Source organism: Salmo salar, chromosome 14 (genome assembly GCF_965601325.2).
Source record: "Salmo salar chromosome 14, fSalSal1, whole genome shotgun sequence".
Lineage (NCBI taxonomy): Eukaryota > Metazoa > Chordata > Actinopteri > Salmoniformes > Salmonidae > Salmo > Salmo salar.
Window position 1 is genome coordinate 76,571,129 of NC_138304.1, and position 144,179 is coordinate 76,715,307.

The 144,179-nt window shown below is 41.9% G+C and overlaps 3 protein-coding genes across 9 annotated transcripts; 1 reads left to right on the forward strand and 2 right to left on the reverse strand.

Annotated features, from left to right (window-relative positions):
• Window positions 1-2,370: 2,370 nt before the first annotated feature.
• On the reverse strand, window positions 2,371-10,278 carry rpc7l (DNA-directed RNA polymerase III subunit RPC7-like). 4 transcript variants are annotated; one of them, XM_014142222.3, is made up of 8 exons: window positions 9,922-10,278; window positions 9,304-9,446; window positions 8,825-8,954; window positions 8,095-8,163; window positions 7,661-7,717; window positions 5,156-5,226; window positions 4,893-5,012; window positions 2,371-4,103 (listed from the first exon to the last, which is right to left on the reverse strand). In XM_014142222.3, exons 2-8 carry the CDS (start codon window positions 9,421-9,423, stop codon window positions 4,017-4,019), a joined length of 654 nt encoding a protein of 217 aa, XP_013997697.1. In that variant the 5' UTR covers window positions 9,424-9,446; window positions 9,922-10,278; the 3' UTR covers window positions 2,371-4,016. The 4 variants fall into 4 exon arrangements, with proteins under 4 accessions (XP_013997697.1, XP_013997701.3, XP_082816781.1 ...); XM_014142226.3 differs by having other exon boundaries at window positions 10,174-10,261; XM_082960655.1 differs by having other exon boundaries at window positions 8,825-9,148; window positions 9,304-10,276.
• A 575-nt stretch (window positions 10,279-10,853) lies between these two features.
• On the reverse strand, window positions 10,854-60,520 carry LOC106570198 (transcriptional repressor p66-beta). Of its 4 annotated transcripts, none has more exons than XM_014142270.3 (11): window positions 60,165-60,520; window positions 23,360-23,750; window positions 22,906-23,074; window positions 22,574-22,705; window positions 21,776-21,904; window positions 20,945-21,112; window positions 20,258-20,639; window positions 19,484-19,686; window positions 18,981-19,082; window positions 18,429-18,675; window positions 10,854-15,675 (listed from the first exon to the last, which is right to left on the reverse strand). In XM_014142270.3, exons 2-11 carry the CDS (start codon window positions 23,740-23,742, stop codon window positions 15,539-15,541), a joined length of 2,052 nt encoding a protein of 683 aa, XP_013997745.1. In that variant the 5' UTR covers window positions 23,743-23,750; window positions 60,165-60,520; the 3' UTR covers window positions 10,854-15,538. The 4 variants fall into 4 exon arrangements, with proteins under 4 accessions (XP_013997745.1, XP_013997747.1, XP_013997748.1 ...); XM_014142272.3 differs by having other exon boundaries at window positions 18,453-18,675; window positions 60,165-60,519; XM_014142273.3 differs by having other exon boundaries at window positions 22,906-23,035; window positions 60,165-60,507.
• A 40,561-nt stretch (window positions 60,521-101,081) lies between these two features.
• LOC106570199 (gonadotropin-releasing hormone II receptor) lies at window positions 101,082-122,379 on the forward strand. The gene is made up of 3 exons (XM_014142276.3): window positions 101,082-101,737; window positions 110,819-111,020; window positions 111,853-122,379. The coding sequence occupies exons 1-3, from the start codon at window positions 101,195-101,197 to the stop codon at window positions 112,269-112,271; spliced, it is 1,164 nt and encodes a 387-aa protein (XP_013997751.3). The 5' UTR covers window positions 101,082-101,194; the 3' UTR covers window positions 112,272-122,379.
• Window positions 122,380-144,179: the final 21,800 nt, after the last annotated feature.

The window sequence follows — 144,179 nt, forward strand, 5'->3', positions numbered from 1 at the left end:
GGTTAAATCTCTTAACTGACTTGCCTAGATAAATAAGGTAAATATTTGGACTTGGTCTTTTACCAAATAGGGCTATGTTCTGTATACCACCCCTACCTTGTCACAACACAACTGATTGGCTCAAACGCATTAAGGAAAGAAATTCCACAAATTAACTTATAACAAGGCACACCTGTTAAATGAAATGCATTCCAGGTGACTACCTCACGAAGTTGGTTGAGAATGCCAAGATTGTGCAAAGCTGTCATCAAGGTAAAGAGTGGCTACTTTGAAGAATCTCAAATATAAAATATATTTTGATTTGTTTAGCACTTTTTTAGTTACTACATGATTCCATGTGTTATTTCATAGTTTTGATGTCTTCACTATTATTATAAAATGTAGAAAATAGTAAAAATTAAGAAAAACCCTTGATAGAGTAGGTGTCCAAACTTTCGACTGGTATTGTACGAGTCCAAAATGAGAACCGTTTAATCCCCAGCAGTATTATAATTGCACTACCAACTCAGTGGAGATCATAGGATGAGTTTTACGTAAGAATAATGTTTTCACCATTTCATGTTGTTTTAGAAATACCCATGCCGCATAGTGTACAGAAGAAAACTGTGTGTGGGCCACGCATGTACAGTATACCGTCTTCCCTCAGGAAGAAAAACACATTGCAGGAGTCATCCGGCAAGAAGAGCAAGTGAGGTATGCAGGTCTGTAAACAGAACTCATGGTTGTGTGACCGACCGACAGAGGAGCACCGTCTGTATATGTGACAGTGGGAGGGGCTGCCACCATGAATAGAAAGGCCCACTGAGCTTTGACTTTGTTTACCAATGGCTGTGGCTCAGATACTGAACTCTTGAATGACAAGAACACTCAAGCTCTAGGAGTTGAGTTGACAACAACAGGAGGGGACAGCTTTGCCAGGGGTTAGATCTGTGTATGCAAAGGAGAACATTTGCTACATGCTGTTGTGAAACTCATCCTACACTAAACACAAATATAAACTCAATATGCAACAATTTCAAAGATTAAATTGAAAGATTTTTACTTTATTTAACACCCCTCCCCTAATTTGAGTTTACTCCAAAGATTTTACTTTGTTAGTTAATATAAGGAAATCAGTCAATTGATAAATTCATTAGGCCCTAATCTATGGATTTCACATGACTGGGAATACAGATATACATCTGTAGGTCACAGTCAGATACCTTAAAATGTAGGGGTGTGTATCAGAAAACCAGTCAGTATCTGGCCTTTGCATAGAGTTGATCAGGCTGTTGATTGTTGTCCCACTCCTTTTCAATGGCTGTGCGAAGTTTCTGGATATTGGTGGGAACTAGAACACGCTGTCGTACACGTCGATCCAGAGCATCCCAAACATGCTCAACGGGTGACATGTCTGATGAGTATGTGGGCCATGGAAGAACTGGGACATTTTCAGCTTCCAGGAATTGTGTACAGATCCTTGCGACATGGGGCCGTGCATTATCATGCCGAAACATGAGGTGATGGTGGAGGAGGAATGGCAAGGATGGGCCTCAGGATTTCGTCACGGTATCTCTGTGTATTAAAATTGCAATTGTGTTTGTTATCCATAGCTTATGCCTGCCCATACCATAACCCCACCGCCACCATGGGACACTCTGTTCACAACGTTGACATCAGAAAACTGCTCGCCTCCGCAACGCCATCGGCCCGGTACAGTTGAAGAACACACTTCTCCAGCGTGCCAGTGGCTATCGAAGGTGAGCATTAAACCACTGATGTCGGTTACGTTTATATTTTTGTTCAGTACATAATATTACTCACTTTTCAGAAGATGCGACACTAGATAACTTGAACTGAAAGCCAAAAAGACTGCAGCAACTATTACTTTGGAGGAACTGCACTCCTTACCTCAGGCTAAACCACAAAACCATAGGCAATACAATGTAAGGCAAACAACGTTGACCTGATATGAAGCAACGTGTTGCTCAAATGGTTAGTTCACACACATATCTGAGGAAGTCGTGCTGTTTACATGTCTTTCCCTTGCCTTTAGAGTAAGCCTACTGTAAACGTTTAATTCCACACTCAAAACATTTGCAATACAATGGTATCCACTAGCTCATCTGACTCTGGGGAAGTAGATTAAGGGCCTCACTGCCAAAATCCCAAAGTATCCCTTTTAAAAAAATCTGCCAGGGGCCACACACACACACACACAAGCAGTTGAATTGTTGCGCACAGCCTTTGCTGACTACACAGTCTTCTGTTCCTAAAAAGGAACTAACCCCAGGACTAGGTCCCGACACAGTAGCAATAGATATCATTTCCCTTAGCAACTAGATAAAAACATACACTGAGTATACAAAACATTAAGACAGACTGACAAGGTGAAATTATCATCCCTTATTAATGTCACTTGTTAAATCCACTTCAAATCAGTGTAGATCAAGGGGAGGAGACAAGTTAAAAGAAGGATTTTTAAGCCTTGAGACAGGGATTGTGTATGTGTGCAATGGGCAAAACAAAAAATGTAAGTGCCTTTGAACGGGCTAGGGTAGTAGGTGCCAGTGGTAACGGTTTGTGTCAAGAGCTGCAACACTGCTGGGTTTTTCATGCTCAACAGTTTCCTGTATGGATCAAGAATGGTCCACCACCCGAAGGACATCCTGCCAACTTGAAACAACATTGGAGTCAACATGGGCCAGCATCCCTGTGGAACGCTTTCGACACCTTGTAGAGTTGAGGGAACCGCAGAGGGACCATGTCAACATGTAAGGCAACACTTTTGCATACGTGCATGACGTTTTTCGCCTTGTCGGCCTTGAGATTCGAACCAGTGACCTTTCAGTTACTGGCCCAACACTTTAACCTTGAGGCTACCCAACTTGTTTAAGTGTGATTGAGGTTGTTTAGATATAGAATTTCTCAAAATCAAATGGTTAAAAAGCAGAAGACTTACAGGGCTGATATTCGGATTTTTAAAAAAAAGCATGTTTTTCAAAGCTAGTCACACAATGTAAACTTTCTGCCCTAGACTATGCTTACATTTTAAGGGTAGTCTTTTCACCTTGGCCGGCAGGATGTTAAACGCTGTTCAAGGAAATAGAGGATCATTCCCTTTTACAGGTAGAATAAAAATTAAACAAAAAAAAACAATACATTTCCAGGAATTCAGCTCAAAAAACACCTTTTACATTTCATGAGTTTACACACGTTCACACTCAATTCCACCCCTGCTCCTTTTAAATTGGCAATGGTGAATAACTTTTTTTGTCAACTGCATAACCTACCAACTACACACAGTGAACATACCTTGGAGTAATATGCCATCTGCTGGTTGGTTGATACAAACAAATATTTACTCTGGTTCTTTAAAATGTATTTAGACTCAAATTCAACACTTTCAAATTGTCAACTTGCATAACATAATTTGACATTACAGGAAAAAAATATTTAAAAATACACACATTTTTTTTTGATTGCAACTATTGTTTTCAATGTCTTAGCGAACATTCGATTGTCGTATACACTTTTTTAAAAAGACGGTTACACCAAGGAATTACAAAAGCTAAAATACCTCTCTAAAACACGTCTTTACTTTAAAAACCATAGACTACTGCAAATGTACGTAAAATCTATTAAAGTTATAAAAGGCATCAATAGCCTGTAAATATATCAGCTCCCATTACTACCTCAACATAGCTGAAGAAAAGGGGAACAGTCAGTATGACTAGTTAGTATCTTTGGCACTTTAAATCACCACACACAATAAGAAAACGTCTGAGTATTCTCTCTAGATGTCTACATTGAGCCACTGTTTCCACCAGCAGTCGCCACCTTCCATGTCTTGGATCTAGGTTATCAGATAGCAGCATATTGTTCTTTCCATGTTTTAGACTATACCGGTCAATGTCTTTGTTCCCATGGCCAATGACTCCACAAGTAATTAGAATACTGTAACTACGTCCACAGGGAGGATAACTCAAACCTGTCTCTTTTTGTCTATTCAGTGTTATCAGCACTCTTGCGGTCTCTCAGTAGGTGGCTTCGTCCATGTTGTCGTCACTGTTCCCTCCAAACTCCTCTCCATTGTCAAAGTAAGACATGATGTAGTCGGTATCCTGAAACACAGATGATGATGATGATTATTGAGCTATGCAAGGAGGAATGATCGCCTACCAAGTGAACAATGGCTCCCCGGTGCACTGGCTTGTCAACATCTTTGTCAGTGTCGCTTCTCTTCTCTTCAAGAAGGCGGCATCTTACTTCATGTAAATATTCCTCCTTTGTGAACTTGTATGACATTTCTGTCAGTATTCTTTTGCGGAGATGAATCTAGCAAAACATCATAGAACACTTATGGCCTGCATAAATACAGATGTGTCTGTCACAAACTCAATGGCACGGGAAACTTTGAAGGCTGGACCCAGTTGATAGAATGTGGCAAGTTCGCTAGCTAGAGCGCTAGCTCAAGATAGTCAGGAAGAGCGGACAGAGGATTAAAAAGGACAACCTGAACCAATCTCCATGCATAGCCATTGTGACTTATAGAAGATATGCATTTCATCAGGGTATTAGCTGTTGGCCAATGTGCCCGGCAATATCTTTATTTTCGTCTTTTATTGACCAAAAGATGGCTGTTACCAGCTAACAAACTTCTGATTAGAAGGTGGGGATTTTACGGAGCCAAAACACACCTTAGACACCATTTATACACCTTTATTTTGTAAATAGCTTTTGAGTAGCTATTACGATAAATTTGCGTTGTTAGCATTAGCTTTACTCGCCGACCATCATCACTGGCATTTCACAATTTCTTTTACGACTAAATCCCTGACCATAACAATCAGGTTCAAAGCGGAACAAGGTACAAAATGTGACGGGCCTCATCAGTCGCCATTACCCCTTACCTCTTCAAAGTCTTCCTCATAGTCCTCTTCATCTGCCTGTTCTTCTTCCTCGTTTGTCTTCTTTTTCTCCTCGTCCTGCTCTTCCTCAGAGTTCACCGCCTCTTCTTTCTTTTCGAGAGTCTGGAGAGTGTGTTTCCAAGAAACATCAAAACCAGGGCAGGGTATATGCAAATTACCCCCTAATTAGGAGTAACTAAAAGGTTTACATTTCTGATCCTTAGTCTCCTTTCGAAGAAAGATTAGTCGTTTCTGTAATATCCTACCTCTAGCTTGGTGAGAATCTCCTCTTTTCCTACAAGAGGTTTCTTTGTCCGTTTAACTTGAGGTGTAGGTCCTAGAAGAGAAGAATGGAACATGGTTAGCCCAAAAGTAAGTAAATAAAAATATCAGAACTGACGTGGCAACAAATGGCGCAGGACAGAAGCATGGCCGTAACTAAACTAAACTTTTTCTGGACCCTGTCTTTCAAAGATAAAAATCCAAATAACTTCACAGATCTTCATTGTAAAGGCTTTAACCACTGTGTCCCATGCTTGTTCAATGAACCATAAACAATTAATGAACACGCACCTGTGGAACGGTCATTAAGACACTGACAGCTTACAGATGGTAGGCAATTAAGGTCACAGTTCTGAAAACTTAGGACACTAAAGAGGCCTTTCTACTGACTCTGAAAAACATCAAAAGAAAGATGGCCAGGGTCCCTGGTCATCTGTGTGAACGTGCTATAGGCATGCTGCAAGGAGGCATGAGGACTGCAGATGTGGCCAGGGCAATAAATTGCAATGTCCGTACTGTGAGACGCCTAAGACAGTGCTACAGGGAGACAGGATGGACAGCTGATCGTCCTTGCAGTGGCAGACCATGTGTAACAACACCTGCACAGGATCGGTATATCCAAATTTAGGACCTTTGGTTCCAACTGCCGTTTCTTTGTGAGACGCAGAGTAGGTGAACGGATGATCTCCGCATCATCTGTGGTTCCCAACGTGTAGGAGAGTGATGGAGTGCTGCATCCGATGACCTGGCCTCCACAATCACCTGACCACAACCCAATTGAGATGGTTTGGGATGAGTTGGACTGCAGAGTGAAGGAAAAGCAGCCAACAAGTGCTCAGCATGTGGGAACTCCTTCAAGACTGTTGGAAATGCATTCCTCATGAAGCTGGTTGAGAGAATGCCAAGAGTGTGCAAAGCTGTCATCAAGGTAAAGGGTGGCTACTTTGAAAAATCTGAAATATATTTTGATTTGTTTAACACTTTTTTGGTTCCTACATGATTCCATGTGTTATTCTACAATGTAAAAAATAGCAAAAATTAAGAAAACCCCTTGAATGAATAGGTGTGTCCAAACGTTTGACTGGTACTGTGTGTGTGTGTGTGTGTGTATATATGTATGTATGTATGTATATTTTTTTTTTTTTGGGGGGGGGGTACACAATAAAGAAAATCAATTACGGGTCAACATCTAAATATTGCTCCCAGCTTTGATCAAATCTCAGAAGTTATATTTTTGATCTGACAGAGTTCTAATCGCGCCTGCCTCTTTGCGACTGAGTGGAATCATGAACAGTTGTTTGTTGGTTATGTTCGCCTGCGTTCCCCAGATTTGCCTTTTTAGCAGCATATTCATCACTCTCTCAAAAGGCTAACTCCACCGTCTCGCGCCACAGGCCGGCTCTAGTAGGCAACAAGATACCAGACAAAAAGCAACAAAAACGTCCAGCGACTCCTGCCGTGTCTACAGACATCCCCCAAACAAACAAAAACTGACTCACAACTGGTAAATAGTCGCTTATGTCAGTCAGGTGGGTAGATGCCGGTAGAGACTTCTATTGTAGTAATGTTGAAGGGCTCTGGCTAGTATTACTTAGCCAGTTAGAAGGATGAAGTAAGAAGCTAATGCTAAAATGGAGCCTACCTCAGCAGGAGCAATAAATATGTCAATAAGTTCTCATAATAACTTTGTATTACAGAGAGAGTAGGCAACCTGAGATAGACAGTGATGTGGGCATGTGGCGCTCAGTGGTGAGGCTGAGGCAGGCTGCAATGCATGCAGGGAGAAGCAGAGGAGACAGAGAGCGCGAGGAAGCAAGCAGAGAGAGAGGTTAGTACAGTGGTTCCCAAACTTTGGGTCAAGAAATTCTGTACTAAATCTTATCAAACAAGTTAGGAACATTTAAAAAAATATTATTTCTTTCAATATGAACATCTCCACATGGCCTACCATCCCTATAGGCCGACATTAAAATGCAAATAATACTGTTCTAAAAATGTCATACGTTTTCGCTTCGTCACTGATGGTACGTGTCAGTGTGAATCATTTCTCATATTTCCCCCCTTTCAGGGGTATAATATTACAACTATATAACTAATAGGCTAAGAATTTGTAGATCAACTGAGTTAAATGAACCTACAGTAGCCAAGGTGATAGTGTCTGGGGTCATTTTTGCTGTTCTGCAAATAGCATTAAAAATATATATATATTGTATTGAAATGCAATAAATGAGCATCAACTTAAAAAATGTAAAAATCTTCAGACCTCACTTAAACTCAAAACCTGATTAGGGACTTGACAGAAGGAGGTTGGAATCAGTTCAATAGTGGCATATGTTTCACAAGGAATTCAAAGGCCAAAGTAAGTAGCTAAGTAAATAAGTAAATGAAATTTCACTGAGTATCTGAGAAAAAAAATCTAAATTGAAAACAATACATGGCTTACACAAAGTTTGAATTCCACACACAAGTCCTTGAGATAAAGTACTCACTTTTACCCTGAGGTTCTCTCACTTTAATGCAAAGCTCTTTAGGCAATCTGCTCCAGTCTGAAACAGAACCATAAAAAGGGAGAAACGCGTTACCATAGAAAATACGCATTGCATAAAACACACCAGAAATGCATCACATTCAAAGTATTAGGAATAATGACACCACAGCACAAGATTAAAAATCAGATAAGTTCAGACAAGAAATTGACTGTTTGTCTGGCACCATCAGCTGGACATATACCAAAACTGCATCAAAAGAAAATACCAGAAATAGGACTCAGTCTGGCTAGGCTAGGGGTGCCACTGAAGAACACTAGCAGTAGGAAAGTGGTACAGGGAACTAAAGAGTTCATAAAAGAGACAACTGTTCTGTGATCAGTTGAGTGCAGATTCTAACAGCCTGTATCTCCACAAACCAGCCCATCATCACTCACCTGGGCTCCACTCGATGGCGCTGTCCTTGGGCTCTCCGCTCTGGTACTTATCAGAGTAACGATTGACATCTACATAGAAAACAGCAACAAGATTATAACTAACAATTTCCTATTCATATAATACCAAGCAGAGAAAACATGTAGAACACAATTACAAAACCTTCTATACCATACAATTTGTCTGACATAACAGCTGCCATAACTGGGTACTTTTTTACAAGCATTCAACAATACGATTATTGTGAATGCTCTAATAGAACAGTTTGATTTAAATATTTACATGCTTTGCCCTTACAATCCGGTTTACATGGACAGCTGTTAATCAGGCTACTAATTACAGCAATTATATCATCTTTGGGAAGCCTATTTAATTATGACAAAACATATTTCACTTCATTCACACCAAACAAATGACGTAACAAATGCTTGCAACATTCTTTAAAAGTTTACCAATAATATTAACCACACAACTTTGGAAGCTAGCTCAATCACGGTTAATAACATTCTATGATTTCTCCACCCCTTAAACTGAGACTCTGCGATATGACGTTGCCACGAGCAGCACCGCAGTTGAGCGCACAAGACGATGCACTCACCGAATATCATAGAGTATCTGTGCATGTGCACTTCAATTGCTACAACATGATAGCTATGGGACCAAAATGGCAGAACAGTTTAGCCTCACGCTTAGTTGTTGATGAAATCGTCCTGATATTGCCATTTACTCTACCTCTTTTGGGAGCAGCCCGTCTGATGTAGAAGGGCAGGGTCTTGGTAGCGGCCCTCAACTCCTGTTTCAGAGCCAGCATGTACTCCACCTCCTCTCCTGTCTGCAGGGGCACAGGCTGGACTGGCATGGGCTGAGGGTAAGGAGAGGGAACAGATCAGGAGACAACAACACTAGCACTAAGCAAACACTTTACTACATTTAAATTACTATACAGTATTTCATAATACTGCAAACAGTTTAAATGATGGTAGGCTATATAATGTGTCTAAACCAGACAGTGTCCATACAAATCATACTGTACATGTACCTCAGAGAGAAAAATGCCTTGAAGAGAAAAACAAAACATTTACGCATTAAGTTACTAGCAATATTAGATAAGAGTCATTATTTTAATTTTGTGATACTCAAGAGCACTATAAGGAAATGTGGCAAGGTGAGTCCAGACTGTTTTCAAGCCCTGACTCCATGTGCACACTCACAGGGAAGAGGGGTGAGGGCTTAAAGGTGGTGGGGGGAAGGCTGTCCCCCCTTCCTATGCCCACATCCTCCAGGTTGAAGGTCATCTGTCCCCTTCCACGACCCCTGCCTCTTCCAGCCATGGGGATGAGTATGTTGCTAAATGCTGAAAGAATCGTGGGGGGAAAAAACAGATAGACGTAGCCTAACAAATACACATAGCAGCCAGTATTGTGGATATCTAACTCGCATTTGAGTGGGTTCCCAAATTACCTTTGTTTACAGATAACTAGTAACTAGCTAACTTTGTGTAGATACCGTTCGTTAGGTAGGCACCCAATGACCGCATGGAAGTCCATACAGAATAAGAAAGCTAGCTAGCTATCGTATTTCACCCTGGCCCTACTGACTCTTCTGTATGGTCTTGGAATCTCGAGAGTTAATTTCACACATGATTACACCCAATCCTTAGCAAGCAAAATATATAGCTACAGTACTTAGCTATGATATTTCAACTGCCGGCCAGTGACCTCTCCAGTGCAGCACTGTGCTTGTTTGCATAGCCAGGTAGCTATTATTGGCTGGCATTCAAGCTAGCTATATTTCGCAGCTATTCTATGACATTATACTTTTTCACGTACCTACAATGTGTCAGTTGAGATCGTGAAATATAGAGGCAAGCCCTGAAACGTACAGTATAAAAACCAAGCCCAACAAAATCCAACCCAAATATCTTTAATGGCTAGCTAACTTAGTAGTAACTTTAGAAATGCTGCAGTCTGCCCGTCTGATGACCAGATCCACTGGCTTGATAGCGATGTAACCAACGTTAGCTAGCTGACGATTACAGTGCAGGCTAAATAACGTATGTTGTTTTTCCTCTTGCCACATACATAGCTTATTATACTGTAGAATATGAAAACAGTTTTCTGAGTAAGCCCACACGTGCACAGACTGCCGGATGTTTTCAACTGGAGTCCACGTGTGTTCCGTCGGCATTGAATGTCTCAGGAAACATACTCTGTACACAATAGTTCCACCCTACTGTCTGTACTGGTATAACATTAGAATTTAACCTTTATTTTTTTTTACAGAATAATTGTTACTTTAATCTAGCACAATACAATTTCCCCACAAAAATGTGGTAGCGTTTTTTTTTAGCAGTTGTTCATTTATTAATTATTCTGTCTGAGCGATAAGGAAAAACGGCTCATAACATATTCGTGCTCCCCACTGCCACCAGGTAGCACTATTATTCCGTACGTTATAAGATTTGGGATTGTTTGAGTAAGAAACTGACGGAAAGGGGGATGGATGGATACCTAGTCAGTTGCACAACTAAATGCATTCAACCGAAATTCGTCTTCCGCATTTAACTCAACTCTTAATCAGGTATGTTGTGTTTAGTTTGGAGTGTATTTTATATTTGCATGTAAGCTTTGTGCTTGTGTTGCTGAAAAGGTTAGCCTCTTAAATGGCATGTAAATGCCAAATTATTACTTCACACATCTACCCCTATAGACTTCACAGGAAAACAATGTTTTTGTAGAACACAAGTCATAAAATCCAGAAGTAAATCGTTCCATCCTTTATTAAACATAGCTTGCAAGAGATAAATATTACAAAGTTATTTCCTCCAAAATTAGCTTATTTTTTCAGTCAATGCATAATCGTTATTAATCAACTGGCAGTATTCAAACAGCATTAATATTTTTTTCTTTTAATTTTTCTTTGAAGACAGTTAAATATCAAGTATGTGCAAAAGGTCAGGATTTATATTTGAAATAAAACAAACAAAAAAGGGATTTATTTTCTAGGATAAAAATGAACTCTCTTTTCACCCATTCCCCAGATGTCCATTCAGTTGATACAGATTGATAATGACTCCATTATATATTTTTTCTCACCAATGTAATTTACAACATCAACATTATGCAATGTTTAAACTGAGGTTCATTTTATATGTATAAAAGAAAAACTTCAGCATATTCACGTCAAATGTAGAAAATTATTTGCAATGAATACACCCCCCCTTCAAAAAGTTCCCTGTATTTCCAACAATAACTAATATGCCAAGAGTACATTGAAGGATACCAATAAAATAACATAATACATTTGTTTAGCCAGGAAATGTGATCAATCCTCCATAAGAATAACATCACAATTAGTACACCCCATAACTACAACACTGTCTTGATGGGCAGTTTTATCTGCCTTAGAATGTTTTAGACATAACCCGATTCTTGAACTCACTTATATGGGAGTCAGTTTGAATATTGTCAGTTTGAAACTACATGATAATTCCCCCAAAACAAATGCTGACCAGAACAAAGGCGATACAGGCAAGATTTCTCTCATCACCAACAGCTCCTAGTACACTAGATTTTAAAAAGGTAAAAACAAATAAAACATTTAACTTTTTTTATTCAATTTATATTTTCCAATGGAACACATGAGCATATTTTCATATGGGAGAAAGAAAGGGAAATGTAATTTCTATACCTGTCATTTCAGACATGGTTAGCCCCGTAGTTCAGTACAGAAATTGAAATCAACAAAACACAGAGCTGTTTCTGAGTGAGATCTGTGGATTTGATGACTCCTCCGGGGTAATACTGTCTGTCAGTGGTTTGATCATGCCACGTCCTCACAAATGAAGTCTGCATGGGTTTATCCAAAGTAATAAATACACTGAACAGTGTTGAGCTTCTAATAGAACATACATACAACAAACCTGACATTCTTCAAGCTCGAAGCCTGTGGAATGGATTCAAACTCCATCAGAACAATGATCACTTTTCCGGCAAACACAACTTTTTTTTTAACCCCCCCCCCCCCCCCCCAAAAAAATAAAAAATAAAAATAAAACATACATTCGGGGAAAAAATTTGTCTAAAAGAAGGAAGAATAACAATCCCATACATTTTGCACATTTGTTACACAATAATACACAGTGATCACAAAACAAAATGACAAGCTTCACTATATTCATGGCTTTTTGTTTGCTTTTCTACACAATATACCATTTAATTTTTTTATCGAAGTGAGAAAAAAAAGCTTATGTACAATAAGTCATTAGTTCTGACATAGCAAATATCATGTAATTTTTATTTGTCAATAAAATGTTTGATTAAATTGGATTTTTTTTCTTTAAAACATAGAACAAAACAAAAATACTTAATTGAGACATCAGAAATAGGACATTTAAAAACCCTAAAACATTTGACATTTCAAAAAAAGATTGTGGTTGAAATTACAAAAGGTGTATGGATGCGTCTATCAGTCTGCAAGAGAGAACAAGAGAGAGAAAGGAGCTTCAATATACAAATCCAGCTTCATAGCAAAAGGACATAGAAAAACGAGACAGCCGAATCAAACATATGAGGGGATGGGAACGAAAATGTTCCCCGATATAAAAAGGTCATGACATCCTATTCTAACCAACCACAAAAGAGGGAATTGATTGACAATTGTATAAGCAACAAAAACAAATCTCTTCTGAATGTAAACTTCCATTCACATCTACATATTGCACCTGCCAATCAAACCAAAAGGTAGTTTCATAAATAACTTGGTGTGTGTTCTGTATAAATAACTTACGAGAACTAGGAAAGGGGACTTGAGATTTCATAGGCCACTGCATGAGTGCACTTGACTTGATACACAAAATCTGTATCTAGTGGGCAGAGCTCGCATCCAATTTAACGTAAGCCTCTGTCATGTCAGGCCTGCTAAACTGTGCACACCTAATGATAGTAGAGCGTTACCTATCATGAGATTGATCTAAATCAGTTGATTACTCCATTTCAAAGAATCAATCTTGATTGGTTCAGCACCTCAAAGCTTCCACTCGAACAGTGTTTGTAATGCCCTAATCTCTCAGCCAAACCTTACAGGTTGTCAGTGTGTAAGAGGATGACAAACCCCAAACTCCACAACTCTTTGAGGCCAGTGAACAATACAGGTGAGACATTTTTAAGTGCCAATATTATTGCAGTGTTGCCATGGATCTTTCCATGGTCCTTTGGCTTTACTTAAGTCTTCCATGGCCATCAGGATGGTGATGTACCCTAACCCCTGATTCTACAACCTACTTGACCAGATACTGACATAATACGCTGTTGAGCCATTGGCCTACAGATGCACATTTTCTACGTCATTCAACGGTTGACCTAAATTCCTGATACAGTGAGAGGTAAAATTGAAAATATGGTTTATAGCAGTTACAGCAGTAAATAATTCAACAATCCTCTAAAAGCCTGAAATAAAGACGGAAACCTGTGACGTTGAACCTAGCACAAACTAAAAGTCCTGTCTGATCTTCCCAACACTAGCCATAAACCCCCTATAGCTTCTACATGGACGCACATGTAAATACTTAGTTCCTATGCCAGCCAGACAAACCCCAAATTCATTGAAGATCCGCCTCTCTCTGAGAAATACTGCACATTGACTGAACACTGCTTTAAATGTATTTTATGACCTGTAGCAAACTTGGCTTAGCGAGTCTAGGGGACTTCAAAACCAAACCGAAAAACAAACAAACACAGAAAGTGCTGCTGGTGAAATGTACTTGGCAGTGGTAAGTGTTGACAAGCGTGTGAGACCATGCTCATATGACCGACGTCCCAAAGGTCAATGGGGGGCAAAAATGGACAAAAATCACTCGTCACTGCCAGCGTTAACGAACTTGTTCAAATCATTGAAAAAGTAAGAGGGTTAACCAATTGAAAGTCATCTGATACAGTCCACATGAACACTCTGGACAATGGTCTCTCTCCCGACTCTCTTGTAGACAAATCAGATGACATCCGCACCTTGGGGGACCTGTGAATTGTAACATTCTTATTCTCTTTTTAAAACGTTTTATTTATTTATTTTATTCATAATAAGAAAAGTGCTCCTCGAGAATGAGGCATCTCGTGTGCATTGCCTGAACACGATGATTGATCCACGTCTCTCCCATTTTAAAGATAAATCCATATCAGTCTCCTTTCTCTCAAGCTTGTCATCGATACATAATCCATATAGATATTTGAATAGTTTCAATCTGTTCACAATTTTTTGATAATTATCGTCTCCTGGGGCAAGTACCTCTGAGATACACAGCCTTTTCTAGAGACGCCGCAAAAAAAAACGAAAAACGACAATCAAGAAACCCTACAACAACAAGAAAACTAAAAACGTGCCACCGCCACCTCCAGCTCGAGTCCTCACCGTTTCCCTCACGGTACCACAAGGAAGTTGGGTTTAGAAAGGGTTGAAGTCTCTGGACTTGAGGCATTGAGGGGCAATGAGGGATCTTGGGTGCAGCTTTCATGACCCCATTTTCAGGCCAGTGCCGAGCACCGAGATGGGACGATACGACAGACTCCAAAATGGCTGCCACGCTCCTCCTCTCTGCAGGCCATGGACTCAACTGGTGTCACGGCATGTATTTTTTTTCTCTCACCGCAAACACCGGTGGACTTTCCTGTGCTTATTTCATTGATTTGTTTATCTATTTATCCACACATTAGTGTGCACTTTGTGGATCCTGTCCTCGTTCTTGCTCCCATTAATACTGTGTCAAACAAAAATATTAATAGTGCTTTCTGGTTATGATCCATTATCTTTGCTGGTCCACTCAAAGAAGGGCAGTCAGTCATTGGACCAGTGTCCAGGTGGATCCGGTTCATTACGCATGAGCTATCTCTTACATAGCGGTATGCCCATTTCTTTTGCTGCTTTAAAAATCTTAAATTAAAGAACCGTACATATGGAGTGTAGCAGGGGAGTAACTAAAATAAAATTATATGTGAAAAGAAAAACAAATATCCTAAAGCAACCCTGCAACAGTACCCCCTACCTCCCCCCAAAATAAATAAAAGTAAGGGTATGAATTGAAAGTGAGGCGCTCTACGTAGCATAACAATAGAAAAGCTTAATAAGAGCAATAGTAACTGAAGCGGTAACAATAATCATAATAATAATAGTAGTAACAACAGCAATAATAGTAGTACAAATTATTTGAGTCTTCGAAATAATTTTGCTATAGTAAGAAAGTCGAGAAGATGCACTGACAGTTTGGTTGTCTTTTGTCTGGCTGATTGTGTCGTTTCTCAGGCTGATTGTGTCGTTTCTCATGGGTTAGTTTAGGTAGGCACACGGACAGGCACTGCATGCAATGGGGTGGGGGAGGTGTGAGGGCATGGTGGCGGGGGGGGTGTGGAAGGTGGCCCTTGGGGTGGGGATTGGGAGGGTGGGGACAAGGGGGGTTCATTTCTGTCCGTTGATGGACTGTGATATGGAGCGTGGCGGGATCATGTCCAACAGGTACTCCCTCTGGCGGTCTGCTAAGCTGGAGCCTTTGTTGGCCCCAACCCCTCCTTGGTTCAGGTAGGCAATGTTCAACCCTGAGAGAGAAGGAGAAAGCAAGAGAGAGCAAGAGAGAGAGAGAGAGAGAGAGATCAAGAATAATAGAGAAGGAGAGAAAGAGACCGAGAGAGTTCAAACAAGAGGTTGAGAGAATGAACAAGGAAAGGGAAGTTAAAAGGACAAGAAAAAACACAGAAGAAAAAGAGAGAGAGGAAGAAAGAGGGACACATTTAATAATAAAACATTTTAAAACATTAACAAATGTTCCAGAGTCTGCTGTGTCTGTTTGGTCCACCATGGATCGGGTCAATTCCAATTTCATTTGAAACGCCAATGTAAAACTTAAATTAATTTACGTTGAATTCAATTACAATTTCAACAATCTTCAAATTATGGAATTTGACTGTGTACATTTTAATTCAATTGAAATTGTAAAACAAATATTTGGAATTGAATTTAATATATTTGTACATTTCACAGTTAATGCACTTAATACAAGAAATTGACTGCAGGATTTCTTTACAAATTATTTCAACTTGGATTTCTATATGTCCAGTATAGCTAGGCTGTCTGAACAGTGACATGATCAGCCTGAGGGAATTTAATTGGAATTTGTGGAATTATTGTTTTTTGAATAACCTAACATTGGAATTGAGAGGGTTTGAATTCCCTCTGAATTCAAAAACTGACTGGAATTTTAATTGAATGAAATCAAATGTACAGGGAGAGGGAATTTAATTATATAGAATGTAAATTGTATAATTAACCCCAACCCTGCTGTCCACCTGACCTGAGATTAGATGTTTGTTAGACAATGATAGGTATGACAAGTTTTATTGCAATAATTATTTTATGTATGCTCTCTGTATGGCCATCTTTGGAAAAATGTGTAAAGCCCATCGTGTCTCACTCATACTCTTTCTTTGAATGCTAACCATTTGGGCAACACCTTCAGGTATAATGCATTATAATGCTGTTATATTACATTTTAAGACTTGTCATAAGCACATATTACCCCCATATTATCATAATTATCTCATGATCGTGACTAAATTAAAAAGCCATTTGGAAGCAGTTTTAAATGTTTCACATTTGCTACATAGAGAAACATAACTTAATATAATAACACATTTACATTTACGTCATTTAGCAGACGCTCTTATCCAGAGAGACTTATAGAAGTGAGTGAAAACATTTGTACTTTTCATACTGGTCCCCCGTGGGAATCAAACCCACAACACAGACATTTGCAAGCACCAAGCCACACGGGACCAATTATATACAGTCCATTCGGAAAGAATTCAGACTTTTTCAACATTTTGTTATGTTACAGCCTTATTTTAAAATGGATGGATTAAATAAAAACATTTCCTCATTAATCTACACACATTACCCCATAATGACAAAGCGAAATTCAGACCATTTGCTAGGAGACTCGAAATTGAGCTCAGGTGCATCCTGTTTCCATTGATCATCCTTGAGTTGTTTCTACAACTTGGAGTCCATCTGTGGTAAATTCAATGCATTGGAAATGATTTGGAAAGGCACATACCTGTCTATATAAGGTACCACAGTTGACAGTGCACATCAGAGCAAAAACCAAGCCATGAGGTCGAAGGAATTGTCCGTAGAGCTCCGAGACAGGATTGTGTCAAGGCACAGATCTGAGGAAGGGTACCAAAACAGTTCTGCAGCATTGAAGGTCCCCAAGAAGCAGTGGCCAACATCATTCTTAAATGGAAGAAGTTTGGAACCAAGGCACAGATCTGAGGAAGGGTACCAAAACAGTTCTGCAGCATTGAAGGTCCCCAAGAAGCAGTGGCCAACATCATTCTTAAATGGAAGAAGTTTGGAACCACCAAGACTGTTCCTAGAGCTGGCCTCCAGGCCAAACAGCAATCGGGGGAGAAGGGCCTTGGTCAGTTTCATGACCAAGAACCCAGTGGTCACTGACAAAGCTCCAGAGTTCCTCTGTGGTAATGAGATAACCTTCCAGAAGGACAACGGAAGCCACTCCTCAGTAAAAGGCACATGACAGCCTGCTTGGAGAACCTAAAGGACTCTCAGACCATGAGAAACAAGATTCTCTGGTCTGATGAAAGCAAGATTGAACTCTTTGGCCTGAATGCCAAGCGTCACATCTGGAGGAAACCTGGCACCATCCCTACGGTAAAGCATAGTGGTGGCAGCATCATGCTGTAGGGATGTTTTTCAGCGGCAGGGACTGGGAGACTTGTCAGGATCGAGGGAAAATGAACTGAGCAAAGTACAGAGAGACAGCCAAGACAATGCAGGAGTAGCTTCAGGACAAGTCTCGGAATGTCCTTGAGTGGCCCAGCCAGAGCCCGGACTTGAACCCGATCAAACATCTCTGGAGAGACCTTAAAATTGCTGTGCAGCGACGCTCCCCATCCAACCTGACAGAGCTTAAGAGGATCTGCAGAGAAGAACGGGAGAAACTCTCAGCCTCCAGTCAAGAAGACTGGAGGCTGTAATCGCTGCCAAAGATGCTTCAACAAAGTACTGAGTAAAGGGTCTGAATACTTATTTAAAATGTGATTTTTTTTATAAATGATCAAAAATGTCTAAAAACCTGTCATTATGGGGTATTGTGTGTAGATTGACGGACACATTTTTAAAATTAATTTTAGAATAAGGCTGTAATGTAACAAAACTTGGAAAAAGTCAAGGGCCAGAATACTTTCCGAATGCACTGTATATGCACAAGGGACCAGACTTCTAACATAATAGCATTATATCTGCAGGCTTTTAGGCCTAAGTGAAGTGTTACCATAAGGGGTTCTCAAAAACCCACCGGGGATGTTGTAGATCTGGCGACGGCCATCATGCTGGATCCGACTGCTGCCACCGCCGCCACTAGCTCCGCCGCCTCCTCCTCCTCCTCCGCAGCGCTGCTTCCCCGTCATCCCCAGCAGGCCGCTGGCCACGGAGAGCTGGGAGGCCTGGGCGAAGTTGGAGAGGACGCCCCTCGCCGAGCTGGAGAGACCCCGCTGCATGGAGGCCTGAGGCTGGGGAGCCTGAGGGAGCAGAGGGTGAGAGAGAGGTGGAGGAAATCAGTGACCTCCAAATATGTCGGTCCAACCAAAATGGTTTTGGTAATGATACTGTGCCAGAGTACAGTCTACAAACGCTGCAAACTACGGACTACACCCCAGATTTAAATGGGGCCTATAGATGGTTGATTGAGGCATATACGCAACAGATTGGGGTGGGCCAAAGACTAATTTCAATATAAAAAAAAAAATGGACTACTTTTGAGGTCTGACAACAACCAACAAATGAAGGTTTGTCACTTTAAGGTTTGTTAGTGTAGGCCCGTTACCTGACGCAGGGCGTGATGTCGGATCATGGTCTCGGCCTTGGGAACAGTCGGAGCCGTGCTGGGGGAGAGGGCCGCCTGCTGCTGCAGCCTTTGCTCAATCTCCTGTTGAACATGAGGAGAGCGAGAGAGAGAGAGAGAGAGAGAAAGGTTGAGACAATGAACAACAACAGATGGGAAGAAAAGGTTGGGACAGGGAGAGAAACAGACAAGAAATTCAAGTACAAAAGGACAGCTGCACACAGTTCTGTAAAAAAGCTTTCAACAGTCAGAGCATGTCAGTGGTCAAGTGGAAAAAGTCAATTGGTTCACGCCGACAGCTCAGGGTACTAGAACATAATAAGGTCTCACCCTCTGACAGCTGTCAAAAGAGGTCAGCCACAAAACGTACTTATCATTAAAACACACGTAGTTTGTAACATTCCTGCATACTAGTATATTTGACCTAACCCTGCTATAAAGCCTGTTGTGTCTCTCTTTAATCCATGCTTTATTAAACAGCTGACCTGCTCCTGCTGCAGGGCCTTGACGAATGCGTTCTTCAGCCTATTGGTGTGCTCCGCCTTCAGGGCCTTCTTCTGATTGGACGTCATGCACTGCTCGCAGAGGATACGCCCGCCTTTCTCCTGCTTCCAGTGTGGGGTGAAGTCGATCCTGCACTGGGCGCAGAAGAAGGGCTCCATGCGTGACAGCGCCCCCCGCAGCTTACCTGATGAGAGGCAGGAAAGAGGCAGTTATTACAGGTTTTGATTCTTAAATGAACTTGAGGGGGCCAGTTTAAAGTTACTGTCCAGTGTTTCCAGATTTCTATGAAATATTACCTATAATTAATTACAATATGAGCAAAATAGTTTCCTTCCAAATTTGTTTAATTAAGTATGTTAAAAAGCAGCTTTTATGTGTTTGAATGGTGTGGGCGTATACCGGTCATTACAAATATGCATGCGAGTAGACCGGTGATTAACCAGCTCATCATCATGAGGATGACATCATCCTCTATGAGGAAAAAGCAAGCATCTTTTAAACAGTCTATTTGAGATACAAGTTTGAGTTGGGGTTTAAATGGTTTTTTTCATCAATTTATACTTTTGCCACAAATATGAGTATAGGACATGTTAACATCATTATTTGGGTATAAGTTAACAGAATATTAAATGTTAGATTTTCACTGGACAGTTACTTCAAGCACATTCAGGCGCAGAATCAATAACCTTGATCATTTAATGAGTAGTTATTTGGGATGCAGTGAGATTTGGAGCGGTGCCTGTCCAGTGGCTCACCCTGGCTGTCGATGACGCTCTGCACCACCTCCTCCAGGCCCACCATGTAGATGAACTCGCTGTTGGCCGCCGACGGCAGGAAGTGCAGGAGTGGGGCTGGTGGCTTGGGAGGCGGGATCTCCAGCAGGGTCTTCTCCAGCTGTTTGCGCAAGGCCAGCTTGGCTGCCGCCTGGCTGCTGGCCTGGTCCGCCAGGGAACTCACGCCGGAGCTGCCGCCGCCACCTGTGCCGCTCGACATGGTGGAAGGACTGACAGCACCCATCCCGCTGCTGCCCATCCCCACACCGGCCACGCCACCAGCCGCCGCCTGCATGTGGGCCAAGTTCATGTAGATTGCAGAGGAGCCCGAACGCTGAGACGCCGTCACCTGCTGGCTAGTGGCCTGTGGTGCGTTCAACGCACAAGGGAAAAGGGGCACAGCGGAAAGACAGTGAGACAAGTTGAAGTGATTGCTATTATTCACACAGAATGGTCGTCTGGGTGGTCTTTATGACTTTTATACATGCTCAATGAATGTAGTGGTACAAGGAATATGGTGGGAACTTCCTCCAGCCATGCTTGCACTGATCCAATGCTTTTAAATGCAGGAGGGGGAGTGACTGAGTGGATACTCATGGGTGAAGGGTAGAGAGTCGGAATGCAACCGGAGTTCGCTGAAACGTGGAGTGCAGAGGGTTGGCACCATACCTGCTGGTAGCTGACGTTGCTCATGCTGCCCGTGCTGGAGCGGCTCATGCCAGACTTGGAGGGAATTCTCTGGCCTTGCAGATGGGACGGGTTGGGGGCGATGACCCTCTGTGACATCATCATCGGGGGCAGGGAGGCGTTGGCCCCCGACCTGATGACTGTGTGACCCTGTGGGGGGAGGAGAGGAAAGGTTAGAGAAAATCAAGAGAAGGGATGTCCAGCAGGGATGGATGAAGAGGGACAGAAAAAGGTGAGAAAGTGATAGAGAGAAGAGAGGGTTAATAAAATGGGGAGAACCATGAGAGGGTAACAATTAAAATGTGGATACATTTGAATTAATTCCACAAATGAATTGACCAGGAATCCACATTTGCTACACTGAGTGTGCCATTGAAATATAGGGAGCCAGTCAGCCACGAATGTAATGGATATGTGTTGTACCGTTTGTTGTCACTAGAGGGCAATATATACTTACGTGGCCTTATCTTCACAGTTCAGACAGTCAATGTGAACTGCTTACATAAACAGCTGACCTGACCAACCCAGTCCAATTCAAGGGATCAGGGCTCAAAGCACTGTCTTCCATATATAGATGTAAGATATCAACCTAACCAGGAACCATATGCTTTTCAAAACACAAACATGATCCACAGAGTAGTGAAATAGATTTGCCTATGTAATGCATTACAAGAAGTTCCAACTGAAGGAGCGATAATGCTTTTGGAGCTGTGGATTGCAGGTTTGACTCAGACCAGGGGTATAGGTTGTGTTCCAGTCAGGCTACTGCCTAAATCACTGCAATAAACAAAGGACAGACAGACACACACACACCTGTGCAGTGCGGAGGTTCTGGGGCTCCGGGGTGTGCATGCCAGGGCGCACCGGCAGCTTTCCCATCCCCTGTGAACTGTGGATGGGGGACGGCTGCACCGAAGAGGGGCTATTCTGGACCACAGGTACCTGGATTGGTTGGAATAGAATAGTTTGAATTAAATAAAAACAATAAAATACAATAGAGAACATTATAAAGATTATAAATAAATTGCTGCAATATATTATAAGTTATGATACAACATATAAATAGTAAGGTCAGATCTGGCAGAAGAATGTGACACACACGTTATTGTGTGCGGTTTGTGTCTCTGTTTGAAAGAGACACAAACCGCACACAATAACGTCACTGATACCCTATAACAGATCTATGCTATGTTTACTCCTGCTCTGACATTGAGATGTTTAGTCTGTGTGTCAGCACAGTTTCACTACTACCTCAAATAGGGGCCTTAGGTAACACTGCTACCTGCGGGGCCATTCACATTTACACTGTGAGTAGAGGTTGTACTAGTATCAGGCTGTTTAGGTGGCTATACATTCAACCAAGAGTGGCATTAGCCTGTATTTTGTGAAATACAGTAGCCATTAGAATATTTGATGCCCTTTTTAATTTTTGTTAGCAGTTGATTATCCAATGTAAAGTGAGGCAGTTGGCTAAGGAATTCAAAACACCAGTATATTGTCACATACTAGGGTGCTGGGTCTCATTTGCCATTTTCTATAACGATATTTCATTCTACTTTCTGAAATAAAAATGAAATATGGAATTGTATTGGTGTCAACGCTGATACTAACCTTCTGCACAACGTTCTCCTTCTGTATCTGGCTCTGCCGAAGCTTCTTGAGCAGCACCAGACGGGCCTCCTCCAGACGCAGCTCTTCCCTCAGAGCCTTGATCATCTGCTGTCGCTCGTCGCCATTCTTCCCCTAGAACACATACGTTACACACTCACACGTTTATGGATAGGACAGTGAAGGGCTGACAGGACTGACAGGAAAGGTTGGAGGAGTGTGAGTATGAAGGGCAGTGGGTCAGATTTGAACCCACACAGACTCTTTGTCTACTTGAGTGCCGGGGTCAGCGGCTCTAACCGCTAGACCACCCAGGCTAAGTGGTGACAACGTACCTTGAAGATCTCCAGGTTGGCCTGGTGCAGCCTCTCCTCGGGGTGGGGCGTTCCTCTGGGACTGGATGCCTCGTTGTCCGACAGGATGATCACGTCCGGGGACGGGGTGTGTCGCTCACGGTCCACGTCGCTGGAGGTGGGAGAGAGCGGGATCAGCGACGAATGATGACTAACAGAGGATGAATGGTGTACTCTGTTTAGCACTACATGGAGCTACACTGCATTGCCTCCACTACATAGAGCTACACCGAGTAACACAATACTAAACAGGTTACAACAATATGCATTGTACATGTATAAGGTGTTTTGGTTTAAAAAAAAAATAAAAAAAAATAAATTTAAAAAAATTTAAAAATCGGCCTTACATGCCAACTAAATACACTTACAACTCATTTCAATCTGCAATTGCCCACAAATCACCTGTCCTACATCCATTTTAAATCATGATTCTTACCCTCTTCTGGCGCTGAAGTCCACTGGTTCGTCCACCATGTTCTCCTTGCCATTCTTACTGGGGCCTCCATGGCCCCCCAGCCTCCCGTTCATCTTCTCCTCATAGGCCGCCGCCGCACCTGCCAGCATACTCTGGTGGTGGTGGTGGTGGCTCCCCCCCGGCCCCCCTTTGCTGCCATCCAGGGACCCGGCAGCCACCGCCGCCGCCCCTTCCAACGCGGCCAGGTCCTTGCGCTTGAGCAAGGCCAGCATCTTGAGGCGCTCCATAGCCTCGTGGCCCTCCATCTTGAGGCGCTTGGCCAGGGCTTCTTCACGCTCCTCGGACGTCTCCAGACCCCGCTTGAGCAGGTTCAGCCTCAGCGCCTCCTCAGACATCCGCTCCATCCTGGACACTAAGGAAGGGAGGGAGGAACGTGATGTTCAATTCAATGCAATTTAATTCAATTTTACCAGATATTTTAAAGCATTTCACAGATACTTATGAACCATGGTATAGTGAGCCTATGTGAAGATAACACATCAAAACGAACAGTCTCACCCTGCAGCTAGGTATTTTATAGTGAAAATAGAGGGTTAGTTGTTCTTTCCGTGTGCGTGCGTGCTTGTAAAATTGAGAGTGTGGGATTGCTAGTTTCCTGACCGCCCACTGACTAACTACCCAATCAGGCAACTCCCTGACAGCATCGAATTAACTAATTACACAAGCATTACATTTAGATGATACCAGTCATATTCACCGCTTGATAGCACTAATATTCACCCCTTAAAGTCAACATGTCTTTCAAATGGGGGATTTTTTTAAATGTTACATATCTGAAAGCCTACAGAGTTCTCATCCTCGTCGGTGAATCTGAAAGCGAACTCTTTCACCTTGAGTGAATGGGGGTACTCTTATTTCACAACATAGAGATGACTTAAGTGACAATTATGTTAATAAGTGGATGACGGTTATTCATGTCATCATATTAAAACAAGTTCCTATTCACCAAATGAATGCATGAGAAGGAACACACAAATAAAACAAAAGTGTGTTAAACATTGATCTGACATTTTAAAGTAACCTACATTGTTGTTCAAGACATCTCTTTAGGGTATGGATCATCAACTAGATTTTTTTAGGGGATGGTCAGGGGGGGGGGGTCAGAAAATAATTACAAATAATTTGTAGACTGCAAATTGGACGCAAGAAGCCAAACAGATAGAATATTTGACTAAAACAATCATTTCAAACCTTGCTTACATTTGTATACGATCACATCTCTTTATTATGTGTGGGAATACTTTGGGGCAGATTCCCAAAATTCTAATCTTATGGAGCAGATTTGCTGGTGTTTTTATGAGTCTTTTAAGTTCAACAATAACAAATAAAATGTTTTTGCTCAGAAAACTTGGGGGCCCAAATAAAATCACCCGTGAGCCAAATTCAGCCCACGGGCTGCTAGTTGGGGAACCCTGCTTTAGGGGATGCTTGATGAATTCCATTGCGTGGGGTTTGGGCCAGTAACCGAAAGGTGGCTGGATCGAATCCACGAGCTGACATGGTAAAACTCTATCATTCTGCCCCTGAGTAAGGCAGTTAACCTGCTGTTCCCCGGGCGCCAAAGACGTGGATGTCGATTACGGCAGCCCCCCGCACCTCTCTGATTCAGAGGGGTTGGGTTAAATGTGGAAGACACATTTCAGTTCTAGGCATTCAGTTGTACAACTGACTAGGTATCCCCCTTTCCCTTCTATGTGGATCATACCAGTGAGGAAGACTTTGGTTGGGTGGCAACCAATGACCTCTCACAAACACGGCTTTGTCATGTGACTGGTTGCTATAAGTAGGATGACTGAGCATTTGGTCCAATCAAAAGCCTGCGTCAGGAATGCAAGCTGGAAGTGCAAAAAGCCTCAAAACACAGACAGTAATTGCACGTTCACTGAATAAGGAAACAATATCAGATTTTACGTTTTGCACATTCATCTTTATAATTCACGCGAAAGGAGCCCTCGGTCTGCACAGTTACAGTACAGCCGTAAAATCTAGATTCCAAAGAAAGGTCCTATGATATCCACATAGGAGGAAACATTTATCAGAGGCCAGTTTCAATCCAGATCATACTAGATAGTGGATGTTCAATGTAGGTGGAGAACATGAGCATGAGGTCATACGCGTTCAAGTGCCCCTGAGTTAAATTGTGTGCATACATACAGTCTGCTCAGGTTTGACCATGTCACGTACAAGTGATCTAAATGATCATGTGTGTGCGTGCTAGTCACACTAGGTTAAGCTCGCTTGGGTGGGCTATGGATGGCCCGAGGACAGACACACTAGACAATGTGCGTCGGCTTTTGTCTGCTGGCAACTCCCTATCTGCCCAATACATTTGTATTCCAGTCAGCATAGATAGCAAGCCTGAGATTAAGTGCATTACTATCAGGTGTTGCACTGCACAGTAAGTGCTCTGACGTCTGCATCGGTTCCTAGAAATCTTGCTCTGCATAGAGAGGACTTTCTGAGGTAAAAAGAACAATAAGCACACAATTCAGAAATGAACTTACAAAAACCTATCCACTGTCTACAAGTAGACAAAGCATAAGATTGTTGTCAAATGTCAGTGTGCAGCGGTTCGGACAGAGTCAGGCGCAGGACACATAACTGAGTAAAATATGTACTTTACTCGAAAGAAAACAACAATGATTTCCACGCAGGGAAGAAAAACACACCAGCTCACAGAAATCTTGAACACTAAACAAAGAACAAACATGCACAAAACCATGTGGGAACCAGAGGGTTAAATAGGGAATAAATGAAACTTAATGGGAACCAGGTGTGTACAATCAAGACAGAACAACATAGAAAAAGAAACGTAGATCAGTGGCAGCTAGAAAGCCGGTGACGTCGACCACCGAACGAACAAGGAGAGGCACCAACTTCGGCGGAAGTCGTGACAATTGCAGTAAAAATACAACATTCGATAAAAACGCTAAAAAGCAGCAAAACACATACATAAAATAAACACCTGCACTTCAAAGGCTAGTATAAACACAAGATGTTGGTGACAACCTGCTGAGTACATTTACATCTATGGATGTATGGCTGGCTATGTTATAATCTTAAGGTATTTCCCGGATTTACCACAAAAAAACTCTAGGTTTGCCCCTGCCAGCATATCTGTATGGATTTCCATTGCAGATAGACAGCATCTGATGAAAAACCATCCCAATTAAGAAACTATCTAGATTCGTATTCAGACAATGTGCTCAGAGAGCCAAGCTCATTCTTAATAACAGAGGAGGCCTTCAGTGATGCATATATGAGTGCACTGCACCAACAGTCAAACAGTGCTGTAGTAGTAGCACCATGGATGATGCCTTGTCTGTACTCACACATACCACCTCAATGCAGGTGTTCCGTCATATGACGCTTCCCCATCACAACAGGAGTCCATGTGTGTCATAACTGTTACCCTTCCAGTTCTGTTGTGTAAATGAAAAAGAATACCTTTTCACGGGGAAAGCGTCAGGGCCTATAAGTTATACAGTAGCATTATTATGGTACAGTGTTACCACTGACACTCTGACCTTATTCCCCTTGGTGACAGGCACAGAGGCTGCTAGACTAACTGCTCTGTGTTCAGCCATGTTGACTGATGGGGTCTGATTCGCATCTGACCTCACAGAGATGGAGGCGTTTGACGAGGTACGGTAAGAAGAACACAGTCTCCAGATACACCATCAGAAGGACCTTTGACCGAAAGTCAACAGCGAGCAGACTTCCACCAAAGACTGGTGACTGTGTTCCAATAAATCCTTGGCCCTCACAATGCTTCCAACAGTCTACTTTCTTGTGAAGTATTCCGTTTATAGCCTATTGCTTTAGCACCAAGGTTTCAGTCCTGGTTCAAATGAGTCTCACAAAACTTGAAACCGAAGAAAGACTCCACCACTAGTGCCCACCACCAGTAAAGTAATGTCCAAATGTTAATGGTCTCAAACACAAATGGATCCCAACTGCCAAAATAAAGTTATTCTATCACAAAGAACCTTCCAAAGCATAGATGAGCGTCTCATCTATGCATGGGGCTGTTTCAAAATAATGTTTACCTACAAACATGGAGTCAGACATCGAACTGTGTTACAAAAGGATCTGGAACTGAGCTCCTGAACACACAACTCTCAAGACCACACTCACCAAGTGAAGGGCAATGTAGAGGTCAAGCGCCTCAAAGGAAAGTCTGTTTATCTGGCTTCTCAAAAACAGCCCCATTCTGTTTTAAAAACTATTAGAGACAATCAGATACTCGGACAAAGGTCTTTGTAAGACCAAAAGCTTGGCACAAAATTAGTGAAATGTGCATTGTTCGAAGAGCGCAGAGACTCTTTTCTACAAGTTAGAGTCCAAAATGTTCTCAACTTCCAACACTAAAACTCGTTAGATTTATTTGTCCCGCAAAGGGCCACAGTACGCAAACACCTGCTTTGAACTGACCTTTGTAAGACTGAGCCATCAGCAATGGTAGTTCACTTGCAGCATTGTACAGGAACCATCACTAATTAATCCCAAGGGCCCAACATCTAACTCTACAAAAAATGTCATGTAGCGAGAGCCTCCTCAATTGGAATTCAAATAGAGATTTAATTGGCCCCTTTTAATCACTTTATCACTTCCCTGATAGCGGATTATTACTTGTGGTGTCATTCTATCATTCCCCCTCATCTATAGCATTATCTTATTCTTCTGTCTGACACCATTAAATCCATTCAGCCTGTCATTCTGTTACATCTCAATATTATCATCTCCACATCTGAAGCAGTTCCTTAAAAAAAAAAAGTGGAATCTTTAATGATAACCTACTATCCCTCCTCAATAATAGGGACTCGGGGAGTGTCGGGGCAATGCAAGTGCACATTCGCCTCGTTTCATTTTGGATGCCTCAAAGGCATGATGCGAATCACAGTCTCCATTTCGCATAAAAAAATAAATAAACACCCTTGCAACCTCCATGCCAAGCCACCCACCTCTAATAAGAGACAGAGGAAGAAGAAGGGAAAAAAAGCACAAGCACGTGCATGGCCAACAATGGCACTGGCCCGAGCCAATCAGAGTGGCTACTGTGGTGCACGTCAGTCTTGTCCCCCCCCCCCACAGTGCCCCCGTCCGCCTTTACATAATATAATGACTGTTTCAGTCAGCTGCTACACAAACCAGACTCTTTCTACCCAACAACTCTCTCCCCCTTATCCTTCCGCCTAAAACGAACACCCCTGCTCTCCCCCTCTGCCACGCCTCCCTTCCCCCTCTGCCACGCCCCCTCAGCTCCCCCCTCCCTCCTGCACACGCGCACTCCATGACAGACTCACAGCTTTGGGCACTTTGCCAGCCAATGCAGCAGCAGCTAAGGGAATCGAAAAGAAAGAAAGAGACGGTGCGAGAGGGAGAGCGAGAGAGGGAGGAGAGACAATTTGAGAAAAGAACATCTCCTTTACCCCAAAATCGCAATTTTTCCTTTAACCTCCACCCTTCTCTCTGTACAGAGTTCCTCACCTCACGTCGCCATTGATCCAGAGGGATTCCACAGCAATGCAAGCGCACACACACACACACACACACACGTAGCATAGTCGGACCACAGTGAGAGTGAGGAGACGGAGCGCAAGAGGGGCCTCCTACCCCAAAAATTCAGCACACAGGGAATTAACAGGCCATGCCAACATAAGGCACTCTTTTGTAACCCCCCCTCATCCACCCTCCCCCTCCTCTTCGGCATTCTACTACAGCTGTGCCACACCACAAAGAAGTGTGCATAAGCGACCCCTCCCTTCTCCTACACCCCTCCCCCCCAAAAAGTATGCATTTTTTTCCCTCTCCCCGTAGTTGTAAAAATAAACACACGCTTACTTTCTGGGGGCCCCTCGAAGGTACTGACCCCACAACTGGCTTTTTTTTTTTTTAGGAACGTATTTTCATTACACTACCCTTATCTAAAAGTGTGTGCGCGCGTGTGTGTGTGTGTGTGTGTGTGTGTGTGTGTGTGTGTGTGTGTGTGTGTGGTAGGTAGATAGAGGAAGATAGAGCAGAAAAAAGATGAGCGCTCTGACACGCTACCCTGACATAATGCCAACCCTTAATTCCCCCACCGCCCATCCCCCCACCGACACACACCATTTTCTTTATGCGCACGCCACTGCTGCCTGTCGATCAGATCAGAGCACACACACACCAAAATGTCTGCCTCTTTTTTTGGGGGGGGGGCACCCCAAAAATCGACCACCTCAACGTCCATACGTCCGCACAAATCGGTCTTCCTATGCTGCTTGGCACAACTGGATTGGAGAGTTGACCAAACAGGACAAATGCCAGATGGTGGGGTACAATAGTAGTAAGACCATTTGCAACCACGCGGTGGAATCCGCAGCTCATTTCACGCATGATCTGCATCATGACAATTAATTTGGCTGATGCAACTCCTGCACCTCACCGTCCCCAACACACTGGTGGCACCGCATCTTTTACCCAAGGCGAGAGAGAAAGAGAGAGACTGAAGGAGAAGACAGGGAAATTCTTTACCTCCTGACTCAACTTCACACAAGACTATGAGATCTTCCTATTTTTCTAATTTCATTTCTTGTAACAATTCGATTCATGTGATGGTGGGGGCGCTTATCGCAGAGGCGCAGGGGGGGGTGTTTGCCATCCCCACCCCGCCCCCTCATCTCCATCCTGTGATCCTGGCCAAACTCCCAAAAATCTCTGGCTCTACCCATCCAGCTCATCTGATCACCCACCAGCTCAATTGGCTCAATTAATCATTTTCCTCTTCACCGCATCGGATGCCAAGCGAGCGTTACGGGCATACAAAATGGCCGCCGTCGCCATAACCCAAGTGGACACTTACCCTTGTGAAATGCATATATGTTATTATCATTATCTGTATCATAACAGTTATCCTCATGGCCTTATACAAGTTACGTACGGTTAGGCCTTTAAGTAATGTATGGAATTTGTGGTATGGAATCACAAGGCTGTAGGCTGTGACCCAGTTAGGAGTTATTAAAGCCTTGTCACAGGGTCAGACAGGGTGAGCATTGCAAGTGTCTGGGGATGCGGGTGGCTGCTGGGCTTGGGGATCTTTCTGGAAACGCATGATCCAGTCCTGCTATACCCACTTGGCCTTTTATGCGGTTTGGAGGGACAGTGCCACTACTATGTACATATGCTGAAATTAGAGGAGTCTAATTTATTAACTAGCTTGCATAATCCACAGACTTCAAAGTTGTATTACAGCGTTTCATGGCATTTCTTCATGGCAGTTCATGCGGCTGAGGAATAGGTGCCTATTTGTTTAAGATAATGGTCTGTGAAGTAATGCTGAGTGATTAACCAACATTTCGGTTATTTTTATAAAATTAACTTGGTTAAATTATTTGAACTCCATTTTCTTTGTTTATTTTATGAGAGTTCAATGTGCACATTGTTATTTTTTATTGATACATTAGATCCAGCCTGAACTGTGCAATGTAGTAGGGAGATGTGGCCAATATTCTACATAGTTTAGCGCACAAAACGTGGTAATTAACTACAATTACCATAATCCATTGTGCATCTATTTGTCTGGTCTGTGTTTCTTTTATGCCTGGTACTGAAGAGACAGAAGAATGTGCGATTGTGAGGGGATATAGAGAGCAGCTGTTGCTTCGCATGATCTAAGTGATTGATAGTTGGTATACAGCATTCATGAAAGTATTCAGACCCCTTGACTTTTTCCACATTTCATTAAATTACAGCCTTATTCTCAAATTGATTTAATTGTTTTTTTCTCTCCTCAATCTACACACATTACCCCAGAACGACAAAGAAAAACAGGTTTTTGGTCATTTATTTCAAAAGAATATGTAAATGTTATATTTCCTAAGTATTCAGATCCTTTACTCAGTACTTTGCTGAAGCACTTTTCGCAGCTATTACATCCTAGAGTCTTCTTGGGTATGACGCTACATGCTTGGCACATGCTTGTATTTGGGGAGTTTCTCCCATTCTTCTCTGCAGATCCTCTCAAGCTCTGTCAGGTTGGATGGGGAGAGATGCTGCACATCTATTTTCAGGTGTCTCCAGAGATGTTAGATCGGGTTCAAGTCTGGGCTCTGGCTGGGGCACTCAAGGACATTCCGAGACTTGTCCCATAGCCACTCCTGCGTTGTCTTCGTTGCGTGCTTATGGTCGTAGTCCTGTTGGAAGGTGAACCTTCACCCCAGTTTGAGGTCCTGAGCGCTCTGGAGCAGGTTTTCATCAAGGATCTCTTTGTACTTTGCTCCGTTCATCATTCCCTCGATCCTGACTAGTCTCCCAGTCCCTGCCGCTGAAAAACATTCTCACAGTATTATGCTGCCACCACCATGCTTCACTGTAGGGATGGTGCCAGGTTTCCTTCAGATGTGACACTTGGTATTCAGGCCAAAGAGTTCCATCTTGATTTCATCAGACCAGAGAATCTTGTTTCTCATGGTCTGGGAGTCCTTTAGGTGCCTTTTGGCAAACTCCAAGCGGGCTGTCATGTGCCTTTTACTGAGGAGTGGCTTCCATCTGGCCACTCTACTCTAAATGCCTGATTGGTGGAGTGCTGCAGAGATGGTTGTCCTTCTGGAAGGTTCTCACATCTCCAGAGGAACTAAGGAGCTCACCCAAAGTGACCATCGAGTTCTTGGTCACCTTCCTGACCAAGGCCCTTCTCCCCAGATTGCTCAGTTTGGCCCGGGCGGCCAGCTCTAGGAAGAGTCTTGGGGATTCCAAACTTCTTCCATTTGAGAATGATAGAAACCACTGTGTTCTTGGAGACCTTCCAATGCTGCAGAATTTTTTTGGTACACTTCCCCAGATCTGTGCCTCGACACAATCCTGTCTCGGGCTCTACTGACAATTCATTCGACCTCATGGCTTGGTTTTGCATTGTTAACTGTGGGACCTTATATAGAGACGGGTGTGTGCCTTTCCAAATCATGTTCAAATCAATTGAATTGACCACAGGTGGACTCCAATCAAGTTGTAGAAACATCTCAAGGATGGTCAGTGGTCACAGGATGCACCTGAGCTCACTTTCGAGGAAAGGAAAAACAATTTAATCAATTTTAGAATAAAGGCTGTAACGTAACAAAATTGGGGAAAAAATGAAGGGGTCTGAATACTTTCCGAAGACACTGTACTTCGAAGAACTACAAAATAGTGATTTTGTCAGACAGCATAGGCAGCAGCTCTATAGACATGATGATGACTTGGAATCAAATAAGTCATCAAATAAAACGAACAAACACAACAACTGAAATATTTTATTAAAGTGAAGTGAATAAATGATGGTAAACGCACTAGATGAGAGTGCGACATCCCCAAGCAGCAATGGGCAGTCACTACCATCATGCACATGTATTCATTGTTTTATTCTGTGTGACAGCATTCAACCCAAATAATCTAAAGCGAAAACCGTGATTTATTTTAAAATAATCGAATGGAAACCGAACTGACTTCAAATAGCACTAATCACTACTGTGAAGTGAAAAGAGAAGTGTTGAGTCAGTTTCTCTGAGGCTATAGGGCAGAAATCTTTCATTTGAGCTCAGTGCCCATGGCCATTGATGGTTGACCAATCTCCAGTTCCACAATCCCAGTTCCAAAGCAGGGTAACCATAGACATAGGTTGTTGTGCTTGTGCCACAGATAAATATAAAACTGCAAGGAACGTAGAAATACTGGCTTTCCATTGTGATTAATGGATTTCTGAAAGACATCCGATGAAGCTTTCTGAAACTGGTGAACATTTACTAACCAGCTGAACATTGCAATAAAGCTATTGGAAATTTAGTACACCTGACATCATGTGTAGGTCATATCACTTGACAGATTTCCGTTGCTGAAAAATGCTTCCTACACGTGACTGGTGTATTTAAAATTGGCCGTGACCCACGAGCATCCCTCACGTATCCTCAGATTTTGAGTTCCTCTGAATTCCACAGGCTGTTTACGACCCTAGTATCAAGGGATCAGATAAGGGCCTATTTTCATTAGTGTAGCTGTATGCTCCGAACTTCTGAGGGATATTTATGATTTTCAAAATCGGCGGTAGACCTGCATTTCTGCACAATGGAGACAAAGTCCAGATTTAAAGTGGTTTAGCTGCCCTGCTCGGGGTTGAAGGTCAGCACGACCAACAGCCAATCCTTTGTGATTAGGATAGCAGTCCTATGGGGTTCAGCAAAGCAGAGCGGAGACACAGTGAGCTCGCTTTCACAGGCGACAACACACTAGATGAGAGTGCGACATCCCCAAGGGCACATAAAGCAGAAATATTACTTCAGCAGCAGACACTGGCTTCATGATCTCATACTGCAGCCATTCCTGTGCCTCGTAACTCCACAGGAGACTATCGCAGGTGACAAAACACCATAAAGGGTCAGAAACGCTGGGGTTGCAGAAGTCCTATTTTTGCAGAAGGCCTTTTCCTCCATTTCACTCAAAATCTCTTCGGTTTAATAGCATTTGCAGATGATCCATCCATCCTTTTTGCTTTTATAGTGCTTATAGTTAAGGGGAATGCATTATTGGGGAACTTGAGCTTACGGTTCGCAGCGCCAAAATGCCAGAGATGTGGAGTCCCAGTGCTTGATTTGAGGCCAAAGCTTGGTTTCTACAGAGCTTTCCTACAAGAGCCCGAAACCCATTTCTTGTTAGTAATTATCTAACCTTTATATTGGTTTCCAGGATTGGTGACCCCAAAATCAACATTGATTGATGAGTTCATAAAACAAAACGGTAACTAGTTGATAGAAATCAATACTATGATTGGCATTGGTCTTCTGATTGGAATGAATCTCTTGATGCAGTTGTATGCAAAGAGAAAAGATTACACTACTGAAAAACACTACTGGATCTGCAAATGTTGTAAGCAGAAAAACAGTGGCGGAAGCATACAGCGAGAATGTCTAAATCCTATACTTCAAGCAAATGTAGAAGAGATGTAGGCAACCCCATTTTATCAGTCACCAAATCTGTTAAAAATGATTATTAACAAATTCACTGGAACACTAAGGCAAGGCAGGGACTTGGAACAACGCACCGATTAGTTTTAAGAGTTGCTGGGAGGTATACTGTTAGCTTGGCTTTTTGCGCTAATCGTTGTGCAACTACAAAGAAAAACAAGACTGGTGATCGTAGTGGATAAACTGATTCTGAGCTACAAGCTACAATTTCAATAAGGCAACATTACATGTTATCAATAGCAGCTAATGCTGACTTATTTGAAACCATTTACAAATAAATAATACAATCCATCAACACAATAAAATGTACACATTTAAAATCCATATTTTCTGGAAGAACTGTCAGTGCTGTGGGTACGGTACATACAGATCACAGGTAAAGGTCACCTGCATACATTTAGATAAAGAACGTTAATACAGCCTAGGACAGAGCAGTGACATGAGCCCATTTAAGTCCAATGCAGGTTCTCATCACTGGCAGCTAGTTGTGTGTCACATTATTAGGTGATTTAGTTGCCATGAAATCAACAAACTGCTAGCAAATTACTAAAATACTTATTGGTATTCTACAACGACAATGTTTGTTGTTGAAAGGGAATTTGAGGCCAACCGTATCACAATTGTTGTGCTGATAAAGATATGTCTGGGAACAGGAAGAAAGAAAACACGGCACAGCAATTTTGAAAAGCCAATGGAAGGTCTGGGCAGGAGCGCAGCGGTTAAGCTCATTGGTTAATGTATTAATTGGACCTACATCCTGATCAACCCACACACTGGCAGCCCTGCCGTATATTACTCAGATCTGGGGGCTGCTGGGAATATGACCAGAATTTGCATACGGTTAGTTTCTGACACTAATGAGGCCAATTAGGAGGATGGCGCCCATGGCCACAGAGTTGTAATTGGTTGGCTAGAACTGCTCAGGAGTTATAGATAACAAGATGTGGGATTGAAGCCAATAGTAAGCACTGCAACTGTGAGATGTTGACAGACTTACAGCATCTGATTTCATATTGGTGGTTCTTGTTTATATCCCCTCCGGTTGAGTAAGCCTATCAAGAGCTAGACTGACAGAGAAATGCAGTCTCACATCTCAGAAGCAACAACATCCACATAAAAATGGCATGGGGAGGTGGGCTTCCAAATAAATACACACACACACACACACACACACACACACACACACACACACACACACACACACACACACACACACGGAATTAGCTACATACAAACACATATGTCCACACCTGCACACCAACATAAAATACGAGCCATTGTCTCATCTACAGAACACCAAACATACTCAACACCAAATGACGCGGGAGGCGAGACGCGTACGATACACACACACCACCCCCCCCACCCCCCGCTCAGGCACAACACTTAAACACACCTCTGGTCTTCATTAAAACAAGACAACCGCTCATTGTGGTCGTTGCCACGACAACCGACCCCCTTCTATTTTCAAGCCATGCCACTAATCAATTCCTGTTATACTGTCGCCCAAGGGAGGGAGAGAGGGAGGGGTGGCTAGGGAGGAGGATGGCAGTGGTGGTAAAGAGGGTGGGGAGGTGGGGCTGGGCAGCGGTTGGGGGCAAAGGGGAGGAAGTATGTGGGGGTGTGAAGTTGAGAGACAAAGAGCCAAAACGCACAAACGTGAGCCCCGAGGTAGCTGACTAACATGGCGGAGCTAGACAGTGGCCTTGAGGGACCATCCATGGTAAGCAGCAGCAACATTATCTGGAAGAGGAATGATTCCTCAACCATGGCTGTGTTCATCAGTTTTAAAATATATGTTTGAAATATTTTTGCAACGTAAAACAAAAAATGTCCATGTAGTCCCTCCTTTCAGTTAAGTCAGTTTTCGCCAAATGAAAACAACACAGGATTTCCTTCAAAATAAGTCTTCAACAATAAGTCTGCCTCACAGTCTGGGTTTTCGGAGACTACTATACGGACGGCAACAGATGAGAACCCAATGGGTCATGGTTACCAATCACAGAACAAATGGGTCAAGGACCCAATGAGTTTAGGTTATCTAGCAGTGAACAAATGGATCCAGAACTCAAATGGGTCACGGTTCCCACAGAACCAGTCATCCACTGCTGGAGCACACGTTTTAAAGAAGGCAAGGCAGGTCAGGCCAAAATACAGACAAACTGTACGCCTATTGAAAGGACACCAAACAATGTGTTTTTTCCCCTTGCACAAGGCGAGCATACACTAGCTCATCCCTTATTCAATTTGGGAAAAGCATAAATGACAACCCATGGCCACAAAGATCAGATGGGAAGAATGCCCATTAACAAAATGTGTCATCTCAAAGACAGGTGTGGGATATTCATAGTGTTACCCTAAACACCATATTCCACAATACAACCAACATATTGGACCCGTTTAGTATATACTGGGATCGTGATGACATTGGTTACACTACCTTCAGCTCCAGTAACTTCTCTACATTGAACCTGAATGGGAAATCACTCCATTAATTTCAATGGAACATATTTTTTAGTCAGCCCTTCCAAGAAAACCAGGATAAAAATGATTGGGTACTGAGGAGTGAATATTTAGCTGACAATTTTCAAAGTGTTAATACATTTTACCCAAAATGATCTAATGTCAAATTAGTTTTTTGAAGAATAATCAAAAAACAACTCCACAGCGGTCTCCACTGAAATACCATGCTGTTTTCCGGTCTACAGTGCCTTCAGATATAAGTCAAAGGGTATGAATGCTTCCACATTTTGTTGTGTTACAGCCTCAATTCAAAATGGATTAAATAGATTTTCTCCCCTCACCCATCTACACACACTACCCCATAATGAGAAAGTGAAAACATGTTTTTAGAAAGTGTTGCAAATTTATTGAAAATAAAATACAGAAATCTAATTTACAAAAGTATTTACACCCGAGTCAATACTTTGTAGAAGCATCTTTGGCAGTGATTATAACCGTGAGTCTTTTTGGGTAAGTCTCAAAGCTTTCCACACCTGAATTGTGCAACATTTGCCCATTATTATTTTTTTTTTTTATTCTTCAAGCTCTGTCAAATTGGTTGTTGATCATTGCTAGACAACCATTTTCAGGTCTCGCCATAGATTTTCAAGTAGATTTAATTCAAAAATGCATCTCGGCCACTCAGGAACATTCACTGTCTTCTTGGTAAGGAACGCCAGTGTAGGTATGGCCTTGTGTTTTAGGTTATCGTCTTGCTGAAAAGGTGAATTCATTTCTCAGTGTCTGGTGGAAAGCAGACTGAACCAGAATTTCCTCTAGGATTTTGTCTGTGCATAACCATAACATGATGCCATCACCACTATGCTTGAAAATATGGATAGTGGTGCTCAGTATTGTGTTGTGTTGTATTTGCCCCAAACATAACACATTGTATTCAGGACAAAGTGAATTGCTTTGCCACATTTTTTGCAGGCATACTTTAGTGCCTTGTTGCAAACCGGTACAGGTTTTGTAATATTTGTATTCTGTACAGGTTTCCTTCTTTTTCACTCTGTCAATTAGGTTAGTGTTGTGGAGTAACTACAATGTTGTTGATCCATCTTCAGTTATCACAGCCATTAAAAACTCTGTAATGGTTTTAAAGTCACTATTGGCCTCCTGGTGAAATCCCTGAGCAGTTTCCTTCCTCTCTGGCATTGGTTAGGAAGGACACCTGTATCTTTGTAGTGACTGTGTGTAATGATACACCATCCAAAGTGTAATTAATAACTTCCCCATGCTCCATGATATTCAATTTCTGTTTTTTTATACATTTACTCATCTACCAATAGGTGCAGTTCTTTGCAATGCATTGCTTAAAACCACCTGACCAAGTCCTAAAGCAATGGGACTCCCTAAATCTTCCTCAGATTATTACCAATCCCACAAGGTATGACTCCAAACACCCACGAAAGGCTACTCTTCTTGATGTTATCCTTACAAATAATCCTGATAGGTATCAGTCTGGTGTTTTCTGTAATGACCTTAGTGATCACTGTTTTACAGCCTGTGTTTGTAATGGCTGCTCAGTGAAACGACCTGTCCTGATTTGTCATAGACGATTGCTAAAAAACTTTAATGAGCAAGCCTTCCTTCATGAACCTGCCTCTGTAAAATGGTATAGAATCAGCTTGATCCCTTCTGTCGAAGACGCTTGGACCTTCTTTTTTGATATTTTCAATGGTATTGTTAACAAACACGCCCCCATAAAGAAAATGAGAATAAAAATTACAAAAAAATAGGTTCAGCCCCTGGTTTGACCGTGATCTTGCAGAGTTACACCACCTCAAAAATTTCATTTGGCGAAAGGCTCGGCACACGCATACTCATGCTGACTGGCTTTCGTTCAGGCAAATGAGAAATAAATGCACTCAGGCTATCCGGAAGGCCAGAGTTAGTTACTTTAAGGAGCAGTTCTCTCTCTGTGGTTCTAAACCCAAGAGAGAGAACTTTAACCGTTCTGGAAAATGGTTAAAGACCTGGAGAATAAACCTTCCTGTTCACAGCTGCTCATGTCCCTTAAAGTTGATGATGTGGTTGTTACTGACAAGAAGCACATGGCTGAGCTCTTTAATCACCACTTCATGAAGTCAGGATTCCTATTTGACTCAGCCATGCCTCCTTGCCCGTCCAACATTTCCTCATCTTCCACTCCTTCTAATCCCCGATGCTTCTCCCTCTTTTTCCACCGCCCCGCTACAAAGTTTCTCCCTGCAGGCAGTCACTGAATCCGAGGTGCTAAAGGAGCTCCTGAAACTTGACCCCCAAAAAAACATTTGGGTCAGACGGTTTAGACCCTTTCTTCTTTAAGGTTGCTTCCCCTATCATTGCCAAGCCGGTCTCTCCTTTCTGTGGAGGTTCTCATTGCTTGGAAGGCAGCCATAGTTTGTCCTTTATTTAAAGGGGGAGATCAAGCTGCTCCTAACTGTTGTATGCCCATTTCTATTTTTCCCTGTTTATCAAAAGTGTTGGAATAACTTGTCAATAATCAACTGACTGGCTTTCTTGATGTCTATAGTACTCTCTCTGGTATGCAATCTGGTTTCCGCTCAGTGAGGGAGATAAGTGTTTCCAGTATCAGAGATTTTTGTAGTTCGTTCCAGTCATTGGCAGCAGAGAACTGGAAGGAGAGACGGCCAAAGGAAGAATTGGCTTTGGGGGTGACCAGAGAGATATACACCTGCTGGAGCGTGTGCTACAGGTGGGTGCTGCTATGGTGACCAGCGAGCTGAGATAAGGGGGAACTTTACCTAGCAGGGTCTTGTAGATGACCTGGAGCCAGTGGGCTTGGCGACGAGTATGAAGCGAGGGCCAGCCAACGAGAGCGTACAGGTCGCAGTGGTGAGTAGTATATGGAGCTTTGGTGACAAAATGGATGGCACTGTGATAGACTGCATCCAATTTATTGAGTAGGGTATTGGAGGATATTTTGTAAATGACATCGCCGAAGTCGAGGATCAGTAGGATGGTCAGATTTACGAAGGTATGTTTGGCAGCATGAGTGAAACATGCTTTGTTGTGAAATAGGAAGCCAATTCTAGATTTAACTTTGGATTGGAGATGTTTGATGTGAGTCTGGAAGGAGAGCTTACAGTCTAACCAGACACCTAGGTATTTGTAGTTGTCCACATATTCCAAGTCAGAACCGTCCAGAGTAGTGATGTTGGACGGGCGGGCAGGTGCAGGCAGCGATCGGTTGAATAGCATGCATATCGTTTTACTTGTATTTAAGAGCAGTTGGAGGCCACGGAAGAAGAGTTGTATGGCATTGAAGCTCGTCTGGAGGGTAGTTAACACAGTGTCCAAAGAAGGGCCAAAAGTATACAGAATGGTGTCATCTGCATAGAGGTGGATCAGAGACTCACCAGCAGCAAGAGCAACATCATTGATGAATACAGAGAAAAGCGTTGGCTCAAGAATTGAACCCTGTGGCACCCCCATAGAGACTGCCAGAGGACCGGACAACGGGCCCTCCGATTTGACACACTGAACTCTATCGGAGAAGTAGTTGGTGAACCAGGCGAGGCAATCATTTGAGAAACCAAGGCTATTGAGTCTGCCGTTGAGGATGTGGTGATTGACAGAGTCGAAAGCCTTGGCCAGGTCGATGAATACGGCAGCACAGTATTGTTTCTTATCGATGGCGGTTAAGATGTTGTTTAGGACCTTGAGCGTGGCTGAGGTGCACCCATGACCAGCTTTGAAACCAGATTATATAGCGGAGAAGGAGCAGTGGGATTCGAAATGGTCAGTAGTTAGTTTGTTGACTTGGCTTTTGAAGACTTTAGAAAGGCAGGGTAGGATAGCTACAGGTCTGTAGCAGTTTGGGTCAAGAATGTCCCCCCTTTGAAGAGGGGGATGACCGCAGCTGCTTTCCAATCTTTGGGAATCTCAGACGACACGAAAGAGAGGTTGAACAGGCTAGTAATAGGGGTTGCAACAATTTGGGCAGATAATTTTAGAAAGAAAAGGGTCCAGATTGTCTAGCCCGCCTATTTTGTAGGGGTCCAGATTTTGCAGCTCTTTCAGAACATCAACTGGATTTGGGAGAAAGAGAAATGGGGAAGGCTTGGGCGAGTTTCTGTGGGGGGGTGCCGTGCTCTTGACCGGAGTAGGAGTAGCCAGGTGGAAAGCATGGCCAGCCGTAGAAAAATGTTTATTGAAATTCTCAATTATTGTGGATTTATCGGTGGTGACAGAGTTTCCTATCCTCAGTGCAGTGGGTAGCTGGGAGGAGGTGCTCTTATTCTCCTTGGACTTTACAGTGTCCCAGAACATTTTTGAGTTTGTGTTGCAGGAAGCAAATTTCTGCTTGAAAAAGCTAGCCTTGGCTTATCTAACTGCCTGTGTATATTGGTTTCTAACTTCCCTGAAAAGTTGCATATCACGGGGGCTGTTCGATGCTAATGCAGAATGCCACAGGATGTTTTTGTGTTGGTTAAGGGCAGTCAGGTCTGGAGAGAACCAAGGGTTATATTTGTTCCTGGTTCTAAATTTCTTGAATGGGGCATGCTTATTTAAGATGGTGAGGAAGGCATTTAAAAAAATAACCAGGCACCCTCTACTGAAGGGATGAGGTCAATATCTTTCCAGGATACCAGGGCCAGGTCGATTAGAAAGGCCTGCTTGCTGAAGTGTTTCAGGGAGCGTTTGACAGTGATGAGTGGAGGTCGTTTGACCGCTGACCCATTACGGATGCAGGCAATGAGGCAGTGATCGCTGAGATCTTGGTTGAAAACAGCAGAGGTGTATTTAGAGGGCAAGTTGGTTAGGATGATATCTATGAGGGTGCCCGTGTTTACGGCTTTGGGGTGGTACCTGGTAGGTTCATTGATAATTTGTGTGAGATTGAGGGCATCAAGCTTAGATTGTAGGATGGCTGGGGTGTTAAGCATGTCCCAGTTTAGGCCACCTAGCAGCACGAGCTCTGAAGATAGATGGGGGGCAATCAGTTCACATATGGTGTCCAGAGCACATCTGGGGGCAGAGGGTGGTCTATAGCAGGCGGCAACGGTGAGAGACTTGCTTTTTGAGAGGTGGATTTCTAAAAGTAGAAGTTCAAATTGTTTGGGTACAGACCTGGATAGTAGGACAGAACTCTGCAGGCTATCTCTGCAGTAGATTGCAACACCGCCCCCTTTAGCCGTTCTATCTTGTCTGAAAATGTTGTAGTTAGGGATGGAGATTTCAGAGTTTTTTGGTGGTCTTCCTAAGCCAGGATTCAAACACGGCTAGGACATCCGGGTTGGCAGAATGTGCTAAAGCAGTGAATAAAACAAACTTAGGGAGGAGGCTTTTAATGTTAACATGCATGAAACCAAGGCTATTACGGTTACAGAAGTCATCAAAAGAGAGCGCCTGGGGAATAGGAGTGGAGCTAGGCACTGCAGGGCCTGGATTCACCTCTACATCGTCAGAGGAACAGAGGAGGAGTAGGGTACGGCTAAAAGCTATGAGAATTGGTCGTCTAGGACGTCCGGAACAGAGAGTAAAAGGAGCAGGTTTCTGGGGGCGATAAAATAGCTTCAAGGTATAATGTACAGACAAAGGTATGGTAGGATGTGAATGCAGTGGAGGTAAACCTAGGCATTGAGTGATGATGAGAGAGATATTGTCTCTAGAAACATCATTGAAACCAGGTGATGTCATCGCATGTGTGGGTGGTGGAACTGCGAGGTTGGATAAGGTATAATGAGCAGGGCTAGAAGCACTACAGTGAAATAAGCCCAAAAACACTAACCAGAACAGCAATGGACAAGGCATATTGACATTAAGGAGAGGCATGCTTAGCCAAGTGATCAGAAGGGTCCAGCGAGTAGTGAGGTCGGTTGCGGTCACGGCGATTCAGACAGCTAGCCGGGCCATGGGTAGCAAGTTGGCAGAAGATGGTCTGTTTTTAGCCACCTCGTGCGTTTCCGCCGGTAAATTAGTGGGGTTCCGTGTGGTAGAGGGAACCAATCCAATTGGCAAAATAGTTACAGTGGGGGAAAAAAGTATTTGATCCCCTGCTGATTTTGTACGTTTGCCCACTGATAAAGAAAGGATCAGTCTATAATTTTAATGGTAGGTTTATTTGAACAGTGAGAGACAGAATAACAAAAAAATCCAGAAAAGCGCATGTCAAAAATGTTATGAATTGATTTGCATTTTAAATGAGGGAAATAACTATTTGACCCCCTCTCAGTCAGAAAGATTTCTGGCTCCAAGGTGTCTTTTATACAGGTAACGAGCTGAGATTAGGAGCACACTATTAAAAGGGAGTGCTCCTAACCGCAGCTTGTTACCTGTAAAAAAGACACCTGTCCACAGAAGCAATCAATCAATCAGATTACAAATCTCCACCATGGCCAAGACCAAAGAGCTCTCCAAGGATCTCAGGGACAAGATTGTAGACCTACACAAGGCTGGAATTGGCTACAAGACCATCGACAAGTAGCTTAGTGAGAAGGTGACAACAGTTGGTGCGATAATTCGCAAATGGAATAAACACAAAAGAACTGTCAATATCCCTCGGCCTGGGGCTCCATGCAAGATCTCACCTCGTGGGGTTGCAATGACCATGAGAACGGTGAGGAATCAGCCCAGAACTACACGGGAGGATCTTGTCAATGATCTCAAGGCAGCTGGGACCATAGTCACCAAGAAAACAATTGGTAACACACTACGCCGTGAAGGACTGAAATCCTGCAGCGCCCGCCTAGGTCCCCCTGCTCAAGAATACATATACATGCCCATCTGAAGTTTGCCAATGATGAATCTCTGAATGATTCAGAGGACAACTGGTGAAAGTGTTGTGGTCAGATGAGACCAAAATGGAGCTCTTTGGCATCAACTCAACTCACCGTGTTTGGAGGAGGAGGAGGAATGCTGCTCATAACCCCAAGAACACCATCTCCACCGTCAATCATGGAGGTGGAAACATTATGCTTTGGGGGTGTTTTTCTGCTAAGGGGACAGGACAACCTCACCGCATCAAAGGGACAATGGACGGGGCCATGTACCGTCAAATCTTGAGTGAGAACCTCCTTCCCTCAGCCAGGGCATTGAAAATGGGTCGTGGATGGGTATTCCAGCATGACAATGACCCAAAACACACAGCCAAGGCAACAAAGGAGTGGCTCAAGAAGAAGCACATTAAGGTCCTGGAGTGGCCTAGCCAGTCTCCAGACCTTAATCCCATAGAAAATCTGTGGAGGGAGCTGAAGGTTCGAGTTGCCATACGTCAGCCTCAACCTTAATGACTTGGAGAAGATCTGCAAAGAGGAGTGGGACAAAATCCCTCCTGAGATGCGTGCAAACCTGGTGGCCAACTACAAGAAACGTCTGACCTCTGTGATTGCCAACAAGGGTTTTGCCACCAAGTACTAAGTAATGTTTTGCAGAGGGGTCAAATACTTACTGCCCTCATTAAAATGCAAATAATTTTATAACATTTTTGACATGCGTTTTCTGGATTTTTGTTGTTATTCTGTCTCTCACTGTTCAAATAAACCTACCATTAAAATTATAAACTGATCATTTCTTTGTAAGTGGGCAAACGTACAAAATCAGCAGGGGATCAAATACTTCCCCCCCCCCACTGTATAGTTATAGTGGCCCAAGAAAATTGCCAGATAGACCTATTCAGATAGCAGCCGATAAGACAGCTAACATTAGCTGGCCGCAGATGGGCGTTCAGGTTACGTCGCGACGGAGGGGCCAGTTGGATAACTCCCTTAGGCAGATAACGTCGGTAGTCCAGTCGTGAAGGCCCGATGGGGCTCCGCATCGGCAGTAAAACGGGTCCGGATAGGTGATTGTAACCCAGAAGTGGCTGATGGAACTCTTCAGCTGGCTAGCTCCGGAATAATTGATGTTATCTCCGGGACCAACGTTAGCCAATAGTCAGTCGGATAGCAACTAGCTAGCTGCAAGATCCAGGTGTAATTGTCCAGAGCTTGCGGTAGAAATCCGGGGATATGGAGAGAAAATAGGTCCGGTATGCTCTGGTCTGAGTCGCGTTGTACAAAACTGCCGATAGCTTTTCGAGCTAAAGGATAGCTGATGACTGCCAACCTTGGTTAGCTGAGTTCTAACATTGGCTAGCTTCTGGCTAGCTTCTGGCTAGCTTCTGGCTAGCTTCTGTTGTGGATTTCAGATTTGAGGTAAATAATACATTTTTTTTATTGGTGAGGCAGGTTGCAGGAGAGAGTTTTGAAGTTGAGTTTTTAGAAAAAAATATCTAAAAAGATATGCGAAGAATATATATATATATATATAAAAACACAATGTAACTCCAAGTCAATCACACTTCTGTGAAATCAAACTGTCCACTTAGGAAGCAACACTGATTGACGATAAATTTCACATGCTGTTGTGCAAATGGAATAGGCAATTAGCAAGACACCCCCAATAAAGGAGTGGTTCTGCAGGTGGAGACCACTTCTCAGTTCCTATGCTTCCTGGCTGATGTTTTGGTCACTTTTGAATGCTGGCGGTGCTTTCACTCTAGTGGTAGCATGAGACGGAGTCTACAACCCACACAAGTGGCTCAGGTAGTGCAGCTCATCCAGGATTGCACATCAATGCGAGCTGTGGCAAGAAGGTTTGCTGTGTCTGTCAGCGTAGTGTCCAGAGCATGGAGGCGCTAACAGGTGACAGGCCAGTACATCAGGAGACGTGGAGGAGGCCGTAGGAGGGCAACAACCCAGCAGCAGGACCGCTACCTCCGCCTTTGTGCAAGGAGGAGCTAACAGGAGACAGGCCAGTACATCAGGAGACGTGGAGGAGGCCGTAGGAGGGCAACAACCCAGCAGCAGGACCGCTACCTCCGCCTTTGTGCAAGGAGGAGCAGGAGGAGCACTGCCAGAGCCCTGCAAAATGACCTCCAGCAGGCCACAAATGTGCATGTGTCTGCTCAAACGGTCAGGTGGGGGTTGTGCTTACAGCCCAACACCGTGCAGGACGTTTGGCATTTGCCAGAGAACACCAAGATTGGCAAATTCGCCACTGGCGCCCTGTGCTCTTCACAGATGAAAGCAGGTTCACACTGAGCACGTGACAGACGTGACAGAGTCTGGAGACGCCGTGGAGAACGTTCTGCTGCCTGCAACATCCTCCAGCATGACCGGTTTGGTGGTGGGTCAGTCGTGGTGTGGGGTGGCATTTCTTTGGGGGGCCGCACAGCCCTCCATGTGCTCGCCAGAGGTAGCCTGACTGCCATTAGGTACCGAGATGAGATCCTCAGACCCCTTGTGAGACCATATGCTGGTGCGGTTGGCCCTGGGTTCCTCCTAATGCAAGACAATGCTAGACCTCATGTGGCTGGAGTGTGTCAGCAGTTCCTGCAAGAGGAAGGCATTGATGCTATGGACTGGCCCGCCCGTTCCCCAGACCTGAATCCAATTGAGCACATCTGGGACATCATGTCTCACTCCATCCACCAACGCCACGTTGTACCACAGACTGTCCAGGAGTTGGCGGATGCTTTAGTCCAGGTCTGGGAGGAGATCCCTCAGGAGACCATCCGCCACCTCATCAGGAGCATGCCCAGGCGTTGTAGGGAGGTCATACAGGCACGTGGAGGCCACACACACACTACTGAGCCTCATTTTGACTTGTTTTAAGGACATTACATCAAAGTTGGATCAGCCTGTAGTGTGGTTTTCCACTTTAATTTTGAGTGTGACTCCAAATCCAGACCTCCATGGGTTGATAAATTGGATTTCCATTGATTATTTGTGTGATTTTGTTGTCAGCACATTCAACTATGTAAAGAAAAAAAGTATTTCATAAGATTATTTCTTTCATTCAGATCTAGGATGTGTTGTTTAAGTGTTCCCTTTATTTTTTTGAGAAGCACACACACACACAAGACGAGGACAAAGGACGTCTGACTGCTATGCCATCTTGGAGTGTGGATGTATGCAGATGATACAGTCTTATAGTCAGTTGGCCCCTCCCCGGAATTTGTTTTAAATGCTCTACAACAAAGCTTCTTAGTGTCCAACAAGCTTTCTCTACCCTTAACCTTGTTCTGAACACCTCCAAAACAAAGGTCATGTGGTTTGGTAAGACGAATGTCCCTCTCCCCACAGGTGTGATTACTACCTCCTGAGGGTTTAGAGCTTGAGGTAGTCACCTCATACAAGCACTTGGGAGTATGGCTAGACGGTACATTGTCCTTCTCACAGCACATATCAAAGCTGCAGGCTAAAGTTAAATCTAGACTTGGTTTCCTTTATCGTAACCGCTCCTCTTTCACCCCAGCTGCCAAACTAACCCTGATTCAGATGGCCATCCTACCCATGCTAGATTACGGAGACATCATTTATAGATCGGCAGGTAAGGGTGCTCTCGAGCAGCTAGATGTTCTTTACCATTCGGCCATCAGATTTGCCACCAATGCTCCTTATAGGACACATCACTGCACTCTATACTTTTCTGTAAACTGGTCATCTCTGTATACCCGTCGCAAGACCCACTGGTTGGTGCTTATTTATAAAACCCTCTTAGGCCTCACTCCCCCCTATCTGAGATATCTACTGTGGCCCTCATCCTCCATATACAACAGTCACATTCTGTTAAAGGTCCCCAAAGCACACATCCCTGGGTCGCTCCTCTTTTCAGTTCGCTGCAGCTAGTGACTGGAACGAGCCGTAACAAACACTCAAACCGGACAGTTTTACCTCAATCTCTTCATTCAAAGACTCAATCATGGACACTCTTACTGACAGTTGTGGATGCTTTGCGTGATGTATTGTTGTCTCAACCTTGCCCTTTGGGCACAGGCAACAGCACAATCATGTTTGTACCATGTTGTGTTGCTACCATGTTGTTGTCATGCTGTGCTGTTGTCTTAGGTCTCTCTTTATGTAGTGTTCTTTTGTCTCTTGTCGTGATGTGTGTTTTGTCCTATATTCATATTTTATTATTTTTGGTATTTTTAATCCCAGCCACCGTCCCAGCAGGAGGCCTTGTGGTAGGCCGTCATTGTAAATAAGAATTTGTTCTTAACTGACTTGCCTAGTTAAATAAAAAGGTTGAATAAAAATAAATAAAATAAATTGGAAAACTTTCCTGGGTCTTTGTGGTTGATACAGTGAGGGAAAAAAGTATTTGATCCCCTGCTGATTTTGTACGTTTTCCCACTGACAAAGAAATTATCAGTCTATAATTTTATTGGTAGGTTTATTTGAACAGTGAGAGACAGAACAATAACCAAAAAAATCCAGAAAAACGCATGTCAAATGTTATAAAATGATTTAAATTCAGTAATGTAACTGCATAACATTGACTAGTGACACTGCTATTCGAGGTACTCTGCCTCTTCACGGAGGAATTGGAGAAGCAAGGGTAGAACAAAGGGCATTGAGTCAGAACCCATCCCAAATCACTGGTTCAGCATGAAAACAAGTCTACTCTCATGAATAGAGTTTCGTTCATTGAGAATGTGTGGTTACCCCCACGATTACCAAACTGCGTTGAACCTCTGTAGCCTACTAAATCCACCATATGTATTTGTGGATGTGGCGGTGTGTTTCTCAGACACAACACCGAAACTTTATCACTGTTTGCATAAATTAATGTCCTGTTCCTTTAAAATGCAGAGTTACAATTCTGTTCACTTTTTTTTTTTATTACCCAGAGTACTCAGCGCAGTCAAAATGCGAGAGAGCCAGTCTAAGCCGGTTTGTAACCTCAGGGTATGGAATTATCTCTTAATATGTAGCCGTTAGTGGTCAGGACGTCACATGAAGACAGGGAGAGAGAAAGAGTGAGAGTGAGGTTGGGAGGGAGAGGGGGGAGGGGAGTGGGGGCAATGAAGCCCCTGTGCTTTCAGGGCAGAAAGAGGAAAAGCTACTTCTCGCAAGATGCTGATTCTAAACCTGGCATCTTGACAAAAAGGGATCATTGCGGAACTTCAGACCACAGGGTGGGGCATACGTTGTTTAAACAAAAAAAATCAATAGGAAAAAATGCTGGAACATAGGCCATCTGGATAGACGGAGGTAGCAGTGAGATTTGTAAAATGGGGCAGTGAGGGTATCGATGTCTTCAGTTAAGACATCAACACATGCCTATAGACGCACACAAAAAGGCACAAGAAACACATCTTAACCAAACATACACACAGGCAGGTTTTCTACATTAAACCCTGTGAGCCCTAACCCCTTGAATCACATAACTGATAATCTTATGCCGGGTGCACACTACACAACTTTCAAAATCTTAACGTCGCCGAGCCTCTCACATTAAGTGACCGTATTTCCTGTATGTTTTTGTCTTGCCAATGTAGTGGTGTGCACGCTCAACGATCTGGCACAGATGGGGTGTCGCACACTACAAGATTCTTCACTTGGTCATGAGGATTCTCCATACCACCATGCCGTCTTGTGAAAAAAAAAAGTGATTAGATTGATTAGACGCTTTGGTTAAAGGCAAGTATAAACACATACTAGTAGTCATGGCTCCTGCTCGAGAGTCTACACATTCTGGGTGACGCGAAACAACCTCTCACAGCTTCTATGACGAGCTCTCATTGGCTTTTGCTGATCGCCATTCTCAAAACTTGTTGTTGCACATCTCACACTTAAAGAGCATTGCAGATTTTGTTCCGATAAAATCAAACATGTTTGAAAAATTGGGATGTCTGGGACTGCTCAAAGAAGGGATCGGTAGCCCTGAGATTGCGTCTCTAAACCGCTCACATTAAAAGAGCGTCGGTGACGGGCCACGCACCCCGAGTAGGGAACTGGACAGACAGTGACATTCAATAATGCCTTGCACTCTCTTGCCTGCATCTAGCCGATATAGGGTGTAATCATTAGTTGCAAACGAGAGTTTCTATTGGACAAATTCAGGTATATTTATCCCCGTTTTGTGTTGTTGGCTTCCATTTAAGAAACGTTTTTCAACAGAATTGGCAGAAAGAATACACCCCTGATCACACAGTTCACTTTCATAGTAGCCACGTTGTATTCCGTCTCACATCTCTCCTCCTCTCAAATTTTCCCTTCGCTTGAGGACTTCAATGCACAACACATCAGCTGTATGTGACCAGACGAAAAAACCTTTCCAAGCCAAACCGCTACACACAGCCTACATCGTTTCCACCATATTAGCTAAAGTAACGTAATAGAACTAACGCATTAGTAAACCCTCTACAATCCTGCAGTAAAGTTAGTGTACAGTAAGCAGTTACACCGGTGGCAATAATTTAGTAATACCAAAAGCTTACCTTGACTTGGAAGAGTTCCAGTGTTGTGTTGGAAAGTCATAGCGAGCTAGCTAACATAGCATCCCTCTGTTTGAATAGGGTGTATCAGTGGGCTAAACTAGCTAGCTGCATTTGCTAGCTAAGTAAGTAAAAGTGTAAAAAAATAAAAAATAATAATCATCTCTAGCTTCTCCTTTATTTTGGAAGAAAATCATTTGTTCAAAACTGTTCACCTATTGTCTTACTCTCTGAGTCAACTACCTCACCACAATTTATACACTGCAGTGCTAGCTAGCTGTATCTTACGCTTTCAGTACTAGATTCATTCTCTGATCCTTTGATTGGGTGGACAACATGTCAGTTCATGCTGCAAGAGCTCTAATAGGCTGGAGGACATCCTCTGGAAGTAGTCATAATTACTATGGAAGGGGATGAGAACAATAAGCCTCCTATGTTTTGTATTGAAGTCAATGTACTTAGAGGGACGCTTGCTGTCCTCCGGCTACTCCATGGTGCTTCCCTACAGAGTGCTGTTGAGGCTACTGTAGACCTTCATTGCAAAATAATGTGTTTTAATCAATTATTTGGTGTCAAGTAATTATATTTAGTATAGTTATCTAAAAATGATAACTTTAAATGTTTTACCATTTAAAATGTGTATTAAATTCACTGAGGAGGATGTTCCTCCCCTTCCTCCTCTGAGCCGTCACTGGTATCCACTCACACACATACACAAAAGGACAACACAAGATCCCACTACACAGGGCCAGGTGAAAATAGGTTACAGGAAGAGAGAAGGGAGCTACAAAGACGGAGCGTCTGAAAACATCTTGCTCGTTTCCGATGCCTTCTGTGGGCTGACGCCCCTAACTGTACAAACAAAATAGATTTGAGGTCTGGCCACCACCACACAAAGGTGCCCTATCGCAGAAGGCAAACTGTAGTTCTCATCATGGTCGGCTGATGCTGCCATAAAGGACAATGATGAGGAAATATCTCAAGGGGCAGAATAGCAATCTGTTCCAGTGCATAAACATGCTTATATGAGAGAGGGAGAGGGCTGTGGTTAAAGACAACGAGGACATAGCCCTGTATTATCGTTAGCATTAGTGAGTAGCACAGGTAAAGGACATATAGTCACATGAAGACAGTGTTTCCAGACCTGGTCCTCAGGGACCCCCAACCATTGCACATATTTGTTCCATTCCACCACTCATCAGGTGTGCTGATTCAATGAATCAACGGCTGAATTGACTAGTTGAATCAGGTGGGCTAGTGCTGGAATCAAACACATATAGTGCATTCTGAAAGTATTCAGACTCCTTGCCTTCCATATTTTGTTAAGTTATAGCCTTATTCTAAAATTGATTCAATAGTTCCCCCCCCCCCCCCCCCCCCCCCCCCCCCCCCCCCCTCATCAATCTACACAAAACACCCCATAGTGACAAAGCTAGTTTATAAAGAATAAAAAAAACTGAAATACCACATTTATATAAGTATTCAGACCCTTTACTCAGTACTTTGCTGAAGCACCTTTGACAGCGATTACCGCCTGGAGTCTTCGTGAGTATGACGCTACAAGCTTGGTACATCTGTATTTGGGGAGTTTCTCCCATTCTTCTCTGCAGATCCTCTCAAGCTCTGTCAGATTGAATGGGGAGTGTCGCTGCAAAGCTATTTTCAGTCTCTCCAGAGATGCTCGATCAGGTTCAAGTCCGAGCTCTGGCTGGGCCACTCAAGAACATTGAGACTTGTCCCGAAGCCACTCCTGAGTTGTCTTGGCTGTGTGCTTAGTGTCGTTGTCCTGTTGGAAGGTGAATCTTCCAACACAGGTTTTCATCAAGGATCTCTCTGTACTTTGCTCTGTTCATCTTTGCCTCGATCCTGACTAGTCTCCCAGTCCCTGCCGCTGAAAAACATCCCCACAGCATGCTGCTGCTGCCACCACCATGCTTCACCGTAGGGATGGTGCCAGGTTTACTACAGACGTGATGCTTGGCATTCAGGCCAAAGAGACTTTAATCTTGGTTTCATCAGACCAGATAATCTTGTTTCTCATGGTCTGACAGTCCTTTAGTTGCCTTTAGGAAACTCCAAGTGGCCTGTCATGTGCCTTTTACTGAGAAGTGACTTCTGTCTGGCCACTCAAATCAAATTTTATTGGTCACATAGATGCGTTTAGCAGATGTTATTGCTGGTGTAGTGGTGCAGAGATGGGAGAACCTTCCAGAAGGACAACCATCTCCACAGAGGAACGCTAGAGCTCTGTCAGAGTGACCATCAGGTTCTTGGTCACCTCCCTGACCAAGGCCCTTCTCCCCCGATTGCTTAGTTTTGCCGGGCATCCAGCACTAGGAAGGATCTTGGTGGTTCCAATCTTCTTCCATTTAAGAATGATGAAGGCCACTGTGTTCTTGGGGACCTTCAATGCTGCAGAAATTTTTTGGTACCCTTCCCCAGATCTATGCCTCGACACAATGCTGTCTTGGAGCTCTACGGACAATTCCTTCGACCACACGGCTTGGTTTTTGCTCCGACATGCACTGTCAACTGTGGGACCTTAAATTAGACAGGTGTGTGCCTTTCCAAATCATTTCCAATCAATTTAATTTACCACAGGTGGACTCCAAACAAACAGGATGCACCTGAGCTCAATATCAAGTCTCATAGCAAAGGGTCTGAATATTCATGTAAATAAGGTATTTCTGTTTTTAATAAATTTGCAAAAATCGCTTTGTCATTATGGGGTATTGTGTGTACATTGATGAGGATTTTGTTTAATTTAATCCATTTTAGAAATATGTCTAACATAAAAAACTGGAAAAAGTAAAGGGGTCTGAATACTTTATGAATGCACTGTACGTTGAGAAACGCTGTCCTGAAGGAGAGTCTGAGATGGACGCCATAGACAACAGCACAGTTATTGACAGATTCTCCTTCACCACTGGCCTTAGTTCTCTTTACACTAGGACACAGAGAGCAAAGAAATGAAAACTACAGTATAAGTGTACTGGACTGGTGTTCACTGTTAACAATTCTGTTACAACTACTTTACTTTTCTGGCTGACTCATAAGAGCACAGACATCCCTAAAAATCAGTGAAGGGGACAGTGTTTGGATGACAGGGATTGATACACATGACAGCCAGGACACGTCCTGACTGTCAACATTGGGAAAAGTTCAACATTGGGGAAAAAAGGTCAAAAGAGCGGGAAAAGGCCAAAGCCGTGGCAGGATACACGTTCCACAAAAGGTCACAGCGTCAAAGTGGTATGATTTGTGTGAAAGGTATATTTTGGTGGACAAAAAAACATTGTGGAAAGTGACAATTAAATTCACTTCATTTAACAAGACGTGGCACACGATAAAATTGAAATGATTTTGTAGGACGTAACTACGTCTAAGTAATTTTCAAATTATTATTATGTTTTCTTAATATGTTAAACGTACACAGTGCAACAAAAGGAGAGTTACAGTAGTGTAGCACACCAGCCACACAATCTACCGCAAGAAAATGTGAGATTCTACTCCCTGCCGGATCTGGGAAGTGATAAAAGAAGGGAAACACCTTCTCATTGACAGGTGGGAAGAGTTACTTATGTCAATATATAGTGCCACTTCAGAATCTGAGTCCAATATAGTAATTCCTGCATACAAAACCTACCTACACATCACCCCCTCTCTTCATCAACCCAAGTCTGAGGGGGTACTGTTGCATAATTGTCTCTTCCCCTCATCTACATGGTGATGCTACAAGTCTATACAGCAGTATTTTATACATGGTCATGTAAAAAGTAGAATTTCCATGTAACCTTGTTGTTATCCCTCCATGTTCTTCCCACTGTCAATCCATCTTAATTTGAGTGTCATGCAAATGATAACCAGACCATGCATAGACACCACTTCTCCTTCAGTCCATCAGCCTTCCATTTTCCCAACTCATCCCCTTCATGCACACCTCCCAGCCTACCTTTGCAGTGAATTAATTTTCATTTTAAGCTCTTAACAAACAAAAAACACAATTAATCAAACACGGGAACACCCAGAAATGGGGATAATGTGAAAGCCTACTGGGAGGCGAAACTACTCATCCAGAACAACGGTGCCAATTAGCCACCATGGTGCCATACGCATTTAACCTTTATGGTCACTGACACAATGGCAGAGGTTCAACACAAGAGAACACAGTGGCATTAGGACCCCCGTGGACTTAAAATGTTCCTATGAAAGGAGTCATTCAAAAAGGTCTCACTGTCTGATCAAACCAATTATAGGCTACCCTGTTCACACATTTGAGCTGAACTGTACTGAACGGGTTACACATACACCATCTTTGCTGGAACTGTGCTGGAAAAGACAATGTGAAAACAAAATATATATTCCAGCACAGCAAGGTTCGGGTAGGCACAGTTTATTTTATTTATCCCTTATTTTACCAGATAAGTTGACTAAGAAAACATTCTTATTTACAGCAACAACCTGGGGAATAGTTACATGGGGAGAGGAGGGGGGATGAATGAGCCAATTGGAAGCTGGGGATGATTAGGTGACCACGGTGATATGAATTTAGCCAGAACGCCGGGGTTAACACCCCTACTCTTACGAGAAGTGCCATGGGATCTTTAGTGACCACAGAGAGTCAGGACACCCATTTCATGTCCCATCCGAAAGACCGCACCCTACACAGGGTAATGTCCCCAATCAGTTCCCTGGGGCATTGGGAGATCATTTTTTGGGACCAGAGGAAAGAGTGCCTCCTACTGGCCCTCCAACACCACTTCCAGCAGCATCTGGTCTCCCATTCAGGGACTGGCCAGGACCAATCCTGCTTAATTTTGAGGCAAGCCAGCAGTGAGATGCAGGGTGGTATGCAGTTGTCTGGAAGGGTATGAGTCATCTGGGACCCGGTGATGCTTGGCGACCACGTGTTCCACATGAGTTCCACAGCTGCGTTTTGCTTATCGAGCAAAAACGTTGGGGAGGCCCGCTAATTAAGCGTCGCAGGGAGCCATTCATCTGGGCTGATTGTTTCTGCACAGGGTTTAATCAGCCTCGCGTGAAGCCCACTGAACAACAAAGCCACCCCCATTCAGGTGTTAACAAGGCCGTGACGCCAAACATACACACTTAACATGCAAAACCAAGCATTCTTGAGACCCATTCGCAAACCAATTACATCCCATGCTGCTATTGAATTAAATTGATACTCTTCTTCTGGGTTTGCTGGCTAAGGCCCCGTTAAAAGGGGCATTCCAAGGTGAGTAGTAAAAGGTACCTTTTTCTTTGACTGACAACAAATAGGCCAATGCAATACCTGTGTAATATCTGTGGGAAAGTCTAGCCAATTACTTTCCCATCTCACTTCCAGATTCAAACAATGGTTTTCGGTAAACCAATGGCTATGTGTGAGTATGTATAGCCTGCAGCTGTTGGGGATTTCATATAACCTACACATTTTTGGTTCAGGACTTACACTGAAAAGAAACCACATTACAAGCAAGGGTATCCCCCAATGCATGCCTCGGAACTCCTCTTTGGGAATGCCCTGGCTCTCACTAAAACTTAAGTATTTTTCATTGATACTCACCAACTTGAACCGGGACTGGTTTCAATTCTAATTATTTCAAGGGACAGCATAGGTTAAAGGTTGAACCATAAACTATATATGCAAATAAGGGGACATCACTGGCTGTGCTGACCTTTCATGACCTGTGGACAGCGAGAAAATGGCTAAAACCAACACGGCATTACAGTGATCTTCTCAATACTAAGTTTACCGTACAGGCTGCAATGTGCACAATCGTATTGTGAATCAACTGCAATATTGTTTGAAAAACATTGTTACTGGACATGTCAGAAAGAAATGAGAAGCCTGTGAGGACATTTTTCTGCACTCTCCTTTCGTTTTACACACGTTGCTATGCGAGATGGATTCCTTGTTTATCGCTACACTTCACATACATTCATTAACATCGCACATATCAATCAATAAGCTACTGACGACAAGGCTTCTCCCCCTCAAAGGATTTTCACTTGGGCGGATTTTTAAATCAACTTCATTTTCCTGATTAAGATGTAATTATACAGATTTCTCTCCCCTCAAACAAAGAGCGTTTATATCTTAATTTCAAGTAAGTATGGACCTCTAAATAAGCATAGATTTTAAAATGGGGTCCCTCTAAGGATCCCACTTCCACGACTGAAAACACAAGGAAGGCATTTCATTGGACACAGCAGCTTTCAGAAGATATCACAGGCTGTGTGCTGGATATGACAATCCTCTTGCACTGCAAATGTGTTTGAGCTTAAAAATAACATAGGCCTACTTGAATGCTGGACAATAACATAGCAAAGCTAGTTGTACCAAAGCTGACTGACTCAACTGCAAATTTCACATCCTTTAATTAAAAAATGAAGGCTACCGCCTTCACCCTACCCCTTCATAAAATCATCTCTGTTAAAAACTTAAGTGGGAAAGCCGCTGGACCATAGCTTCTCCAGACCAATAGGTGGCACAATCTCTGTTGATATTTTGCAGGGGAGCTTCCTGTACACTGTCGTAGGAAAGTCTGAGGTAATGGTGTTGTCATGACTCTGCTTTTATATAGAATCAAATCACATTCTATTTGTCACCTGCGCTGAATACAACAGGTAAGACCTTAACGTGAAATGCTTACTTACAAGCCCTTAACCAACAATGCAGATTGGTTTTTAAAGTAAGAAAATAGTTCCGGAAAAATGTATTAATTAAATACACAAAAAATAAGAAAAATAAAATAACTAACGAGGTTATATACAATGGGGTACTGGTACCAAGTCAATGTGCAGTGGTACAGGAACCAACAGCTGGAGAATAGCTGGTGTCAAGGCACACAGGCGTTATCTGTGAGAGTTCCAGTCTCCTGCCAAACCCAGGGCCATTGAGTCAATCTGGACATGCCAACTCAGTGGTAGGGTCATCACACACACACACCAAAAGCGAGGGTCTCTTGAAACAAGCACTGAGTGTCTGAATCAATGGGTGAGTGCAATCAACATTGTACTTTTCCCCACACCACGTGAGAAAAATACCTTTCCTATAAAAGGTCATGAAATCAATATTAGGATAGTCAACATTCGAGGGACTCCACCACAACATGCTCCTTTCATCAGGGGTCGTTGTGGCTGCATCCGAAGTACATCAGTGGAGGGCACCTGGTCTATTGTTACCCAACCGCAGGTGCACTGGTCGCTTATTTAGAACCTGTCACTTTGTTGTGTTTGAACAAAGGGGGTGTTTAAAGGGAAGCCTGTCTATTTTCTAAACTTTTTTCTTTTGACCAAGGTCAATGATCCTGAAGCAGAGCCAAGGCCACATACATTGAGTTCTGTTGTGATCTTTCCCTCCAAAAATGATAAAGCCTACATAAACTGTCCAGCTTGTCTGATATAGGCCTAAAATCTTTTTATAAGCCATGTTTGTTTGGAACAGATTTGTTCCCAGGAGAGGAAGCAGTTGCTTATCCTTAAATGAGATGCAGAGGCTGATAGTTTTAACGGATTATAAAAATGGCATCTGTAAGTTCCATTGAGCCAAGGGACTGGCTTAGCCATGATTTGTGATAGATCTGAAATACTGCATTCATGATACACATCTACAGAAACCAAACAGTGTAACGTTTATCAAGGCATTAGCTTGACCTTTCTTTGTGGAACTGAATCTGTACGATGGGAATTTGTCAGAGTTGAATCTTGGCACAACGTCGCATCACAAATGCAGGAGGATGAGTGATGGAGGCCTGATGGGCATTGCTACACCAGGCAGTCAGTTGCGATAAGGCACCATGGAAATTAAAAGTGTGCACACTGTGAAATCCCTTCATGGGCAGCTACAGTCTGCTGGAGCACATCAGTTGTGTTAAAGAACCGCAAATAAATAAAAAACATTGTGTGCCACATACTACCTAAACTGAGTAAACCCTCCTTGATTATGAACTATCGATGCTCTATATCAGGGACAGCATTCACAAATATGCTAAAGCCACCCCAAAAAATGATAAGACATTTGTAATGGATTCCTCTTCTACCCCACGTAGTTGAGTGTGATCAGGGCCATAGGTCTCTCCATACAAATACAGTGTGGGAAGGAGCAGATGGATGGTAGAGTGATACACATTGGAGGACATGGCCATGGCTGTTCCATCATTGACAAAGCAGTGCCGTAAGTGTTCATTCATACTGCTAGACAGTGTTCAACACCAGGGACTACCATTCATAGACTGCAGACTTTCATTCATAGAGAAAGGGAGAGAGAAAGGTAGACAGAATTGAGCACTGGGCTTTCTAGGGCTCAGAAAGTACTGTACTTCTATATTTTTTTATGGTAGAATTTTGTGTCTGGTGGGTGGCAAAGCACAGGTTGAAATACATCTCCAAAATGTATTGTAGTCTTATAAAGACAAAGGGAAAAGTAGGTAAACAAATAAAATCTTCAGACAACAAGACCCACGATGAAGGATACATGTTTAGATGTGTTTATCCTTCATTCCTGCATATCTTGGGTTGGTAAAGATACAGTTGGTTATGCATCTCTGATTTCCATATTATGATTGAAAAATTCTTCCTCTTGGCTGAAGTTTTAACTCAAAAATAACTTGACATTGCGCCTGAATACCCCTGCGTAATTCTGAAGTTGAGACCCCAAAATAGAACAGACATAGGGTATATTTGAAACTTTTAGGAATGGGCCCTCCTGCGTTCAGAATGGACCCTCCTTCGTTCAGAATGGGCCCACCTGTGTTCCAACTAACAGCAGTCTTCATCAATTCCGCTGAGACTTTTCCTTACATTGTTCCGTAAACTGTAGCCTGTAATTAGACCTATATAGACACTTAGAGCTCCCGCGGTCAGATTCATTCTTAGAAAGTAATTCAATGAGGGAAGAGAAGAATAATTGAAATGTAATTCAATCTGTCTTTTGGCAATCTGTTAACCATCGATAGGCTAATCAAATGGGTTAGGACTATTCTCATTGGGAACAAATGTATATTGCAATTTAGTGTCTTCCAACAGCTGCCTGGCAAGAGAGTCTCCGCATGAGTATCAGACAGTTCGGCTTGTCCCGGTTCAGTAGCCTTGGTTCTACCCAAACCACCTATATAAATAAATTAGGCGATCTCTCACTATTGACTTTTCTGCTGCACCGAGAATAATAGCCAGCACATATTAACTAATGTGCGTTTCTTTTTTCCTAACGTCATCTAGGCATCTACTGCCGTTTATCAGTGGCTGCCCGTTGGTCACAATCAATACATGCATTCGCGTGAATTACATTTGAAGTCTTACATGTCAAGCGTCAGGCAGCCATTTGCGTGCATATGGAACCAGTTGAGAGCACGTCCTCACTTACATACATGGCTGATGCATTTTCGGATTTTTTCCCCCTAATTGTACAGCCATCAACTACAATGCACACTAGCTTTGGCTACTCTCTGCGCTCTCCACACAGCTCTGTGAAACTACCGCTTGGTCTTGTGTCTACAAGTACCACTACATTGGTCGTACACACGGGAAATCTTAATACAATGGGTTTTAAAGCGAAAAATGTGTGTATATTTAGAGGATTTCACCGTGTGCACATGCACTGCTTGTGTAGCCTGCCGGGCGCACACAGCGCATTCTCCGCCAATATGAGTTAACCCCTAGAGACGCGAGATGAAACAATGAAACGGATTTGAGACATTCACTACAATGTTGCCATTGCCCGCATCTTTGATGTTTCTCTAAAAATGTTCGTTTCTTTAACATGCATTCTTTATGACAATGCGCGACATGTATAAAAAATACCTATCAAATTATCCCAGACCTTGATTAGTCACTTTGAACCGTTGGTTGTTGATGGCTTGCAAATAAACTTGCATCAATATACGAACCATGCTATGGTATTGTTTGTCTTTCCGCCACATTTACCCCCGAGTCACCCCCATAACGTTGGATGTGATTATTACTACCCCAAGTAGAGTTCAATCTACCATCCGTAAGAATCCAAATCCTGCCGCCGCAATTTCAAAAATGATATTCCATTTTAGCTAGGCCTCATCCATATCCTCGGACTCACCTGACTCGCCTTTACCCCTCAGGTTCCACAAGCTCAGGGTTCTCTTTCCGATCCTGAAGCGCTGCAGTAGCTCCTCACGACCAGGCACCGGCAGGCAACACAAAAGCTCTGATTGGGCCTAAACGAGCGCTCATCCCCTTGGTCTCAACCCAGACAGACGGGTTATTGGTCGTCGGCTGTGTCGGAGGCGCGCCCCTATTATTATAAGGTGTGTGTTTTTGTCTATGTCTATGTCTAGAGGGGAGGGGACAAAAAGCACTGAAATTATGGGAACTAAATGGGTTGTTATGGGCGCCGTGTCCGCAGCACAAGGCAAGCGTACTACATTGACAGATAAAGAGTGGACAACCGTGTTAAATCCCTCTTCATTCAGCGATGGCCATCGACTGGATCTCCGAGGAACAATGCCCTTTCTACTGCTCTTCTTAAACCTAGTATTTTCGTAACTTGTAGAATCGCTTTTCTACCAAGAAGAACACCCGATCAAACGCTTGATAGTCTGTCTATACGGCAGTAAATCATATGCGTAAAAGCGTAAATAAGATAAATCAATTTGTTGTTATATCATTTATCTATTTTTAAATTGTAACATGTTTAACACAATTTAGGAATTGTCAAAAATAATATATAGTCTATATACAAGGCCTACGTATAATGCATATTCATAGACAATATCATGTCACATCTGTATCCTATCCTTTAGGCTACAATAGAAATAAGATCGATTATTGTGATAGCGAATGGATGAACGATGACACGATCAATAATGTATAGCCTCTCTGCGTTGAGGCACGAACAATAAGATGCCTGACCTACTTAACAAACTATAGCCTAATCGAAGTACATTTTTCAATATGCATCTTTGGAACAAAAATAGGATTGTTAAAGCATGGATTTGTATCGAAGTATTGTTGAACTCCACTTTAGGTCGTGCGTAAAAGGCAAGCGATATTGTTCTTTACAAAAAAAGTGAGTATATATTACTGGAAACTTTCGAAGTTTACCAGTAAACTACCAGAATTTTGGTATCTTTCAAGGATTTTATGTAATCTAGCACGTGACATGTAGTGTCCCTTTTGGGTACTTGAAATTAGTACAGGTGTCTGTAATTATCTCGGGCCCTCTCTCTGGTCATATCACATGTAAAATATATGAAATAAATAAATAAGATGATAGATAAAAATGATCAGTGACAAAGCTGTAAAATATTATCCTAAATATAAACCATACATTTTGTAAATACCATTGATTCTTAATATGAGGCTTTCAGCATTAAATATCCTTTATATTTTTTACACACTTTCATTTATTTTAAATAAATATGTGTTTGTTGTCAATGTTTTAGAGTCAAAATAGTGGCAGTTGTGAAAAAGTCAATAGTTGGACAACTTGCAGAGGTAATTTAAAATAGTGCCGCTCTTGAAACTCATGGACAATATGGACACATAAACATGAGTGCTATATGGAATACGTTTTATTCAAGTATACATTACCAATGTTACTATAGATTTCCATAGATTTTCTGTTAATTACCAAAATTACTGAAGATTCCGGTAACTTTGGTATATTATCGGTAGCTTTGGAACCCTATGCAGGCTTGCAGAGCCGCAGTTTACGCTATATTAATCGCGATTGTGTTGATAGTCACTGTTAAAATCCTTACCATGTTTTACAACAGCGATAACTGAGCCCTCTAGCGGCATGCAAAGAAACCCTCGCTTGGCACTTGGCCAACACATGTAACCATACAGTCAATATACAACATGTACAGTACAGTCCTATCAGGCGATTATATAAAATCACAAAGACCATATGCTACTCATGTAAACCCAAAGTGATGTAATCTTGAAGTTTTAACATCTGTAAATAATGGGTTTGACATCAGTTTTTTGTTATTTATTTACCATAAATGTTATATTACACTATATAGAATTAATTATTCACGATTAAATATTAAACTGGGTCACATTAGTCTTATAACCTGAGCTGGCTTAGCCATGTCCTGTAAAATATAATTTCACATTATCAACCAATGATGTAATCATGATGGCAAGGCCACAGCTTCACACATCTTCAAGTCATTTGTTTGGTCAAAGTCATTAACCAGGAAGAGTAGCCAAGGACACCTGGTTAGGGAGCTTTGTTCACTAATTGACATTAATCAATGGCATGAGGTAATGCCTCAAAACCAAGCTGACTCCTGCTTAGGGTTCTTCAGTCTCTCTGTATTGTATAGTGAAAATATAAGCTTCATCACTCTTTATGGACATAATATGATGATTGCAGTCACCTTTTCATTTTTAGAGTGTATGTGTCTGCGTGCGTGTGCATGGTGTGTTTGTGCATCTATTTAACCCTTGCTAAATATGAGAAATTCATCTGCCAAACATCTGAGAGTTTTTTTCTTGCTGTATCTGTTGTCGACTACTTCTCTCTTTTTGGACTCTCTCATCATTTAAACACGAAAAAAAAATGTTATTTAAGGTAAGTCAGTTAAGAACAAATTCTTATTTACAATGACGGCCTAGGAACAGTGGGTTAACTGCCTTGTTCAGGGGCAGAATGACAGATTTTTACCTTGTCAGTGTAACCGATGTGAAATGGCCAGTTAGTTAGCGGTGGTGCGCGCTAATAGCGTTTCAATCGGTGACGTCACTCGCTCTGAGACCTGAAGTAGTTGTTCCCCTTGCTCTGCAAGGGCTGTGGCTTTTGTGGCGCGATGGGTAACGATGCTTCGTGGTGTCAGTTGTTGATGTGTGCAGAGGGTCCCTGGTTCAAGCCCAGGTTGGGGCGAGGAGAGGGACTGAAGCTATACTGGTACATCAGCTCGGGGATTCGATCCACCAACCTTTTGGTTAGTGGCCCAACGCTCTAACCACTAGGCAACCTGCTGCCCAGCACCAAAGAATTATGAAACATAAAATTAAGATTACAGGGAAAATCTTCACAGAATATAAACACATCCTCTATTTGCAGTATGTCAGGGTCAAGTGAACCTTAATAGTGGTTAGTTCCTGGTTATGTCCCCTACTATAAATAGAGACACTACGCTTTCCTCATTTTTATTATCCAAATCATATCAAGTAAAATAAAAAGGTATTTGTCACATGCGCCAAATACAGCAGGTGTTGTATTCTTGGCCATGTACAATTATAATCTCCACCCGGCACAGCCAGAAGAGGACTGGTCACCCCTCAGAGTCTGGTTCCTCTCTAGGTTTTTTCCTATGTTCCTGCCTTTATAGGGAGTTTTTACTAGCCACCGTGCTTCTACATCTGCATTGCTTGCTGTTTGGGGTTTTAGGCTGGGTCTTTGTGACATTTGCTGATGTAAAAAGGGCTTTATAAATACATTTGATTGATTGATTGATTGAGGTGTAGATGTTTCCGTGAAATGCTTACTTATGAGCCCTTCATGAACAATACTGAGTTTTTAAACACTAAGTAAGAAAATGTGCCAAATAAACAAAAGGAAAAATTGTAACACCATAAAATAACAATAACGAGGCTATATACAAGGGGTACCGGTACCGAGTCAATGTGCAGGGGTACGCGTTAGTCCCAAGCCACCAGGTCATCTCTCTAACTGTATTGTATTGTATTTTTGAAACACATTCAGAGCCTTTCCCAGAAGTGACCTACCACTGCTGCCCAAAAATACTCCACAAAGACAGGAAGTCAAGCCATTTTCGTGAGCCTGCTTTGTGTTCTAGAGTGGTAATTTCCCTCCACGACTACTTAATTAAAGTTTGTATTATACACGAGGCAGTGGGTTGTGCAATGGTATGTACAGTTGAAGTCGGAAGTTTACATACACCTTAGCCAAATACATTTAAACTCAGTTTTTCACAATTTCTGATATTTAATCCTAGTAAAAATTCCCTGTCTTTGGTCATGTCAATGGTGTGCGTACTGGTAGCGGAGTCAGGTGCAGGAGAGCAGAGAGTTGTGAACAGGCACACACTTTATTGAGGCAGGAGAAACCAACAGACGGACGCCACTGCGTCAAAACCTCCAGCCAATTTGCAAAAGTGCAAAATGCGCAAACAATCACAATAATTATGTTCAAACAAATAAACATACCTCGTGACAAAACACGGAATATACGAACACCAGTCTGGCGTGTCAAAATTGACACGTAACACAAAACAATTTCACACAAAGACATGAGGGGGAATAGAGGAATAAATACATGCAGTGTGATTGGGGAATGAAAACCAGGTGTGCAGGGAACAAGACAAAACAAATGGATAAATGAAAAATGGAGGGTCGATGGCTAGAAAGCCGGTGACGTCGACCGCCGAACGCCGCCCGAACAAGGAGAGGAGCTGACTTCGGCGGGAGTCGTGACAGGTCAGTTAGGATCACCACTTTATTTTAAGAATGTGTAATGTCAGAAAAATAGTAGAGAGAATGATTTATTTCAGCTTTTATTTATTTCATCACAAAAGTTTACATACAATCAATTAGTATTTGGTAGCATTAACTTTAAAATGTTTAACTTGGGTCAAACTTTACAGATAGCCTTCCACAAGCTTCCCACAATAAGTTAGGTGAATTTTGCCCCATTTCTCCTGACAGAGTTGGTGTAACTGAGTCAGGTTTGTAGGCCTCCTTCCTTGCACGCACTTTTTCAGTTCTGCCCACAAAATATCTATAGGATTGAGGTCAGGGCTTTGTGATGGCCACTCCAATACCTTGACTTTGTTGTCCTTAAGCCATTTTGCCACAACTTTGGAAGTATGCTTGGGGTCAATGTCCATATGGAAGACCCATTTGTGACCAAGCTTTAACTTCCTGACTGATGTCTTGAAGGCACAGTCATCTTAGTGTATGTACACTTCTGACCCACTGGAATTGTGACACAGTGAATTAATATGTCTGTAAACAATTGTTGGAAAAATTACTTGTGTCATGCACAAAGTAGATGTCCTAACCGACTTGCCAAAACTATAGTTTGTTAGCAAGACATTTGTGGAGTGGTTGAAAAATGAGTTTTAATGACTCCAACCTAAGTGTATGTAAACTTCCGACTTCAACTGTATGTTCAACATACCAGTAGGAACGGAACAGTCTCCGTTAACATCCATGCAACCGCTGTACTGTCAGAGGACCATGCAGGGCACAAAGCGTGAGAGTCAGAGTGTTCTTCTCCGGGGCCTGCTCTAAATCATTCATGTGAAGGTGGGCACTGCAACTGGACAAGAGATCAACAGAAAACAGATGCGTTATCTGGAGGGTTGCAACACTGCAGTAGTCCACCAACCGCATTGTACTGCATATCCTATGATTCATTGTACCTTGCTTTGAGAGAGGATGCTGTCTGACGTGCATTATTTAATCTCAGTGCGTTAATGCACATTGCTTAAGCCAACAGTGTCATTTAGATATGAATCTTATAACCCCTTCCTTTTGAATATTGCATTTGTCAACTATTGGCCCAACAAATGCTGTTTGTAAAGCTTCACATTTCCCTGCAAATCCTTCTTGAAAAACACCAACACTTTACTTGCTCTGTGAAGCTGGCCTGATAATCCAGTGGTGAATTCCTACAATGCGGATCATTCACTGGATTTAGGTATTAAATAGATTAGAGATAAATTTCACACATGTCCACTGTGATTCAACAATATGTTCTCTAATGGTTGGCCATTTTGGTGTGAAAAGGAAAAGAGGGGAAGTCTTATTTTACATGGCTGCACAGAACTTACACCTTCGCAGTCATGTCAGATCAGTGACTCCTCAAATGAAGGGAGGAAGAACACATATTCAAAGTATTTTCATCAGAGACACTGAGTGACTCCTGATCCCATATGAAAGGACACATGACCATTGACGCCAAAGCTCTCCATCACATGATGTGGGGATTACGGGTTATGAAATGGGGGTTCTTGAGTACATGACAGGAAATCACAGTTAAATGGGTGAGGGACCGCTCAAAATACTGCAGATACAGAGGGAGATACACAGTAGTGTAACCTAGGTCATGTTAATTTGGGGAACATTTTATAAGCGATTGTTAATGGACAAGTACCGGAAGTCCCTCCCTATTTTAGTCAATTTTCTTCTTCATTGGTCAGTACGGTGTCTAATGAACACAACCCTTGCCCTTCCCAACAATTCGGAAGACGTAGGCCGGGATTCAATCTAAGGGAACTATACAGCCGACAATCCCCTTTTAAATGACTTTTTAACGTCAGTTATAGTGCAGCGCCTTGCATTGAATCCCAGCCACATTCATTGTTTACACAACTGGAGATTCCCCTGACATTCCAATAAAATAGTTTGGGTCATTGGCTAATAGGCGATTGGCATGCATGGAAAAGAACAACTGTGTGATCTCCAACCTTGATTGATTGCTGATGAGAATTGCAGTCAGTACAGGTACATTTTGCCACTCACATGGTTGTCTGGCAGTTGCTTTACCATGCAGGTACAAATCATGCTTACACTGGGCCACCAATACAGTTACACTGGGCCACCAATAACGTCAGGTCGTTCTTCCCGCTGAATATTAGATTGAGATGGGGAGTCTAAAAGAATGTGGTTAAAAATATCTGCTTTCTCATCCCTTCAGAGGTATTTTTTCACATCTAATTGACAGACAGATTTTCTTGGCAGCGGCTGCAGTGACTGTTTTAGCAAGGCCCTCTGTAGATCCAAGTTGGGTTTTGTCATCGCTCTTTAACACCCGTTTGACGAAATGTTTAGAACGGCTTTAAACCCTTGCATCGCTCCAGCTGACACGGAGATATGTTTTTACACCACAATTAGATGTGATATTTGGCCTAATCCGACATTAACCTCTCTTCAACCTACAATAGGGTAGAAAGGGAAAAAAACTCACACAGAGGGAGATCTGAGGGCGGATGTAGGTTTCAACTGGCCCTGGTCCAGTCTGCCAAAAAAACACTTCATTATGGTTGCCCAAATTCAATCTATAATCCTGCCCCCTCTAAGTTGGGTGTGTCAACATGGAGCCCACATTAAATACTGACTCTAAGTAGATTACGAGGTTTAACTCCTGATTTAAAACCCATACTACAAAATATGGATAAGGTAGCAAACACTTTGGTGAGACTGTCAGATATTAGAGAGAGGAACAAGTGGTGTTCCAGACAGTTAGTAGATACAGTAGACAAACAGACAGACACAGATGCATAGACACACACGCACATGCACACATAGGAAATATAAAATAGTAAATATACTTTATACCTGAAGAGAAGATAGTATAACTCACATTGACACAATAGTCCAATTGTCTTGCTGATTGACACTGAAAGCATTCGCCTCATACTGTAGGTCTGACAACAAAGACTGTTGACCTCTGGATTGCTGGCTTCCAAATCAACTCTTATCTCCTTACCCCTAGGCATTCTTGTAGACCAAAAATCATTGAATAAATGTACTGTATGCACTGTGCTGAAAATTCCACCCAGAGCAAGGTGATGCAATTATCATATTGTCTCAAACCCATCTGATCCTTTCAGATTTACAGGAGTGGCTAGGGACCAATGATATGTATCAACCCATTGCTAGGGACTAGGTGGTCGATTTGGGGATTGAAATACATGAACTCATATGAGAAGATTCCAAGTGAGTTCTCCATTTAGTGGCTATGTTCTGGCATTGCATTCCTTTACATAAATTCCTTTAACCCTTGTGTAGTCTTAACATTCTCTATATTCCCCTTATCCTAATGGTCAAAAATGACCCGCCTTCACTAAACCCCTAAAATAAAGCAGCTTAGTTGAATTTTAAACCCCAAATCTAATTTGCATAAAGAAACAAACTTTGTTAATATCTGGGTTTTCCCTCTTCACAGTGCAGAAAGACTGCATTTAATCAGTGGACACCACTCATTTTTATTACAACACACCTGTCATAATTGTTTTCTTTACTAAAGTAGAGGTTTATTATTATTATTATTATTGCTAAAGGTACTGCATAGGTGTAAACATACATTTTTTTGCAAGAGATAGTATTTGTATAGCCTAAGAAAGTAGCAGAAATGTGCAGAAAGTAGTTTTGAATGCATTTTATTGAAGGGAAACAATAAGTCTTGAACATTTTTGGCAACATAGTAATATATTCTTATATACTGTACAATGAGGAATTCAACTATAACATACTAGTCTTCTCCCATTTTTTGAACCATTGCCTCCACCCACAAGGTGTATACACTACAACAATAAATAAGAATAAAATAAGATAATAGATTAAAAAAAAAAACGTGAAGAGCATAAATCAATCAACTCTAATTAGCACATGTATGGCAGTATGCAAGTGTGTGTGCATGGATTTTGCATATGTATTTATCACATGTGCAGCACATAGTATTTGTTTTACAGTTCTTCTTTGGGGGGCAGAATTGGAATCTCCTCCTCTTGCCTGCCCCAGCTGCAGCCTCAGGTGGATCAGGACAAGATTCAGCCCCCTGAACAGCTTTTACAAGCCCTGCAGAGGCTCCTGTGCGGGGGAGGCACTCCCTTCTTTGAATGTGTGGGGTTACAAGTGCCTTTCCCAGCTGCTCCAGGAACACCCTCCTCTTGTTCCGCTTATCAGGCATCCAGGTAGTGTTGATCTTGTTCCATATCACGAAGGCATTGTATGAGGACACATCAATGATGTTATGGAAGATGACCAGGGGCCAGCGGGCATTCATTCTCCTGCAACTGTAAATTCCAATCACCTTGTCCAGGTTGTCCACGCCTCTTTGTTGTGGTTGTAGTCCAGGATGATGGCTGGCTTCCTGCCCTCACAATCACTGATCTCAGCCATTTTGTGCAGTGTGCTTAGGAGAACAACATTCTTGTTCCTCTTTGGGAGGTACGCAACTAGAGTGGTGGTGGGTGTGAAGGCAAACTTTGATGAGAAGGCCTCCCTCCCCTTGTTGTGAGGAGTGCAGGGGGAGCTCAGGCTTGTTCTTTCTAACTGCGCCAACCATGGTCATCTTCCTCTCCAGGAGCTATTGGCTGAGTTCAATCAGTAGCACACATAATCTACATTTCTCATTGTGTGTGTGTGTGTGTGTGTGTGTGTGTGTGTGTGTGTGTGTGTGTGTGTGTGTGTGTGTGTGTGTGTGTGTGTGTGTGTGTGCGTGTGCGTGCGTGCGTGCGTGCGTGCGTGCGTGTGTGTGTGTGTGTGTGCGTGTGGAGTGAGTTTGGGATACTCAACCTGTATTCAGCAGGATGTGTGGATGGTCCTGTCCTCCATATTGTAGGTGTGTTTGTGCAAATGCGTCACAGGGAGATTTTCACAAGATGTCCGCTTCTAGAACACCATTGGTGGTTGAAGCTGTATCCACTACTGCTCCAGCCTTCTCCTCCTTACCAATGTGATCCACTAATTAATAGTCTACTGTGTAATGTTTGGACACGAATATGGATGTCCTCAGACTGTTATACAACACACATTAATATCAAGAGAAAACAATGATACACACTTCATTCCACATATCAAGCAAGCTAGCGACCCTGTATTGTGCCACTGCATCTCAAAGAAACCGAAGTGTAGCCTAGTCAGGCTATGTCATTATTATGTTATTACCATTATTACAGATGCTTTCTAACTACCTGGTAAAAGCTGGGCTGTAAAATAAAGCATTACTTATAAATAGTACGTACATACGTACATATAAACGTATACTTATACAATAAGGCCACATGCTTTTAGAATTTGATATACTATATATTCAGTTTTACATGATTAAAGGGGACACTCTGGGATATTTCCTGCTGTGCAATGCTTATTTAAATGAATGATATGACCATTGATTCTTGAAGAATGTAATAATAAGAATTAAAATGTTTCGTGAGCTTAGTACAACTGCCTTACCCTATCACAGCTCTCATGGACTCTCAGTTCTTGCACCCATTGCTCTGTGTATGCGTGTACGAGTGGTTTCATTCATTCATTCACACCAAATCAGTGGTTAAATTCAGCCGGAGCTACTGTCCCTTTAATTGTAATTAGAGGTCCATTACAACTAACACCTAAAGAAACACTGGGGATTATTGCACCCTCTTTATCCCCTTAAATATGAGTGGCAGAATCTAAGTTACTGTAACGCCCTGGCTATAGAGAGGGTTTTTTTGTTCTTTATTTTGGTTAGGCCAGGGTGTTACATTGGGTGGGCGTTCTATGTTCCTTTTTCTATGTTTTTGTATTTCTTTGTTTTGGGCCGAGTAGGGTTCCTAATCAGAGGCAGGTGTCTATCGTTGTCTCTGATTCGGAATCATACTTAGGCAGCCTGTTTCCTTTGGGGTTTTGTGGGTAGTTGTTTCTGTTGTGTGGTTTGCACCGACAGAACTGTTGGTTTTCGTTGTCCCTGTTTGTTTTTTTGAAGTGTATCCTTAAAAATCATTATGACCACTTACCACGCTGCATCTTGGTCCCCTCTTCCAGACGATCGTTACAGTTACATCTAACGATGTACTCCAAAATAATTACATACTCTAACTGCTGTAATATCCGTGAGGATGATGTGGTTTGGGAAATATATTTCTACTATTCTTTTCTATATCACAAGGAATGCCAAAGTATGAAATAATCTTTCAGTGTGAAACAGAGGATTACACGCTATCAATAGCACAGGGCATGTGACCAAGGATCTACTTGTAGTCTGACACACAAGGCTGAAGTTATGTAAACAAACAGTGTGCATACATTGTGAGCTTGTGAGGGTTAGATAACCCTGTCTGCAGGGATGGACTGCAACACAAACTAAAGGAGTTGATTGCGACCCTAAAGTTCTGGGACACTGTAAAGTCCATGGAGAATAAGAGCACCTCCTCCCAGCTGCCCACTGCACTGAGGCTAGGAAACACTGTCACCACTGATAAATCAGCGATAATTGAGAATTTCAATAAGCATTTTTCTACGGCTGGCCATGCTTTCCACCTGGCTTCCCCTACCCCGGTCAACAGCCCTGCACCCCCCACAGCAACTTGCCCAAGCCTCCCCCATTTCTCCTTCACCCAAAATCATATAGCTGATGTTCTGAAAGAGCTGCAATATCTGGACCCCTACAAATCAGCCGGGCTAGACAATCTGGACCCTCTATTTCTAAAATTATCAGCCGAAATTGTTGCAAGCCCTATTACTAGCCTGTTCAACCTCTCTTTCGTATCGCCTGAGATTCCCAAAGATTGGAAAGCTGCCGCGGTCATCCCCCTAGACCCAAACTGCTACAGACCTATATCTATCCTACCCTGCCTTTCTAAGGTCTTCGAAAGCCAAGTTAGCAAACAGATCACCGACCATTTCAAATCCCACTGTACCTTTTCCGCTATGCAATCTGGTTTCTGAGTTGGTCATGGGTGCACCTCAGCCACGCTCAAGGTCCTAAACGATATCACAACCGCCATCGATAAGAGACAATACTGTGCAGCCGTATTCATTGACCTGGCCAAGGCTTTCGACTCTGTCAATCACCACATTCTTAGCGACAGACTCAACAGCCTTGGTTTCTCAAATGATTGCCTCGCCTGGTTCACCAACTACTTCTCTGATAGAGTTCAGTGTGTCAAATCGGAGGGCCTGTTGTCCGGACCTCTGGCAGTCTCTATGGGGGTGGCACAGGGTTCAATCCTCGGGCCGACTCTCTTCTCTGTATACATCAATGATGTCGCTCTTGCTGCTGGTGACTCTCTGATCCACCTCTATGCAGACAACACCATTCTGTATACTTCTGGCCCTTCTTTGGACACTGTGTTAACTAACCTCCAGACGAGCTTCAATGCCATACAACTCTCCTTTCTTGGCCCCCAACTGCTCTTAAATGCAAATTAAACTAAATGCATGCTCTTCAACCGATTGCTGCCCACACCTGCCCACCCGTCCAGCATCACTACTCTGGACGGTTCTGACTTAGAATATGTGGACAACTACAAATACCTAGGTGTCTGGTTAGACTGTAAACTCTCCTTCCAGACTCACATTAAGCATCTCCAATCCAAAATTAAATTTAGAATCAGCTTCCTATTTCGCAACAAAGCATCCTTCACTCATGCTGCCAAACATACACTCATAAAACTGACTATCCTACCAATCCTTGACTTTGGCGATGTCATTCACAAAATAGCCTCCAACACTCTACTCAGCAAATTGGATGCAGTCTATCACAGTGCCATCCGTTTTGTCACCAAAGCCCCATATAATACCCACCATTGCAACCTGTATGCTCTCGTTGGCTGGCCCTCGCTTCATATTCGTCGCCAAACCCACTGGCTCCAGGTCATCTATAAGTCTTTGCTAGGTAAAGCCCCGCCTTATGTCAGCTCACTGGTCACCATAGCAGCACCCACCCATGGCACGCGCTCCAACGGGTATATTTCACTGTTCACCCCCAAAGCCAATTCCTCCTTCGGCCGCCTTTCCTTCCAGTTCTCTGCTGCCAATGACTGGAACGAACTGCAAAAATCACTGAAGCTGGAGACTCATATCTCCCTCACTAGCTTTAAGCACCAGCTGTCAGAGCAGCTCACATATCATTGCACCTGTTCATAGCCCATCTTTAATTAGCCCATCTATCTACCTCATCCCCATACTGTTATCTATTTTATTTATTTTGCTCCTTTGCACCCCAGTATCTCTTCTTGTACACTCATCTTCTGCACATCAATCACTCCAGTGTTTAATTGCTATATTGTAATTATTTCACCACTATGGCCTATTTATTGCCTTACCTCCGTTATCCTACCTCATTTGCACACACTGTATATAAACTTTTTCTATTGTTTTATTGACTGTATGTTTGTTTATTCCATGTGTAACTCTGTGTTGTTGTTTGTGCTGCACTGCTTTGCTTTATCTTTGCCAGGTCGCAGTTGTAAATGAGTACTTGTTCTCAACTAGCCTACCTGGTTAAATAAAGGTGAAATAATGTATATATATATTTAAATACCACTGTGAATAAAAAATAACTTACATGAAGAGAATCTGTGAGTGTGGAGAAAGAGAATGCTGAAAATAAATACAAATGTCATGAATTTACAAATGTAAGGCAACTAAATGGGAATATTGTGCAAGGGATTGAGCACTGTCACTAGCATGAAAATGGTCAAAACATATCTGAGGCCTGGTATGAATATGAAAGGAAAAATAAATGAAACATTGGAATTTGGTGCCTACCTTTGATTAATAATGTAATAATGCAGCCTCCTTTCCTCAATGTAATCGCTAATCTGACATATTAAAATAATTGTTTACCTATCCACTTACAGACCAGTGAAGGATACACTTTATAGGAATTTGTGTACTGCTGCATCATGGGTTTGAATTCATTTACATTTTAGTCATCAGGTCCACTGCTATTTCAGCACAATCTCCTCTTTCCTCTCTACTTTTGTCCTATCCATTAAACAAAAAAATGTGTGAGGAATTGGACTTGCCCCTTAAAAAAAGAAAAAAGGTATTTGAACAGGGCCCTGGTGTCACGATGTGAGATTTTTTTTTAAGAGCATTCACCCAGCTGCACCTTATAAATCTGAACAGCAGAGGTCAGTATTGTCCTTTGGCTTTCTTCATTCCCTAGTCAACCTATGGGTGAATCTCAATAGTCTCTTACTCAAGTCACAATAAAGCAGTCTCTGTAGGCTTCCCCCATGCTCCTTCACTTGTCCTGTCTTTTCAGATGAGAGAGCAGAGACATTAGGCCTGCATTACATTTAGATTTACAGCTGTGGCTCTTTCCAGCCTCTCGTTTCAGTGTAGGCTATATGTAGTGTCTTGTGTGTTGAAAAAAAGCATAAAACAGCATAAATACAAATGTCTATTTCGCAATGGACAAATGGAGTTAAGTGAATAAAAGTTGAATTAATAAATGTTAATTTAAAAAAAAATATTGCACTCATGAAATACCCATCTATCAGATCTAAGTAGAAAAACAAAGAACAAATATTTTCCCAACTTCCAAAATCCTTCACTAGGCCTACATATACCTCTGTAGGGTTACAAAATCATTTTGACTGTATATTTCAAAAGCAGAGTCAAGTCTGCTGATACACGCTGAGAGTAGCCTATAGAGGAGAGTAAGGTGCACATCATGGCAGCAGGAAGATGTTTAGGGGTGGGGGAGGTAAGTGCACAAATTTTGTGAAGAAAAACAAAATTCTCTAAATGTTTTATTTATTTATTTTGTATTCTGATTTATCTGGGGGTCCAGCATCACCCTCAGCACCCCTACGTCCTGCGTCTATGGTGCACATCCAAAGCTTCCCTTGAGAAAGGCCCAGCCGAAAGTCACATTGACTGTTTTAATTGATACGTCAGTAATGAAAAGCTAAAGAAGCATTTTAATTGCGTGTGCAGTGGACCCTACTCTTCTCTACACTCAAGATGAAAGTTGTTGGCATCAGTGGTTGAAAAAGTACCCAATTGCCATACTTGAGTAAAAGTAAAGATACCTTAATAGAAAGTTACTCAAGTAAAAGTGAAAGTCACCCAATAAAATACTACTTGAGTAAAAGTCAAAAAGAGTTTGGTTCTAAATATACTTTAGTATAAATAGTAAATGTAATTGCTGAAATATCTTAAGTATCAAAAGTAAAAGTATGAATCCTTTCAAATTCCTTATATTAAGCAAAGCAGGTGGCACCATTTCTTGTTTCTAAAATGGATAGCCAGGGGTACACTCCATCACTCAGACATAATTTACAAACTATGCATTTGTATTTAGTGAGTCTGCCAGATCAGAAGCAGTATGGATGGCCACTTGTTCTCTTGAGAAGTGCGTGAATTGGTGTCACGTCCTGACCAGTAAAGGGGTTATTTGTTTGGTCAGGACGTGGCAGGGGGGTGTTTGTTTTATGTGGTTCAGGGTTTGTTGGGATATGTGTTTATGTAGAGGGGTGTTTGTTTAGAGTATTCTGGGGTTTTTGGTTATGTTCTATGTTTTGTATTTCTATGCTCTGTCTATGTTGTGTATTTCTTTGTGTTGGCCTGGTATGGCTCTCAATCAGGAACAGCTGTACATCGTTGTTGCTGATTGTGAGTCATACTTAGGTAGCCCTGTTTTCACCTGTCCTTTGTGGGAAGTTGTTTTTGCACTGCTGTGTTTAGCCTGTAATACTGTGTGTTTGTTCGTGGTCTTGTTTTGTCATTTAAGTGTTCTAATAAAAGTAAAATGAGCACTCAACCCGCTGCGCCTTGGTCCACTACATACGACGATCGTTACAATTGGACCATTTTTCCTGTCTTGCTAAGCATTTATCATGTAATGAGTACTTTTGGGTGTCAGGGAAAATGTATGGAGTAGAAAGTACATTATTTTCTTTAGGAATGTAGTGAAGTAAAAGTAAAAGTAGTCAAAAATATAAATAGAAAAGTAACGTACAGATACCCCAAAAACTACTTAAGTGGTACTTCAAAGTATTTTTACTTAAGTACTTTACACCGCTGGTTGTCATGACAAATCATCTCTATAGTTGACATCTACCGCATTCCGTGCATTTGCTTTCGAACAAAATGTCTAACTGTGGATGTTTTTTTCTGTGGGAACTCGGCGCACTGGACATGACATAAAAGGCCTTTATTAATCATCAACCTTCGAACTTAGATGACAGAAATTATTACTAATCAGGCTGTCTTGTCCACAGGAGCCATTTGGTTTAATCACCTCACAGCAGTAGAACTCCTTTGACCTACAGGGCAAATGGAAAATGAAAGAGTGCTCTTTAAGGAAAACACTTTTTAATCAGGACAATGACATCTGTGCCACACGTTGCCAGTGTGCCTGGTGTGGGTTTGTTGCGTCGAATATCTCCCCATCTATTTAAATAACTTCTCTATGATTATAACATTAATATATTTCATTTCTGTTTCTAGTTAGCTCATGGGTGTGGCAAGTAGCATCAAACTCTCTGACATACTGTAAAGTTGTGCAGGCACACATGTATGAATGTGCACACACATAATAACATAAGTGAACAAACACAATTGGACAATCTTATATAGGCCCATACAGTGGGTATCATAAGTATTCACCCCCTTGGATTTCTTCACATTTTATTATTGTGTAATTTTTGGGGTCAACGATCTACACCAAATACTCTGTAATGTCAAAATGTCAACCAAAAAAATCTAACATTTCTTACAAATGAATGAAAAATGTAACACTAATGGCAGTGGTTGGAATTTGGGAAGGGTAAACAGGTCTTAGATCTTGTCAAACGGCAACGTCTACTAGGTGCCTTATTCACACCTTTTTCTAGATTGAAAGAGTTCTTAATATTTCCTGTCACCAAAAGGGTGATAAAAAAGTTCCTAAAATAGAATAATTGCCTCTGAGAGACATGAAATTATGGATTTTCAGGGTGATTTGGCTACCGCAGGCGGTCCTGTTGTCTCTAATGCAGTGAAATATTGAGAGGTCAGGTGGGAATTGTTGCCTCAGAATTGAAGAGATGCCATTGGTGCGTGACGATGCCGGTGTGATGGGGAGGGGGAGGCGGCATGTGTTGGTGAGATAAGACTCGAATAGCGGACTGTACTGGAGTCTATACGTCTTTGCCAATAGATTTGACAATTTCTTACAGAATGAATGAACCGTCAGGATGCATGACTTCTTTCGTTTTTCTCTGCTCCTGATAAGAAAATTGAGCTGTGATGCTATGTGAATATTAATCCAATATTAATAGCATATGAATTGAGAGCTTCATTTAATGTTTTTTATTTGTTATAGTGAATTTCGATGTATATGGATTAACATTTGGAGGTGGTTTATGATGTTTGCGCGATATGGTTAAAAAGTTTCGCTTCAGTACTTGGTGCCCGGACAGCTCCTCTCTATGCTGGCAGGTTGGTCTTTGTCGCAGTGCAATGCGCACGCTCTTTCGGTGTTTTTAGTAGCCTACCCTACAGTGTGCGCTGTTGGGAAGTGCACTATATTGTACATGCATGAACTCAATATTTTGACTCGCGTCAGTTTGGACAGCTGAGGAATACCGTGACACTTGCCAGGACTAGGAATTGTCAGGACTAGGATTTGAGCGATCAGTGACCACGACCACTTGAGAGTGAGAGCTTTTTTCATATTTTTGGGAGATGGAAACATAAGGACTAGTCAAATAGTTCTGAAAAAAAGGCATTCTCACGGTTTTTGAATAACAGTATTTGGAAGAGGAGTGATTTGATGGGGCTTGAGGCAGAGCATTGGATTTTTGGAATTATTTCATTTTTCAACTGTGTCATGCCAAACTAATCGGGTAAGCATGCTTCTTGATAATCATAAAATCCTTCAGTCATTTGTCTCTTGGGTTGCATTTCCTAACATCTAAATATTTTTGGGGAGTTTGAAACATTGAATAGGAACCCGTAAGGAGTGGACACTAACAATAATTTATCTCTCACATAGCCTACGTATGTTTTTGTCTGCTATATAATTGCCGGCCTGTCAAAACCTTAGGAACATTATCCATGCCTTGAGAACCATGGACAGCGGCAGGCTGCATGTAGAAAAGATCGATAAACTGAATTCGCATATAGTGAAACATCCCATATGAAATAATTCGTCTTTATTGACTGTCTAGTGTCTAAACTACTTGAAATACTCAGTTAAGTAACAGAACAACTTGTAGCAGTCGCGCAGAGGGGCCTTTTGCACTCATGCCTTTTTTGAATGGTATTCACGTTTAATTGTAAACCTGCAAGCTCAGCACCAGCTGAGTCTTCTGATGGCAGGTACTGATGGCTGTGGATGCTTTGCTGCATTGTTCCCATAGTGATGATAACCTACCCCTGCTGGTTTCAGTGAATTGACAGTGGGACAGAATAGCCAGGGGCACAAGGTCTTTATTTGGGAAGTAGGGGAGAGTCGGGTAAATTGAGCCATTTTTTACGTTCAGCATAACTCGGTCAAGGAAAATGTAGTATTCTTTCTAACAAAGATGTCTACATATATTCCAGGATGTTGTGTATTACTGGAAATAATCAGAATTCATGTAAACATTACAGTTTTGAAAACACATATTGTCCCCCAAAAAAGTGGTCTCTTGGGGCAACAGGTAAGGCGTAAATTGAGCCGCTGGACAGGGTATGTTCAGCCGCCTGTACTAAATTAAATATTACCACTACCCTTTTAAAACCATATATATCCTCCTGGCAACAGCCAGTGGAATCGTGTGGCGTGAAATACAAATACCTCATAAATGCTATAACTTAAATTTCTCAAACATATGACTATTTTACATCATTTTAAAGACAAGACTCTCGTTAATCTAACCACATTGTCCGATTTCAAAAAGGCTTTACAACGAAAGCAAAACATTAGATTATGTCAGGAGAGTACCCTGCCAAAAATAATCACACAGCCATTTTCAAAGCAAGCATATATGTCACAAAAACCAAAACCACAGCTAAATGCAGCACTAACCTTTGATGATCTTCATCAGATGACACTCCTAGGACATTATGTTATACAATACATGCATGTTTTGTTCAATCAAGTTCATATTTATATCAAAACCCAGCTTTTTACATTAGCATGTGATGTTCAGAACTAGCATACTTCCGGTGAATTTACTAAATTACTCACGATTAACGTTCACAAAATACATAACACTTATTTTAAGAATTATAGATACAGAACTCCTTTATGCAATCGCGGTGTCAGATTTTAAAATAGCTTTTCGGCGAAAGCATATTTTGCAATATTCTGAGTAGATAGCTCGGCCATCACGGCTAGCTAATTTGACACCCACCAAGTTTGGCCCTCACCAAACTCAGATTTACTATAAGAAAAATTGGATTACCTTTGCTGTTCTTCATCAGAATGCACTACCAGGACTTCTACTTCAACAACAAATGTTGTTTTGGTTCCAAATAATCCATAGTTATATCCAAATACCGCCGTTTTGTTCATGCGTTCAGGTAACTATCCGAAGGGTGACGCGCGAGCGCATTTCGTGACAAAACATTTCAAAATATTCCATTACCGTACCTCGAAGCATGTCAAACGCTGTTTAAAATCAATTTTTATGCGATTTTTCTCGTAAAATAGCGATAATATTCCAACCGGGCGACGTTGTATTCATTCAAAGGCTGAAAGAAAAACATGGAGAATTCTCATGAATGCACATCTCCAGTGTCACTGTCCTCAGCCTGACCAGTAACAAACAGAGCAGCTGTACTTAGCCCAGAGACTGCAGACACCCCATTCCACTTTCTGGCGCCTTCTGAGAGCCAATGGAAGCCTTAGAAAATGTAACGTTACAGCAGAGATGCTGTATTTTCGATAGAGATGCCACAGAAGGAGAACAAATTGTCAGACAGGGCACTTCCTGTATGGAATCTTCTCAGGTTTTGGCCTGCCATATGAGTTCTGTTATACTCACAGACACCATTCAAACAGTTTTAGAAACTTCAGAGTGTTTCCTATCCAAATCTAGTAATTATATGCATATTCTCATTTCTGGGCATGAGTAGTAACCAGTTTAAATCGGGTACGTTTTTTATCCGGCCGTGCAAATACTGCCCCCTTGCCCCAACAGGATATCTTTATTTCCCTAATAAAAAGCATGAAGAAGGCACAGTGATGCATTTACTGCGAGTTTATATATACTGTATCGTGTGCAACTCTCTTTATTTATTTTTATATCTTTATTTCTCAAATTCAATCCAATCACAATCGCTTTTTTTGTCTTTTAATAATTTTAGGCAAAATCTTAACACAGGCTTAACACCTCACAAACTTTGTACTTTTTAAAAACACTTTTAACATCGGCCAGGTCGTGTTGTTACCTCATATCCTAGCGATAATGCCTTGCATTATGCCTGGGAAGAAAACACTTCACTTTGCTCAACTTGTCATAGCTCAAACATTGACTCAACTAACCCTAAGGCAAACATTTTGACAATTTTAGCTCATATTGAAGCTTATAGAGATCCCAACCGATTTACAGTATAGAACATTTTTTTTATTATTTACTTTGGTTTAGACACAAGCAAACCTCTAGCACATACATTTGTTTTTTTTGTATCTAACATGCTTTCCACTTTTTCCATGTGGTTTATTCCTTCACAGACTCCATGAAATGATGACCTCTTCCTAAATATTTGAACAAATTATACATTTTGTGTACGGTTTCCTAGAAACAAGGGTGACTCAACTCACCCCACTCTCCCTTACAGGCACCCATATAATTAATTTAAAGTATGATTCAATCTCATACCTTTAATAGATGATACTAGTACAGGTGGACACTATCAAAGTTGTTGGATGGATATTTCCTTATAGGACCCAATGCCCTATGGGACTCCCAATCATGGTCAGATGTGATACAGCCTGGATTTGAACCAGGGACTGTAGTGATGCCTCTTGCACTGAGATGCAGTGCCATAGACTGCTGCACCACTCGGGAGCCCAAGTATTCAATAGCCATGGGAGATAGAGGGCTGTCTTTAAACCCCAATTAGTTCATCACTTGCAATTGAAGTCATTCATTAGAATTACAGTACATGGATTGGAATGATGCATTCTTCCTATTCCAATAAATAATAAGTTACATACAGGTTCTGTCAGGGAACGTACACCTACATTATTTGAACCAATATAGCACAAACAACCAAAAGCTTTAAGTGTGCTGACTGCTGAAAGGGTTCCTATACTGTAATCTAAAAATAATAAAGATTTTTGCGTTATTGGAATTGTAAAGCGAAACCAGGTATTGATCCCCATTTTTATTAAAGCTGCAGCCTACATGCATCTTAAAGCTGCATAAATCCACATGCATCTTCCATGAGAAAGTAAGACTGCTGAGGACTTAAAGGAAAGATTCACCCATTTTGAATGTTATATTGTATTGGTGCATCTCTGATATGACACAAAACGTGTCATATGGCAATATTTCTGCCTGCTTGAACGGTGAATAGCTCAGATATACATGAAAATATTAAAGGACCCCGGGAATCAATAGAACATCGCTCCGAGATGAACAAATACGATATAACATTTAAAATGGGTGAATCTTTCTTTAAAGTCAATAGCAATCTATCTGTGGTGGTCTGAAATTGAATGGTGCACCATGAGTGAGTGAATGGAAGATACCAGAGATACAGCAGCCTACTATATAAGCCTAAACTTAACTATCTCACCCTCTTCCACAGATACCCTTATACTGTGTAGTTCCATCTTCTTCTCTGTAGAGATTTATGGTGAAGGGAAACAGCGTGGAAAAGAGAAATGACGACAATCATAATGGCCTTATTCAAATCTATGGCAAATAACAGGATATTGATAGGGTTGGAATATTAATGGGTGACACAATTATGTAAATACACTGAGTGTACAAATACACTGAGTGTTCTTTCCATGACATAGACTGACCAGGTAAATGTAGGTGAAAGCTATGATCCCTTATTGATGTCACTTGTTAAATCCACTTAAATCAGTGTAGATGCAGGGGAGGAGACATGTTAAAGAAGGGTTTTTAAGCCTTGAGACAATTGAGACATGGATTGTGTATGTGTGCCATTCAGAGGGTTAATGGGCAAGACAAAAGATTTAAGTGCCTTTGAACGGGGTATAGTAGTAGGTGCCAGGCGACAAAACCGACACGTGCTCAACTATGGGGCAAAACAGACAACATGTAAACTGTATTTAATCTCCAATGTTTATTGAAAACAGAAATACATTTGTACAATGAACACTTGTCTCTCAAATACATTGTTACAGTTGTTGGTTAGCTACTGTAGTTAGTGAATTTTAAACATATTAGCATAGATGTGACATAAGTCAAAACACCTCAAAACAAGACATGGTAACAAGGACAAGATAAAACTATCTGTAACTAGCCACCTACGATTCCCCACATGGCAGATTTTTGTCATTGTTGCTAGCTATCTGGCCATCCAGAATCACAACAACACATGGACTTCTGCACCATTGAAGCGTGCTCATCGTTTTTGTGATGTTGTCAGCTAACCCGTCTATTTCAGAAAGTTTGATCACTGCAGTGCAGTGACTGTCTGTCAAGGAATAAAGTAATGCAGGTAGCCAAGCCATGCTGTCAATCATTATTGGAATGGAATTCATATCCATACCACAGGCAGCTGAGCTGAAGGATAAAGAATACAACCTGGGGTAGAACTATATTTATACAGTGAATCTTTCTGCTTTATTGCAATTCTCAGATTCTGTAGATAGATTCTGTTAGTGCCAAAATATAGACCCTTTTTTGACTCATCACATATGCTGCTGCTACTGTTTATTATCTGTCATTTTTTTCTCCAGTTATATGTACATACAGTGGCTTGCGAAAGTATACACCCCCCTTGGCATTTTTCCTATTTTGTTGCCTTACAACCTGGAATTAAAATAGATCTTGGGGGGTTTGTATCATTTGATTTACACAACATGCCTACAACTTTGAAGATGCAACATATTTTCTATTGTGAAACAAACAAGAAATAAGACAAAAAACAGAAAACTTGCATAACTATTCACCCCCCCCAAAGTCAATACTTTGTAGAGCCACATTTTGCAGCAATTACAGCTGCAAGTCTCTTGGGGTATGTCTTCATAAGCTTGGCACATCTAGCCACTGGGATTTTTGCCCATTCTTCAAGGCAAAACTGCTCCGGCTCCTTCAAGTTGGATGGGTTCCGCTAGTGTACAGCAATCTTTAAGTCATACCACAGATTCTCAATTGGATTGAGGTCTGAGTTTTGACTAGGCCATCATAAGAAATTTAAATGTTTCCCCTTAAACCACTTGATTGTTGCTTCAGCAGTATGCTTAGGGTCATTGTCCTCCTGCTGGAAGGTGAACCTCCATCTCTGAAAGACTGGAACAGAATTTCCCTGTATTTAGCGCCATCCATTATTACTTCAATTCTGACCAGTTTTCCAGTCCCTGCCGATTAAAAACTGCCACCACCATGCGTCACTGTGGGGATGGTGTTCTCGGAGTGATGAGAGGTGTTGCATTTGCGCCAGACATAACGTTTTCCTTGATGGCCAAAAAGGTCAATTTTAGTCTCATCTGACCAGAGTACCTTCTTCCATATGTTTGGGGAGTCTCCCACATGCCTTTTGACAAACACCAAATGTGTTTGCTTATTTTTTTATTTTTTTATGGCCACTCTTCCATAAAGCCCAGCTCTGTGGAGTGTATGGCTTAAAGTGGTCCTATGGACAGATATTCCAATCTCCGCTGTGGAGCTTTGCAGCTCTTTCAGGGTTATCTTTGGTCTCTTTGTTGCCTCTCTGATTAATGCCCTCCTTGCCTGGTCCATGAGTTTTGGTGGGCTGCCCTCTCTTGGCAGGTTTGTTGTGGTGCCATATTCTTTCCATTTTTTAATAATGGATTTAATGGTGCTCCGTGGGATGTTCAAAGTTTCGGATATTTTTTATAACCCAACCCTGATCTGTACTTCTCCTCAACTTATATACTGTATATACTGTAACGATCATCTGGAAGAGGGGACCAAGATGCAGCGTGGTAAGTGGTCATAATTATATTTAATGAAACACTTTAAAACAAACAAGAAAACGAAAGCCAACAGTTCTGCCAGGTGAACACACACAAGACAGAAAACAACTACCCACAAAACCCCAAAGGAAATCAGGCTGCCTAAGTATGACTCCCAATCAACGACAACGATGTACAGCTGTCCCTGATTGAGAGCCATACCAGGCCAAAACAAAGAAATACAAAAACAAAGAAAAAAGAACATAGAATGCCCACCCAAATCACACCCTGACCAAACCTAAATAGAGACATAAAAAGGCTCTCTCAGGTCAGGGCGTGACATATACTGAGATCATGTGACACTTATATTGCATGCAGGTGGACTTTATTTAACTAATTATGTGACTTCTGAAGGTAATTGGTTGCACCAGATCTTATTTAGGGGCGTCAGAGCAAAGGGGGTGAATACATATGCACGCACCACTTTTCCGTTTAAATATATATTTTTTTGTTGAAACAAGTAATTTTTTTCATTTCACTTCACCAATTTGGACTATTTTGTGTATGTCCATTACACGAAATCCCAATAAAAATCTATTTAAATTACCAGTTGTAATGCAACAAAATAGGAAAAATGCAAAGGGGGATGAATACTTTTGCAAGGCACTGTATCTACCTCAATTACCTTGTTCCCCTGCACTTCACTTCGACTGGATACTGGTACCCCATGTATACAGTATTGCCAAGTTACTCAATGTGTATTTATTATTACTTTTATTATAAAAACGTTACTTTTACATTTGAGTAATTTAGCAGACGCTCTTATCCAGAGTGACTTACAGTTAGTGCATTCATCTTAAGATAGCTAGGTGGGACAACCACATATCACAGGCATGGTAAGTACACATTTCCTCAATAAAGTAGTTATCAGCAAAGTCTGAGCTAGAAAGGGGACAGGGGAGTCAAGTGCTGGTTCAGGAAAGTTATTTAAAAAAATAATAATGGGGGGTGGTCGAGGGGAGGGGGGATTCATTTAGATATTCTTTGAAGAGGTAGGGTTTCAGGTGCTTTCGGGAAGATGGGCAGGGACTCTGCCGTCCTAGCTTCAGGGGGAAGCTGGTTCCACCATTGGGGTGCCAGGACAGAGAAGAGCTTGGATGGGGCTGAGCGGGAGCTACCCTCCCGTAGGGGTGGGACGGCCAAAAGACCAGAGGTGGCAGAACGGCGTGCTCGGGTTGGGGTTGGGCGTTTGACCATATTACGTGTTTTACTTTTCTATTAGTTCTCTATTTTCTTTCTCGCTGCATTTTTGGGAAGGGCCCATAAGTAAGCATTTCACTGTTAGTCCAAACCTGTTGTTTACCAAGCATGTGATTAATAACATTTGATTTGATTTGATAGATTGAGGGTTGTCTTGCTAGCACATAGTCTTACAGATAAAGGCAGGAGTTTGACACATTCAGTGCTCACTGTGAATGTAGTGTATGTAATCTCACCATGCAAATAACAACTAAAACATTACATATTTCCCTGATGTCTTGATGAAGTCAGGAAACAACATACATAATTTACCTGACATCTCTACAGTCAGATAAAATAGTTCACAACCATAAAACGATGTCAACATTTGTCCGCTGAAGTGGTTGAAAAGCTCAGAGCATGTGTTAACAATTCCCCTCTCCCTTCACACCTGTCATGTTCTTAAAATAATCACTGACACACAGTGCAGATATGTTGAGGGAGCTAATACAGTTATGCTTTGCCGCTAATCACATTAGAGCACACTGATACTCTCCTTGAAACAATGGCGTATTTGGGTATGAGAGGGTGAGCCAATTTCATTTCAGGGTAAGAAAAAGCTTTTAAAGTCACCTAGAGGATGACTGATGCCCCCACTTGCATTTCTATAATGTATCCTCTTCAAGAATCAACGGTTATGTATCATAAATAAAATGATCATTGAACAGAAGGAGATATTCCTGTTTGTGCCTTTAAACGCTCTGAGACAATAAAAGTCACCTAGAGGATTTGGGCAAGGTTCCAAGACCGTACAAGGCTACAGTCTCCCTAAAAGGCAATTGTATTTGGACTGCCAATGAATGTTAAAAGTTCACTTTATTGTTGGCCATAGAGGCTGCAAGTCCCCCAAGATCAAAGGTTAAGTTGGCCGAGGTTAGTCTGGACGTTTTGTTTTTCCTCTTTTGATTCCGCAAACCCACAGGATCCAGTTTTAATTAAAATACAGAGAATGTCTCTTAGATGTGATAAAGCAAGCCAGTCTGTGGCAGCAAATTAATTATATCACTGGAGGGGATTCTAATTTCTACAGGGGATTTTGACAGTGAAATTGTCTTCTGGGTGTAGCTTATCTAACCTTGACTGAGACCTTGCGTTAGGTCCATGAGCAAGCTAACAGTCTTATAACATGCGGGAAAACCAGTCGGTCACATCCATAATGTAAGTGCCTTTAGCTTTATTATTGTTTATTTTTTATTGAACCTTTATTTAACCAGGTAGGCTAGTTGAGAACAAGTTCTCATTTGCAGCTGCGACCTGGCCAAGATAAAGCAAAGCAGTTCGACACGTACAACAACACAGAGTTACACATGGAATAAACAGACATACAGTCAATAATACAGTAGAAAAAGTCTATACAGCATGTGCAAATGAGGTAGGATAAGGGAGGTAAGGCAATAAATAGGCCATGGTGGTGAAGTAATTACAATATAGCAATTAAACACTGGAATGGTAGATGTGCAGAAGATGAATGTGCCAGTAGGTATACTGGGGTGCAAAGGAGCAAGATAAATAAATAAATACAGTATGGGGATGAGGTAGTTGGATGGGCTATTTACAGATGGGCTATGTACAGGTGCAGTGATATGTGAGCTGCTCTGACAGCTGGTGCTTAAAGCTAGTGAGGGAGATATGAGTCTCCAGCTTCAGTGATCTTTGTAGTTCGTTCCAGTCATTGGCAGCAGAGAACTGGAAGGAAAGGCGACCAAAGGAAGAATTGGCTTTGGGGGTGACCAGTGAAATATCTCTTTGGAAAGCAACTCTTGCCCTGATTTCGTAGATTTTGTTAACTAGGGATGGGACATTAGCGAGTAATATACCTGGAAGTGGTGGGTGGTGTGCGCAGATCCGAAGTCTCACTAGAAGATCGCTCTGGCACCCTCTCCTGCGGCGGCGTTGTTTTGGGTCGGCCTCTGGAATCAGTTCGAATGCCCTGGGAGGTGCAGACAAAGGATCCGCTTTGGGAAAGTTGTATTCCTGGCCAGAGTGCTGGTTGTGCTGGTAAGTTGACATCTCCCTGATATCCAATAGTTCTTCCCGGCTGTATGTAATAACACTTCAGGTTTTCTGGGCTAAGAATGTAAGAAATAATACATAAAAAAACTAAACACTGCACAGTTTCCTAAGGACTAGAAGCTAAGCTGCCATCTCTATTGGCACCATCTTACTTTTGATTCTGGATTTGAACCAGGGACTGTAGTGACACCTCTCACACTGAGATGCTGTGCCTTAGACCGCTGCACCACTCGGGAGCTCATTATATATGGCGGTGCCTGCAGATCCAACTTTTCTCAAACATTCTTTTCCCTGACTAAAGGTCCAAAAGCTTCTGCGCGTGTGCGGATCACATTCTGCGCATGTGTTTCTTTACCTCTACTTTACACAAACCTTTTTGTGGTCTCCTTCTCTTCACATTTCCCACTGATAATCGTGAATTCATTTTTCAAGTTTTACTGGTGAAACCAACCGTTTGATCCTGTTCAGTTTCATGGGGACATTGAATTAGAGCCTCTTGAGTTATACAGTGTTTGTCACGCCCTGACCTTAGAGAGTCGGTTTTATTCTCTATTTGGTTAGGTCAGGGTGTAACTTGGGTGGGCAAATCTATGTTTATATTTCTTTATTGGCCTAGTATGGTTCACAATCAGAGGCAGCTGTTTATCGTTGTCGCTGATTGGGGATCATACTTAGGCAGCCCTTTTTCACACCTGAGATTCTGGGATCTTGTTTTTGCATTGTGCTCTCTAGCCCTGCAGAATGTTACGTTCAGTTTTGCATGTTCTTGTTTTGTTGGTGTTCATTATTAAAGTTAATGATGTACGCCTACCACTCTGCACCTTGGTCTCCTCATTCAAATCAAATCAAATGTATTTGTCACATACACATGGTTAGCAGGTGTTAATGCAAGTGTAGCGAAATGCTTGTGCTTCTAGTTCTGACCATGCAGTAATATCTAACAAGTAATATAATCTAACAATTTCACAACAACTACCTTATACACACAAGTGTAAAGGAATGAATACGAATATGTACATAAAAATATATAAATGAGTGATGGCCGAACGGCATAGGCAAGATGCAGTAGATGGAATAGAGTACAGTATATACATATGAGATGAGCAATGCAGGGTATGAAAACATTATATGAAGTGACATTGTTTAAAGTGGCTAGTGATACATTACATCAAGATGGCAAGATGCAGTAGATGGTATAGCGTACAGTATATACATATGAGATGAGCAATGTAGGGTATGAAAACATTATATAAAGTGGCATTGTTTAAAGTGGCTAGTGATACATTTAATTACATCAGACGGCAAGATGCAGTAGATGGTATAGCGTACAGTATATACATAAGAGATGAGTAATGTAGGGTAAGTAAACATTATATAATATAAAGTGGCTAGTGATAAATTGATTACATCAATTTTACCATTATTAAAGTGGGTTGAGTCAGTATGTTGGCAGCAGCCACTCAATGTTAGTGATGGCTGTTTAACAGTCTGATGGCCTTGAGATAGAAGCTGTTTTTCAGTCTCTTGGTCCCCGCTTTGATGCACCTGTACTGACCTCGCCTTCTGGATGATAGCGGGGTGAACAGGTAGTGGCTCGGGTGGTTGTTGTCCTTGATGATATTTTTGACCTTCCTGTGACATCTGGTGGTGTAGGTGTCCTGGAGGGCAGGTAGTTTGCACCCGGTGATGCGTTGTGCAGACCTCACTACCCTCTGGAGAGCCTTCCGGTTATGGGCGGAGCAGCTGCCGTACATGGCGGTGATACAGCCTGACAGGATGCTCTCGATTGTGCTGTAAAAGTTTGTGAGTGTTTTTGGTGACAAGCCGAATTTCTAAAGCCTCCCGAGGTTGAAGAGGCGCTGCTGTGCCTTCTTCACCATGCTGTCTGTGTGGGTGGACCATTTTAGTTTGTCCGTGATGTGTACGCCGAGGAACTTAAAACTCTCCACCCTCTCCACTACTGTCCCGTCAATGTAGATAGGGGGCTGCTCCCTCTGCTGTTTCCTGAAGTCCACAATCATCTCCTTTGTTTTGTTGACATTGAGTGTGAGGTTATTTTCCTGACACCACACTCCGAGGGCCCTCACCTCCTCCCTGTAGGCTGTCTCGTTGTTGTTGGTAATCAAGCCTACCACTGTAGTGTCGTCTGCAAACTTGATGATTGAGTTGGAGGCGTGCATGGCCACGCAGTCATGGGTGAACAGGGAGTACAGTAGAGGGCTGAGAACGCACCCTTGTGGGGACCCAGTGTTGAGGATCAGCGGGGTGGAGATGTTGTTACCTACCCTCACCACCTGGGGGCGGCCCGTCAGGAAGTCCAGGACCCAGTTGCACAGGGCGGGGTCGAGACCCAGGGTCTCGAGCTTAATGACGAGTTTGGAGGGTACTATGGTGTTAAATGCTGAGCTGTAATCGATGAACAGCATTCTTACATAGGTATTCCTCTTGTCCAGATGGGTTAGGCCAGTGTGCAGTGTGATGGTGATTGCGTCGTCTGTGGACCTATTGTGGCAGTAAGCAAATTGGAGTGGGTCTAGGGTGTCAGGTAGGGTGGAGGTTATATGGTCCTTGACTAGTCTCTCAAAGCACTTCATGATGACGGAAGTGAGTGCTACAGGGCGGTAGTCATTTAGCTCATTTACCTTAGCTTTTTTGGGAACAGGAACAATGGTGGCCCTCTTGAAGCATGTGGGGACAGCAGACTGGGATAAGGATTGATTGAATATGTCCGTAAACACACCAGCCAACTGGTCTGCGCATGCTCTGAGGACGCGGCCGGGGATGCCGTCTGGGCCTGCAGCCTTGCGAGGGTTAACACATTTAAATGTTTTACTCACGTTGGCTACAGTGAAGGAGAGCCCGCAGGTTTTGGTAGCGGGCCGTGTCAGTGGCACTGTATTGTCCTCAATACATTCAAACAACGAGCGTAACAGTGTTGTTTCGACGTAGCTTACAGTGTTGTTCTGAATGATGTACAGTGAGTGAATTTTAGAGCAGATGGTGTTTACAAACTGTGGGCTAACATACCTACATATTTTGCCAAGTGGTGGCTGTTGAGTTTTGGCCACATGAGATAAAAATGCGATGTCGTTTCTGTCTTACAGTAACGCTATACATGCTATTATATTCGGTTCTGTTATTTAGAATACTATCATTATGTGATCTTGCAGACATTGATTCAGCTTTGATCTAACTTTTAAACAAGCCCCATTAGCTAGAGTAGTCTGTTCTCCACAAGTAGAGCAGAGATTGCGTAAATTAGAGAATAAATGCATGTGCAGAACGTGATCCACACATGCGCAGAAGCTTCGGGATCTTTAGTCTGATGAAAAAAAAGGTCAGGGAAAAGTTGGTTCTGCATCCCTTCTGCATTATATATCAGGAGAAAGTATCAGGAGAATCAGGAGAGTATAAGGTGAAATTTGATAGACATGTAGTTCATTCTATGTTCACCCTATGACGCAGCTGTCTCTTACCCTTCGACAACCTACAGATTGTGTTTGTGCTGTTTCTTGTAGCTCCCTCAGGTATTTTCAGTGTCTTCATAGGTCTACTGCTGTAGATTAATCACTATGGCTCTATTTACCTTACAGTGCACTGACTGTCCACCCACCCCAGGCCACAGAGGCCACGTCATACTCTGTGGCCTGGCGTAGAGCCTGCCACATGGGCAGTTGCCATATGCTTCCATATGCTTTACATGATAAATACGTATCAAGTTTATAGCTACTGTAGCTTATAGCAAGACATACCTGTATAGAAAGATCAAGGACTGTTGATGGAGAGAGCAAATAACAGACAATGTATCAGCTTTCAACATGGATGCTTTGTGTTCTCATATTTTATGCTATACTCTAACCTTGTACCTGGCCATGGGTGCAGCTACCCCAACAATTTCTGTGGCAGATGCTTTATTGCTAACATAAGTTATCCACAGTTCAATTCAGATGAAATCAATTCACTACATTTTTTTACAACAATGTTTTTATGGAGACCCATTGCAAGCCAAGGGTGTGGAGAATTCCATTACACTATCAGGTTGAACGGCTTACTGAATCATATAACCGAAAAAAAAACTCATTAGAAGAATGCAACAAATCCCAAGGCTAGCTTCACACCACCTCAACCCCTCTAGTCTGTCCACCCATAAATTTCAATTATCCACCCTATAAGAGAGAGTGTGAGGGGGAGGGAGCGAGTGAGTGGGGAGAGGAAGAGAGAGAGAGTGGGGGGTGGAGAGATTGAGGGAGGCAGTGAGGGAGAGAGGAGGAAGAGGCAGAGAGGGAGGAAGAGACAGATAGAGAGGGAGTTAAGGGGGAGGGAGGGAGAGAGGGGGAAGAAGCAGAGAGGGGGAGTGAGGGCGAAAGTGAGGCGAGGGAGCGAACGAGCAAGCGGGGAGGGAGAGAGAGAGGGAAGAAGATGCAGGAGGAGGAGGAAAGATGGATGGATGGATGGAGGGAGGGAGGGACGGAGGGAGAGAGGGGGGAAGAGGCAGAGAGGGGGAGTGAGAGAGAGAGGGAGGAAGATGCAGAGGGAGGAATAGACAGAGAGAGAGAGAGAGAGAGAGAGAGTGGGAGGGAGCGAGGGAGGGAGGAGAGGAAGAGAGACGGAGGTAGGGGGGAGGGAGCGAGACAGAGGTAGGGAGGGAGGGAGAGAGAGGGAGGGAGGAAGAGGCATAGAAGGAGGAGGAAGAGAGAGAGAAAAATATATATTTCCATAATTTCCATCATATATTTCTCAATCTCATTTCAACTGAATCTCTTGGGTCGGCACAAACAAGGCACACTGTCCAAATCCCTGCCTCTCAAGGCTTTCTATTCTCCTGCTATTCACGCCCCAAAGATAGCTGTGTATCAGACCACTGCTCACCACAACCAAGGTCTCTGTCTTCTTTTGTGAATACCAGACATGAACAACAGCACCAGCTGAAGTGTCTGAGGTTAGATGAGATTTGGCCTGAGGGAACTGTAAATCCCCAAAAGTTTGCCTTGACCAGAGAAACAGAGAGAGAAAGAGAACAGAGAGATCCAGACAGATAAAGAGAGTTGGGATAAGTGGTGAATAGGCTTTTGGAATGGGTACTTTTTTGGTGGAAGATCTGCCGCTGATTCAGGTCTTCTTCAAAGTTATGTCACTTTTAGTCCAGTAATGTTAGTCAGTGTCCCATCAACTAGTACCAGAATATTGCCGTAGCTATTTAAAGGACATATATATTTTTGTCACGCCCTAACAATAGAGAGCCCTCTGGGTTCTCTATGGTGTATAGGTCAGAGCATGACTAGGGGGGTTTCTAGTGTTTCTATTTCTATGTTGGTATTTGTATGGTTCTCAATTAGAGGCAGCTGATCATCGTTGTCTCTAATTGGGGATCATACTTAAGTTGCCTATTGTTCCCACCTGTGTTGTGGGATATTGTTTTCAGTTAGTGCCTTAGTGCGCTCTGTACTGGACGTTCGTTGATTTTTTGTTGCTTTTGTTAAGGTTTACTTTGAAATAAAATATGTGGAACTATACGCACGCTGCGCCTTGGTCCGCTCCTTTCGGCGATCGTGACAATTTTAGTGTTCCACAGGCCCACAATGCCCCATAATATCAAAGCGAAAACAGTTTTTTAGAACTTTTGAAAATGTATTGAAAATAAAAAACAGATACCTTATTTACATAAGTATTCAGATCCTTTGCTACGACACTCGAAATGAGCTCAGGTGCATCCTGAGCTCATTTCGAGTGTCGTAGCAAAGGATCTGAATACTTATGTAAATGAGCTCAGGTGTTTCCATTGAACATCCTTGTTTCTACAACTTGATTGGAGTCCACCTGTGGTAAAGTCAATTGATTAGACATGATTTGGAAAGGCACACACCTGTCTATATAAGGTCCCACAGCAAAAATCAAACCATGCGGTCGAAGGAATTGTCCGTAGAGCTCAGAAACAGGATTGTGTCGAGGCACAGATTTGGGGAAGGGTACCAAAAAATGTCTGCAGCATTGAAGGTCCCCCTCCATCATTCTTAAATGGAGGAAGTTTGCAGCCACCAAGACTCTTCCTAGAGCTGGCCCCCATCCAAACTGAGCAATCCGGGGAGAAGGGCCTTGATCAGTGAGGTGACCAAGAACCTGATGGTCACTCTGACAGAGCTCCAGAGTTCCTCTGTGGAGATGGGAGAACCATCCAGAAGGACAACCATCTCTGCAGCACTCCACCAATCAGGCCTTTATGGTATAGTGGCCAGACGGAAGCCAAAGGACTCTCAGACCATGAGAAACAAGATTCTCAGGTCTGATGAAACCAAGATTCAACGTTTTGGCCTGAATGCCAAGGGTCATGTCCGGAGGAAACCTGGTACCATACCTACGGTGAAACATGGTGGTGGCAGCGTCATGCTGTGTGGATGTTTTTCAATGGCAGGGACTGGGAGACTAGTCAGGATTGAGGGAAAGGTGAACGGAGCAGAGTACAGAGAAATAGTTTACAAAAACCTGCTCCATAGCGCTCAGGACCTCAGACCAGGGTGGAGGTTCACCTTCCAACAGGATAACGATTCTAAGCACACAGCCAAGACAAAGCAGGAATGGCTTCGGGACAAGCCAGAGCCCGGACTTGAACCCAGTCAAACATCTCTGGAGAGACATCAAAATATATATATTTTTGTATTTTTGTATTTAACTTTATTTAACCAGGTAGGCTAGTTGAGAACACGTTCTCATTTGCAACTGCAACCTGGCCAAGATAAAGCATAGCAATTCGACACATACAACAACACAGAGTTACACATGGAATAAACAAAACATACAGTCAATAATACAGTACAAAAAATAAAACAAAAAGTATATATACAGTGAGTGCAAATGACGTAAGATAATGGAAGTAAGGCAATAAATAGGCCATGGTGGCGAAGTAATTACAATATAGCAATTAAACACTGGAATGGTAGATGTGCAGAAGATGAATGCGAAGTAGAGATACTGGGGTGCAAAGGAGCAAGATAAATAAAATAAATACAGTATGGGGATGAGGTAGATAGATGGGCTGTTTACAGATGGGCTATGTACAGGTGCAGTGATATGTGAGCTGCTCTGACAGCTGGTGCTTAAAGCTAGTGAGGGAGATATGAGTATCCAGCTTCAGTGATTTTTGCAGTTTGTTCCAGTCATTGGCAGCAGAGAACTGGAAGGAAAGGCGACCAAAGGAGGAATTGGCTTTGGGGGTGACCAGTGAAATATACCTGCTGGAGCGAGTGCTATGAGTGGGTGCTGCTATGGTGACCAGTGAGCTGAGATAAGGCGGGGCTTTACCTAGCAGAGACTTGTAGATAACCTGTAGCCAATGGGTTTGGCGGCGAGTATGAAGCGAGGGCCAACCAACGAGAGTGTACAGGTCGCAGTGGTGGGTAGTGTATGGGGCTTTGGCGACAAAACGGATGGCACTGTGATAGACTGTATCCAATTTGTTGAGTAGAGTGTTGGAGGCTATTTTATAGATGACATCGCCGAAGTCGAGGATCGGTAGGATGGTCAGTTTTACGAGGGTATGTTTGGCAGCATGAGTGAAGGATGCTTTGTTGCGATATAGGAAGCTGATTCTAGATTTCATTTTGGATTGGAGATGCTTAATGTGAGTCTGGAAGGAGAGTTTACAGTCTAACCAGACACCTAGGTATTTGTAGTTGTCCGCGTATTCTAAGTCAGAGCCGTCCAGAGTAGTGATGCTGGACGGGCAGGCAGGTGCGGGCAGTGATCAATTGAATAGCATGCATTTAGTTTTACTTCCATTTAAGAGCAGTTAGATGCCACGGAAGGAGAGTTGTATGGCATTGAAGCTCATCTGGAGGTTAGTTAACACAGTGGCCAAAGAAGGGCCAGAATTATACAGAATGGTGTCGTCTGCGTAGAGGTGGATCAGAGACTCACCAGCAGCAAGAGCTGATGTATACAGAGAAGAGAGTCGGCCAGAGAATTGAACCCTGTGGCACCCCCATAGAGACTGCCAGCGGTCCGGACAACAGGCCCTCCGATTTGACACACTGAACTCTATCAGAGAAGTAGTTGGTAAACCAGGTGAGGCAATCATTTGAGAAACCAAGGCTGTCGAGTCTGCCGATAAGAATGTGGTGATTGACAGAGTTGAAAGCCTTGGCCGGTCGATGAATACGGCTGCACAGTAATGTCTCTTATCAATGGCGGATATGATGTCGTTTAGGACCTTGAGCATGGCTGAGGTGCACCCATGACCAGCTCTGAAACCAGATTGCATAGCGGAGAAGGTACGGTGAGATTCAAAATGGTCGGTAATCTGTTTGTTAACTTGGCTTTCGAAGACCTTAGAAAGACAGGGTAGGATAGATATAGGTCTGTAGCAGTTTGGGTCTAGAGTGTCACCCCCTTTGAAGAGGGGGATGACCGCGGCAGCTTTCCAATCTTTGGGAATCTCAGACGATACGAAAGAGAGGTTGAACAGGCTAGTAATAGGGGTTGCAACAATTTCGGCAGATCATTTTAGAAAGAGAGGGTCCAGATTGTCTATCCCAGCTGATTTGTAGGGGTGCAGATTTTGCAGCTCTTTCAGAACATCAGCTATCTGGATTTGGGTGAAGTAGAAATGGTGGGGGCTTTGGCGGGTTGCTGTGGAGGGTGCTGGGTAGTTGACCGGGGTAGTGGCAGCCAGGTGGAAAGCATGGCCAGCCGTAGAGAAATGCTTATTGAAATTCTCAATTCTAATGGATTTATCGGTGGTAACAGTGTTTCCTAGCCTCTGAGCAGTGGGCAGCTGGGAGGAGGTGCTCTTATTCTCCATGGACTTTACAGTGTCCCAGAACTTTTTGGAGTTTGTACTACAGGATGCACATTTCTGTTTGAAAAAGCTAGCCTTAGCTTTCCTAACTGCCTGTGTATATTTGTTCCTAACTTCCCTGAAAAGTTGCACATCACGGGGGCTATTCGATGCTAATGCAAAACGCCACAGGATGTTTTTGTGCTGGTCAAGGGCAGACAGGTCTGGAGTGAACCAAGGACTATATCTATTCCTAGTTCTACATTTTTTTAATGGGGCATGCTTATTTAAGAATGTGAGGAAGTCACTTTTAAAGAATAACCAGGCATCCTCTACTGACGGGATGAGGTCAATGTCATTCCAGGATACCCCGGCCAGGTCGATTAGAAAGGCCTGCTCACAGAAGTGTTTTAGGGAGCGTTTGACAGCGATGAGGGATGGTCGTTTGGTCGCAGACCCATTACGGATGCAGGCAATGAGGCAGTGATCACTGAGATCTTGATTGAAAACAGCAGAGGTGTATTTAGAGGGCGAGTTAGTTAGGATGATATCTATGAGGGTGCCCGTGTTTATGGATTTTGGGTTGTACCTGGTAGGTTCATTGATAATTTGTGTGAGATTGAGGGCATCAAGCTTAGATTGTAGGATGGCCGGGGTGTTAAACATGTCCCAGTTTAGGTCACCTAGTAGCACGAGCTCAGAAGATAGATGGGGTGCAATCAATTCACATATGGTGTCGAGGGCGCAGCTGGGGTCAGAGGGTGGTCTATAGCAAACGGCAACAGTGAGAGACTTGTTTCTGGAAAGGTGGATTTTTAGAAGTAGAAGCTCGAATTGTTTGGGTACAGACTTGGATAGTAATACAGAACTCTGCAGGCTATCTTTGCAGTAGATTGCAACACCGCCCCCTTTGGCAATTCTATCTTGGCAGAAAATGTTATAGTTAGGGATGGAGATTTCAGGGTTTTTGGTGGTTTTCCTAAGCCAGGATTCAGACACGGCTAAGACATCCGGGTTGGCAGAGTGTGCTAAAGCAGTGAGTAAAACAAACTTAGGGAGTAGGCTTCTAATGTTAACATGCATGAAACCAAGGCTTTTATGGTTACATAAGTCAACAAATGAGAGCACCTGGGGAGTGGGAGTGAAGCTAGGCACTGCAGGACCTGGATTAACCTCTACATCACCAGAGGAACAGAGAAGAAATAGGATAAGGGTACGGCTAAAGACTATACGAACTGGCCGTCTGGCATGTTCGGAACAGAGAGTAAAAGGAGCAGGTTTCTGGGCACGATAGCATAGATTCAAGGCATAGTGTACAGACAAAGGTAAGGTAGGATGTGAGTACATTGGAGGTAAACCTAGGCATTGAGTAATGATGAGAGAGATATAGTCTCTAGAGACGATTAAACCAGGTGATGTCATCGCATATGAAGGAGGTGGAACAACATGGTTGGTTAAGGCATATTGAGCAGGGCTAGAGGCTCTACAGTGAAATAAGACAGTAATCACTAACCAGGACAGTAATGGACGAGGCATATTGATATTAGTGAGTGGTTGGGCTGGCTGGGGACTCGGCGATTCAGACAGGTAGCAGGCCGGTGCAAACAAGCTAGCAGTTAGTAGGCCGGGGCTAACAAGCTAGCAGAGGCTAGCGAGGCTCCACATCCAACATGACAGAGCTTGAGAGGATCTGCAGAGAAGAATTGAAGAAACTCCCCCAAAAAAGGTGTGCCAAGCTTGTAGTGTCATACCCAAGAAGACTTGAGACTGTAATCACTGCCAACGGTGCTTCAGAAAAGAAAGTACTGGGTAAAGGGTCTGAATACTTATGTAAATGCCCAAAATTCTAATAACCTGTTTTTGCTTAGTCATTATGGGGTTAGTGTACAAAGCGTTGAGTACACCTTCTTAATATTGTGTTACAGCCCCTTTTGCCCTTAGAACAGCCTCAATTTGCCAGGGCACAGACTCTACAAGGTGTCGGAAGAGTTCCACAGGAATGCTGGCCCTTGTTGACTCCAATGCTTCCCACAGTTGTGTCAAGTTGGCTGGATGTCCTGTTCATTTTTGATACACACGGGAAACTGATGAGCTTGAAAAAATAAGCAGCGCTTCAAACCGGTGCGCCTGACATCTACTACCATACCCCACTCAAAGGCACTTAAATCTTTTGTCATGCCCATTCATCCTCTGAAAGGCACACATACACAATCCATGTCTCAATTGTCTCAAGGTTTAAAAATCCTTCTTTAACCGGTCTCCTCCCCTTCATCTACACTGATTGAAGTGGATTTAACAAGTGACATCAATAAGGGATCATAGCTTTTACTTGGATTCCCCTGGTCAGTCTATGTCATGGAAAGAGCAGGTGTCCATTATGTTTTGTACACTCAGTGTAAACTGTATAAATATATATATATATACACACTGTATATATACTGTATATATACACTTAGTGGGCAGTTTATATGGTACACCACCCCTTTCACGAAAATGGTTCACTTCTACAGACAGTGAGTCACGTAGCCATGGCTTGCTATATAAAGCAGGCAGACAGACATCGAGGCATTCAGTTACTGTTCGATTGAATATTATAGACTGGGGAAAACGAGTGACCTAAGCGACTTTGAGATTGGTATGATCGTCGGTTCCAGTATCTTGGAAACGGCTGGCCTCCTGGGCTTTTCACACACGACAGTGTCTAGTGTTTATCGAGAATGTTGCAACAAACAAAAATCATCCAGTCAGTGGCAGTCTAGTGGGCGAAAACAGCACGTTGATGAGAGAAGTCGAAGGAGAATATCAAGAATCGTGCAAGCTAACGGGGCCAAAATAAGAAGATCCAGAACTGCATCTTGGAACGCACAACTTGTCGGTCCTTGTCACGGATGGGCTATTGCAGCAGACGACCACACCAGGTTCCACTCCTATCAGCTAAAAACAAGAAGAGGCTCCAATGGGCATACGATCACCAACACTGAACAATTGAGGTGTGGAAAAACATTGCCTGGTTTGAAGAATCCCGGTTCCTGTTGCGTCATGCTGATGGCAGAGTCAGGATTAGGCTTAAGCAGCATGAGTCCATGGACCCATCCTGCCTGGTGTCACGATACAGGCTGGTGGCAGTGGTGTAATGGTGTGGGGAATGTTTTCCTGGCATATTAAGTCCCTTGATACCAGTTGAGCAATGTTTGAACGCCACACCGTGTAGAATCCATGCCAACAAAAAAAAATCAAGCTGTTCTCGATGCAAACGGGAGGTCTGACCTGGTACTAGATGGGTGTACCCAGTCAAATCAAATCAAATGTATTTATATAGCCCTTCTTACATCAGCTGATATCTCAAAGTGCTGTACAGAAACCCAGCCTAAAAACCCAAACAGCAAGCAATGCAGGTGTAGAAGCACGGTGGCTAGGAAAAACTCCCTAAAAAGGCCAAAACCTAGGAAGAAACCTAGAGAGGAACCAGGCTATGAGGGGTGGCCAGTCCTCTTCTGGCTGTGCTGGGTGGAGATTATAACAGAACATGGCCAAAATGTTCAAATGTTCATAAATGACCAGCATGGTCAAATAATAATAATCACAATAGTTGTCGAGGGTGCAACAAGTCAGCACCTCAAGAGTAAATGTCAGTTGGCTTTTCATAGCCGATCATTGAGAGTGTCTCTACCGCTCCTGCTGTCTCTAGAGAGTTGAAAACAGCAGGTCTGGGACAGGTAGCACATCCGGTGAACAGGTCAGGGTTCAATAGCCGCAGGCAGAACAGTTGAAACTGGAGCAGCAGCACGGCCAGGTGGACTGGGGACAGCAAGGAGTCATCATGCCAGGTAGTCCTGAGGCATGGTCCTAGGGTTCAGGTCCTCAGAGAGAGAGAGAAAGAAAGAAAGAAAGAAAGAAAGAAAGAAAGAAAGAAAGAAAGAAAGAAAGAAAGAAAGAAAGAAAGAAAGACAGAGAGAATTAGAGAGAGCATACTTAAATTCACACAGGACACCGGATAAGACAGGAGAAATACTCCAGATATAACAGACTGACCCTAGCCCCCCCGACACATAAACTACTGCAGCATAAATACTGGAGGCTGAGACAGGAGGGGTCAGGAGACACTGTGGCCCCATCCAATGATACCCCCGGACAGGGCCAAACAGGAAGGATATAACCCCATCCACTTTGCCAAAGCACAGCCCCCACACCACTAGAGGGATATCTTCAACCACCAACTTACCATCCTGAGTCAAGGCCGAGTATAGCCCACAAAGATCTCCACCACGGCACAACCCAAGGGGGTGCCAACCCAGACAGGAAGACCACGTTAGTGACTCAACCCACTCAAGTGACGCACCCCTCCTAGGAACGGCATGGAAGAACACCAATAAGCCAGTGACTCAGACCCTGTAATAGGGTTAGAGGCAGAGAATCCCAGTGGAGAGAGGGGAACCGGCCATGCAGAGACACCAATCTGCATCTCTCACATGGGTAGGCAGACCATTCCATAAAAATTGAGCTCTATAGGAGAAAGCCCTGCCTCCAGCTGTTTGCTTAAAAATTCTAGGGACAATTAGGAGGCCTGCGTCTTGTGACCGTAGCGTACGTGTAGGTATTTACGGCAGGACCAAATCGGAAAGATAGGTAGGAGCAAACCCATGTAATGCTTTGTAGGTTAGCAGTAAAACCTTGAAATCAGCCCTTGGATGCATGTCATATGACCTTTTGAACCTGCATTATTCAGAAATGAAGATGGGTGTTGTTAAGAAACATTACTGATGACAAACTTAACTGACCCACTATTTGTTTTGTGTCCCATCTATGATCTGTTATCGATACTAGAATATTGCCTTAGCTATAAAGATTAGTATAAAGCTATAAAGCTTTATGTTAAGGAATATTACCGAGGTCAAAATACCAGACCCATCATTAGTGTCCTTTGCAGCTGCAAAGGAATACACTGCCAAACCATATATCAGCTGCCAAACCGTATATCAGCTGCCAATCCGTATATGAGCTTTAGGAGGCTGAAACTGCACTTAGACAGTAGGCTGGCTGTGTGCCTGTGCACTTATATAAACCATCCTTAATTCATTATTGGTGCCAAGAGAATGTTGTCCTTGTTGCGGCCAATGTTACATTAATTTCTGTTTTCACTTACAGCCGTTGAAAATTAGCCAGCTGGCTAAATCTGGCACATTTACAGAGATGTTGGTTCAACAGTAAATGCCCCAAATAGTCATATTATACTGAATTATTTATTTCCTCACCCAGCCAACATATTGAAATTTGTCCCAGTCAGATAAACCAAATCAAGTCAAGTGAATCACTTTCTACAGTGATTTCATTACAAATCAAAACTATTATGATGAGGATATTGCACTATTGTAAAGTGGTTGTTCCACTGGATATCATAAGGTGAATGCACCATTTTGTAAGTCGCTCTGGATAAGAGCGTCTGCTAAATGACTTAAATGTAAATGTAAATGTAGGATAAGAATGATGATGATGAAGATGAGGAGGATAATGATCTAATTATTTTCTTACTCCCAGGATGTCGGATGACAGGATGTCGGGAAACTTGTCTCTTTGGTCGGCAACGCCAATGTTCCCACTAGAGAACTCCTCATTTAACTCCTCCCTCCCTCCGTCGTTCACGGACTGGGAGGCACCCACCTTCACCGCCGCTGCCCGCGTCCGCGTGGCCGCCACCATGGTCCTTTTCGTGTTCGCTGCCTTCTCCAACCTCTCCGTGCTGATCAGCGTGGCATGGGGCCGCGGGCGCCGCCTGGCCGCCCATCTCCGGCCACTCATTGCCAGCCTGGCCTCTGCAGACCTGGTGATGACGTTCGTAGTAATGCCGCTGGACGCGGTGTGGAACGTCACCGTGCAGTGGTACGCCGGTGATACCATGTGCAAGCTGCTGTGCTTCCTCAAACTGTTTGCCATGCACTCGTCTGCCTTCATCCTGGTGGTGGTCAGCCTGGACCGCCACCATGCTATCCTGCACCCATTGGATGCGCTAGACGCCGGGCGCAGGAACAAGAGGATGCTGCTCGTTGCCTGGGTCCTCAGCCTGCTCCTGGCCTCCCCACAGGTGGGTGTACATACGGTAGCATCTACATCGTTCTCAGACTACAGCATATCAACATGGATAGCCAATTAGTAAGCCTTGTATTGATTGATTGCTGATCCACTATCTTACTAGCCTGTTATCCACATTGAATATCACTCCATTTCACTATGGTTTGACTTCACTGAATCATTTTGCGCCCGCATTCAATTAATCATTTGCGCCTATGTTTGTAATGGTTATGCATAACAATGCGGTCCATGACTGGATCACCATTTACGAATCAGAAAACCAAATATTTTGATCGACAACATTTTTCCACATGGGTCTTAAGCTAAACCTTACCATTGTTTCTTAGAGGACTACTTTCTAGCTGATCAAAGTGTCCTTCTACTGGAACAGGTCCAGACTGAGTCGTGTATAGGAGCAATAGTGAAATGGAGAGCTATTCAGTTTGGATTCCGGGCTAGTAAGATGGCAGGGCTGCAATCGATCATAAGTTGGTCACTGTCTTCCTCACACAATAGAGCATACAGTCAGTGTTCTGCCAATCAAATTAAGTCCTATGGGTAGGTGGGTGGTGCATTGTGAGGAAATTATCTCTCAGCAAAAAAGAGAGCATTTTTAAGGTTGGTGTATTCAACTGTAATTCTATAGGACAAACACACCAGCTCTTGATTGTTGGCTGTAGTAATGTGAGTAGAATGGCTTAGAAGAGGAAGCAGCTGAAGCAGTCGTCAGCTTGGTAACAAAGTGTTTCTCTAGTCAAATAAAATGATCAAATTGGCTGAGGAGGTCAACTGCATATTGATTATAGTCCCATCCCAATCCAAACAGTAGTGCTGTGAATGATATAAGTCTTTACCCACCCTGACAGGTAGGGCGAGAGAGATTGCTTTCACTCAAGTGTATATACAGTGCATACGGAAAGCATTCAGACCCCTTGACTTTTTCCACATTTTCTATGTTACACCCTTATTCTAAAATGTATGACATTGTTTTGTCCCCTCATCAATCTACACACAATACCCCATAAAGACAAAGCAAAAAAAGTGTTTTAGATTTTTTTGCAAATGTATAAAAAATTCAAAGTATTCAGACCCTTTACTCAGTACTTTGTTGAAGCACCTTTGGCGACTATTACAGCCTCAAGTCTTCTTGGGTATGCCGCTACAAGCTTGGCACACCTATACTTGGGGAGCTTCTCCCATTCTTCTCTGCAGATCCTCTCAAGCTCTGTCAGGTTGGATGGGGAGCGTCGCTGCACAGTTATTTGAGGTCTCTCCAGTGACGTTAGATAAGTCCGGGCTCTGGCAGGGCCACTCATGGACCATGGTAGACTTGTCCCGAAGCCACTCCTGCATTGTCTTGGCTGTGTACTTAGGGTCATTGTCCTGTTGGAAGGTGAACCTTCAGCCCAGTCTGAGGTCCTGAGCGCTCTGGAGCAGGTTTTCATCAAGGATCTCTCTGTACTTTGCTCCGTTCATCATTCCCTCGATCCTGACTAGTCTCCCAGTCCCTGCCACTGGAAAACATCCCCACAGCATGATGCTGCCACCATCATACTACACATTAGGGATAGTGCCAGGTTTCCTCCAGACGTGACACTTGGCATTCTTGTCAAAGAGTTGAATCTTGATTTCATCAGACCAGAGAATCTTGTTTCTCATGGTCTGAGTCTTTAGGTGCCTTGTGGCAAACTCCAAGCAGGCTGTCATGTGCCTTTTACTGAGGAGTGGCTTCCGTCTGGCCACTATACCATAAAGCCTAATTGGTTGAGTGCTGCAGAGATGGTTGTCCTTCTGGAAGGTACTCCCATCTTCACAGAGGAACTCTGGAGCTCTTTCATAGTGACCATCGGGTTCTTGGTCACCTCCTTGGCCAAGGCCCTTCTACCCCGATTGCTCAGTTTGGCTGGGCGGGCTAGGTCTAGGATGAGTTTTGATGGTTCCAAACTACTTCCATTTAAGAGTGATGGAGGCCACTGTGTTCTTGGGGATCTTCAATGCTGCAGAATTGTTTTTGGTACCCTTCCCAGATCTGTGCCTCGACACAATCCTGTCTCGGGGCTCTACAGACAATTCCTTCGACCTCATGGCTTGGGACCTTTTATAGACAGGTGTGTGCCTTTCCAAATCATGTCCAATCAATTGAATTTACAACAGGTGGACTCGAATCAAGTTGTTGAAACATCTCAAGGATGATCAATGGAAACAGGATGCACCTGATCTCAAATTCAAGTCTCATAGCAAAGGGTCTGAATACTTTTGTAAATAAGGTATTTCCGATTTTTATGAAAAAAAAACAGTTTTCACTTTGTCATTATGGGGTATTCGGTGTAGATTTATTAGGATTTGAATGTATTTAATCAATTTTAGAATAAGGCTGTAAAAACAAAATGTGGAAAAAGTCAAGGGGTTTGAATACTTAATAAGGCACTGTGTATATTCATTAATTTGAGATGTATTGTCAATTGGTCTTTATAAACAAAGCATGTAGACTTTTTCAATTTTACTCCTATTGAAACCATTTTTCTTTTGCAATATTTTTGTATTTACATGTATTTCATGCCAATAAGCACTGATTTTGAATTTGAATTGAGAAATGAGGGAGTAGATTTCATTCCATGCTCACAGATCAATTTGTAACCGAAAGTACAGTACTTTGGACACTCAATCAATTTCATTTGATTTGATTTGAGTTCAGAGTTGAAGGCCCCATTGCACTGCACAGAGAGAAAATTGCTTTCCCTCCCAGCATGGCTAGATTTCTGAGTGTTCCCTCTTTTTTTTTACTGTCACAGAGAGAGAGTTTACCACAAATCCAATCCCCTTAATGTCAGCGCCTCGGAGAGATGACATTTCTGGCTGTCAGTGGACACAACCTTGGAGGTGCTAGTCAGTGGCTGTTGTTCCAAATGAATAGGAAGGGAACAACACAGAACTTCTGCTGTAGGAGGGAGGGAGAGACACAAGGCGGGGGAGTCAGTCGACCGTCGACAAGGGAGAGAGATGTTAGCTCAGAGAAAGGAGGGTGGGTGGTGAGTTGTGGAGAGATCAATGTGGCTCCTTTACCAACCACACACACACACTAGACATGGATTGCCATTCTATGGGAAATGCATGTTCCTGGTTAAGTCAACCCATCTTATGGTGACTGAACACAGCACTGGTGACTGTGGCTGTGAAGAGAAATAAATGGATTATTGAATCCATCTCATTTATTGTGTACGCAGGCACGCACACACGCAGGCACGCACACACACACACACACACACACTTTAAATGATGATAATCATGGAGCAGATATTATGTGCAGACAGAAGCCATCTCATCTTGAGTGTTTCCATGTTTATGCTTACTAATTGACCAATGATTTTCAAGGATTGGTGAAGTTGGTCAGTGGTTCAATTCATTCAGCACAAAACCTGGTTGAATCAACATTGTTTTCACATCATTTCAACAAAATAAATCTACTGTATGTGATGACATTGAATCAACGTGGAAAACGGATTGGATTTTCAGAAAGTCATCAATTTAAGGGAATTTTGTATTTTTTTCACCTGGCTTTTAACCTAAATCCAATGACATGGTGACAATTTTTGTTGATTTCATGTTGAATTCATGTTGGTTGACTTTACCACTGAACAAAAATAAAAATGCAACATGCAACAATTTCAAAGATTTGACTGTTTAATCTGCTTCTTGATATGCCACACCTGTCAGTGGGATGGATTATCTTGGTAAAGGAGGAATGCTCACTAACAAGGATGTAAACCAATTTTGGCACAACATTATAGAGAAATAAGCTTTTTGTGCATATAGAACATTTCTGTGGTCTTGTCACGTCCTGGCCATAGTAAGCTGTTATTTTCTATGGTAGAGTAGGTCAGGGCGTGACAGGGGGGGTTTCTAGTTTAGTTTTTTCTATGTTGTTATGTTCTAGTTTTGTATTTCTATGTTGGGTTGTTCTAGTTTTGTATTTCTACGTTGGGCTTTGTTTGGGATGATCTCCAATTAGAGGCAGCTGGTCATCATTGTCTCTAATTGGAGGTCATATTTAAGTTGGTGTTTGTCCCACCTGGGTTTGTGGGAGATTAATTTTGAGTAGTGTATGTTTCACCTCTGCGTCACGGTTTGTTGTTTTGTCATTCAGTTTAATTATGTATTGCATAGTTTCACAGTATAAATAAAATGTGGAACGACACACACGCTGCACTTTGGTCTTCTCCTTTCGACAACCGTGACAGGTCTTTTATTTCAGCTCATGAAAAATAAAGGAACACTTTATATGTTGCGTTTATATGTTTGTTTAGTATACATTTATTTACGTTTGTGCCCAATGGGAGGTGACTGAAAGACGATTTTATTAGCACAGTACAGCAGAACGGTGGCACCCTCAAAGGCCCTCATCAAAAACAGTGCCAAAAATAGAATAGCGAAGTGAAGGTCTCCCAGCAGGCAAAACTGCTTGCAGTGACGTTTTTCTGACATCTTCTATAATGTCATGGTATACTATTTGTAAAAGTTGTATTTTCCAGAAAGAAACATCTTTACCTAGGTGTAATATTGCTGACTTTTCTACAACCAGAAAAACAGTTTACATTCATAAGTCATTATGATATTTTCTCAACTTTTGTCTGCTACGATAGCTATAGATATGAGGACATTATGATGGAAGGTGTTACAAGGGAAGCTATTATCTTCTGGTTCCCCATGCCATTTGTATTTGTGTAATTATAGGAGATATGTGTGTCTGAGAGTGATGTCTGCAAACAGTACCTTCAGAAAGTATTCACACCCCTTGACTTTTTCAAAATGTGTTGTGTTACAGCCTGAATTTAAAATGGATTAAATATTTTTTTTTTTTTCATTGGCCTGTTTTTTAAAAAAATTTACAAGTGAAAAGCTAATGTCTTGTGTCAATAAGTATTCAACCCCTTTGTTATGGCAGCCCTAAATAAGTTCAGGAGTAAAAATGTGCTTAACAAGTCACATAATAAGTTGCAATAATAGTGTTTAACATGATTTTTGAACGACTACCTCATCTCTGTACCCCACACATACAATTATCTGCAAGGTTCCTCAGTCGAGAAGTGAATTTCAAACACAAATTCAACCACAAAGACCAAGGAGGTTTTCCATTGCCTCGCAAAGAAGGGCACCTATTGGTAGATGGGTAAAAATTTTAAAAAAAGCAGACATTGAATATCCCTTTGAGCATGGCGAAGGCATTAATTACACTTCAGATGGTGTATCAATACACACAGTCACTACAAAGATACAGGCGTCCTTCCTAACTCAGTTGCTGGAGAGGAAGGAACCCACTCAGGGATTTCACCATGAGGCCAGTGGTGACTTTAAAACAGTTACATAGTTTAATAGCTGTGATAGGAGGATGGATCAACAACATTGCAGTTACTTCACAATACTAACCTAAATTACAGAGTAAGAAGAAGGAAGCCTGTACAGAATACAAATATTCAAAAACATGTTTGCAACAAGGCATTAAAGTAATACTGCAAAACAAATAGGCAAAACAATTCACTTTTTGTCCTGAATACAAAGTGTTGTGTTGATTTGGATTTGCCCCAAACACACATTACTGAGTACCACTTTTCATATTTTCAAGCATAGTGGTGACGGCATCATGTTATAGTTATGCTTGTAATCATTAAAGACTGGGAAGTTTTTTAGGATAAAAAGAAAGGGAGTTACAATTTTGTCTTAAATCTACTTGAAAATCTATGCCAAGTATCAGAACTCAGGATAAGGCCCAGATGCAGACAGCTAGAGTCACAGATGTTTATTGACTCAAACAGGGGGCAGGCAAAAGACTTGTTTACCTCTATTGCAATCGCTCCTCTTTCACCCCAGCTGCCAAACTAACCCTGATTCAGATGACCATCCTACCCATGCTAGATTACAGAGACAAAATGTATAGATCAGCAGGTAAGGGTGCTCTTGAGCGGCTAGATGTTCTTTACCATTCGGCCATCAGATTTGCCACCAATGCTCTTTATAGGACACATCACTGCACTCTATACTCCTCTGTAAACGCTTCATCTCTGTATACCCGTCGCAAGACCCACTGGTTGATGCTTATTTATAAATCCCTCTTAGGCCTCACTCCTCCCTATCTGAGATATCTACTGCAGCCCTCATTCTCCACATACAACACCCGTTCTGCTATTCTGTTAAAGGTCCCCAAAGCACACACATCCCTGGGTCGCTCCTCTTTTCAGTTCGCTGTGGCTAGCGACTGGAACGAGCCGCAACAAACACTCAAACTGGACAGTTTTACCTCAATCTCTTCATTCAAAGACTCAATCATGGAGACTCTTACTGACAGTTGTGGCTGCTTTGTATGATGTATTGTTGTCTCTACCTTCTTAACCTTTGTGCTGTTGACTTTGCCCAATAATGTTTGTACCATGTTTTTGTACTAGTACCATGTTGTGTTTCTACCATGTTGTTGTCATGTTGCTACCATGCTGTTTTGTCATGTTTTGCTGCCTTGTTATGTTGTTGTCTTATGTCTTTCTTTATGTAGTGTTGTGTCTCTCTTGTTGTGATGTGTCTCTCTTGTTGTGATGTGTGTTTGTCCTATATTTATATAGTATTTAAAAAAAAAAAAACGTTTTATCCCAGGCCCCGTCCCCGCAGGAAGCCTTTTGCCTTTTGATAGGCCGTCATTGTAAAGGAGAATTTGTTCTTAACTGACTTGCCTAGTTAAATAAAGGTTAAATAAAAAAATACATTAAAAAAAGACAGGTCAAAGGCAGGCAGAGGTCTGTAATCCAGGGCACAGTCATTAAGGTACAGAACAGCAGGCAGGCTCGGGGTCAGAGCAGGCAGAATGGTCGGAACCAGGGAAACAGAACTTGAGACAGCAGGGAGAACGGAAAACATGTTGGTAAGACCTGACAAGACAAGACGAACTGGCAACAGACAAACAGAGAACACCGGTATAAATCCCCCGGGGATAATGAGGAAGATGGGCGACACCTGGAGGGAGGTGGAGACAAGCACAAAGACAGGTGAAACAGATCAGGGTGTGACAGCAATACCTGAAAATTGTTGTCTAGCAATAATCAACAACCAATTTGACAGAGCTTGAAGAATTTTGAAAAGAATAATGGGCAAATGTTGCTCAATCCAGGTGTGGAAAGCTCTTAAGAGACTTACCCAGAAAGACGCACAGCTATAATCACTGGCGAAGGTGCTTCTACAAAGTATTGACAGGGGTGTGAATACTTATGTAAATGACATATTTCTGTATTTATTTTCAATAAATAAATAAAACAAATCTAAAAACATGTTTTCACTTTGTCATTATGTTGTATTGTGTGTAGATGGGTGTAATTTGTATTTATTTGATCCATTTTGAAATTGAGGCTGTAACACAACAAAATGTGGAATACGTCAAGGGGGTATGAATACTTTCTGAAAGCACTGTAGCTGACAAAGCCAAAGGAAATACGCTGATTAACATTGATTTGTGTGTGTCCTTGTGCATTTAATTGATATTGAGTGCTGGTGATGGAGGAAGTGGAAAACAGCGAGCAAGAAGCGGTGTGTATGACAGTCTGTCATGAATTGCATGAAATACTGAGAATGTGCAATAATTTGCCTTAATAGGAAATTATAATACAGCAAAGGGAAGAAAACGATATTATGCTAGTTAAAATATATTTTTAAGACTATTTGAAATATAAAAGCATAGACAGTTAATTTCCTCCATTCCAGATAGGAATGCAGGACTAGGGTAAGATGTGAGAGCAATATGAACCCTATCTATGGATCATAACTGGAGTGAAGATTTATTTCCAGCCTCAAGAGTAACAAAGTATTGGCCTAAACATTCACAAAAGCACCCATGGGCTATCACACTTGTGCTCAGTGTTAAAATAGAGGAGCTGGCAGCCTATTTAGTTGGTGTGGAGCAGCAGCTGTCTAGACAGTCAGTAGGTCAGATGTAAAAATAGGTGGTATTTATTTACCGTACAGGTAATGGAGGAGACTGGATACAGAGGTTGTATTTACAAAATATATAAATGCTGAAACATTATACCAAAATAGCTAACAAAAATATATTCTTAATACTTAATACTTAACTTGTTAAATTTTTAAACATAAGCATTTACAATAAACAGTTAAAACACCCCAAAATGGGAGTGGCAAAAGTTGTGAACATGACTGGCGATTGTGCTTGCTCAGTACTGTACAAGATGACTGTATTATACTGTATTATATTACAGATTCCTGATATGCTATAACAAGGCAATTTAAAAACGATAGAGATTAAAAAATGATACAGATTTATGCTTTAGGACTTTTGTCTTCACATTAAATTCATATAACTGTTATATCATATCACTTCTATATCATATCACCTCTGGTGCAGAAACTGTTTTGAAAGGAATCATCATTCTAACAGATTAGAATAGATTGATTTTGTAATAGATTTCTGATTAGGTCATTCAAAGGCGGCTGAGTGCGTGAAATTGTCTGTCCTATGTAATTATACTTTTCTTCACTCCATTAACGTATGTATGTATAGTAATTCTGTACTTATTAATGCATCATTGCCCTCATAACTGACCAATCAATTTACCACACCAGGAGACCAAGTTAACATGGTATTTTATTTCTGATAGGCGCTACATATCATCTACCCTGTACAGCCAGAGAATGGGCCCCACCCTCTGAGGGCTCGATTCAAACCTTATCGCGGAAGTTCAGTACTATAGCGCAATTGGAATTTAAAGGACATTTCTAATTGAGCCGGATTATGCATTGTTTACTGTGAATGCAGTCCCCAAGGATCAAGGAACATTGCCTTTAAACTTCAATCACACTATAGCATTGAACCTCCGTGATACGGATTGAATCAAACTCCGAGTCTCATTCGTCTCTAGGTTTCTTCCCTCTAGGGAGCTTTTCCTTGTCACTGTGCTTCGTATGCGCTTTGCTGGTCAATAGGTCAGGTTTACTTTAAAGACCTATTGCTGTCAAGAAGGCTTGAAATACATTTTGTATTGATTGATTAATAGACCTTTTATCATGATTTCTCACTACCCGTTTGTCTTTCTTTATCTCATAGCTGTTCATTTTTCGAGCAATCAAAGCCGAGGGAGTGGAATTCACTCAGTGTGTGACGCATGGAAGCTTCCACCATCGCTGGCAAGAGACGGCCTACAACATGTTCCACTTTGTCACGCTTTATGTGTTCCCCCTGTTAGTAATGAGCTTCTGCTACACCCGAATCCTCATCGAGATCAGCCGTCAGATGCACAAGGGCAAAGGTGTGTGTCTGTGTGTCTGTGTTTTAGTGTAAAAGGTGAAGAGACTCTGCACACTGCATTCTTTGCTTTTGTGATATATTTGACTATTAGACATTTCGACAACACATACTTGATTGTCATATTTAGAGCCCAATGATCTGACCAAGAAAATCTCTTCTTTTTTTTGTACCTTTATACACTGAACACCTTCCTAATATTGAGTTGCACCCCCTTTTGCCCTCAGAACAGCCTCAATTCGTCGGGTTATGGATTCTACAACGTGTCGAAAGTGTTCCACAGGGATGCTGGTATATGTTGACTCCAATACTTCCCACAGTTGTGTCAAGTTGGCTGGATGTCCTTTGGGTGGTGGACCATTCTTTATACACACAGGAAACGGTGTATGTTACAGTTCTTGACACACTAAAACCAGTGCACCTGTCAACCCGTTCAAAGGCACTTAAATCTTTTCTCTTGCCCATTCACCCTCTGAATGGCACACATACACAATCCATGTCTGAATTATCTCAAAGCTTAAAAACCCTTCTTTAACCTGTCTACTCCCCTTCATCTACACTGATTGAAGTGGATTTAGTGATATCAATAAGGGATCATAGCTTTCACCAGGTCAGTCTATGTCATGGAAAGAGCTGGTGTTCCTAATGTTTTGTACACTCAGTGTTATAATCTCACTTTTTGTACATCTAATACATGAATCAATCAGCCATAGTCAGGTCCTGATCAGGTTACATGGTCAGGAAAACCCAGAGCTCTTGTTATCGTCAACGCCTTCAACTTACATAGTACCATTCCATATCTCCTCACAAACTGTGTATGTCTGTTATCACTTCAGGTGGGGAGCCGTGCCTGAGGCGAAGTGGTGCCGACATGATCCCCAAGGCGCGAATGAAGACCCTGAAGATGACCATCGTGATCGTGGTGTCCTTCGTGATTTGCTGGACGCCATACTACCTCCTGGGCATCTGGTACTGGTTCCAGCCAGCCATGCTCCAGGAGACACCCGAGTACGTCCACCACGCCCTTTTCGTCTTCGGCAACCTCAACACATGTTGCGACCCAGTGATCTATGGCTTCTACACGCACTCCTTCCGGGCTGATCTGGCTGATGTGGTCGCCTGCTGCTGCCGCTGCCGATCGCAGAACATCTCCCCGAGGTCCTTGGACCACCTGGCTTGTCGGAGGGGCAGGGCAAGCAGAGAGGCAGAGTCTGACAATCCCAGTGGTGACCAGCCAAGTGGAAACCTGGGGTAGATATCCGTGGGCCTCTTGTTCAACTACAGTGTAAAAAAATACATATGTTGATTTAACGTACAATTGTAAACCAACCAGCTGCAATAGGATTGTGAGTTTGCTCAACATTTGGGCATACAGTATACAGTAGCTGAAGTAACATACATTCTGAAGTTGAATTGTATGTTCACTCGACTTTGAATTTTAGGTTGAGTAAACATACAATTTAACTAGAAAATGTATTTAACCTTATTTGCATATTTCCCTGAGTGCCTTGCCTTTTGAGTGAATTGTATTTACCACCCATGACTGTATTTGTTAGTGACAGAGACATGGTTGATGTATTCAATGGTTTTCAGTACTGTAGCTATCCCCAAGTGAGTGTCTAAGTGAATATGTCATCTTTAAAATGTATCTATTTATGATAATATATTCTATAATTTATATGGTATTTTTTTGAGGGCCTAGTTACGCCCTAACACAATGGTCTGAAACTCTTAGTTATAAGTCACACCAAGCCTGCATGTCACATTATGCTAGCTTGCAAAGTGGTGTATAATTCCTGTTGGAATCTAGCCAGAGTGAGGATAGCCAACAATTGGAACTTTTAATAACCCACAAGGTCCATTCAGAATGACTGCTGGGGTAAGGAATGTTGATCATTAAGACAACCTAAATCATATAAACTGGAACAGACATCTCAGAAACGGGTGCATTAAGTCCAACTACTAACAGATTGGATTAGTTTAGAAACATTTATGTTATTTATGTTTGTGTAGCGTAAGATTAACCAATTAAAGTACATGCAAAAAAAAAAGTATTGAAACAAACCATTCTGAAACTCAACCTGCAAAAGAGCATGCTGGGAAATATGAATATGTTGGTGTGGTTTTGATTTGTTTTGAGAAAACATGAATTTGTAAGTTTATTCAACAAGCGTTTTAAAATTCAGCTAACTTTGAGCAGAGACTGTTGAGTAAACACAATTTAACACATTAGCTCAAATGCCGCTCAACTCACAGAATAACACTTGGTTAAATTGGCTGGTTTACAGTGTGTGGGATGGAGATTATTTTACTCCCTGATCTGTTTAGTGCCCGTTTCCCAGACCCAAATTAAGGGCTCTTGTCAAAGCGACTCTAACAGGCAGGAGGGGGGAAGTCAGGCGCAGGAGACTAAGGTACATGAAACACACGTTTAATGAAAAAAGTCCAAAAGTGATGTAAAACAAGGCAGGGTACAAAACTCAAGCGACAGGTAAGAACCCTAAATGAGTCGGGACGCAGCCCAGCAAACCCTAATGCCTAAACACAGAACGGCAGAGGAAAATCAAATCCCCAACCTACGATAACACGACACAAAATAATCCCGCACAAACCCAAACCAAAAACAGACAGACTAAATACCCCCACTAATGAACTAACACAAAACAGGTGCTAACCTAAACAGACATCACCAAATGAAAAGGAAAAGGAGGCCGGCGACGACCGCGGAGCGCCGCCCGAACGGGGAGAGGCGCCACCTTCTGTAGACGTTGTGACAGCTCTATTCAATCTGTATTGCTGAAGTTCAGCTTTACAGCATAATTGAAATTTAAAGGCGAAGACTGCATTCACGGTAAACACTGCATATGTCGGCTCAATCGGAAATCACCTTTAAATTTCTATTGCGCAATCTGTAACGCTTCAGCAATACGCTTCAGCGATACAGATTAAATAGAGTCCTAAAACTAAACCAAACACGTGGTCAATTGAGACTCCATTGAAATAGCTTTTTAGTCTAGGTTTAGGCTTAATCTGGATCTGGAAAACTGGCCCTTTTTCTATTTCCTGTGTCACATACAGCTTCATAAAGCTTGGTAATGGAAGAATGGATTCTAGAACATTACCCGTATTATTGAGTGGGTCCTGGCAGTTCCACTATGAATGTAAAGACCTCCAGTGTCTTACACAGAACACTCAAACACTTCCTTTAAACCAGTCTCTAGGGGAATATCTAGTTAACTAGTACCTTGGATTAAAAGTACATTTCTTCAATTAATGACTTTGTACTTTGGGATTTCAGTGAAGACCCTGGTTGCAGTACAGTTCATTCATAGAAAGGACAGCCGTTGAACCCTTTTTTCTAAGAGGTTAGATATATCCACAGAACAGTATAGACTTCCTAGAGAACTGCTTCGCTTCTGACACTAACCAAACAACTCTTATGTACCCAAGGAGGATCATATTGAACATCAAATATTTGGACCACATACTTTGGGTCTTTGGCCAGGGAGGACAGAACCTTTGGACCTCTTTTGAATTTCTATCCTCTGGATCATCACACGGGAATTACTACAAGATGAACTAACTGGGCATTGTTGATGTCTCAGCAAGAACCAAACACTCATTACAACTAATTCCTGAGTAAGTCTGTCCACAGGCTTCTGTATGTCTTAAACAAATCCTACTGTATCGAGACAGAATTGTTTTGGTGATACAGCGTAGGCTCAGTTGAACTGTTTCTGAGAAATGTTTACTGCTTTAGTCAAAGGGAAGGCAATTACAATTTAGGTCTCCATGAAGCCAGTGAAGTTATAAGCTAGACCCAGAAAAACTAATGCAAGTGAGTAGGCAACGGGTCAGTGTTTAATGAGGAACAAATTCCTATACAGAGATTTGTGTTTTCTCAACGTCTTGTGTTATACTCAGCCTAATCATCTCTGTTTACGCACCTGATATATTCAACTCTTGTAATCATCCCATGCATGGCTAAAATGTTCCACAGAATCTTATTGGTCCAGTATGAATTGTGATTGTGACAGCACAAAAAATCCACATGGACGAATTTCGCTGTTTGGATCAGGTTGTCTTATTTTTCCCCTATTTATGTTTGTCACAGAAAAGGGTTTGTTAACAAAAATATAGCAAACAACTACTTAGTGCTATCTCAAATATTTTTTGTAAGGGGCCAGGACTGCCAAACGCCATATTCTTTTCGAAGTCTTCCATTGGGTAATCTGAGTATGTTCCCACATATATTATACTAGCAGTGGATAGACGGTCATCACTGAACTCTATGCAGGGCTGTGACTGTATCCCTGAAGGAGGGATGCAGTTAAGTCCAGTCGTAAAGTACACCACCTCTTCTAGTGTCAACTCTTCTCCTGGTCCCTCGAGATTGGACTGGAAGTTGCCCCACTCCTTCCTGTTACTTCCATCGTCAACAACCTCTTGACCAAGAGCGTCTCGATGATCTCAACAGTCCGTTTGATGTCGATGAAGCACATTGTGCCACAGAATAGCTCTGGGTGCTTCTCCAACGCCTCTGATTAATTCATCTTTAAACTTAGCGATGGCTGCTTGATTCTTCATGATGAAATGCCAGTAAGGGTACTCTGAAACCATCTTCCTCTATTATTTGTCCTTGATTTTCTGTCGGTAACAGTAGCACCCAGCGTTCTTGAACATATGGATGTTCTCCAGCATGGTGCAACTGAAAGTGTTGATGTCCTTTGACTGGAACAGTTTATCCAAGATTTTCTTGACATCCAAATCCAACATTTATTTAGTGTCAGTGTTGAATTTCACAGTTATTTTTCTTTGTGACCGCCGTTGTCCACTGCCTGTTCGTTAGTGCCATTGAGTATTGTCTGTAAACTTCACTATAATGGCATGTTACGGATCTTTATAGGGCCAGACTACAAACAAAACAAACGAAACACAACAATAATGTGGTTTTAATAGTAAGTGCAAGATACAGTGCCTTCGGAAAGTATTCAGACCCCTTGACCTTTTCCACATTTTGTTAGATTACAGCCTTATTCAAAAATGGATTAAATATTTTTCCCTCATCAATCTACATACAATACCCCATAATAACAAAGAAAAAAACAGGTTTTATAGATGTTTGCTAATTTCTTAAAAATAAAAAACTGAAATATTACATTTACATAAGTATTCAGACCCTTTACTCAGTACTCTGTTGAAGCACCTTTGGCAGCGATAACAGCCTTGAGTCTTCTTGGGTATGATGCTACAAACTTGGCACACCTGTATTTGGGGAGTTTCTCCCATTCTTCTCTGCAGATCCTCTGAAGCTCTGTCAGGTTGGAAGGGGAGCGTTGCTGCACAGCTATTTTCAGGTCTCTCCAGAGATGTTCGATCGGGTTCAAGTCGGAGCTCTGACTGAGCCACTCAAGGACATTCAGAGTCTTGTCCCGATGCCACTCCTGCGTTGTCTTGGCTGTGTGCTTAGGGTCGTTCTCCTGTTGGAAGGTGAACCTTCGCCCAAGACTGAGGTCCTGAGCTCTCTGGAGTAGGTTTTCATGAAGGATCTCTCTGTACTTTGCTCCGTTCATCTTTCTCTCAAACCTGACTAGTCTTTTAGTCCCTGCCACTGAAAAACATCCCCACAGCATGATGCTGCCACCACCAAGCTTCACCGTAGAGATGGTGCCAGGTTTCCTCCAGACGTGACACTTGGCATTCAGGCCAAATAGTTCAATCTTGGTTTCCTAAAACCAGATAATCTTGTTTCTCATGGTCTGAAAGTCTTTAGGTGCCTTTTGGAAAACTCCAAGCGGGCTGTCATGTGCCTTTTACTGAAGAGTGGCTTCCGTCAGGCACTCTACCATAAAGGCCTGATTGGTGGAGTGCTGCAGAGATGGTTGTCTTTCTGGAAGGTTCTCCCATCTCCACAGAAGAACTATGGAGCTCTGTCAAAGTGACCATCGGGTTCTTGGTCACCTCCCTGACCAAGGCCCTTCTCCCCCGATTGCTCAGTTTGGCCAGGCTAGCCAGGTCTATGAAGAGTTTTAGTGGTTACAAACTTCTTCCATTTCAGAATGATGGAGGCCACTGTGTTATTGGGGACCTTCAATGCTGCAGACATTTTTTGGTACCCTTCCCCAGATCTGTGCCTCGATACAATCCTGTCTCGGAGCTCTACGGACAATTCCTTTGACCTCATGGCTTGGTGTTTGCTCTGACAAGCACTGTAAACTGTGGGACCTTATATAGACAGGTCTTACCAAATCATGTCCAATCAATTGAATTTACCACATGTGGACTCCAATCAAGTTGTAGAAACATCTCCAGGATAACAATTGTAAACAGGATGCACCGCAGCTCAATTTCAATTTCGAGTCTCATAGCAAAGGGTCTGAATACGTATTTTTAATACATTTGCTAACATTTCAAAAAGCCTGTTTTCCCTTTGTCATTATGGGGTATTGTGTGTAGATAGATGATCCATTTTAGGTTAAAACGTCTTTGGGATAGGGGGTGGTCTTTTGACATCCGGATGAAAAGCGTGCCCAAAGTAAACTCCCTGCTACTCAGGCCCAGAAGCTAGGATATGCATATAATTGGTAGGTTCGGATAGAAAACACTCTAAAGTTTCGAAAACTGTTAAGATTATGTCTGTGAGTATAACAGAACTTATTTGGCAGGCAAAACCCCGAGGACAAACCATCCATGAAAATATTTGTTTTGAGTTCACTGTGTTTTCAATTGTTTTTCTATGGTAAACTAGATTTTTGAGGTACCTGGTTGCAGTTCCTATGGCTTCCACTAGATGTCAACAGTCTTTAGAAATTGGTTGATGATTTTCCTTTGAGAAGTATGGCTATTCAGAATGAGAGTCAAGTCAAGTGGACTCTTGTTTGGGGCGCGCGACCTGTAGCTCGCTCCACTTTGATTTTATCTGCTATTGAACACAGTATATTCCATCTTAAATTGTATTGATTATTTACATTTTAGGATACCTAAGGATGAATTAGGAAAGTTGTTTGAAATGTTTGGACAAAGTTTACAGGTAACTTATTAGATAATTTGTAGTCATGTTGGGTGAGTTGGAACCGGTGTTTTTCGCCAAATAAATTGACATTTTGGGGATATAAAAAAGGAGTTTATCAAACAAAGGGACCATTTGTGATGTTTCTGGGACATATTGGAGTGCCAACAGAAGAAGATTTTCAAAGGTAAGGCATGAATTTTATCGTTATTTCTGACTTTTGTGTCACCACCTGCCTGGTTGAAAATGATTGTTATGCATTTGTATGGTGGGGTGCTGTCCTCAGATAATCGCATGGTTTGCTTTCGCTGTAAAGCCTTTTTGAAATCTGACACCGCGGCTGGATTAACAAGAAGTTCATCTTTATTTTGACATATTGCATGTGTATTTTCAAGAATGTTAAATATTTACAATTCTGTAGTTTGAATTTGGCGCCCTGCACTTTCACTGGATGTTGGTCAGGTGGGACGTTACCGTCCCACCTAGCCTAGAGAGGTTTTAAGGCTGTAAAGTAACAAAATGTGGAAAAAGTTTGAATATTTTCCAAAGGCACTGTATATCAAAAGCGCTGGGTTATCATACATTTTTGTTATCAGTACATACTATTTGTATTATTATTTTTGTTTTACAGATTCTATTTCTAAAGCCTATTCAATTGCTTGAGACAAATTATTGTATTGTTGCAAGCTCGATTTTCCAAGTTCAACAACATCTAAAGAGGATGTCCAGATCAGGTCATCTTCTGATTGATTGAACGCAATCTGTAACAAGGGAGCGGTCGAAATGTATACAATTGTTACCCGGAGCAAAATGAGGAAGGGGGAGGGTTTAATGTTTTTTTATTTAGTCCAGGGGAGGGTCATGTATTTGTAATCTATTAAATGTTATATTGCTCAGGGTTTCAGAATTAGTTGCTTATTATAGTATCTCGATGTGTGCCCGATGATGCCCCTCATCTCTGATTCCCTGCTGGTCGTGCAATATCAAGTGCTCCTAGTGTGGTCTCAATAACATTATATATAGCCTATACTATAGGCTATAAGCATAGGCTATACAAAGAACATGCTCAGAGAAGCAAAGGGAAAAGTTATATTTCTAAGAAAATGCACTTCCTTCCCAAGTTTTGCGCTGGTATGGTGTACAGTATATAAAACTAAGCTACACTGCATTACACACACTGCAATGGATAGGCCAGGCCTGCCCTGCTCTTGCTGATTCAAACAATTTTTAGCTACCTAACCAATGACTGTGCAGTGTATGGTGACACTTCTGGAGGCAAGTCAAAGCTTTCTTCCGAAAATAATGTTTTATTTGTCCAAAAAATGCAATATCTGTTGTGTGCGGAACTAGGCCTGCTGATGTCCTGTTCAATTTGAAAGGGAGAACATGAAGATGAGAAGGAAGACTGGAGGTAAGCTTGCTACTGCTATAATTCAGAAGCTATTTATCAGCGTTATTGACCTCACCATAAGCCTTATTTGAGGAATTGACATAACTTGCATTACTGTGACGCGGCAGCACGGAGATGGACAGCGCTTGGGTGCTGATAGGAGGCTAATTCATTTAAACAGTCTTCCTTTTAATTTTACTTTAGGCTACTAACCACAAGATGGCTTTGTGTTGGAGCATATTTCTTCCTATTCAAGAAAGAGCTTGTTGTGTTAAGTTAAAACCAGGGCTAGAATTGAGGAGAAATGTGAGTGTATTGTGGCTTTTGTTAAAGAAAATGGCTCAAAGCATAGGCCTATCCCTTGTTAGCTTAAGATTTTGAAAATACTTACATGGACCTGATTATATCAAGCAATCTATAATGACTCATTAGTCCGCAATTCTTTATGCTAGAATCTATGTAAAATGCTGGGAAAGACGCGACTCCGAGGCATATGGAATATCTTTGGTTTGTCTCTATGACATTTAGAGGTTGCACTACAAACTTCGATAGCCGAGGAGACAAAGAAATGTACTTTGCTTGGGAAGTAATGTGTGATTCTGTCATTATCAATTGACGTTGGACATTTAAACAGGTTATTAAACTATTTACTAACCATAAATCAGTCAGGCGCAAGCCAGGTAGCCTATATTATTATTATTTCAAAGCTATAGACTGCCATTTAAGAAATCAATTGTGAAGCATTTGTGATATTCTACAGGCTGGCAGGAGCACTCAACATTTCAACACATCAACAACTGCAATTCATAAGGCTATACAGTAATTCTACAGTGCCTTTGAATTAACTTTTAGAAACATGAGTTTGTGGATCATGCGGTGAGCTATGCATGCCTAGTTTGTTAATTTAGCCTAGCAGATGATCTTATATTCTCATGCCCTAATCACGGTCAAAACAAATCTATTTTGTAACAACAATATAATGGAGTAATAGAATAGAATAAATTAGAAAATGAACATTTCCCAAATTCCCAAGTGCATAGGCCTACCTGATGATATGCAGCTGCTGTGTTAAACAACAATTGTCTTTTTCTCGAACTCATTGATGATCAGATACTTCACTTGTAACTGGTTCTGTTGCGTTCAATGTTTATAGTTGATAGACAACTTTAGCACTCTTCCAAACTTGGACTATCCTCTTTTTTAGCAGTAGCTTGTTTTGATATCAAAACGTCTCCGGTGCCGGTGCTGTAGCATGCGTTGTCATGCTCTGTTGGGTTACTCTTGTAGATTCTGCTCTTCTTCAGTCATGTAAAATGACGTATAATTGCATGAAAGGCGTTTATAAAAGTTGTTTTTTTTCTCGGAATGCAAATAATATGATAGATTCATGCAGTGCTTTCATTATAATGAATATCTTTTCACCCATACCCTTGTCGGAGGTGGTCTGCGAATCCACAAACTTCTGGTTACTTTGCCATTTAATGCTTAGAAAACGAAGAACAATCTCTAAAACTGCATATCGGCACTGGTCTGACCTAGGAGTGAGGGTAAATGGTTGGCATGTTCTCTGCTATCCACTTTGTTTTAATTATTATTTTGGGTACAGTGGAGGGTCACTTTTTTTCAAGTATTCAGGAAGGGTTGGGAAAAATATATATTTTACTGAAGGGAGTGCCATCCATTTTAATTTCAAAGGGGTACGATTATAAATAGAGGTATCCTTCATTATATACTGAACAAAAATATAAACGCAACATGCAACAATTTCAAGGATTACAATTACAGTTCATATAAGGAAATCAGTCAATTTAAATAAATTCATTAGGCTTAATCTATGGATTTCACATGACTGGGCAGGGGCAGGTTATGGATGGGCCTGGGAGGACATAGGCCCACACACTTGGGAGTCAGGCCCACCTACTGGGGAGCCAGATCCAGCCAATCAGAATGAGTTTTTCCCCACAAAAGGACTTTATTACAGACAAAAATACTCCACAGCACCGCAGGCTAAGAAGCCAGATGTGGAGGTCCTGGGCTGGTGTGGTTACACCTGGTCTGCAGTTGTGAGACCGGTTGGACGTACTGACAAATTCTCTAAAATGACGTTGGATGTAGCTTATGGTAGAGAAATTAACAACAGCTCTGGTGACATTCCTGCAGTCAGCATGCCAATTGCACGCTCCCTCAAAACTTGAGACATCTGTGGCATTGTGTTGTGTGACAAAACAGCACATTATAGAGTGGCCTTTTATTTTCCCCAGAAAAGGGTGCACCTGTGTAGTTATCATGCTGTTTAATCAGCTTCTTGATATGCCACACCTGTCAGGTGCATGGATTATCTTGGCAAAGGAGAAATGCTCACTAACAGGGATGTAAACTAATTTGGGCACAATATTTGAGAGAAATAAGCTTTTTGTGCGCATGGAAAATTTCTGGGATCTCATATATTTCAGCTCATGAAACATTGGACCAACACTTTACATGTTGCATTTATATTTTAGTTTAGTATAAATAAAGTACAGTCCCAGTCAATAAATTTGTTTTGAATATTTCCCCTCATTACAGATTTCATCTCACGGTTCCAATGAAGAGATGCCCAGACTGATATTGTAAAGTGAAACAATTCAGTTTAGATCCAGGCTAGAATTGTGACGCTTGATTCTACCAACCAGCCTATGTTATGAGTCCCAAACAATAATAGTCATTCCATTAAACTATCAAAATAAAGAAAGTCACACACTCCATATATAAACTCCCAGCAATTTAATGGGTATTTACCAACGTTTCGGCATCACTGTGCGTTCCTCAAGTCATTCCATTAAACATAGTATATTATATGATCAACACAACACTACCAACCATAATAATGCTAATGCGGGTTCTGGTTGTTGTGTCTCTTTAGTATATGTTCAAAGTGTATTAATGTTGATTGACAATAAAAGTCTATGCTCCATCACAGGAGAACTGTGTACTCTGATTTTGCTCTCCTCAGCTGAACCATCCAATGTTCTATCAGGGTTTGTTACCATGCTTGTTACAAATGTTACATTTCTGATAACCATATTTCAGCCTGCACAAACCACGTGATAAGTGTTAGTCAACTGAAAACTGAACACCTCATTGATACAACTCTGCAATGAAGATCTGGAGTATGATTCCAGGCCCAATGGCCAAAATGGGTTCACAAACGGTTTACATAAAAAAATACTTTCAATTTTTCAGTCATTTAATGGTGCATTTAACAGTGGGTCCATTACTTTAACCATCAATAATAATAAAAAACTACACATAAATAAACAGTTATGGTTGAAATTGTGAGATAGTCATCATGCTTGGCAAACTGTAAGCCTATTAAGCTTGGTTGAATAATGGTATATAAATGCGCTTAAAATGGTCATAAGACAAACTCTTATTCCATCATGTAGCCTTGCAAGGGTTTTACTGTTGAGGAACATTCTCACTTTTGGATGGGATGCATTGGTGAAATGATTTATTATGGCATCATGTCAAGATCTGCCCATCTGCGCAACATGCTCTAAATAACAACAACCTCGAATGTGCCCACGTGTTGACACTGAAGCCATGTAACAGTACACAAAGAACGGGGTCTAGAAGGTCAGTGTGCAAAATCCATGAAAGATCACCGAAAAAGAAAGTGTTGTATGTCAAATACGTCAACACAGGAGAGAGAAAGTATGTTTTCCATGCAATTTGTTTTGCTTTTTTGGGTTACATGAATTCTGCTGGATGATTTAGCTTAGGTAGTTAGCTATAGCGATGGGAAACCGAGGCTTTCTGAAGCCTTTGGAGCTTTCACCAAATTGCGCAGAAAAACTGTTCATTACTCTGAACATGAGGCACATTAGTAACATCTGCTGGTCAGCAATACATACAGCGTCAGCGTTTGATGTTCACAGAGGTTTTTCCCCCCACAATATTCACCAAACTGTGGCGCAGCACTTAGTCGGGGGCCTTAGTAGCCTACAAACAGTTAGAATAACAGGTTTGCATCATACGTCATGCTTCCCTTTTTTGCATTCTAGTTTAAATATATATATTTTTTTACTAAATCTATGGTATTATTTAGGATGTTTAAGACAGAAGCTTACACTATAGTAAATAAAGCAAATTATTTGAACAACAATGTGCAAAAAGTGTGGTTTAACATAAACTAAACATTAACTGCAGATTTTAGAGTGGACCTGTGGTGCACCTGTGTAATGATCATGTTGTTTAATCAGCTTCTTGATTTGCCACACTTGTCAGGTGAATGGATTATCTTGGTAAAGGAGAAATACTCACTAACATGGATGTTAACATATTTGTCCGCAACATTTGAGAGAAATAAGCTTTTTGTGCATATGGAAAATGTCTGTGATCTTTTATTTCAGCACATGCAACATGGGACCAACATTGAACATGTTGCGTTTGTATTTTTCTTCAGTGTATTTACCGTCTACAAAATAGACTTTCCATGCAATCTGTTGAGTTTTTGGTGATTAGCTAGCACACTAGCTAGCTAGTTTTCTAACCTTTACTAGCTAGCTAGCTACCTAAAGCTGGCAAATATGCTATGGTCGCTACTCCCTAGCTAACTAGCTTGCTAACATTAGCTGGGCTTGATTTTCTTATCTTCCTTGAACCTTGTTCTCAGGGTATTACGTGAAACACACCCAGCATGTTAACATCAGCTAGCTTGCTAGCTAGCTACTTGTGTCAACACAAGCACTATAATTGCCAACTGGATAACACAACAATTAGCTTCTCTACCACAGATTCTCACAAGGTCTCAGACTCCAGGATGGGAAAATGCTTACAAGAAAGAAACAGATTAAGACAGACAGTTGTCGATTTCCATTGTTGTAATGTTAAAAAGGGAAGAAAAAGACAATCCCATTTTCTACATTAGCAAGCTATGTCGGCTACTCACCATACAATACACTACAGATTTGAGTCACCACTAGAATAGTTATTTTTATGTTATTGAGTAGGCCTATGTCTTTATTTAATCTAATTAATCAAATTATTAATCTAACAATAAAAATACTATAGGAAATGTAAGGTATTTTTACATCTTGCAATACATTTTACAAAAGTAGAAGCTCATCGTTTGTTTGTGGGTATTTACACTTGGGAAAGGGGGATACCTAGTCAGTTATCCAACTGAAATGTGTCTTCCGCATTTAACCCAACCCCTCTGAATCAGAGAGGTGCAGGGGGCTGCCTTAATCGACATCCACGTCTTCGGCACCCGGGGAACAGTGGGTTAACTGCCTTGCTCAGGGGCAGAACGGCAGATTTTTACCTTGTCAGCTCAGGGATTCAATCCGGCCACCTTCCAGTTACTGGCCCAACGCTCAAACCACTAGGCTACCTGCCGCCTCAATACTAGGTAAAGAGTAATAAGTAATTCAATTACAATTGACTTTAAATAGCTAAATCCTGTGTAACAACTAGTGATAATCTTGTACTTATTCAAATATTATAGACATGTACTCTGTGGTGTATCACTGTGTTTATTTTCTCACTAGGATGGCACTTTCAGAAGCTGAAGATTAGATTGTCAGAATGTGTAATGTACTTTGTAGGTCCACAATAATTACAAGTAAGTACACCTCAAGATACTCTTCATTTTAAATCCTGTGTAGCACCTAGTAATTACATTGTACTTATGCAGATATTACATGTAATCTGTACACTAGTGTGTTTATATTCTCACTTGGATGTTGCTTCCGGAAGCCTTAAAATAAATGCCAGGTTGTCAGGATGGGTAATGTACTATATAAGTACACATTAGTTACAAGTAAGTGCCCCTCAAGATATACTTCTTTACAACTATCTAAATCCTGTGTAACACTGAGTACTTACATTGTACTTATGCAGATATTACATGTACTCTCTTGTGTACTAGTGTGTTTATCCTTTCACCTGGATTGCAAGGAGGTTCAGGTTGTCATAATGGATAATGTACACATTAATTAGAAGTTATTTTTGTATTATTATAACCTGTGATGACACCCATATGGTAGACCCCAGTCAGTGAGGTTGACCTATATTTGATCTGTTTTTGTAAACTCAATCAAGTTAACCCAGATGGTACACTTTTTGGGGGCAAGTGCTAGCAACAACATTGAGTGGAGATTTTGAAGAGTGCGCATTCACGGGTAGGTAACTAAAACCTATTGATCCTCCAACCTTTGTAATATCAAACACCCAGCGCATCAGTCCACAAGAGATTACATTTTGTGACAGTTATTACTGAATCAAATGCAGCTGAGAAGAAACTAAACACTTGTAACAACCTCTGTAATTACAGACTGCAATTACCACCAGTTACATGTTGTTATTACTATGAGTTATTACAATATGTGCTACAGTGTCATTATATGTGTAATAATAGGGACCCCTTAAAAAAGTGGTTCTCAATCCTGGTCCTGGAAAAAAATTCTAAAATGTTTTTGTGCTAGCACTACAAAACTGATTCAAATCATCAACTCATCATCAGGCTTCGATGATTTAAATCAGGTGTGTAGTGCTAGGGCAAAAACTAAAATGTGCACCACTTTGGGTCCCCAGGACCCAGATTGAGAACTACTGCCTTAAAATGAAGTGTTACCAAACATTATCTGCATCAGCATACCCTCTGGGTAACCAAGACAAACTCATTTTCCCGATTTCACTAATATCATCAAAATCAATGAATCACAACATGTTTTTGGGTTCATTCAGTAGTTGTTACCTGATTAGGTAGAATCAAGTTGAAAAATAATGTTAAAAGTACCATTTATATTCCTAAAACACAAGATGAAAATAATACTGCTGCTGCTTCCTGTTGTGATGTATTTTTGATATATAGCCGACTGTAAAAACACAGATTTTAAATGAACAAATGTATTATCAATATGCTGACATAAATTGCAATATGTTGAAGACAAATACATAAAAATTACTCCCTATACACACACGTGTCACACTTTTATTTAACCTACATTTAACTAGGCAAGTCAGTTAAGAACAAATTCTTATTTACAATGACGGCCTACCCCGACCAAACCCGGACGACACTGGGCCAATTGTGCGCCGCCTGATGGGACTCCCAATCACAGCCGAATGTGATGCAGCCGGTGTTCAGATGAATCTGCACTTGTGTTCAGATTACTGGTATTTTGCTAAGTTAGTACCTTCAAAATTGCTCACAAATCAATATTTAGCAAGCGGTCACCCCAGACTGAAACTGATTAGTTTGTTCTACTATAATCAATAGCTGTGCAGATTAATGATTCACATCAATATTGTAGGGAAATCAATGGAACTGGGACAATTCACTGCTGCTACATGTGCTATTTGCCCTCCTCTAAAACACAAACCACAATGAACTTGGGTATACTACATATATACTTGTTAACTAATCTCCTTCTGGGACAATGTTTATGGTAGATGGCCAGTAAGAAAAAGGAAATAACACTTTTTTGACTGGATAATTTTTACAAATCATCTCTCGTAGGGTAGGTCTAAATAGTGACAAGGGTTGTCTCTTCCTTGAGTGATAGCTTGACTGTCAAATCCGTGTATTTGTTTGTGGCCGGTTGCTTTTATAAAGAACTGCGTTCTAAGTCCTGCGACGGTATGATCAAAACAACGGTACAAAATCAAAGATATGAATCTGTTTAAAGCAATGAATTCATTTTCACCTGGATGACTATAAACTTTTATATTATCACCACCAATCTGAGGTAAAAATTTTGTCTAATTTCACTCAATTGTATGATGTGAAATGTGAGCTTGTAAGGTAGTAACACAAACTGTCCACATTAGGGAATTTTTTGTTGTTGCCCACAAACAAACTATTCCAACAATGACATCTATTTCTTACTCATTTAACTGAGTAAGAAATAGATGTCAATGCTCTCAAATGCTCTCAAACACAATTTAACTGGGTGCGGTAGACTACAGTTTCTATAATGTCTATGCAGCTGCCTGAACGTTTGCAGTCCCTACTCTGTGGATCTCAAGCTGACGCTTTTTGATGATGTTTTAATTAATTTTTTACCGTGTGTCTGTGCCTGTACAAAGAGGGAATGAAGGGGTGAGGGTGGACGTTAGAGAGAAAGCAGTGGAACGTTACAGCTTTCTGTCTCGTTCTCTGTCTCGTTCTTTCTCTGTCAATCTGACAGAGGGACACGCCATTACACACTGGGTGGCTCTGATGTGCTTTCCCAGTTCTAAGGGGATATAAATCATTATTTAATCTCTCTTGCCAAAAATATAATGCATGTGTGTGTTTGTATGTGTGTGTGAATTGGTGTGTACAGTATGTGTGTGTGTTTTGTGTATGTGTGTGCGTTTTTGTGTGTGTTTCGGATTGAGGGCTTTAGTACCATAAATCACAGGAATCACTATAGGCTTGTTTTTGACACAATAGTTAGGAAGCATCTTGCACAGCAACGGATGAAATCGGTCTCACCGTGGCCATCTAGTTGAATCAACTCAGGACAGTAAGTGGCACCTTATCTCCAAGGGTCTTGCCCTCGCCACAGCCACCCATCACTGTGTGAGACAATGGGCAACAAAACGTATCACCCACCGACTTTCACTGCTCCCACCCACAGACACAACTATCACCAACACAACTCCTATGGGGTGTCGGCGTGACGAAGAGTGACCTGAATAAACATCACATCACTCCTAATTTGCATTTATAGTTTTTTCGCTTCCCCTAGTGAAATGCGGCCTTATTCGCTCTTCTCCACGGATTCGTGCTTCCAATTTGCGGAGTTCAGTGGATGCTACTGAGGGGAGAACGACTCATAATAATGGCTGGAATGGAGTAAATGGAATGGTATTAAACACATAGTTTTCATGTGTTTGATACCATTTCATTCACTCCATTCCAGCCATTATTATGAGTTGTCTTCCCCTCAGCAGCCTCCACTGGTGGAATTAGATTAGAGCAAAATGGAAGATGAATATAATGTGAAGGCTCTGGAAGGACCTCCTGTTTATACTCCTAATCCAGCCTTAATCATACTTTAATGAAATCAACTGACATCAGAAACCACGGCTAGATGAACGCTTTATTTTACCAGTAGCGTTGCGTGGGTTAAATCTCTGAGGAAGCCAAGCCAGAAAAAAAAGCCATATTACAACCTATGTGTTGTGATAATTGGGCTGTTAGCTCTATAACCTGTTAGTTCATACGCCTTGCGACCGTGATATACAGGCCTGAGGCTGAGACAATAAGAAGACACAGTGGCTGAATAAATTCAATTCAACACCTTTGTTTCATGGGCGGCAGCGTAGCCTAGTGGTTAGAGTGTTGGACTAGTAACCGTTACAAGATCGAATCCCCGAGCTGACAAGGTACAAATCTGTTGTTCTGCCCCTGAACAAGGCAGTTAACCCACTGTTCCTAGGCCGTCATTGAAAATAAGAATTTGTTCTTAACTGACTTGCCTAGTTAAATGAAGGTTAAATAAAATCACAAAACTGGAGAGCACGCTTTCATTTTTGTTGTCCCAAGGCTACCTGGCTAAAAAGCTTGCTCGCTAGCCTAACTTCCTTTCATGGGCAACGTTAACTAGTTAACATTATCCTTCTACATCTAGCTATATATTGAACTTCCATCCTCTCAGGCCCATTGGCGTGTATTCATTGATGCCAAGGGAAGCCAGGCTTCCCCCAAATATTTTCATTTTTTAAATTAAAAACATTAAATAATGTATCTTTTGTCTCTCTGTGTTATCTGTTGTATCTCATCAGAAAGTGAAACAGTGCCACTCTGTCTCTGTATGTGTAGGCCATCTATCTGATGCTGTCTGGTCCAAAAGAGTATGACATTGTTGCCGCCCGCAGCATTGAATGCAAGGGAAGCCAGCGAGCATTTGGCCTCCCTTGATAAAAAAAATAAATAAAGTGTTGAGCTAAACTGAGTGAGCTAAACTGTGAATGGTCCCGGTACACAAACAAAAAGTGTCAAGGGAAGCCAGTTTGAATTTGGCTTCACTCCAATCACATCGCATTGAGAGCATACGTCACTGACAGAAACTTGTCCCTTCCCTAAATTAGTAATGGATGGAGATAGGGATTTGGACTTGTGGGTTTACTTAATTCTCCGTACTGGCCAATGATTATAATGGTGATTCTGATCCAACCATACATTTATACGTTCCTCATTACAGTGTTGTTTGCCTGGCTACCCAGACTCCTTGCTCTGGGCAAACGCTACGCCATGCCCAGAGACGTTAGTTTCTTCTCCGCAATGAGGTTCTTGATTTTTTTTGATGATATCCACACTATGAGGTTGAAATAACACTGAAATTGTGAAAATGATGAAAGCCATTTAGTGATATTGGATAACTCTGCACTAAAGATCTCTTCTACTGAGGCTTTGAGCTCATGGGACACCAGTAGGGCGGAGTCATCCGCATTCAAAAACAAATGACGAAAGCAGGCTGATTTCATATAGTTAATATACAGTAGGAAGAGAAGTGGGCCAAGCATGCTCCGCTGTGGGACCCTACAGCTAATCCCCTTCGCACTAGAATGTTTTTGATTTACATCCACCATTTGGTCTATCAGTCAATGGCCCTGCTGTTAAAACCAATGGTTATTTACCTGTAGAGCATGAAACTATGATCAACCGTGTCAAACGCCTTCTGCAGATGCAGCATTACCATTCCACAGAAATGTCCCCTGTCAACTTCAAGAATGATTTTCTGGTAAAGTCAGTTAAAAATAATAGACGTCAGTGGAGTGGGACTTTCTAAAACCAGACTGTAGAGTATATAAAGTATTATTCTTGCTAGTATATTCCTCTATTCGTAAATTACTTTTTCCATCACTTTAGACAGCATGCTAAAAATAGATACAGGTCTATAGTTACCAGTGTCCGTTTTATCCATGGGGATTCCACCCTGCTCAATAGAGATATTTATTAAATGGGTGACACAGGGGACATTAAGTTCAGCACCATTTAAAACCTGGCAGGGATATTGTTGAGGCCTGTAACTTTAGAGCAGTTTAATTCAGACAGTCTCTTGACAACTTCAGCATGAGACACTGCTGTAGAGGAAATCGCGTCAGCTTGTACACCGATCTTGGAGTAATAGCGTAGGACCTGTTAATGATGGCAAAGATGTTTCCAAATAATTATTTGCCTACTTTAGCAATGTCATCGTATGTTCAGGCCACTATAGTGTCTCCTCAGATAATGTTAGCTGGATTGCTAGCTACCAAAGTCAAGCTAGTCTGTTGACTGTTGTTCAAGCTGCAGTCAGTCAGTCACCCAAAACGGACCAAGGTAGCCTACTTAATTTAGCTTGTGTCTTGTCTTTTTGATCTTAATGTTTTTGATGACTACAAAATAAAATGCTCAAATAGACAAATTCAATAGTATTTGTCATTAGGTATTAGCTAAAATGAAGAACTGGTTTGTGATTGGATTTGTAGCTAGTAGCTACTAGCCTATCGGCCAGAAGAAAGATAGGGTATATTATTATTAGCTAACTATATTATTAGCTAACTATATATCTCATTAGGGGTATGTTTATTTGTGATATAATTCCTAATAAATAGTACGGCTGTAGAATGCAAGAATTAATGTATAACCCCTATGATAGATCATATGTGTAACGGTTGTCCAAAGGAGTAGACCAAGGTGCAGCGTGGTAAGTGTTCATCTTGATATTTATTTTTACTCAGAACACTTAAACAAAATAATAAACAATGGTAAACGACCGTCACGTCTTGCAGGCTTACCGAGCAGTACAAAAATAAGATCCCACAACTCTAGGAGGGAAAAAGCTCTGCCTAAGTATGGTTCCCAATCAGAGACAACGAATGGCAGCTGCCTCTGATTGGAAACCATACCTGGCCAAAACATAGAAATATAAAACATAGAATGCCCACCCCACACCCTGACCTAACAAAATAGAGAAATAAACCGTCTCTCTCAGGTCAGGGCGTGACAATATGACTTATGAAAGCTCAGGCTGGAGGTCTAGCTGGTTTCATCATTTTGCGAAATAAACTTTGTAATGATACTGAAGTGTATAACTTATTTACATTTTTCTAATGAGTAAACAATCTTGAATTACACATTTTGGAATGTTTTCTGTTGAAGGTAAATAAAGAAACCAGACTGCAATGAAAGGTTGTCATTCTTCATAAATTCTCTTGTCAGTTATTTACATAACATAATAAACATGTGCTCAAGGTCTGGAAGGCTGTGAGGAAAAAAGTTAATGGTGAAAGTAAGAGCGTGTTAGCTAAACATAATCGGAAAGGAAGTATAGTGCAGCAACATAGTAGTCATCGATGGAATTAAGTACAAAAAATAAGTGGCTTTATTTGCATTGTCATCACCAGCTTTCTCGAACACTGACATTACAATACACAACTACGATATTATAATGTCATCCCAAGAGGAAAAGTGGAAAAGTTGCAGTATTGCACACACACAATTACACTTAGCTTCTCACCAATACATTTTTGGCAGAATCTACCGGAGAATGGATCTCCAGGAGGATGTTTGGTGCCACTGCCCCTACACACAACAAATGTGTCTTTGAATAATAATTAAGTCAAACAGATAGACATAGCCCCTACTCATTGATAATTCCTACTAATCAGTTATAGGGCATGGTTTAACCACTTTAACACTCTCTGAAAAAAGTAATAGGACAGGGGTGATGTGCTGCTAGGAGTTGGTGTCGGTGAGAAGTCGGGCTGCAGAGTTTTGAACCATTTGGAGTTTATGGAAGGAGCTTGTGTTGATGCCAGAGAGTAGTGAGTTACAGTAGTCTAGTTGGAATACATGAATTAGGGTTTTAGCACCAGAACGGGAGGGGGAGGACCTGACTCTGGAGATGTTGCAGAGGTGGACGAATTAGGTTTTGACAGTCTGTCGGATGTGGGGGTTGAAGGAGAGGGTGGAATCCAGGATGTTGCCAAGGTTGCATGCGTGCGGGGGAGAGGGAGAGTTGCCAACTTTGAGTGTGGATTTAGTGCCTTGTCTGCAGAAAGAAATGGACAAATACAATGACATTCAATACATCTAAATCACTTTCATATGCTTAACATAATTTGCAACAGCTTTTGACTTATACAGTGAGGGAAAAAAGTATTTGATCCCCTGCTGATTTTGTATGTTTGCCCACTGACAAAGAAATAATCAGTCTATAATTTTAATGGTAGGTTTATTTGAACAGTGAGAGACAGAATAACAACAGAAAAATCCAGAAAAATGCATGTCATAAATGTTATGAATTGATTTGCATTTTAATGAGGGAAATAAGCATTTGACCCCCTCTCAATCATAAAGATTTCTGGCTCCCAGGTGTCTTTTATACAGGTAACGAGCTGAGATTACGAGCACACTCTTAAAGGGAGTGCTCCTAATCTCAGTTTGTTACCTGTATAACAGACACCTGTCCACAGAAGCAATCAATCAATCAGATTCCAAACTCTCAACCATGGCCAAGACCAAAGAGCTCTCCAAGGATGTCAGGGACAAGATTGTAGACCTACACAAGGTTGGAATGGGCTACAAGACCATCGCCAAGCAGCTTGGTGAGAAGGTGACAACAGTTGGTGCGATTATTCGCAAATGGAAGAAACACAAAAGAACTGTCAATATCCCTCGGCCTGGGGCTCCATGCAAGATCTCACCTCGTGGAGTTGCAGTGATCATGAGAACGGTGAGGAATCAGCCCAGAACTACACGGGAGGATCTTGTCAATGATCTCAAGGCAGCTGGGACCATAGTCACCAAGAAAACAATTGGTAACACACTACGCCGTGAAGGACTGAAATCCTGCAGCGCCCGCAAGGTCCCCCTGCTCAAGAAAGCACATACATGCCCGTCTGAAGTTTGCCAATGAACATCTGAATGATTCAGAGGACAACTGGGTGAAAGTGTTGTGGTCAGATGACACCAAAATGGAGCTCTTTGGCATCAACTCAACTCGCCGTGTTTGGAGGAGGAGGAATGCTGCCTATGACCCCAAGAACACCATCCCCACCGTCAAACATGGAGGTGGAAAACATTATGCTTTGGGGGTGTTTTTCTGCTAAGGGGACAGGACAACTTCACCGCATCAAAGGGATGATGGACGGGGCCATGTACCGTCAAATCTTGGGTGAGAACCTCCTTCCCTCAGCCAGGGGATTGAAAATGGGTCGTGGATGGGTATTCCAGCATGACAATGACCCAAAACACACGGCCAAGGCAACAAAGGAGTGGCTCAAGAAGAAGCACATTAAGGTCCTGGAGTGGCCTAGCCAGTCTCCAGACCTTTAATCCCATTGAAAATCTGTGGAGGGAGCTGAAGGTTTGAGTTGCCAAACGTCAGCCTCGAAACCTTAATGACTTGGAGAAGATCTGTAAAGAGGAGTGGGACAAAATCCCTCCTGAGATGTGTGCAAACCTGGTGGCCAACTACAAGAAACGTCTGACCTCTGATTGCCAACAAGGGTTTTCCCACCAAGTACTAAGTCATGTTTTGCAGAGGGGTCAAATACTTATTTCCCTCATTAAAATGCAAATCATTTTCTAACATTTTTTACATGCGTTTTTCTGGATTTTTGTTGTTGTTATTCTGTCTCTCACTGTTCAAATAAACCTACCATTAAAATTATAGACTGATCATTTCTTTGTCAGTGGGCAAATGTACAAAATCAGCACGGGATCAAATACTTTTTTCCCCTCACTGTAGAATGTGGTGAAATAACCATTGTTATTTAGTCCATTTTAAAGATTGGAAAAAATGGGCCAACCAGATTTGGCTGTCCAGGAGGGTGGAGTAGACACCCATTCAATCGTTATAAGTTGGTTAATTGCATAAATAGTTATAACTAAGTGACTCCAACTGTAAATTAGGTTTTCAATGCGGCATTGATGATGACAAAAAGTTTTCCTATTAATTATATGCCTCGTGTTTCCAAGCCACACTTTTGGAAAAATCTTCATCAGTGCCAATTGGGAATAACGTTACAACTTTCAGTCAGGTACCAGTCTTCAAAAGAACATTTGAAACAAAACGTGGAACCCTTGAATAGCATGTTCTTTACTTAATAAAATAATAACTATCCAGACACTTACTTCTTGAATAGTTGCCGCCACTGCCGGGTACAAGGTGGATGGGATGGAGGATCAAGCTGCTAGCAAATCCACATGTGTGTATAGCCTGCAATGCAGTCCAATGTGACATTAACTTCTCTGACTAAATCAGACAAAGTGATAGTTCGGATGCAAGACAGTGCAAAGAAGCATTTGCTGCCTTGCAGCCAGCTATTGCACAATGTATCTTCCTTTTGCTCATTGCCTTAAAGTAGGAAGTAACTCCAGAAATATGTTGGTCTTCGGTAGCCTAACTGCACGCTGCAAACAGGAATGCTGCCAACATATGACCGGGCAGGGCCAGCAGCAGTGTAGGAGGATATATGCAAATAACAATACATTTGTCTATTATAATCAAATCGCCTTGTGACGTTATGCAGCAGGCTAAAACTCCATCCCATCGGAACAGGCTGACATTCCAGGAATTGTTTTCAAACAGCTCTTACACAAAAAAAAGGCATGATCATCATTTTCACAATTTCAGAGTACCCCATACTGAGAAAACAAAATCACTTTTTTGACGGCACTGGCAGGGGCGAAAATCTGATATCAACTTTGGGGGGGACAATTACATTAAATTTTCTCAAGAGCAATTCCTGAGGGGGACACCAAAAGTAGTGCTGTAACACATAGCCTACGTTGTAATATGGTAAATGTATATTGAGGAACCAAAGAAATAAGGTGTTTGCCGTACTCCTAACTACCGGTACCCAAAACTACACAACTACTCACAACAGCAATACCATTGCCTTTAACAAATCTTAGTTCAGTCACCAGTTTAAGTTGAGAGTGGGGGTATCCATGGCATTTTCCAATTATGTTCCTATTTTACAAGTCAAAAAAATTGAGAACCTTTCATAATGTTGCCAAACAAAGACTCAACAAACTTACCTGAGACTCCCTGTCTCTGCGAGTCTGTCCCTGCATATCTGTCCCCAACTCTGCTGTCTGTGTGCCATCTGTTGCCTGCTCTGCCTAATGACATCATTGTGAAACATTTCCATTAGAATTTCATTTCTTTCTTATGAACATTTTATCAACTAGTCTTTGAGATATTAGGCTACTAGGGTTCTTACTTTGCGTTTTGGTGTACTGAAAAATACTCTGATGTCCGTCTTTTATTTTTCTGCCATTTTTCTACCTGGCTGGCTGGCTACACACACACACAGTGTGTAGGTTATTTACAGTAGGAGATGGGCTTCTATCATCTTATCTTTTATCATTCTATTTGGGCTTCGATCTAAAAGGTAGCTAGCAAATGTGAAACGGATTAAAATGACAAGAGTTGACAGCTGTATGAGTTCACCATTTACACAACATATGCTGCAACCTTTTGTAATTTTAATAGTTTGTTTCATATTGGCTGGCTTCCAACAATAGCTGAATTTGCAAAGCTAGCGAGCACCAATTCAGTTTCAGTAGTGTTTGCTATAATCTTTGCTACCCGGGTTAAATAAAATAAATAAATAAAAGTTCCCTTGCGACAATTTAGCTTTTGCAACGAGACCATTAAATATATTTAAGACAATGGTAGAAGAGAGTGTAGTTCTGTTCAGTTTGGACTTCAGTTTATCGCTAACCTTATCACAGGGACTTTGAAGCACTAACTTACATCATCTGCATGCTGATCTCGGAATAAATTGACGATAGCAAAGATTCCATCTTTGACGAGGCCACATAAATGGAATAGGTACTAGCTAGCTTAATAGTTAATATTTGTGCGCTAGCTCTGCATATTCAGCTAGTGTGTGTGCGCTATTGACTGGATTAACCTCACGTCTGTTACGTTCATTGAGTGCCTTTCAGACAGTAGATACGACCCCTCTGTTACATTGCCAGTGGATCAAACCATTGTGAGGAAAAGAGTGGGGGGTCGCAATCTTTTGAAACGTAAAAACGCGCTATTAAGTGTCTATATTCAGCACAATTGCTTTCATTGCGTATTATTAATATTATTTAAATTACATAGTTATGTTTCAGTGATATATTGGGGGGGACAAATCATATTTTTCCCAGGATGGGGGGGTCGTGTCCCCCCCGTCCCCCCCGCGATTTCCGCCCCTGGGCACTGGGCCTGGGTGCTCTTATGGGAAATTGTTTGTTCACATCAACATTTGTAATTGGCCGATGAAGAATTTGTTTGGATATTATCACCTCTGCCTGGTGAAGTTCGCATAGGGCTAATGTGCGCAATGCTATCTGATGGGATCAGCTACAAGTGAAGTAAATAGACATTTTTTTCTGCCGGAGAAACTGTTTACATTTAAATGATTGCTTATGTTCGCAAGTATGGCCCCTAGGATAAAAGTATAATTTTGATATCATGGATGGTCAGTCCCTGCATCCATAGCCCTTTCTATGAATTTAAGGGTGGTTACATTTCTCCAGCTCCATCCCTCAGCTTTTTTTTCCCGAAACAGGGGCGTTTGCTACTTTAACAAGGGTCACACTCTCATACATCAGTGAGTTCCATTGTGACATAATTAAACTCTGTAGCTCATTTGGAAGCTACGTTATTTATTAAGCATGGAGCTTGCTACACCAGGTTAGTGGGTTCTATTTTAGCAAAAGTCATGTACACACATGACTTTTGCTAAAAGTGTCTACTACATGGCATTATAAATCGGATGGACTTGGTCCCCTGATCCATACCAGCATATTGGGGCTGCTGAACTGCATGTATCAATAAATAATTTATCCCTGTAAAGTCCACCTCTACAACCACTTAAAAATGCATAGGTACTTTCGATTGGATTGTTGCAGTTGTCAAGGTTAATTTGGAATTAAATGCATAAGTTTTCTAATGTATCTAAGTAACATAATAAAACAATCCCCATCAAAATCCATCAGTTTAAACTAGAGATATCTGGGTTTTTGCATGGGCTGCTGCGTCTCAATCCTCCGCTTCCGCCTATGATAGCTTTCCACATCTGTGGTGGATGGTGGCCGAGCTACATCAGCGTTTGTCAGACCATGAGACAGCGCAAAAATAGGTCTTCTCATGAAAACATCTGTAGCATCTGAACCATTTGGGCTACAAACTAATATGAGTGGAGGAAATCACGAGCACGATGGTGTTCTCCATTTTGCTCTATGTACCCCACAAATGTCACTGGACTCAATTGGATGTAACCCATACAAATGTATGGAAGTATGGAGGTTGTTTTGTGCCAATAAAAATAAGGGGTTAAATATATGTCCAAAAAACAAAAATATTTTCTGAGTTTTCTTATATCTCCTAGATATAGGACCAGTGGCGGCGACCTGTCATTCAGAGCAGGTGGGGCAGAGCCATTTTTAGCAAAAATCTTTGGGCTTGCCTGTTTTGCATGTCATTTTAGCATTAATACGTGTCACATATCAGTTTGCAAACAATGTAATATATATATATATATATATATATATATATATATATATATATATATATATATATATATATATCATTGAGTTAATAAAGCCGCATACAAACATTGTTTCTTTTTTGTTTTCTTGAGGAAGGGAACTCCAAAAGGCAGGTGTTTCAGCCTAGCTCAGTGTTTTCTGAGGCAGAAAATATTGTCTCAGTGTTCTGTCACTCATGGGGACACTAAGGGTAGAGCTCGAAAATTCAAACCCCTTGGGTGCTGCCTTAGAGTTACATTAGAAGTGCCCATCCAAGAAGGCTCAAGGTCATTGGCCACATATAAAATGACATCAAATCACATTATATCTACAGTAGCTTTGATTGGACTGATCTTGTCAATATCATACTTTCAAAATCTTATCTAGCAGTCATCATCATGAATCAAGTCGACAATCTACTGGCAAATCCTTTTTAATCCTTGTCATATGAAGATAAATAATGAAGAGAAACTATAGATAAAACTTATCGGTTCTCATTGGCTATTGGACATAAACATTACACAACAATTTGGAAACCGCAAATTCAACAATGACTGGTTTGGAAGGAATCAGTGGCTAACTGCAATTGCAAAGCAATTAGCCTGCTATTCAGTGGAATGGCTGTATGGTCCCAAGTCTAAGATTAAAGGTCTCTTTTCCTAGTTTAAAATGATAAACATTCAACATTGGCCTTGCTGTCAATGAAGCATGATTTGTGCCGCGCTCAAAACAACAGTTAACTTGGAACTGCAAAATCTGACTTTAGTGAGTTCAAGGCAAATGGAAACTTGGGAAAAAAATGAGCTACGACTGGGAAAATACATTTTGAACTTTCATCCAACTCGGAATAGTAAATCGGGAACTCTGGCCTCTTTCTAGAGCTACTACCTGAAGATCACTGACGTTATCATGATTCAACCTTTTTTTGAAAGTACCATAAATCCAGAGAATGCCAGACTTTGATGACAATGTTTGCCCATGAAGGACCGCCGTTGTTTGCCTCACCAAGATTTACATGCTAAAATTGGCACTGTATAGGACAGACACTTCAAAACCTTATTCCTTATGATACATTTTCTACTGTCTTTTTTTGCCATTTATGAATGTGTTATTCAATGTTTCTATGCTTTTCAATTTTTTATACCTGAAGGGGTCCTAAAATTCTAAATCAAATATCTAATGATCCATGGTATGATCAGGGTAACACTTTATTTGGATAGTCCGTCTGTAGATGCTCTACAGCAGTGGTCACCAACCGACTGGTCAATCTCCAAGGCATTTCTAGTTGATCGCCAAACATTTCTGTAAAAACCCAAATAGGTGCACCCAATTCAGCTGCCCTGGCACCGGGTAGGCAAAGTGTTTCAATTTTTTACCATTTCATGTGTCTGAAGGTACAAACTCTGCCTTCCCAGCTGCCCAGGGGGAGCAAATCAAGTGCATTATAGGCCTATCTAGGGCTGTTGCAGTGATTGTAGGCTAGGCCTACTATATTTATTTCTCAACTTTCCTAATAATAAGCACATTGTTTATCTTTACAACAGGAGTATAGCCTATCTGGCTGGCATAAAAATTAACCAATGGAAAAACATCCTCCATTCGCTATTTAAGTACATGGAGGTGCATGATAATGGTCCATTCTAAATCAATTTTTTTTTATACATACAGTATATTATTTAGTATATGTAAAGACAAGATTAAATCAAGAACAGTCTGATGGGTGACAATATTAGCCTATCACTTGTGAATTATATACAGTTGAAGTCGGAAGTTTACATACACCTTAGCCAAATACATTTAAACTCAGTTTTTCACAATTCCTGACATTTAATCCTAGTAAAAATTCATTGTCTTAGGTCAGATAGGATCACCACTTTATTTGAAGAATGTGAAATGTCAGCATAATAGTAGAGATGTCGGACGGTGGGTGTAGCTGGTGCATGGAAGTCAGGCGCAGGAGAGCAGAGATGAGTGGACAAAGCACTTTACTGAGGCATATTATAGAACAGAACGCCACCGCGTCACAAAAACAAATGCCCACAGAACAAGTGAGGCAGCACAAAGAACAACAACCAAGTACAAAGTACCGGCTGCCACAAAGTACGGGTAGAAAACACAACCCGGCGCAAACCAGCCGGAAGTGTGCCAATCTTGACAATAAACAATACCCCACACCGACATGGAGGGAACAGAGGGTTAAATACACATAGTAATTATGAGGAGATGTAAACCAGGTGTGCAGGAAAACAAGACAAAACAAATGGAAAATGAAAGGTGGAGCGGCGATGGCTAGAAGACCGGTGATGTCGACCGCCGAATGCCGCCCTAACAAGGAGAGGGAACGACTTCGGCGGAAGTCGTGACAAGAGAGAATGATTTATTTATTTCATCACATTCCCAGTGGGTCAGAAGTTTACAAACACTCAATTAGTATTTGGTAGCATTGCCTTTAAATTGTTTTATTTGGGTCAAATGTTTCGGGTAGCCTTCCACAAGCTTCCCACAGTAAGTTGGGTGAATTCCTCCTGACAGAGCTGGTGTAACTGAGTCAGGTTTGTAGGCCTCCTGGCTCGCACATGCTTTTTCAGTACTGCCCACAAATTTTCCATAGGATTGAGGTCAGGGCTTTGTAATGGCCACTCTAATACCTTGACTTTGTTGTCCTTAAGCCTTTAACACAACTTTGGAAGTATGCTTGGGGTCATTGTCCATTTGGAAGAACCATTTGCGACGTAACTTTAACTTCCTGCCTGGTCATGAGATGTTGCTTCAATATATCCACATCATTTTCCTTCCTCAATGATGCCATCTATTTTGTGAAGAGCACCAGTCCCTCCTGCAGCAAAGCACCCCCACAACATGATGCTGCCACCCCCGTGCTTAACGGTTGGGATGGTGTTCTTCGGCTTGCAAGCCTCCCCCTTTTTCCTCCAAACATAATAATGGTCATTATGGCCAAACAGTTCTATTTTTGTTTCATCAGACCAGAGAACATTTCTCCAAAAAGTACGATCTTTTTCCCCATGTACAGTTGCAAACCGTAGTCTGGCTTTTTTATGGCGGTTTTGGAGCAGTGGCTTCTTCCTTGCTGAGCGGCCTTTCAGGTTATGTCGATGTAGGACTCGTTTTACTGTGAATGTAGATACTTTTGTACCTGTTTCCTCCAGCATCTTCACAAGGTCCTTTGCTGTTGTTCTGGGATTGATTTGCACTTTTTGCACCAAAGTACGTTCATCTCTAGGAGACAGAACGCGTCTCCTTCCTGAGCGGTATGACAGCTGCGTGGTACCATGGTGTTTATACTTGCGTACTATTGTTTGTACAGATGAACGTGGTACCTTCAGGTGTTTGGAAATTGCTCCCAAGGATGAACCAAACTTGTGGAGGTCTACAATTTTTTTCTGATGTCTTGGCTGATTTATTTTGCTTTTTCCATGATGTCAAGCAAAGAGGCACTGAGTCTGAAGGTAGGCCTTGAAATACATCCACAGGTACACCTCCAATTGACTCAAATGATGTCAATTAGCCTATCAGAAGCTTCTAAAGCCATGACATACGGTACAAGGGTGGTACATGGGTGAGAATGGATGTCCAGCTATAGACAATGAGGCTAGACCCTCGTGACATTTACCTAATCAACACAACACAAGAATGTTCATGGTCATGTGTAGTGGCCTTTCAATGGAGACCTTCCTACTTTGGTACATGGGTAAGAATGCGTGTCCAGCTGTTGACAATAAGGACAGACCCCCAAGACATTAACCTCATCTACATAGCTCATGTACAAAGCAGTACAAGTTTACTAAGTGACTGAATCAGAACAGTAATAGTATATCCACACAAGTACAAATAACCAGACAAATACAAGATGGTGAATACATTAGAATACATGGACAGATGGTGAATACATTAGATCTTAAAGCATCTCCATGGGCTCCTTTGAGTTAAAATGCTTACTCAAAATAACTAATTAGCACACACACACACCACAGTGTCTGTTTTTATATGTTTGAACTTTCCCTGCTAATCATTGTGATAACAACACAGGCACAGAATATTTCCCACTCACAATTTCTCCCATCCAGAAAAGAGCTGATTTCACATGATCTGCCAAACAAAGGATCACAAACACTCATACTGTACAAAATGACAAGAGGACAGACACTATCTGGCATATTGGTGTAGTCTGACGATGTTTCACATGAACACTAAGCCAGTCCAGTTGTCAGACAATCGGTGGGACACACACACCAGCGGCAGCCCCACACCTCGTCTCCTCCACCCTTTTCAGATTGTGAACATACCGGTCCCGAATCTTTCTCATCCTACAGTCATCCTACTGCCTCTGATCTGGCGGACTCATTAAACACACATGCTTCGTTTGTAAATTATGTCTGAGTGTTGGAGTGTGCCACTGGCTATCCAAACATTAAAATAACAAGAAAATGGTGCCGTCTGGTTTGCTTAATATAAGGAATTTGAAATTACTTATACTTTTACTTTTGATACTTATGTATATTTTAGCAATAACATTTACTTTTGATACTTAAATATTTTTAAAACACAATACTTTCAGACTTTTACTCAAGTAGTATTTTACTGGGTGACTTTCACTTTTACTTGAGTCATTTTATATTAAGGTATCTTTACTTTTACTCAAGTTTGACAATTGGGTACTTTTCCACTGCTGTCTATTACCGGTGTGATCATATAGCCTACCTCAAAATGGTCTGAGAAGAACAGCAATGCATTGGCAGGGCAATTCAAGTAAAGCCAATATGTGGTGATAATGTATTGTGCCTATAGCCTGCTGCACAAAAGTCATTGCTACAGTGCTGTTTTTAATAGTTTTTTTTAAAGTAATGTAAAAAGATAAATCTGAGCCGTTTTTCTTGCATTTTGACTCAGAAAGTGATCTTGACTGAGAAAAGGTTTGTGACCACCTCTCTATATATAGACTATCAGTAACATTTCAACTAACTATCTACTAACCCTAACCTTACCGCTAACCCTTATCCTAACCATAACCATAACCTTAGCAAGCAGTTGCTTATCAACAGTTAGTGTGTTGATAGTATGACCATCTGTAGAGCATCTACAGATAGACCATCTAGACTATCAAAATAAAGTGTGACCAAATGCAGAGCCATCTATTGCAGCCATTATAGAAACACGTGGGGGAATTGTCAATATAGATATCACTGATTGTCATTACGATGAAGATGAGCGCCGCCCGAACAAGGAGAGGAGCCGACTTTGGGAGTTGTGACAGATGAGGATGACAAGAACATGTAATGTTGTACATGATGTTGTTGTTAAGTGTTAAGGCACAGGAGGTCTTAATGGAAATCAGTATAAAGAATACAATCACTCACCTGCCTGCGACATGTTTTTAAGGCATCTGCTGTGCCTTTAAGAATCCGTGTGTGCCAATATTATTGTATATTTAGTCACTAAGACTGCGATTACACAGGCAGCCTCATGATATTTTTCCATTAATTGACCAGTCAGATCAGCTCTTTTGTCAATAATTGGGCTGCCTGTGTGAATGCAGATTTTTGCTATCTGTCTCAGGTTGCACATTTAATAAGCAACCCATATGTGCATATGTTCAGTGATTATTACTTACACTCTTAGAAAAAAACATGCTATCTAGAACCTAAAAGTGTTCTTTGGCTGTCCCCATAGGAGAAACGTTTGAAGAACCCTTTTTGGTTCCAGGTAGAACCTTTTGGTTCCAAGTTGAACAGTTTTGGGTTCCATTTTAGAAACCTTTCCACAGAGGGTTCTACATGTAACCAAAAAGGGTTTTACCTGGAACCAAAAAGGGTTCTTCAACGGGGACAATCGAGTGTATGAATGAATGTAATAAAAATACACCTGTTTTAACAGCTGGTCCTGCTGGAAAATGTGTCCTCAAATAACCTACCATTTAAATCTCTGTAAAGAGTATTTTCTATGGCACATTTCATTGGTAATATGCAGGGCGTAATAGCTCCATACTCTTAGATGAGCTAGTGTAATGTCATTGAGCAATGTTGAATTGCAATGGGGAAATTCTCCTTGGGGGGACCATGGCTGGGCAAAATGGAACAATATTGGATTGATGAGAGACTTGACACAAGTGAAAGTGTCCGGGGAAACGAATAAGTGACAAACGCATTTCCAGATACACGCCTCATAATGGCTGAGATGTCATTGTGGGCGCACTGAGTTCACGTTGTCTTAATGTCAGCTAGTCTTTTTTTATATTCTCTTCATCCCT

Bases quoted from the DNA above. Each gene is read 5' to 3' on its own strand.
- LOC106570198 (XM_014142270.3), bottom strand. From the start codon at position 23,742: ATGGAGCGGATGTCTGAGGAGGCGCTGAGGCTGAACCTGCTCAAGCGG. The intron at 21,905-22,573 runs GTTAGTATCAGC...CAACCAATCCAG, and splicing joins AGGAGAACGTTGTGCAGAAG to GTACCTGTGGTCCAGAATAG. The intron at 19,687-20,257 runs GTGAGCCACTGG...GCCTCTCATCAG, and splicing joins GAGCGTCATCGACAGCCAGG to GTAAGCTGCGGGGGGCGCTG.
- LOC106570199 (XM_014142276.3), top strand. From the start codon at position 101,195: ATGTCGGATGACAGGATGTCGGGAAACTTGTCTCTTTGGTCGGCAACG. The intron at 101,738-110,818 runs GTGGGTGTACAT...TTTATCTCATAG, and splicing joins TGCTCCTGGCCTCCCCACAG to CTGTTCATTTTTCGAGCAAT. The intron at 111,021-111,852 runs GTGTGTGTCTGT...TTATCACTTCAG, and splicing joins TCAGATGCACAAGGGCAAAG to GTGGGGAGCCGTGCCTGAGG.
- rpc7l (XM_014142222.3), bottom strand. From the start codon at position 9,423: ATGGCTGGAAGAGGCAGGGGTCGTGGAAGGGGACAGATGACCTTCAAC. The intron at 8,164-8,824 runs GTAGAGTAAATG...TTTTCTATGTAG, and splicing joins ACGGGCTGCTCCCAAAAGAG to ATGTCAATCGTTACTCTGAT. The intron at 7,718-8,094 runs GTGAGTGATGAT...GTTCTGTTTCAG, and splicing joins CGCCATCGAGTGGAGCCCAG to ACTGGAGCAGATTGCCTAAA.